This window comes from Toxorhynchites rutilus, chromosome 3 (assembly GCF_029784135.1).
Source record: "Toxorhynchites rutilus septentrionalis strain SRP chromosome 3, ASM2978413v1, whole genome shotgun sequence".
Taxonomy (NCBI): Eukaryota; Metazoa; Arthropoda; class Insecta; order Diptera; family Culicidae; genus Toxorhynchites; species Toxorhynchites rutilus.
The window spans coordinates 97354341-97483568 of NC_073746.1; the positions used below are offsets into that span (position 1 = coordinate 97354341).

General features: G+C 39.8%; 1 protein-coding gene and 1 pseudogene across 1 annotated transcript; both read right to left on the reverse strand.

Annotated features, from left to right (window-relative positions):
• Positions 1–262: 262 nt before the first annotated feature.
• On the reverse strand, positions 263–93213 carry LOC129773330 (uncharacterized). Its single transcript, XM_055776931.1, has 17 exons — positions 92381–93213; positions 43504–43579; positions 43046–43444; positions 42619–42787; positions 42140–42331; positions 41900–42078; positions 35088–35263; positions 34775–35027; positions 4905–4914; positions 4675–4844; positions 4342–4614; positions 4183–4267; positions 1850–1988; positions 1658–1788; positions 1413–1591; positions 1178–1353; positions 263–1111 (listed from the first exon to the last, which is right to left on the reverse strand). Exons 2-17 carry the CDS (start codon positions 43566–43568, stop codon positions 870–872), a joined length of 2838 nt encoding a protein of 945 aa, XP_055632906.1. The 5' UTR covers positions 43569–43579; positions 92381–93213; the 3' UTR covers positions 263–869.
• LOC129773331 (tigger transposable element-derived protein 4-like) lies at positions 43575–82022 on the reverse strand (annotated as a pseudogene).
• Positions 93214–129228: the final 36015 nt, after the last annotated feature.

Below are 129228 nucleotides of genomic sequence, written 5' to 3' on the forward strand. Positions count from 1 at the left end.
GAAAACAATCCACGGGACAGTTCCAGGTGCATTTTCCGAATAGACCTTGACACGTGGAGTGGGGACAATGAGGGAGGAAGACGAAGGCGAAGGTTGAGTGGGAGTGGTGACAACAGATGAGAAAGACGAGATCAGGGGTTGAGGTAAAGTGGCTGGTTATTGAGGGGGACTTTTGATACTGACATAAATCACGTCAGAAATATTGAGATTGTGTACTTGAAAATTGGAATTCTTTCATTATAAATAATATCGTCCAATAGCCTTGTTGAAGGTATCCGTTTTTGCTAGCGCATTGAGCGATGATTTTGATATATTAAAATAATAATAATACGATTTCAGTAACAATTATCAATTAAAATGTAACAGAATTATGATGGTTTTAACTAAAACGCAAAAACTTCGCTTGTCCGGAACAATGAATTTGTAAACATATACATATCAATAATTTCGGTAGATTTCACAAAGTGCAATTAACTAATTAATATATAAATTTTGAACACTGCTCTCAAACATGATTGATCTAAAATATTACTAAGAATGATATGTCGGTCAACAGTTGAGTGTTGAGTGTGCATTAGCATGAGCTTTTTTGTTGTGGATTGTAAGCATACCTATGTTGCTTCCAAAGTCATTTCCAACATATTGTTCGACGATTACTTTCTATGAGAACCCATACGCTTGATTACATTCGTTTAAGCAAAGGCTTTTTGGTGCGGCTTTGTTACGGTGGTCTCGCCTGAGCAGTCTATCGATTCTCTATCGAGTATTGTTTTGCTCTGGATATAGTAGAATTCTATGTATTGCGTAAGTGTTTGTCGTATCAAATGAAAAAAAGGGTGTAGAAAAATGTGACGTGAGCAAAAAAAAGCTCACTTAAAACTGTAGACAATATCACGAACACTGGTATATGTTCCCGACACCAGACCAACAATACCCAACAGAATCAGGATGATATCCTTCCAGAGGATCAATTTTCCTGGGCCCAGCTTCCCGGGCCATCGGACGCAGATGTCCATGATTGCGGGGAATGCGATACCCAATGCCGATAAACAGAGCGCTCCGAACAGGGAAATGAAGAGGCCGAGCCGTGGAATGGCGACCGCCAGTAGGACTGGAAGCAAAGATCGGTATTATTTAATTTATACAATGAACCGTTAATCCAACGTGCGATACTAACAAGTGATGATGACGACAACAATGCGCACTAGCATCTCGTAAACCAGTTTTTTGTTCGAATCTCTAAATTTCTCAATTAGATAAGTATTCCAAATGATGTCCACCGGAACATAGCACTGCAGTCCATATGAAATAAATATGGCGATGGCGAACAGGACGCGAACGCTTCGAGACAGTCTGGAATGAACGAACATGAATATGAGCTCAGTGTTGCATCATAGCGAGTCGTCACATACATTTCATTTTGGGGCAGATTCAGCGTTATGCTTCCCTCCGAGTCGGCACCGTATTTCTGGTAGCCCAAGAAGCCCACTCCGGCGTAAAGGGCTATGATGACCACCATGCCACTGTTCAGCACGCCACACCAACCACCAAAAGACTTCGGCGTTTTCATGTTGTTCTCCAGGGCTATAATCTACAACGGAACACTAACGGTTAGATAACCAGTGGCTAGTGGATGATCGATAAGACCACAACGTACCACTCCGACTGCCTCTATCGCGAACAAAGTGGTGCCGAAGAACAGCGGGAACCGGCCAATATCGGCGATCATTTCACGTTCCGAAAGAGAAGGCAGATCATCCAGGACGTAGTACATGATAATTCCAATGCCTGTAAAGAGACAAACGAATAAAACTTCAGGAAAATATAATCTGATATATAGAAGACTTACCGACAAATGTAATGATGTTAGCAAACGTGGAGAATGGAGCTAGCAGCTTTAGGTTTCGAATCATGTTGATGCCCATCAGTGGTATCAGTAGGATTAAGCAATGAATTTTGACATCCATCGGGTAGTATAGATCCACAATCTGAAATAAAATGAATTGATAATAGGTTTGATTGGATTCATTTGAATAGAGTTTTGTTGGAAAAAATGTTCCTTTACTAAATTGAAGTAAATGGATGCAGCAAAATACTCTGTCTTTAGGTTTCACCATTAGCTCTGTTGCTGGACATGCAGTATTTCACTCGCGAAAACCTGGAGGTTACCCAACTGAGTGGATCCCCGCCAGTTTAATGACTGTCACTTTGAACGAGACGAATGAGAGGTCATCTAGATTCGTCCAACGAGGAACAAGCTTGGTGACTTTGATCAATGAAGAATCCACATTCGCAATCTCATGAATGCTTAACGTCACATTCTTTCCGGTCAGAAGTAAACGGGGTAACGTAGAAGGCTGTCATATCGTCGGTCGATCCAGCTTTAGCAACACTTAAAGTACCACTATTGCGTCGCAAAATATTGTTACCATTCTGGTTTTTGCTATCGTGCGAATGTCCGATTGCCAAAACCCCTGGCCAATGATGTGGAATCCGTTCCGTTCGAAGATGCCGACAATTCTTGTTTCCCTTATCGCAGTTTGGAAGAAACAAGGATCACAATTTCTTATTCAAATTTCAAAATACAAAACGGCATCTTTTAGAAAAAGGAAGTGGTGCATCAGTTTTCATCAAGGTTGTCACAAAAGCATCCGTTGATCCCGTAAAAGTTCCGGAGGTTCTCGTATTTCAGACAAACTCAAACGATATGTTCGACCGAATTGCGAATCTCGCACAGATCGCAAAAACAACCTCGCTTCAGCGGACTATTTTTCCGCCCAAAAAAGAAAGTCAGATGTTGGTTATCCATAATTTCAGGTCGTCCACGATCCAGCGATTCATTGCCGGCTATGCCGAAATGTCCGAGGACCCACAACAGAACTGTATCCGGAAACAGATATCTCCTTGTTTCATGGGTTACTAGACCCAGCAACGCTGACGGCATTGATGGCGCTAGCGGAGTTGGTTATTATCAAATTTGGTTTGGTTGACGGGATAGTGGAAACCTTAAAGGTTCCGGTAACATCAGCCGAGAATGCCTGGTAGATGCCACCGATTTTGGAGTTTGGAGAGTAATTGTGAGCGCTTACCGCGAAACTAGCTCCTTGCATCTCTTTGGATCTGTTCGTGTATCTGATCTCGTAGTTGCGTAATTGCGTAGACAAGTTCGATAAAGGTTTGCTTCAAACCAACCGTCCCAGCTCGGAAGTTGTTCCTAATAGTATTTTCCACTTGGACCACCGGCATCCTCTGGTCATTGGTCCCAAACCAAAGATGATTAACTGTCAGTGGAAGGTTGGAGTGTGTCACCTGCTGTAAGATTTCGTTTATGAGGACATTTAGGTGCATCTCCTCACGTCCGAGGCGAGGAAGCATGCTGTTCTGGAGACCATCACTGCGTCCACGAGGATGTCAAACGGAGGTTCCCCGACTTCAGCGCATACCGAAGCTGCTGGTGTAAATGGTAGCCTGCCAGAGTTAAATTTAAAAACTTTTTCACGTTCAATAATCATCTGTAGATTATTTTCGTAAGTTGTTCTCATTGGTTTTTGGTTTTTAGCCACATAAGGATAACCTAAATAGTCTTCGAATGCTCTGCAGATCAAGCTTTAGATACTTTTAGGTGGATTAAATCATAGTTTGTATCCTCAAATCCTTGAAGTATAATTTTAATAATCGCAGGTAAAGAAATCAATGAATTTTCATACATTTTCGTGCATATTATGCTGGAGAATAATGAAAAAAAACAACAGCAGTTCAAAGAATAAATAGCAGAAGGCAAAGCACCCAAAATAAAGCACCAAACAGGCTGAATCTCTGGAACCGAGAAAACTATTGATTAAAAAATCGGGGGTATCATCTTGAATGCGAAACTATATAAATCTGGATTACAAATTTTGATGGGACTGCGTTTATAAAAAGATCACCGAAAGGAAGAATGTTTTCGAATCAACACGGAAAAATTGGATTACTACTGATATATTACAATCAGTTTGAATTAAATTGTCCGATAATATATTGGAGACGCACAGTATAAGAATACATTTATACAACTTCTCTCATCTTATGCATTGCAGTCGCTGTTCAATGTTAAAAATATTTGAATAACCATTATTACCAGCGTTAAAACGATTCAATGATGACCAAAGCAATAAATGACAATCCTTATTTTCATAAACCTACCTGCTTGATATTTGAGGCCACGAACACTATATACACACAGCATATGCCTAGTTGATAGACTATCATGAATCCGTCCACAATCGCTCTGCGAAGAATAAATTAAACAAAACACGCCATAATTAACGTACGATCAGCAACAATTCCTAACTTCCAACTCACATAGCGTAACGCGAGGACCATCTCAGACACTGGGGCCCCTCCTCCAGGGCCATTTTCATCGAAATAGGATAGGTCAGTATGGGAACGCGATGCCTTTTACAGAGAACATATTGCGCCTGGACGAGCACGTGTAAACAGTACGTACACAGTATCCCGATCAGGATAGTGTTGATGAAACCGGAGATATATCCAGCATTGTAGAATGCCTGAGGCATAGCGAGGATACCGGTTCCGAGAGATCCTTTCAGCAGATGCACTAGAGTTTCAAAATTGCTGCAATTAATTTTGAATTTAAAAATAGCGTTTGCAGTATGATTCTCGAACGTCACTTACGTCGTTGGGACCGGTCGATTTCGGTGGAGATGGGGATCATAGTCCTCATCCACTATCATGTCACCATTCCGTGCCGGGAAAGATGTCTTGCTGAGTAACTGCATGTCCAAGTTGACATCCTTTTTCGGGGAGCCCATCTTGATGATGATGATGATGGGTCTGGTCTGGTTCTATGATCTGTTGATTCGGAGAACGAAATAGAAAAATATTCGACTGGTTAGCGAAACTACCTTAGTGTGACTGACAATAAATCAAGATAGTGACGGAGACCCGATGAAATTCCTCAATTGAGTCCAATAAAAACGGTTACAATCAGTGTACAATTAGACAGGCGAAGATCACGTACGGAAATTCCATTGGTCGGCAAACAACATTGAATTGGTTGTGACTCGCCGTCCGAAACGAATAACGTTTCTGACCAATAGTGTGCACGTGCTAGGTTGTAACTCGAACCGGATCGATTCGAGAAACTGAACCGGAATCAACTACCTTTGAACCATGATCTCCAAATTTGTCTAATTTAAGACGACTAAACCAGAGGTGACACAGTCATTGCCAGGCTAATTTTATTACGAAACGAAGCTTCGGACACACCCTCCAACCCCGAATCGAACAAATTGAAAAGTCTGCTATATAGGTCACCGTGTGAGCAATTTATTTTAATCTGTTTCAATTGAGATGTACCACTTGTGAACGCATATACCACAACAGGTTGACAAAGAGACCGATTTTGAGCACGCAAACAAACTGTTCTTCGCCATAACGTGGTTCGCTACGAGAGAACAAATTGATCGTGTTACAATTGTGCGCCTGACTGACAGCAGAATAAGTATTTGGCAACCGATGCCAATTTGTCAGGATCAGCGGAACGTTCCGGTTGCATCCGGCAGCAGCTGTGGGGTATTTTTATCTTCGACGAAAGAGATATTAGCATCCGTCAACACTTCGCGCGATCAGCAGTGATGCATTCAAATACGATCTGATCATGGACCAAAAATAGCGGTATACACTAAGTTTCATAACTTTATTAATCCATGAGGAAATACAGTACAAAATCTTCGCTGAATACCTCCCGTCAAATGTGACATGGAAGATGACGTGTTTGAGCCATCTTCTTCTTGAAGTACTCTAACATTCATATGTCATTCACTTGTATCATTCCATTAGAAATGACACCATTAGCCACTAGGAAATATCGGTTAGAATTGATGCAAAAATGAATACCTAAGAGCAAAAATTAGGTTCTGTATCAAACTTCTGCTTTCCTCCATCCTTCATGGCATAGGAAATCTCAATTAACACTTTGAACGCCCCGTCACCCAGATATAGGTGACACTTTTCTCGTTCCACGTGGAGACGGCAAAAGTTTTTTTTGGAACATTAATGCCATCCAAGAAGACAAGAGAACCTACAGCGGATATGAAGAAATGAACTACGAGGAACGGCGGCAACGTGCAAGATTTCCGTTGAAGATCCATAACATCATACCGTAATGGTTTAGTAGTGGTAAAACTAGCCAATAACCTTGCCACCTTAAATGATGAAGCTCACTCCAGAGTAGACCCTATATCGGTTCAAACAACTGCGATTGACCCGACTATGGCCTTTCCTATGTGTACCAGTAAGTTCAAATGGTCTACTTCTGATGATAATTCAGCAGTGAGCATGATCAGGAAGCCGCAGCAAATCGACGGAGCTGGCTGCTTTAAGAATCGAGACGCTATAGAATCGGCCAGTATGTGATTCCACGTTCTTACATCTATTCCATTTGACAAAGCTATCATCTTAAAAGTAATGGTATAATCAATACACTTAGGAGTAGGACTATCCAGGTATATATTGAGTTAGCGAGCGGTATCATTATTAGAGATGATCCTTTTTGCACTAGTGAAATTCCAATCGTTCATTTTTGCCAAAATTGTCTGTCTCTGATGGTTATTCTACGCAATCAACATGGGATAACTACGCGTTGAACGGCAGTCTATTGGCGTGAACAGTCCGGCTTTTTATTTACTTTAAGTGTTCTTATATTTTACTGTGACTTCGTTTCACGACCGAATCCTCCACGGAATTCAACATCTCCAGTTTCTGTAGCAACATCGCCCTTCTCGACCGAGAGAAATTCGTTTTTATTGCCTATCGATCAACAGGCTGTGAAGCCGGGTCACCAGCCTCCTAGGTACGACGATATGCCTGTCGGGCCTCTCCACTTTTAAGTTCATCTCCGGAGCGAAGTCTAGCCTGTCCAGCGCGAACGAATCAATGAGTCAGTCAGTGCGACAATTTGCAGGTTCAGATGCAGCTACGATCAGCAATAGTCGATGCCCTCATTCTTAAGCTATCTGTAGCTGTGACGCAGGATGAAATCAAAGTTTTGCGACTTCAGCGACTCCATCGTCTTAGTGACTCCAGCTCTGGATGATTGGGGGCATAAAAATTTTACTGGGCCACCAGTACTCCCTCTTTGAAGAGGTACTCATAGATTGCGACGGGATGAGCTTTGGATGTGAACATTTTGAAGGAAACGTGTTATAACTATTTCTTATGTTGAAGTACCTTCCAATTGCCTGCCTGCCTGCTTGCTAACACAGATTTTCATCGAAGTATAGGTGAGTGGTGGGGGAAGAAGCACTTCGACGAACACATGAACAGTGCGCAAACAGAGACCAAGATGACTTTGAAGAGGACTGCATCGGTGCAGTGAACAACGACGCCGTAGCACCTCATACGGAAAGTGAAGTTGAAGAAGGCATCAATCAGCTGAAAAATTACAAAACAGCTGTTAATTATGACCTCGCAACGGTTGTCATCAAGGAGAACCGAAAAATTTTATACAGTATGTGGATCGGGGGATAGTTAGGATTTGGAACACAGAACAACTACCGGAGGAGTGGAAAGAAAGGATAAACTTCCCCGTCTATAAAAAATTGTGACAAACTGGATTTTGAGAATTACCGTTCAATTACGATCCTGCATGATGCCTATAAAATTTTGTCTCGGATCCTCCGATCATAGGGGTTGATCGTAACAGAATTTATTTCGGTAGTAGTGTTGTGATCGACGTTGACAAGCTCGAGGTGGGCGACGAATTTGTCTACCTACCTGTGGACTCACAAAATTCCAAAGGTCCAACAAACTCCGACCCCGTACGAAGTGTAGCATGTGTAGCAAGTGAGTACAGCGAGCGGAGTAATTGGACCAAGTGGAGCAGGACTTGGTAAGAATCGTTGTGGCCCGGAGCTGGAGTACTACAGCTATGGACCGGATTTGTTGGAGGAACAATGTTGTGAATAAGATCCAATCTCTTCATGGGATGTATTATCGTAATTAAAGATGAGTGTTACCATCCGCAAAGTGTGGACTCATCGGACCTTTCCCAATGTCCAAGAAGTAAACATTTTGTGGCAGTGGGTATGGGACCATGACGATACACAGCTGTATGGCATCTGGGGCTTGTTGCCTCTTAGGTATTCCAAACACTACGATTAGGAATGGCGGGGTTATATTTTGACAAGGAAATGGGATTTTCCGGGAAGTATAATCGCATACTTGGCCAATTTTGTGTCCGACAGAACTTCTAAAGTAGCAGTGGAGTATTGTCTTTGTAGCGAAAACCTTAGAAGTGGGTTATATCTGTGATATAACCGCAAGAATGTAGGACTAACGCTGGCTAAGCAATCAATAAGTAACAAGCATATAACGCTTAGACATTTCATCTTTCGAATAAAGTGACTATCATACCCGGAAAGGAATTATTAACGCTCAAAGGAGGAATCAATTCCTTCTTGGATATACCCAGTTCAAATCATACCCCCCTCCCAAATCCCGACAATTGAAATCATCGGTCGATATCGGCATTCGTGAGCATTCGATAATAGATCAGCTACTTTCACCAAACAATGCAGCTTCGTTCAGGCCGACTGCAGAAAATAAATGAAATTAGGAGAAAAGAGCATAATGCATTGGCGTGTAAGCGTGACCATCCTCATCTCACATCACAATAACAATTAAATGGATTTCAGAGCAGGTGCCAGCTCACATACAGATAGGTATGATTTCTATAGCCTTTGTCAAAAGTGTCTCGCAATGACCAGATGAAGTAGGATTGCCGATATCAAAAGAGAGCTTTTCTCTATCGATAAAAGGACTAGGTTTTACTCGAAAAATACCTCTATGAATCGAAAATAACCTGAACTTCAAGATTCAAGTGAAATTGGTCAAGAGGAAGATAATAGATCACCTAAACGATCTCAAAACGATCTACGAAAGGCTTAAAACCAGTCCCCGAAACACTCTTTTCAATTTTTACAAGATTTGGAAAGTACCTAGACTAGTACACGATATCATACTCTCAAATCTACTGCGATCAAATATGTCGAAATGGTGGATCTTGCATATAACAATGGAACTTGAGTTACCAGAATTGCTTTCTATAGCAGTCCTATTCGAACCCCATTAGTTAAAATATGTGATCCTCGTCATTGAATTCGCAGTAGCGTGCCTTATGCTAATGCTAATGCCTGATGCTGATAACGTCGTAGCTTGTACGAATTTGGAAAATTTTCTTACAGCTGTAGAGGATGAAACATACCATAATTCCCAAAAAATAGAGAGGAACTGAGAGGTAAACACTTTACTCTTCGTAGTATTCCGGGTCACACCGGTATCTTAGAGAACGTGGAAGTTGACCGGCTTGCTAACGACTGACGAAGAGGTTCTGTTACCTGTGTGAATGTACCAGGTAAGAACCCCATCAACCGATTTTGGTAAAATTATCGTGAATGTTCTCTGGCAGTGATATACTTGCTTCACCGGTATATCGAACACTTTAGAAATGCTCTTCTGTCAGTCGAATTTAACACGTCGTAAACCTACTTAAAACTAGACATAATAAGAATAAGTGAAATAAATGTTGGCCAATGACTGAAAATACTAATTCAGGGCGTAGGTGGTGGATTTAAATATATGAAATAGCTTACGGATTTCTTCAAGACATTGTGTTCGTTAACATGGGTTTCCATCGTATCGCGACAAGGTTAAAGGTCAATGCATTTTGAGACCTCTTTTGACGTAGAACTGCTTCTTCCATTAAGGGTGCCAAATCAGAAAACAGGTAACGTTTATATGAAATATACTTAACGTTAAAAACTATTTTTGCCCCGAACGGATTTTGGAGATTTACAAACCAAATGAATCGGAAATTCCCTAAGATTTGTTTAATATGTTATATATTACTATTCCTGGTGTGTAAATGGTAAAAAATCATAAAAACTATAAGCGTTTCCATTTTCCCATACATTTGTTCTGCTGATTTGGGAGCTTTTCTATCCGCGCCGTCGATAACGAGCAACTTATCGACGAGCGACGAAGGGGAAATCGTAGGATTTATAGCGAATTCGTTTTTGTTCAGTTTCAACCCCAGTGCCGCACTAACTGCTGTCAAAACGTTTTTTTATTCACTCAGTTTCGCACTCAGTGTCGCACTAGTTCGCCCCGAAAACTGTTAGTTTCGCACTGAGATGTTTCACGGGTTGGCACTCGGGTTCACCAATACAACTATACTGAACTGTCAAGTTCCGAATATTATTTTGGAAAATCTAAAAATAAAGACTATGAAAATGGAAAACCTGCTGCTTTTGCTTTTGTATTATTGGAAGCGTAATCCAATTCGGATTCTGATTTTGAAGAGTATATTCGAGTAGACGGCATTAAGCTACGTGTGCTTTCATTGGGAGGTGAAAATAATGATGGATATTCAGGTGGAATAAATGTCAAAATCAAAATTATGAATGAAAATTTACTTTAACGTATCGAATATTTATTTTATGTGATTAAATAAGAGGATTTTTCCGATATCGCAGAAACATATTGAACGAAAACTGTGTCTAATGATGATTTTATATTATAATAGTAATTATTTGTGGAACAAACAGGAAATGCATCGATAAATGGTTAAGTGAGTGTCAGAACTACATGTGTTAGGTAATCGAACAATATGAAGTACAAATTTTCATTCATACTTTTATATGTTTACACTGCACTTGGCCCTTCTGATCTGATGGAGAACAATTTACCTCCCAAGCACTAATATCACCACCAGACGTCGTCACTGTACATTTGCCGTCGTAAATATAAACAAATCAGACTATATAACGTACACCAACAAACCAACGCATTCGTGAAACTGAAAACGTTTTTTTATTACAGAGTCAGTTTGGCACTGACTCAGTTTTAGAAACGAATTCACTATTAAAGTCTCCGTGAACAAAGGAAAAGAAGAAGAAAGAAGGGGAATATTTGCCTAGAGTATAAATAGTGCTCACTGGGGCAAACTTTTTTTCAACCAACAGATCCTTTTTTCAATCCAACAGATCCTTCGAGCTACAGGCCCATCACGTTACTATCGTCAATCAGCAAACTATTCGAGCGACTGATACTCCAGCGTCTGTTGCCACACATCGAGGAAAACAATATTATCGCACCGGAACAATTTGGCTTCCGGAAAGGCCACTCAACCGTTCATCAACTGGTTCGCGTGGGTAACATTATACAGCGAAACAAATCTCTCTCGAACAACACAGCCATGGTTTTCCTTGATGTGGAAAAGGCATTCGACAACGTCTGGCACAACGGACTTGTTCACAAATTGGCGCTGGCTAACTTCCCAGACTATCTCATTCGGATGGTAAGAAATTATTTATCCAACCGTTCATTTAGAGTACATCTTGCAGGTGTCTCCTCGGACCTAAAAGTGATTCCAGCAGGTGTACCACAAGGCAGTCTCCTGGGACCTATACACCTCTGACATTCCGCCGCTTCCTGCAGCCTGCAGCCTGGCACTTTATGCGGATGACAGCGTTATCATCGCCAACAGTCGCCTCCCCAAGGACTACCGGTCGAGGCTGCAGCGAGGCGTTTCCACTTACGTCTCGTACCTGACCAGTTGGAAGATAAAAGTAAACGAATCGAAAAGCCAAGCGATTCTCTTCAGGCACAGACCATCTCCAAAGCTGCTCCCGACTGCAGGCTGCTTCATAACTGTAAACGGTCGGCCCGTCGAATGGCTGAATGAAGTCACGTATCTTGGCGTCACAATCGACAACAAACAACTGTACCGCTCCCACACCGACAAGCTCAAGGTCAGATGCATCGCATTGCTAAAATCGCTGTATCCGTTGATATGCCGACGATCCAGATTATCTCAACGGAACAAACTGGCTATGTTCAAATCGATTATTGCGCCAGTGTGCTGCGACTCACAAAAGGAAGCTGCAAGTGGTCCAAAATCGCCTGCTAAGAACGATCTTAGATGCCCCTTTGGACACGAGGATAGCCGAGCTGCATCGCACTGCTGGATGCAAAACAATCGAAGAACGTATTAATACCTCAGTTGAAGAATTTATCGCGAATGCCACAATCTCGGAATACCCGTTCATCCGAGCGTTAATAATCTGAAAAAAAATTCAAATTTTCCAAATTTATAAACTTTAGGTTAGTTTAGGTTAAGTAGGTTATCAAATTAAAAACCAATAATGGTATTCCAGTACCAAAGTAGAATAGAGAACAACAAAAGAAAAAACAAACATCAAAAATGTATAGTTAGGATAGTAAAGGTTGAAAAAGATTATTCTTGTATCACTTAAAAACAACAAATAAAATTGTAAACCAAACAAAATGAACAAAATATATTTCAAATTTAATTCAAAAAAAAAATTAATTCAAACTTTTTTTCATTCTTCGTGAAGACACCGACTGGACAACACCGTTGCTGGACGAGCTGGACAGCGAGGGAACGAATGCCTTTCTCAAGGCAATGGAGTTGGAGGAGTAATATGAGGAAAGAGTAGAGTTTTCTAATGGCCTTTTTGAAAGCTAGAGCTGAATGAGCTGAAGAAGTTTAACCTTTTCAATACGGCAGTGTGCTCCGCCGGAGTGCTACCGCTGTACGGATCACTGCGCCGAAAAGTATGCACACCGCGCTGGTGAGATCGATGTGCAGTATCACTCTCATGTCGTCTAAATACGACGCTCGTAGCGAATGGGTTAAAGTCTATTTTATAAACAAATAAAGGAAGGAAGGAAGGCAAACATGTCTTCGTTTCGGATTGAGCTGTGGACGCGTGGACGTGAGCAATAATGTTAAATGGCGTCCGGACGCGACCAAATTATTCATTCTCTGATGTCTCTGGCGTTGCAATCATCAAGCTGACACCATTGCATTAACACGTTAAGCCCCAAATTTTTCTTGCTGCGCTTTCCATTCAGCCCGAATCAAGAGCATTTTCACAACGCTATTGTCGGTCCCAGCGCCCAAAGATACTTATTGTATAAATGGAAAATAGTCAAAAATTCGACTACATAGTAGTTGCATTCTTTAATACACCCGAAAATAAACCTCATATATAATATTTTTATTTTCTTATTTTGTAACTGTCAGTCCTAGTCAATCAGCGCTTTCTTACCACAAAGCTCAACCCCGGCCCATAGGGACCGACGCGGGGCTCAATGTGTTAATGTTTAGAGCTACACAATTGTGTGGGGAATCATCAAACTAGGCTATCGTCGGCTCACTAAGGAAATAAATGTTCTGGAATTTTGCCTGTGAGTTGGTTTCGCATGACGGTAGTAAAACGCTCTCCACCAAGAATGACAGCTAAGCTAATCTAGACCGGCAATATTAACAGTGTGTGTATATTTAGTTGCTTCAAGCCAACGATATATGGATATTTGTGTACATACGTGCGTGCTTCATAACCCATACGTAAAAATGGTGCATCTTCGCTACGCTGAAACCCCATTTGTATCTGCTCCCGTGTGCATTGGCTCTGTCACGATGCAACATTCGCCTAATTTTTTGATGCTATGAGTGACGATTGTTTGGTGGTGCAAATTATGCAGCCGTAATGATAAATATAAACAAGGAGGGGAGATAGCGGGAGGGAAATATTTGCGCTAGGGTATTAGTAATGAATCTCTGCTGAGGCAAATATTCAGTCTTTTTCCAAGGAGTTAATATTGTCTGTTTTCCGTCATCATAAAGGCTTCGTTGGTGCCTTTGACATTGCATCAATGCATTGAACTGATGCTATGGCGAAACAGGCGTTGAAGTTGTGCACCAAAAAATTATTTGTGGAATACCAAACATCTTGAATGTCGTGCTGGAATGTTATAAGTTATTTGGGTTGCGATTGGGACGCAAAACTGCCTTCAATTAGGATTGTATTTGCACTAATCTTGATCACAATGAAGCAATTCTACTCTTTTTGAGGTTGTTGAGATTATCAGAAAGTAAGTGTCGTTCTGGAATTTTGTATGTGATTTGGTTTCGCTTGCCAGTAGTGAAACTTTCTCCACTAAGAATGACAGCTGCGCTCATCTTGAGCATGATAAAGTACTGCAATTTTTTTCGAGGCCGTTAATATTAACAGAAGCGTTTCTTCTGAGAATAGCGCAAAATGATGAGAAGTGTTTATATTTTAGTAGCTTCAAGTCACCAATGTATGGCTCTGTATGCATGCTATGACGAACGCTTTTTTTTGCGCTTGGTTTACGTTGATCGAACGATGTCTAAAGGTGCGATTTCACTGTGGCAATATTAAATAACATGTAGCATGATATTTGATACTTGCAAGTATTGTCATTGTTGTTGTTTCCATGCGGTGCCTAAGATATATTGATGTAGTTATGAGATGTGGAATAATGGTGCTGGTGCAACAAGTATATAAACGACTGTAACCAAGTTTATGTCAATTGCAAAAAAGGTCACCGGAATAGCCTTCGAGGTAAATTTTCAATGATATGAAAATATATTTAAAAAAATTTTCTATTATAATGGTGAGTTTTTGAGAATGTTTTGAAATACAAGTCGGACTCGATTATCCGGAATGTTGATTTTTTTTCACTCCGGATAATCGAATCATAAAAAAATTGGAAAGAAAATTTCTTGGTAAACGTAAAAAAATATGATTTGCACTTATTTATTTGTATATTGCAGTGTTTTACCCTCTGTGCGGAGGGGTGCGGAGGGATAATACCGAGAAAAAATTTTCATCGCCTTGTTACAGCTCATGGACCAAAGTATTATTCAAATGGTCTAGACCAACTTCAAGCAAAAGCTTATGCGTGAGCTTCTTGGATGCCAAGGAGAGTTCTATGACATGGTTAAGTGAATCAACATTAGGGATGCTATGTATTGGGTGGCCGAGGCATGGGGCGAGGTACATGCTGATTCCATTGTCAAATCATGTAGAATGCTGATTCAGTTTTTTTTTTTGAAAACCGTTCAATAACCCAAGGGATATTATCAAAAATCAAATTTTGGGATTTAGATGACAACAAAAACCGAGATGACAGTAGATCTCTACGTTTCATGCAATTTGAAGACATTTCGCAATCATTTTTTTTTTCAAAAAGATTCCATGCACTTGGGTGATTTTACGGGTTTCGGAAGACTCAAAACTTGGTAACTTTGCGACAATATTGAATAAGCTCCACTCGTAAATTTTAGATGATCATTTTCATTGACACTCGTTACTCATGAATTTGTTTTTAAACCGAATCAAATAATCATTTGCTAAACAAGTTTTATTAAATCTATTCTGCTATAATATTGTAACATATGAAGATGATAATTAGACATATTTTGAGAATCCAATAAATCAATGGACTATCCAAGCAAATTCAAAGGCTTAGTGATAAGCGTGATAAGTTTGTATTCATTCTTTGCAACAATTTCAACACTCCTACCCCAACATTTCCTGTTCTTACTACATCCATGATTATTTGAATGTTCATATTATATCAGCTGTTCCATGCCAGACCGATATAGCGGCTCTCGGATTTTCGCCAAAAGTGGTAGTTTTGTTTTTTATAGCAAAACATTAGACCCGTACTTTTCTATTTTTTTTTATTAGGGTGCCTATTTCAATTATAGGGTGGTCTGAAAAATGAACTTTTTCCCCTTTTTTCCAAAAATGACTTTTTTATAAAAATCATAACTTTTGAACTACTGGACCGATTCAGATGATCGATGTATCAAATTGAAGCCAATTAACTAGTCTTATTAAATATTACAAATATTGCAAATAAATTGGATTTTGTTTCTGTAATTATTGATTGTATTTGATAGTGTTCCTTTTACCGATTTCAGGAGTAACCGAGGAGTTCATCAAATAATTCTCCGTCCATTCGCACAAAGTTGTGAAAATAATTTGGTTCAATTACTCTCAATTCATTGAGTAATTTGTCGTTCCTTTTTTACGTCTAGCGGCCACGGCAGTTATCACGCAGCAGAAATCTTCACTCAACATGTTGACTTCATGAAATTCCGGCAGGGACTGTTTGCACAATGTGGTTGTACGTCTGTGCTCGTGATTGTGCAACATTTTTCACAACCTTCAATATCGCCTCCACACGGTACAATCTTTTATACAAGCCAAATTATTGTACAATAATATTGACCGTCTAAGGGTCACCGTCAAAATATTGGGCAACCCATATTGCTCAATAATATTGAACGTTTATGGGCCGCTTAAAGAAATAATCAAACCGCTTACAACGGGATTTTGCAAAGGATTTCCGTTTGTTTCAAAAACAAGGTATTACTTCTCCTACAGCTCCTGGAACCAAGATTTTACGTTGGAAATATTTAAAAGATGTAATCTTCCAAAAATAATTTCGAAGAATAAATTGTGTGCAATGAAAACTATATAAATTAGTTTTTTTTTTGTTTTCATCATATCTTTAAAGCATCTCAAAACATATAATGTGAATATTATGCACTAACCATTGATTGCACGAATCAGAGTTCCCTCAGTTCAGTAATCACAAAAAATTAGCTGATATTGTATCAAGTCAAAAAAAACTGACACCCGTTATTTTTATTTTAACACCTGTTTTATTTTAATTTTTACTGCTTTACTATTTTTACTGATTTTCTCAAAGTGTCCCGGTATTCCTAGCCTCAATTGGGAGTACTTTAACGAGATTCAATCTTGAAAGTGATCGATTGAAGCATCCATAATTGATGCAGTAGGTGCAATCTGAAAGTCTCCACCATCTTCAACATCAACAACATCACACACAGCACATTCATGAAGCACGAATAACGATGAAAAGGAAGTTTTTTGTTTGCAGCTAGAAATCTGTTCGGAACACATCAGAAAAATCGTTTACAGCTCAGGAAGGCCGAAAAGGGGAGTTTCAATCAATTATAGGAAGTATTAGCGCGATTGGTTGCAACTTTCCGACTTCCCTAATTCGGAGCAAACTGTAAGTCGTCAAGACTAGATGAATGCGATGGATGGAACGTGTAGTTACAATCCGACGAACTTTCCAACTCTCGATGTGAAGCACGAAGTTTTTTTTTACATATAAATCGTTTATTTGAACAGGCTCGGCTTACATAAGTTTAAGCACGAAGTTGTAGAACTCCTAAATTCAAAAATAAGTATACGAAACTTAATAAATCTCCACGTCAAATTTAACTAGTGCCATCCAAATAAGTCTATTTTTCGTAGAATGATGACTTTCATCTACACTGACAACCTTCTGTCTATATCGAATGTTCGTCTGCCCTTATATTTTAATATGGAGTGCATGATTTCACAATCTAATCAATTGAGCAATAATTAAAAGAATAGTAGATTCTATAAAGTCAATCACACAAATATTCATAAAATCTCAATCGATGTAACACAGTATCGAAGTAAAAATAACATTCCAATCCACTCAATGACTTACACCTATATTCTGGCAATCAACAGAGGCCACCGCATTCAATTGTCTGCTTCTCAATTAACCTACCTGCAGAGTTCTATCCAAACCATTTATCACAATAAAAACGTCAGCCAAAAAAGATTGAATTTAAACTGTACACTTTCACGAAGTGTATTCCTTGTTTATGTTCACTATTTTACACGAGGCAAAAAGCAAATACGCAAAAGTTACACTAATATATTAAGCATCCCACGCGGAAAGTACCATTGCACTTCGTCGCACGAAAAATATTTGTGCAAATCGGTTCCACTTGATACCGAAAATTGCTTCCAGAGTAAATCACTTCTCACTTCCGCACTGCACCATCGGTTGGAACCATCTGGCTGTGATTGCAAAAATTTGAAGAGTCGGAGATCTTGTCGCCAGGAAAATTGATCGCGAATCCCTGTTGGCATCCGTTGAGGAGCGCGGCCTGCAATGCACTGTATGCAGCAGAGAATTTTCACCGCGCGTTCGCGGCAAACTAAATTAAACCAATAACGTATGTCACCGCATGTAGTTAAAGGCGTCTTGTTCCGTGATGATCCGAGCTGTGTTCAAAACATATGATTTCAACTAACTGACTAAGAAAAATAAAGCCCAACATCGTAAGGGAGCCCCCCTCGAACAATTGGCTAACTGACCATCGAAAACAAACCATCAATTCTGTTTCGGACTTTGATATCGAACTTCGATGATTGCACAGCTTCCACCCGGGTGGATCAATTGAATCAGAAATATTCGTAACCGACCGTGAACAGAAATAGAACAGTATCACGCGAGGTGCATAATTGTCAGTTGACTTCCTCGGTGAAATCAAAGATGTGTGAGGTCGAGCGTTGTCCTGGTGGAAAATAACACCATTCCTATTGATCATTTCTGGCCGCTTCTGGTCAATCGCCTGCTTCAAACGGTCAAGCTGCTCACAGTAGAGAACCGAGTTGAGGGTCTGGCCATAGTTGAGCAGCTCATAGTGGATGATTCCCTTCAAATCCCACCAAATACACAGCCAAACCTTACTGGCCGTCTATCCGGGCTTGGCGATGGTTTGGGCCGGCTCACTGCGCTTCGAACACGACTTTTTTCGCTTTAGGTTGTCGTACGTGATCCACTTTTCATCACCAGTCACCATCTTCTTCAAAAATGGGTCGAGTTCGTTCCGTTTCAGCAGTGCATCGCAGGCGTTGATTCGGTCTAAAAGATTTTTTTGCATCAACTCGTGTGGCACCGATACATCCTGCTTTTTTTGGAATCCAATCTTCTGCAAATGGTTCCAAACGGTTTTTTGGTTTATACCCAGTTCCTGGCCAATCGAGCGAGTGCTCACATGCCGGTCTACTTGGATGATTTCAACGATTTTATCGGTTTCCACGACGATTGGCCTACCAGTACGGGGTGTATCTTCGACAGCCACTACACCAGAACGAAATCGATCAAACCAACGCTGTGCTGTGCGAATCGTTACAGTATCGGGTCCATAAACTACCCGAATTTTTTCGGCCGCCTTCGTTGCAGTTTTACCTCGCAGGTAGTAAAAACATAAAATATGGTGAATTTCTTGCTTGGTGGAATCCATCTTTGACCCACTATAACTTGAGACTGAAAAGGACAATCACAACACTGTCAAAACGACACTTGTGGCACAGATTGTCGTCTTTAAATAGCCGGATAGTATGACCCGATGCGATAAGTACAACACAAGATATGTTTAAGTGTTACCATATATTGACAATATACGACATTTATTTTTCCCCAACCCAATATTTATATTTGGTTTATATAATAGCGAAAAAAACATTAATTAACCATTCGAACAGATCAAATTACTATGAAACAATATTTGAACATTTTTTCTTCTAGAAACATTAGAAGTATGGTTTTATTTGGATAAAACCTGAAAAATCTCCTATTTATTGCTCGACTATGTGATTAATTGAGGTGCATGGGGACACGGATAGATCACCGCATTAAACCTAACCTAAATCCTCTGTTCTTTTCCTTCTAACTCGAATTTTGACATTTGTTTAGCGTTTTCATGGATAATGTGGAATAAAACAAATCCGTCTGCGAATGACGTATCTCTATAGTAGCATGTCCCAAAAAGAATTTGAAACTATTGAGAACCTGAGCAGAGGGTCCAAAGGAGAACGATTGTCATAGCTGTTATACATCGCTATTACGTAAAGAAAGATCACTCTCCGTCGTCGCGGTTGAAGTTCGATATAGAGTACGCACGATTGATATGTTCCGCAGGGAATATTTAGGTTTTAGAGGAGTTCTCACGGTTACATAGGATAACGTCTACTCTGATTAAATTTCTATAAAGCGTACGCGCGATGCATAATTGGAACATCGATCCAAGGTAAATACAAAATGTCAAAAAAGGAAATTGGTCTAGAGAAATAGGAAGGGTGAGGGAGAGATACTACTCATGCATTGTGAATTCATTCTACATGAAATTGGTAAAGCCGAAGCACACATATTAAAAAAAACTGGAAGATTTGAGGATTTAACTGTTTGAGTGGATCGAGGAAAAAACTGGAAGAATCCAGTTTAAACTGGAATATTGGCAACGTTGTATCGAATTGTACGTTATATCGAAGCATATTAAAGTACTCACAAACGTAGTCTATAATACATTATTGTTTTGCTGTTTTAGTAAAGTTAACGAATAACTTCAATCAGAAGACGAAGCCAGCTTTTCTCATGATGTTTCCCTTCGTACTGTTGATTAAAACTTGATTCGTTTAGAATCCGGAATTACAAAACCAGCTGTATTTCGGGATTGATTGAAGGTACAAAACTTGTTTTAGCATTACAATACAGATATTTCATTGTTCTATCAGAAAAAAAATATTGAAAAAAAAATTCCTTTACATTTTGGAAATGTGTACGTTATATCGAGGTAAAATGTACGTTATATCGAGTGACGTTATATCGAGGGTACGTTATAACGAGGGTACGTTATATCGAAGTTTCCCTGTACAAATAGTTATTGTTTAATAATTCATTGAAGTTTGATGTGTACATACATGTGTTAGATGAAATATTAAAGGGTGTGTCACATCAAATTGCATCACGGAAAAAACGCTGTAGAAATTTAATTTTTAGGAGTTATATCTTCAGCTTTCGCTTATAATCAGATAAGAGTGTATAGATCACGTTGACCATGCTTCACTGTCAATTTTTCGTAAATTTGGAAAAATGTCGACGAACGAAAAAGAGCGTCGTGAATTAATCCTGTACACTCATTTCGAGAATCCGGAGTTGTCACCTCGGGACATCGGTAAGATGCTGGGAATCGTCCAATCCACGGTCAGCAGAGTACTAAAACGATACTTCGAGAACCTAACCATCGACCGGAAGGTGAAGAACGGCAAATATGGATGCTCCGTCAGTGAAAAAGATCACAAGCGCGTAGTTAAGCAGTTTAGACGTGATCCGAGAAGTTCGGTCCGGGATGTCGCCAAAAAGCTGAATTTGTCAAGTTCATTCGTCCAGCGGACCAAGCAGCGGGTGGGCCTGCGTACATACAAGGTTCAGAAGGCTCCTAACCGCGACGAAAGGCAAACATGGTGGGGAAGACGCGAGCCCGGAAGCTGTACACCGACATGCTGACGAAGCCGCATTGCCTGGTAATGGACGACGAAACCTACGTCAAAGCGGACTTTCGTCAGCTGCCGGGCCTGTTGTTCTTCTCCGCAGAGGACAAATTCAGCGTTTCGTAGGAGATTCGCAAGCAGAAACCATCCAAGTTTGCCAAAAAGTACATGGTGTGGCAAGCGATCTGCTCTTGCGGAAAGCGGAGCGCCCCCTTCGTGATGACCGGCACGGTAAACGGGCAGGTTTACTTTAAGGAGTGCCTACAGAAGCGCTTACTACCACTATTGAAGCAGCACGAGGGCCCGACCATCTTCTGACCGGATCTCGCTTCGTGCCACTATTCAAAGGACGTGTTGAAGTGGTACGAAGCCAACGGGGTCACCTTCGTGCCAAAGGAAATGAACCCGCCCAACGCGCCGGAGCTTCGCCCAATAGAGAAATATTGGGCGATTATGAAGCAGGCCCTCCGGAAGAACCCAAAAGTTGTCAAATCGGAGGCGGACTTCAAGAGAAAATGGATTTCTGTTAAAAAAAAACTACAACCTGACGTTGTACAGAACCTTATGGACGAGGTAAAGAGGAAGGTGCGAGCATACGGGCTTGGGCTCGAAGTATGAATAAAAGAAAATGCCAAAAGTTGTTTAATAGTTTTTATTTTACTGTCTAAAATTTTCAAAAGGATCGGTCTACTGGGCGAATTTCTACAGCGTTTTTTCTGTGATGCAATTTGATGTGACACACCCTTTAAACAACAACTGTGTACTACAATTAAGTATTATGCATTGAAAGTAGTGAGAAAATGTCCAAAATTGACTTTTTTCAAAAATTCATAACTTTTGAACCATTGAAACGATTTAGATGATCGACATATTAAATTGAAGCCAATAGACTTTTATTTTAAAAAATATTGAACTCGCAAAAAAATGGATTTCATTTTTGTAATTTTTGATTGTACAGGGAAACTTCGATATAACGAACCCTCGTTATAACGTACCCTCGATATAACGTCACTCGATATAACGTACATTTTACCTCGATATAACGTACACATTCCCAAAGTGTAAAGGAAATTTTTTTTCAATATTTTTTTTCTGATAGAACAATGAATTACCTGTAGTGTGATGCTAAAACAAGTTTTGTACCTTCAATAAATCCAGAAATACAGCTGGTTTTGTGATTTCGGATTCTAAATGAATCAAGTTTTAATAAACAGTACGAAGGAAAACATCATGAGAAAGGCTGGCTTCGTCTTCTGATTGAAGTTATTCATTAACTTCACTAAAACAGCAACACAATAATGTATTATAGACTACGTTTATGAGTACTAAATTATGCTTCGATATAACTTACAATTCGATACAACGTACAATTTTGAAAGTGAAATGTACGTTATATCGAAGTTTACCTGTAGTCGTTTTTTATTATTTTTACGGCTTTGGACTAGAGGGCTTTATATATATTTTTTTTTCTCGAAAGCTGAGGAGTTTTTTGCAGATCTCGATATCAGAGAGGCTTTTTTCCGTTTTCAAGGCTAACTGGTGGTTTGAAAAATCATTTTTCCCCTTTTATCCAAAAATTACTTTTTTGCAAAAATTCATAACATTCGAACTACTGAACCGATTTGGAGGACCGACATATTAAATTGAAGCCGATAAGCTTGATTATCCGCGGAATAGCCTGGCAAGGTCACCGCGTATAACAATAATCGCGAATAACGCAATTAAACACAAAAAATGAGATGCGAACACGAAAATTCAATATTTCTTTGTTTTTTTAGGTGTGAATAAAAGGAAAAAATTATCTATCAGATCTCCTTGAAAAATCATATCTCAAAAACGAAAAAAAACTCTCTGATATAGAGATCTGTTATGTAAAAAATCCTCATCTTTCAAGAAAAAACATAATAGAATATAGCGAACTCTGGTCCAAAATAATGGAAACAATAAAAAACGACTACAATTAATTATTACGAAAAAAAATCCTTTCTATTTGCAAGTTGAATATTTTTTAATAAAAATGGAGCCAAACTCGACATGTGAGGGTTTTTTTGGTACGAGAAATGTTTCTTTGATGGTTTGACACACCTCCCTACTCTGTATGTCAAAAATTGTCGAACTATTTTTACGACTATCAATAAAGATAAGAAAGTAAGATGTTTTATTACATCGAAAATTTCAGTCACCCTATGTTGGACAACTTAAAAATAAGCGCTCTATTATATGTAACAACTTTGTAGAAAATATTTTTTTTTCTAGAGAAATTTACAAAAAAAAAATCATCGAAAAATTTTTCGCAATTTTTTCAAGTACAAACAATCTATAAAAAAACGGAAATCGAAATACAAAAAAAAACGATCTTCTAAATATCGATCTAAGATCGCCCAATCCTAATTCACGCCCTCCAGCTTCGAAAGACCCCAAAACGCTGTTGGTCATTCTGAAAACTTCAAGACTCAAAACTAGACTGGCATTCAGACCATTTGCAATCACCTTCAATCAGAATTGACGCCCCTGAAGAATTAAAAATGATAAAATGTAGAATAAAATGAAACTCATTGTGGTGTATTTTAACTAGGATTGGGCAATCCTGAATCGATATTTAGATCATTCATTTTCGATCATTTCCTCTCCGATTTACGATTTTTGGATCGATCTTTTGTACTCCAAAAAATCGCGAAATCGATCTTACATTTTCGATCTTCTCGATCTTTTTGAACACAGAGAAAAAATCGGTGAACAATGATCTTAAACTCACCAAAAACCACCTGATAATTTTCATAAACATTGGATCCCAGCTTGTCAAATTAGTGGTCGTAAATTTAGGAGAACCAGTTTTGTAAGTTTTGCCATTAAAAAAATAAGTGGTCACGAGTTATATTCACCATATCACAGCGGAAATGGCAATAAATTCTCAGATGGAATAACACGCTTTGGAAATAAATTATGAATGAAAATCTACTTTTCTGCATCAAACATGTATTCCACATAACGGAGAAACATGTTATTTGCAAGTGAACCCTTAATCTTGAGCGAAAATTGTGTCTGAAAATTAATTTATAATATAAAGACAAGTTTTGGTAGAATTAATAGGAAATAATAGGATTTTTTTTATTGTTCATGCGATATAGAGATGTATAAAGATTGTATTCATGCAATTAAATCGGTTCAATAAAACTTGAGACATCGTGTACGACAGCTTAAAAAAAACTAGTTTCCAAATAAACACGTTTGAAGGTAATTGCTATGTCCGTACTAGATTATACAGCGCATCATAAAAAAGGCCATAACTCGAAAAATAATCAGAAGTACTTTCTATTGAATGTTCTTGAATTGAGACATACCAATCGAATGAAATATAATAACTGCGCTGCGGTGGTAAATACGTAAGTACCATTTTTTTCTTATCTATTCTTTTCACATTTTCATTTAATTTTTTTCTGTTAAAGTAATCTGCTTAGTTTTTGGATTATTCCATAACCTATGCTCATTTCTGAATGATCTCTTGGTCTTAAAGAGCAATATGGAAAGGAAAGAAGAAGGCATGTCAATTGTGCTTACACTAATTTCGAAAAATGACACAGCAAAGTCTTCAACATTTTTTTCGAATTTCCTCATTACATCTTCTCATCTTACTTCGTAACTTCGTAACAGGCGAATCGATCAAACTCATAATTTGATTTGTCGGATTTTGCTTCTTCATTCGGGTAAACATTCCATTCAAGTAAATGTCCATTCGGGTATTTGTTACATTCGGGTATTTGTTACATTCGGGTAAACGTAGCATTCGAGTGGATGTCCATTCGGGTATTTGTCGCATTCGGGTATTTGTTACATTCGAGTGAATGTGCTTCGGTTAAACGTGTTTCGGGAAAATGGGACACAACCGTATACTTACTTGAATAAATGTGTTTCTATCTATTAAAATATAATGTTTCGTAAAATCGACTCAAACTTTTCAGACAACTAATATTTTCATAATTATTACTATGAAAATTGTATTGTCTACTGTCTCAAAGATATGTGCCTTGCTCAATTGCCGGAGAAAAAATACATTAAAACGCTATTGAGTTTCATTAAATAAGGCATCATAAGAGTAATATTTGCTTTCTTCCTACAAGAAAATCTCTGCTAATAAATTGAGTCCAACGATTCATAAATGTGCCGCAGACAGAATGCAAATATCGTTACATCGCTTGCCACCCCCTGCACAGACATGGGGGTGGTGCAACACCACCCCCACCGGGAGATAATTTTAGACACCCACTGTAAGAGCACTCCCAGACACTTTTCCATAGCTGACTGACAATGGTGACAATAACCAACATCTTGCCTGCGAGGAAAATCACTTTAGCGGTGGAATAATGTCTTTTGGATAACAGCTTGTAAATAGAAATGACTTTCCACTCACGTGAATTGGACAAATATTTGTTGAATGCTCTTTGCACTTGTGTTACATAATTCGTTACAAAACACTAACGGAAGGCTGAGTATCCTCAATGTTTTTTGATGTGCCTTGATCTTGGGACAGATGAACGATTTGATGCAATTTATCCAAGAGCGATCCTTTTCGTCAAACACCTCACTGAATTGCGATGGAACTGTTTCGCACAAAAACCAAAAACCTACCACTTCTGTCAGTCTGTTGCGCTCAGTTCAACTCGAGTGCTATGATGAAACTGGGATAACTGAGAGCAGATTTTCCCAGCGGCTGCTAAGAGTTGTTGTGTTTACAAACGATGAAAACAGAATGGATTCGTGCCAAAGACTCTACCACCCACACACCCTACCTGGCCCCAGCAAACAGGGGCTGTTGCCACTCTTGCACTGAGAATAGAGAGAAAATTTCTACCGAAAGCACGTGATGGATCCGCTCGCAGGAAAAAATCTTCGTAACGGTGAGCTTCAACATCCGCGCGCTATCTTCACACCGATTATTTAGGGGAAAAGGGGGGAATTTGGACGACCTAAGCAAATTGCCTAATATTTCCAAACCAATACGGTCTAAATAAAAAAATGTCACATTGTATACTGAGCTACACTTATTTTCTCTCAATAAATAATGTTTAATCATTATATAAAGCTTCAATCTACCAAATATGTCATAAAATAAAAGAGATGATTTTTTGGACATTAAAATTTGATGCGGGGTGATTTGGTCCAGTGTGTGTTTCATCGAAAAAAAACATACTTATGTTTATGTAAGGCATTTTGGGATAATTTTACAATCAGTAACAATGTTTTGGGATCGATACCAGGTGTCTTGGCTAGATTCCAGACCAAAAAAGTTGGATTGACACCATCTCGAATTCTGCTTGAATCTTTTCACTGTTGGTCGAGCATTTTCAAACACTTTCGATGCTTGGTCAAAGAAAATCCGTTCTCGATGGCCTGCGTTGCTCTTTCAAGCTACTCCTTCTTCTAACGTTGTCTGTCCATCCTATTTTTGTAATTCAGCGGCATCTGGAATCAATTAGACCAAAGAAAAGTCTCAAACCTGTAGGACCAATTCACCCCACAGAAACATGTCCATGTCACCCCACACAACACGCAAAAATTAATATGCAATTAATTTCATTTATTGTTGTCAAACTTACAGTTTCGCTGCATCAAATTGTTTCTCTTCTGTAGGCGAACAGAACTTTACTGCACAATACACGAAAAGTTTGTTTAATTAGCGGGAAAAACCTTAAAACCATGATCGGAAAACTCACATTTTTTAACGATCAAAGTGCTTGCTGTGTTTATGCTACCGTTTCCCTCTACTTGTGAAGTTATACCAAAGTTTTTTTTCCTTTAGGTACATACGGTTCAACAATAGAAGGAAATGACATCATAAACAATCCAAGTTGAGCCGTAATTTTTGTGATAAAGGGGTGGTCCAAATCACCCCATATGACCAACTCACCCCATATGACCAAATCACCCCGTGTTACCCTATTTGGTTTTTGGGTTTTCATCGCAATCAAAATGTTTGCTTCGCGGGAGAGTAGAACTTGTGGCGTATAGCGAACAATCGAGACATGCGCAGAACGAATGCGATGTTCTTTAAGATTAGAATGCCAATCAGTGAAGATTCAAACCTGTTTTATTTTCAATGGAATCAACCCTTGGTTAAACTAAAAGTTCAGTTTAACCCTTTCGAGACAGATTTGAAATGAAAGATGATTGTTCCAATTCTAACTTTCTAGTGAAGCGTTTAATCTTATCCATGAATTCATAAGATTCAATTTATTAAACACGTACAGAAAATTGCTAGACGGTGTATCGATGAAGAATTAATTGGATGTAATTCTTGGATGGAAGCAGATACCATACGAAACCTCAAACGAGATTTCAACAGCATTTGCCATTCACTACCTCAAGGGGGGACCCCTGTCTGGAAGGTCGAAAAAAAAATGAATTTTCGTGGATTTTTTTTCGGATGTTACGAATAAAGTGAAGTGTTCGTGTATTGTATTTTCCATTTTTTTGAGTGCACGAATAATGATTATGACGCTGTTAACAGCTGGTTACGTAGATGCTGTCTGAAAATCGGTACGTTGCTGGTGGTATCGGTTCTGAAGCAACGGGGTGTCGTAGAACAAATTCCAATGAATATTTTGAAGCTTTAGGACAATACCTAAAGCGTTACATAGAGGTTTTGGAAAATTCGAAAAATTGCCAAAACGGCGGCCATTTATGATAAAAAATAGATATTGTTCATGAAAAATCTCTAAATAGCGATTTTAAAAAAATCGAAAAAATGAGATATCAAAAAACGGCTATGTAACGCCTATGTAACTTGGTCATTTAACCTTTGTTACGCATCACCTCACGCACCCGGTTCGGCATGGATTCCTCCAGCTTCTGGCACGTGGTGACCGGGATGGCGTACCAACAAGCTTGAATCCTATCCCACAGTTCTTCGACTTCTTCGTTTCACGATCTCCCATAGGTGCTCTATAGGGTTCAGATCCGGTGACGGCGCTGGCCACTTTATGAAGTCCACTTTGTTATCCTGGAACCACTTTTTGACGGTCTTGTCGGTGTGCTTCAGATCGTTATCCTGCATGAGCTGCCATTTCAGAGGGCATCTCGACGTGTGGCAGCATAGCATCCCTTAGGATTTGGGCGTAGAGGTACTGATCCATGATCTTATACACCCGGTACAAGAGACAATCCCGTGGCACCATCTTGTTAAAATCATATGTCGACCCGATTTAGCTTGTGTATTCTTTCACTAGGTGCCACAGACGCGTAAATCGCTAGTAATCGCTAGTCAAACGTTAACGTCGTTTTTTAAACAAAAATTTGGTAGCGTTTCTTAGAAAGAGGCGAATGAACTGCAAAGTTTAAAGCCTCTTAAAAACAAAGAAGAAGAAGAAGAAGAAGAAGTTTCTTAGAAGCCGCATTTCACGATGAGCTGTAACACTTTCAATGCAGACTTATAATTAATATCGGCCAGTAAAATTCTTGCGGCCTTCAAATGTCCGTGTTCAAAATTTCATCGTAGACATTTTTCAGTTTGGACGTTTTCAGTTAGTTGTCAGATACTGCTAACATGTGACTTGCTTGAATTGATCTAACAATATCGGCTACTCGTTTGACGACTTTTATCACTCTTGTAACATCCAGTGAAAACCTTTCTATGTCTTTCTGCAACAGGAAAAAATTACCAGTGCATCGAGTCTGGTCGTATCGCTATTCAGAGAAAATCGTTTGGTTTTTAAATAGTTCTGCGTTAGATCTACTTCACGTACTACATCGCACCAGAAGTACAGATAACACAGGAAAGTGAAAACCTGGGAAACTGCTGGAAGAAGGCGCAATGCAATTACATGATCTAGTATTCTAGTTCTCGGAAGGATCTCACAAAACTTGGGCTGTGATCAGCCAAACGTAGTTCACATAAATTGATGTCACAATATTAGGGTAAATCATTTTGGTTTGTCCGATTTGGGGTGTTTTACGCAACTAGTAAATGCAAATCGATTTTTCTTCATGAAAAACACACATAATCGTTACGAGTTTGGGTTTGTTGAAAAGCCCCATATCTTTAGTTGCTAATACTACCATAAGGTGTTGACATTATTCAATTTTTTATGTTTTTAACAATTTTACTTAAAGAGGAATTTCTGAGACGAACCAGCCCAGGAGGCTGAAAGTCTCAAAAATAAAGAATAAAAAAATAAAAATAAAGAGGAATTATGATCATGGTTTGACCACCTCTGATCATGGTTTGTCCAGTCTTAGAAATCACCATTTTTGAATGAAAACATTCGAATTCTCAAGTAGATGTTGCATTTATCATTGCTTGAGTTTACTGTCATCATATTGATCCATTCATAATTTAGGCTTTTTTCAGAATATTGCCTTTTCTTGGGCATTTTAAAAGTATTACCCTCACACACTCAACACAGAGAAACTTTATTTCTGCTATGCGCGAAGGACACAATAAACAAACTGCAGCGCGCCAAGCGATTGCCATAGAAATCATGTGAACAAAACAACATTATTGAATTGGACAACTCATGATCAGAATTGAGTTCATCAAAATGCGTTAATTTAATGGTTTAGTTATGTAAATCTGATACAAATGGTGTGCAAGCATGATTTGTACAATATTTGAAAGTGTTATAATCCAGAAAAGGTCTGAATACGTGTCAAATAATCCTCTGGTGATCGATTAAAAGTTAGCTCGAATGAGGGGCGCATTGACACAAACAGAAGGTGTATTTTATAATCCTTTAAAACATGTGAGACATGTGAAAATATACTATAAAACCAAACCAACAAATCATTTACCTTACAATGAGCACTCCATTGAGTTTCTGACAATCATTCTACCATCACACTTACGTAGCTCAGGAGCATATGTTATGAGTTGAAATTGCGAAAAAAGAAAACTATTTCATCAGTTCTCTTTAAAAGCGTGTTGTCCTCCTGAGTTCGAAGAGTGGTCTACAAACCCTTGAATACGGCTTTTTTGTTTTGCTTTCTCAACAAAATCTTAAGTCCTCCATTTGAACTCGACATGGCTGGAGCCTTGTTGAAAATTGCGAAAAATACTTCATGAAAGCTGAACCGTCCCCCCCCCCTTCACTACGCCGCTGCTTGGAGGCTCGCTTTATGGCAGTCATCCTTCGCGGTCGTTTTCTTTAGGCGTCCAGTCGTTTCGGGTTTTTCGCGGTTGTGAAGGGCATTAAAGGGATATTTTGCGGATAACCATCCGCTGTGTTTACGTGCAATTTCCGTGGTTTCGCTTTCGGCATTACAAAAGCACCGAATAAATACATCCGAAAAACACGAAATACCTCCGAGAAACAGTGATTTTTTTTTCAAAAATCGGTCGAAACTCGAAACAGCCGCAAAGAGGAACTGGTCCTAAATTTAGTCACGTCATATTAGTTGTAAAGTATGCCGAAGACGCATTTTTAATAAATCACTATTGTTTTGATTACAGATGTTAGAAATTTCTTCGAATAAAGCACATAAACAAGAAGAAGAAGAAGAAGAAGAATGTAAACTACTCGTATTCTGTGTCTGTGAGGCCAAGATGGATCAATCAACCATCTTCACTTGTCTCTAAAAACCTCGGAAATAACTGACACTTTCAAGGACTCTAAATTGTTTTCCTCCACAGTTAATCCCGATAGCTCGTTTCATTTCAATTGTTTAATTTTTTAACTATAGAGGCATAAACTAAAAAAAACATTCGCCTTCAATTTTTAATTTTCAAATATCTGAAGTCATCATACGAATTATCTATATAAATAAAAATGCAAGGCAAAATCTGTTGGTAAGCGGAAAACCCGAAGAAGGGATGGTCCGATTTGAGCCTCCTGTATTTTGTTGAATTCGTCTCTTTCCGTAGATAAATATAGTGGAGAGAAAAATCGGAAAATTTTCGGAAAATCCTGAAGGAAGGTCGGAAAATTCGGAAAATTGAATTCCCACATATTCGAAAATTACATCATAATAAGCGTTGTTAGTCCATTCGATATTTGGGCTATCGAAATTGATCTTTGTTCGTAAGTGGCAATGGATTTTCAGGCGAAATATCGCATTTCTATATCTTATATCTATATAAATAAAAATATAAGGAAAAATCTGTTGGTAAGCAGAAAACCCGAAGAAGGGATGGTCCGATTTTAGCCTTCTTTATTTTGTTGTATTCGTCTCTTCCCGTAGATCAATATAGCGGAGAGAAAACTCGGAAAATTCGGAAAATTTAATTTTCATATGTTATACAATTAGCTGAGCGTTGTTAGTCCGTTTGATGTTGGCGCTAACGACATTGATTTTTGTTTGAAAGTGGAAAAGGATTTTCAGACGGAATAACCCATTCCTGTATCTTCTATCCATATTAACAAAAATGGAAGGCCAAATGTGTTGGTGTGCCCTAAACCCGAGGAAGGAATTGTCCGATTTGAGCTGTTTTTATTTTGTAATATTCTCTGTATCAAACATGTATTCCATGCAACGGAGAAACATGTTATTTCCAAATGCTTGAAGAATCTTGAACGAGAATTGTGTCTGAAAATAATTTTATATTATAAGGACGAATTTTCTGTAGAAGTAGTAGACAATTTATAGTAAAAGGAAATTGTAAAGGGTCAAAGGGTAATCAATCAATGAAGAGTTCAGAGATTGGACTCACTATCGTTCACTTAGTAAGAAAATGTGGATGTTTGAAAGTTTTCAAATAAAAAAATCTATTTTGGGCGGGACGAAGTTCGTCGGGTCAGCTAGTATAAAATAATTTCGTTGTCAAATGCAATTCATTCACCTTTAAATTTTCAAGAAAGACCAGAGAGAACGTTCAGGCAAGCCTTTTTTGTGCGGGGGATAGGGACCGCACAAAAAAAAATCGCGTAACAAAATCATGCAAAACTTCGCCAGTAGTTTTAAAACATTGTGTTCGGTACACAATTTGAAAAAAACTTTTTTGTGCGATACATAAGGACCGTATAAAAAAAGTTTCTCCCAAGAAAATAACTCAAATCCACGCCGTTCGATATTCTTTTGTTTCCCTGCTTCTCGATGTGACAGTTTGCCTCAGTCTTCCATGTTTCACAAAAAAACACTGCGTCCGGAATAACATGTCCACGCTGCTGTTCACAGATTTGTGTTTGAGTACAAACATGATTTTTTCGTACCTATGTTAGAAAATGTGACATGTTTGTATTCGTGGTATGTTTGGACATACGATGTTTAATCCCAATGTTTCACATGATGTTCGAACATGGCGTACAGTTTCTCTTGCATTTTCACCCCAAGCACCGGCAGTGCGTAGAGTAGAAGAAGCGAATCGGACACCACACCACCACCATTCAACGCGTGGTGTGTTGGTATGTTGACATGGAAAAAAATGCTTTCCTATCATGACAATGGTTGATTCGTTTAAAATATTGGGCAAATAAAATAAACCTCTTTATCTGTTCTGAACAAAATAAACGTCGATTGATATCAGAGTTTTTTACAATTAATATAATTATTTAGTGCACGCATTTATATTCATGTAACATTCGCTATTATTAGCTATTTGAACAAGTACTAAAATTGAATTATTCAGCAGTGACATGTTAGGCGTGACGCTAACCACTCGACCACGGGAGCAACAATTTTGGCTGGATCTTTGAATACAAATGGCCAATACTGCTTGTTCGCGACGATCGCGACCCGAGCTATAAAACGAGCGGAGAAGAGGAGAAGAATGGATGATGCAATAGCATGCACACATAGCATATGTAGTGCAGTGTAAGTGTAGCTTTTAGTTTTTTCCTTCATTCAGTTTGTGATAACATCGAGAAATTAATGGTGTGTTTTAGCCGCTGAAATTTCTCTGCTGGTTCTGCTGTGTGCCGCTGAAGGTTGCATCTAAAACTAATTTTTGGGTATTTATTTTTTTGGTCAGCATTTGTACGACGTCGCCCGCTATGCAGTCGGCTCCCCAGTCTTTAATTGCCAACATGCACGCAAAAAAAAAATAGAAAGCTTCTTTCTATTCAGAGAATGTTTTCTTTGAACGAAACCAAGGATTATTTAATCAGACTTGCAAAATGTGCATGAACGATCTATAAACTTTTACTTAGTCGCGGCAATACATACACACACTCTTTACAGATACACGGGCCGAAGGTTGTGCAGTCCACTGATGATTCAACAAGAGCCAAAGGTTGTACCGCTCATGACAACTCTACACGAGCTGATGATTGCGCCGGCTAGTGATCATCCTGGATTCCTCGAGTCGAAAAAGACGCACCACGCTAGATATGGGGTGCAGACTAGGGGGTCGTTGCTGATTAACGGTCAGCTACATCCCAATAGGAAGTATCCCATGTCGGGCTCACGTACAGAGCACTGAAGACTGCAACATCACAATTATGAGAACACTTGTAATACTAACCTCGAGCCAACCGCGAGTAATCGGTTACATATTACTAACATAGTTGTAAGCAAACATTGTCAAAATATAGAACTCCCGGCCCCGTTAGGCTGACGCCATATGAGCCTTAATAAAAATATTTATTTTGGTGCATGAACTTATAGCCTCTTAGTTCGTGCAATTTTTGAAATGCGAACTAAATTTCAAGTTCGTTTCTGTGAAAAAGTATTCTACGAAGAAATGTTTTGGGATGAATAATTTCTTTCCGTGTATGAAAAGAAACGAAACGAAAGCAATGAATACTGCGACATCGGGTGATATGTTTGTACATGATGTTCTTGAATTATAAACATCGTGTTTGTTTTCACATGTCTATGTTTGTGTATCATTGTTCGTGTTGGGGATAGACACTCAACACTAGCGAGAATCATGTTCGAATTCAAACAAAAACATGGAATTTTCACATCGCGTGGACATGTGTAAGTGTTTTTCGGAAGACAGTTTGCCTTTTCGGTTACGCGTGGCTGTGTTGTGCTTTTAGTTGCATGTCGAAACTTGTTGCTGTTAGAAATCATGTCGTGCGCTACTTAGAGCATTTGATGGAAGGATGGGAATGATTTGAGAGGTGGATAACTTAGACGCAAATATGCTTTTTCGCACTGAAATGCATATAAACCATCGAAAAAAAAACTAAATGGACAATAACAAAAAAAAACGCACAAAAACAAGTTTTCCTGCAATCGTATTCCCAATATAATTCTATAGAATACTACAGAAAGATTAATCTGTCGCGATTTTTTATTTCGTATAAACATTGAATGATTTCCTTTCAAGTTATAATTGTTTATTTATAAATTTCTTAAATAGGCTAACACTTGTCTATAGGTTGTGTGAATACTTTTGATTTTCTTATAACAAATTAGAGTTACATGATACAACTAAATACCACAATTGGATAAACAACGAGGTTACTACAAAATCGAATTGGCACAAGAATAATCCACATCAATTAATGGACAAACTAATCATACAATGTTAATCCTAGCTCATAGTAAAGTAGTTGTCTGTGGGGTCTCACTTCGAAACAATATACGCTTACTAATTACAAAATAATGTTCTTCGAAACTAATTAGGAATGCTGAATTACTGTTATTCGTTTTTGCTTGAAAAACGAAAGTCGATTCGATTCTATCTTCTCGTTCCAAAATTGAACGAGTTGAAGAGTCCTGTCTAGAGTGGAGTGTTATTCCAGCCAGCTTTTTTCCTGGCTGAAGATTTAATACTTCTACATCATGTGGATATCACACGCACACTGGATTTTGCGGCTCTGGTGCATTCGATTGACACTGCACAGATGCGCACCTCAAATGCTGACTAATCATGTTCTCCGAAGGTGAGAATGATCTCCTTCAAACTTGTCGATGTTCCGACGACCAGTCCAACAACGGCGATGATTCCGATGATAGAATTCTTACAAATCATCCAAACCTTCTCGAGACCCTTTCGGTCGTGCCAGTATGTACATGTCTGGATCAACGCTGGGAAGGCAATACCAAGCGCCGACAGGCAGAGAGCACCGAACAACGAGATGAACAGCTCGAGATTGGGAATGGCCACCGCCAGCAGGACTAAAATACATGTGAAAAAATATAGTTATTTCGTAAACGCATATGCCCAACTGAACTTACAGGTTATCAACACCAGCACCGTTCGTACCATATACTCGTAGAAGGTGGTACGGGTTGACTCGCCGAAGCGTTTCTTCATGTAGTCGTTCCAGGTGATGTCGATTGCCACGTAGCAGGCCAAACCATGGGTGATGTAGATGGCGAAGGCAAGCATTCCCTTCACGCACTGAGCCAAGCTAAAATGTGGATCGAGAGATGAAGGCTGATTACTATCGGTACTTCGCACGTACATTGATATTTCCCGGTTCCCGACTCTCACTTCTTTTTTTTTTTTTTTGTTAAATTGGGAAACATCATTTTGAATTATGCAAAAGTATAAGGCTAATATTCTTCCCCATAGCCATTGTAAATTATAATCATCTCAAAACGGTAAGTCACAGGATGTGCATGAAAGGCATACACGGTAGATCAGATTGGTTTATACTTAAATATATTCAAATGTCGATATGATGTGTGAGTTTGTATTATTAATTTATTCGTTTGTTTACTTGGAACATTATGGATGCAAAGAGATAACAGGTATTACCATTGTTTTCGAAAAACGAGCTACCGCGGGACATCTCCAAGAAGATGTAAGTAAGATGTAATGAACAGAAAGCAACATGCAATGGTTCAAAGTCTGGTCTTGGAAATTTCAATCAAAACCTAGACTTGAACGGCCCGTCAGAACCCCACGTGTGGTGAAAATAGTTGAACAGCAATGCGGACGCAAGTTGACCAGACAGCTAAAAATATCGCAGTCTCACTGACTAGCAGAAGGTAACAAGAGTTCAAAGATGTCGTAACCTTCCCAAGCAACACACGAGATGAGAGATTCAATTTTCGGATGGGAAAACGTTTTTGCTACAAAATCAATATAACCAGCTGAATGATTGAGTGTTGCACAGAGTTTTCAGAGATTTCAAAATTTCAATCTAGTAACAGTTTTTGGTTGTTGTTTTTTTCAAAAATTGTAAATTGACGCTTCTTTTCATTGAACCTAATGTTAAAATAAACAGAAGGTTCTATATTGACAATTTTTTGAAAACCAATTTCCTCTGGCGAAACGATACTACAAAAATCAACCATAGTACTTCCAATAGGACTCTGTATCTTCACATCAATTAAAAACTACTCAGAACTGGTGCATGTGAATTTTTCGGATATTGTTCCATCCAAAAAGTGGTCAGCTTCTATATCTGATTTGAGTCCCCTTGATTGGATCAAATACGACATCAAAATCGCCATCGATGAAACGCTCTGGTTTGCCAAGAGGAATATTTCAGACCAGTAATTGAAAGATAAAGCGCCCATCCGTGGAGATTTAGACCATAGGGCCTTGACAACCCTGTCCCAACCAACACAAATTGAGCGTAGGCAGCATAAAGCTAGGGCTCGTGCATTGTGTATTGTTTGGGATCAATATTGATGCAAATATGTTCAGCATTTGCCATTGGCCTGTAGCTTATTAATACATTGGATAGTTTTTAGATGTTTGGATATCCATCCGAAAGCTTTATTTTGCGATTTGCGAACAAAAAACTGCAGCAGGATCGCACGAAGCACTTCATGTTTTATTTTAGGTTATGATTTCTATGCTCATGATTTTCTCTGCTAACTACAAGAAGGCGGCCATCTTAACAGCCCCTTGGTAAAATTGCGTTCTAAACGCAGTGATGAGCATAGTTTAAAAGCAATCTGGACGAAGTTGACCAGACAGCTAGAAATGTCTCAGTCTCACTGACTGTCAGTCGTCCATGACATACTACCTTGATCAAAAAGTTCCCGGAATCACCACCGTGTGGCGCTCTCAGTCACTCGTTTTCATTTATTTTTTTTTTGTAGGTTGGCACATCTGTCATTGACATTATATTAAATTTGTAGTGTGATGGTTTTACACTACTAAAAGTTACGCTGTATTGATAACATCTGCTATTGTGCGCGCCTTGATGTTGTACAATTTGCAAAATTTGCAAAATCAATCGTTATTCGTGAACATTTGGCTAAAAACGAAACGAACACCATTCGGCAACCACCGAATTCATCTGATTCGGCTTCCTGTGACTTTTTCCTATTCGAAAGACTCAAGAAACCACTTCGCGTTTCACGCGAGATGAGCTAATGGAAAAATCGAAGATGGCACTGTGGAGGCGACCTGGCGTAGTGGTCACATCCGTACCTCGCATGCTCAAGGTCACGAGTTCAATTCTCACTCCCGACATTCTTCCACAAAATGGAAATTGAGAGCGACGTACCAGTCAAATGTGTATTCAACACTCACTATAATACAGAAAAAAGAAAAGAAAAAGAAGATGGCACTGATGGCCATATCGCAAATCGAATATAATAAATGTTGCGAGGATTGGATCAAGCGCTGGCAGTGCTATGCAGTCGATGGGGAGAGTACTTTGAAGGGGACAATATCGACATTGGTGTAATAGTTCGGCTGAAAAGTTCAGAAGGTGGTTCATAGATGACGCCTCTTGCAAAAATGAACTTAACTATCACAAAGCACAATCTTTCAATGGATACGTGTCAAAATTTAATAGCAATCGGTCGATTGGTTCGTAAGTTACAGCACTGAAAGTGAAGCAACTTTTGTTATTGTAAAAAAAAAAAATGAAAAAATCACAAATCAATGAAAACGATAGCAAAATCACATGAATTGGGCTTCGAATTGCTACCGCACCCTCCGTATTCTACAGATCTGGTCTGTTCGCAGACCTGTCTTGAACATGATGTGGCGCGGATCAAAATGTACAGAAACAAAGAAGGAGGTGATCGAAAGGTGGAGGCAGCACTACGATGATCACTTGAGCTACGCGCAGATACGAAACCAGCAATGACGACCCCACCTACGAAAAGTGAAGTAAAGGAGCCCATTATTCAGCTAAACCACACAGCAGCTCGGCTGAATGTGGTTTAGCCGAGCTGCACAGCAGCTCGTAAAGATGGCCTTGCAGCGGACCTCTTCAAGGGAGGTCCGGTAAAACGTATACAGCGTATGCACCGCTCGCTAATCAAGACCTGGTACTCGAAACAGCTACCGGTGACGTGGAAGAACCCAAAGAAGCCAAAGTAACCGAAAATAACCCCCACACATCGATTTTATTGAGAAAGTTGTCGAGGAAGTGAATGTTTGCAAGCAATTTACTCATGGGGTAAGATTTCTGAACAAGTGCCTGATGAAATTTATTTCTTCATCGCAGTCTCGATGCGTACGATAGAAAAGAATAAAAATTAGTAAGCCTCCAAGATAAAGCAGTGTGTTCAAAGAGTGGAAAACAAGGAACTAGAGCACAGTTAGCGACTCCGTATTCATCTCGATACAACGGGATCGCCGAAAGGAAAAATAGATCGCTGCAGGAGATGACGATTTGTTTGTTGGCGAATGCCAACATGAGCAAACGAACATTGGGCGGGGGTTCCCACCTCGAGTAGTCGAAGGAACTCCGTTTGAACTGTGTACTGGACGTAAGGCGGATATGGGACACTTCCGTGTTTCAGCTGTGAGGCATACGTGCATATTCCCGATGTGCAGCGGGCAAAGCTGGTCCAGAAGACAGTCAAATTACTTTTGGTTGGTTATAGTCAAGATCAGAAAGGTTATCACTTCCTCGACCAAACTAATAACCGGATAACTATTAGTCGTGATGCTAACGTTTCTAGAGCGCATTGATGACCCGGAACAGCAGCAGCTTTATGCTGTTAATGGAGAGTTCGAACTGGAGTCCCGTGTAAGACTTCGGAACCAGAGGAAGACCTGTATAGTGACGGACTGTGAAGAAAGTGGTTCTACAGATCCGGATAGTGTCGATAACGAGAAAAGACGGTAATTACGAGGTGAGGATTGACGATCGCGTAGCGTACTGCCGAGTCGATATGATGATTTCGTTGTAGCTAGAGGCAGCCAAGCGCGTTATTAGATATTTGAACAACTTCAACTCAAATTCGAACAGATTGCAAACTATCGATAACCGAATATATTTTCGATTTATTCTTTTGGTTAGGTTAGGCGACGCTAGTCATGTGTGAGCTTGTCCTTATTGGAGGCTGATCATATAACGTTGCGCGAGGCATCGCTTGGCTACGTTGACTGTTCAACGTGACCGGAGAGGATATTACCAAGGCAACAACAGTATTTCAGGGGGGTCTTCGTAGCCACTTGGTTACGCGTTCGCTTACTAAGCGATCGATCGTGAGTTCAAACTCAGGGCCCTCAATTGACCATCTTTGTGTTGCTATAGAATACTTACGTCCACGCAACCATCATCAGCTATGGAAATCGATCCACGGTGGAACAAAGATCGATTCATCCATACAACTGCTCTGCTCTGCAAGAAACATCGGGCTGCTGTTCTATAAATAACCCAACAATGATCAATATCAACTGTCTCCGCTGTCCGGTCTGCTGAACAATAGAAGAACAGATAGAATACCCTTACGCCGAAATGGCTACTAGAGTGTAATTTACCATAATGTAATGGAACAGAAAACCTAACGCCTAAATGGCTACTACTTCTACTGTGTAATTTACAATTTATAGAAACATAAACATATGTACATCTACACGATAAAAACCCGGCTCTGTTACAGATAAAATGCTAATGAGCCTGATAAATAAATAAATGGGATAAAAAAAACAGTATTTCAGGATAATCAAAGCCACTTCAGCTTCGTGAAAACACAGCGTAGCAGCACACGGTTAAAACATATTAACACTCGAAAGCAATTTGTGTGACATATCTGTGATCAAGGATCCTTGGAGCTGGTGTCCATCGGATGAAATGATTTCAGTTGCACTCACTATCCGCTTGGGTACAGTTTTCAAGATGTTCTGGGGCGAATGGACCACAATCATTGATGGCCGGTGGTCGTTGAGGAGGAGTATGAGGATAAGTGACCACTGGCTCTGGTAAATATCGATCGTTTCCCACAGCACCGACGTTCATCCTTACATTCACATCAGAACCAAAGAAACTGCGGCGAAATGGATTATGGTTTCGTCGCCATTTGTTTTACTCATTCCTGTATCGTCATTTGTGAAGAGCAGACAATAAAGTACTTCATTCCTGGGTAGTGAATAACCGCTCTTTAATTCTACCGGTGTTACTTTTTGGACTGTTTTGTTATTCGTTATTTTATCACAGTATTTTGATCAGAACGTTGTGCTAAGTTAGTCATGAACAGGTATGAATTTGAAAACTTTTGCCAAAGGATATTCATCATCCAAATTGCCCAAAAATTCGCCCAATTGAGGTATTCTGGGCTGATACCATTGAATAGTTTAGAAAAAAATTGAACAAAAATTATCACAAATTGTTCTGTGCAAAATATATCATATAAAAGTACCTGCGAATAAATGATAAATTCATCAAAAACCCATCCATGAAATGTAAATAAACATGGCTAAGAATCCATTAAAGTGAAATTACTTGCAATAAATAACAATTTATTCTAATTCGAAGTGTGTTATTATAGTCTATAATTTTATGAGTCGGATCTGTACAACAACCGGAAAAAACAACCGATTCTTTTGATTTGAAGGAAAAAGAGAGAATAGTTTAGAGCTGTAGGCTTCAGCGAGTTAGCTTGCGCTTATGAATCGGTCTGGAAACGAGTTTAAAGTATTTGTTTCCCAATGTTATATTGCGGTTTTCACATGTGAACATGTGTTTCACGTCAATTCATTTTCGACACGTCGAATGATGAGTAACAACTTAGCTTTGTAGTGATATTTTTGACGTAGGACTACGTCTTTCATTTCTATACCGGGGTGTAAAATCAAAGTTTCGAAAACGAAACCGTTACGTCAGAGACCGAGATTTTGAGCGTTAATAGCTCCTAAACAACTGAACGAAATGGTATTATGAACACTTCATTCCAAAGATAAAATGTCTACGCGTTATATACTTGTTACTTTTCGATCCAAAAACTTGTTTCAATAGCCTTAAAATTGCTTTCAAAACAGTCTATTGAAATCACCAATCGATATATAAGCGAGCGCCGCTCAGAAATCCACTCTAGAGGCGAATGAACTCTATGAGTTTAAAGCCTCTATAATTCAACAACCAACCAACCAAATCCACTCAGTTATGATTGAACAGCGATTGGAACATGTTGTCGCTGTTGTGGTGAAGCTAACTTCGTTCATCATGAAAGCGCTGATGAACGGTGTCACGAAGAGCCTGGAGAGTAATGCCACTGAAAAGGCGACCAAGAGAATATCAGCATCGAAGAACGGTTTCGCTTGAGACTTCGGAGCAGCCGCCACACACACATATACGCGAGGAACCTTTTTTCGTTTGGTTGCCATCCAGCATCGATAAGATTCCGGAGAGATGCCATCGTTGCAAAAAAATAATCTGCCAGTTCCTCATGGAATTGAAGAATACATTCGAGCGAAAGAGTTTATTTTAATGTTTTCTATCCATATAATACTTCGACCAAATACATTTGGTTTTGTGATTTTTCAATCAAGTGCGATCAACGTAAGACCACGTCTTTCGGCAATTTATTAGAGGTGCAATGAATCTTGAGAAGGACTTCCCGCTCTACGCGCCCTGGAAAACGATGTTTACTCAACAATTTCTCAAACGAGAAATGGGTGTATTGAGAAAGGATGAGCGTTCCAACGTAACGCTCTCGTTTTCGAAGTCCCCCAAATATTCATTTATTCATTCATTCAGAATTGATTCAGATACAACTAAAAACAAATGATCACTAAATCAACGATAGTCCTACGTCACCCTTGTGGTTATACCGCAGATATAACCCATTTACTGTTTTTGAGGAAAGAACAAGCATACGACTCAAATCAATTAATTACTCACATTTCATCTTCCGGCAGATTCAGGGTGATCGATCCCTTTGCATCTGGACCATAGTTCAGATAGCCAAAGAATCCCATTCCGATGTACAGCGTAACGATGAGCACCATTGCTTTGTTTAGCACGCCGAAGTTGCCGCCGAACTTTTTCGGTGTTTTCATCTCATTTTCAAGCGGCAGAATCTGCAACGGAAAGGCACCGGCTTAGATTGGTCATCATATTTGTCGACGGTTTTTTACTTACAACGCCAATTGCTTCCAGCGCGAAGAGCACCGTACCGAAGAACAACGGAAATCCGGAGATATGTCCCACCGCTTCACGTCCCTCGAACGAGACTGGCTCGCGAAAGATGTAGTACAGGATGATGCCGAATGATATCAGTGTGATAAAATTAGCTAGCGTCGAGAATGGTGCCAAGAATTTCAAGTTTCTAACCTATGGCGTTGGAAGAGTGTCGGTGAGAAAAAATGGGGAGAAGATGAGATTATTGCACAGATACTTGATTCACTTTCCACATAAGGAAAATACAAAACAGATGATAGTGCAAGTGCAACGGCACTGAAGGAAGGAAGGTATTGAATTAGAGAGACTTTAAACTCTGAGAGTTCATTCGTCTCTAACGGCACTGAAATAATTGTTGCTATTTTTGAACTAACATCGTTGCTTAACAAACACGAATATCGTATCTAAAATCCTGACATAAAGAGAAAAGCCATACTAACCCAGTTGATCAAGATCAATGGCAGCAGGATGATCAGCATGAACAGCCGCACATCGGTGTCACTTTCGGTATAGAAGTCTGCAATGGCTTTAATGTTGGAGGCGACAAACACTACGTACACGCAACACGTGCCCAGCTGATAGATGAGTAAAAAGGTGTTGATTATGTGTCTAGCAAGTTGTGAGTTTTGTGGATTTTCCCATTTTCACATTTTGTTTTAGTTACATCCATTTACCAACGCGGAAGGGGAATAGAGAGAAAATGTTCCGATTAATAATCTGTTTGATCTTTAGATGATTAATGTCTGTTGATTTCTAGGGAATGGTGAGCGTGTGATTGATGACAGAATCGCACTGCAGTTTTGCGCGCGCGTGTTCTGAAATGAGATGATTCAATGACTTGATGCTGGTAAAACACGAGAAACTCACATAATAACATTGGAAAGTGGTTTCAGCGCCTCGGGACCCTCTAGCAGGGCGGTTTTTGTCACAGCAGGATAGTTAAGGCTAGGAACTCGTTTCCGCCGGCACAATTCGTACTCGGCCTTAATCAACAGGTGAATGCAGTAAGTGCACAGGATGCCGATTATGAGGGTTCCGACGGCACCCACTAACCAACCGGCGTTGTGAAATGCATTCGGCATCGCCAGGATGCCCGTCCCCAGCGATCCTTTGAGCAGATGGATCAGTGTTTCATTGTTTGTGGTTGGGTGCTCCACGTGTCGATGCTCGTACGGGTTGTAGTCCGTTTCGAGGCCTGGTTTCTTTTCCTGCACTTCCAGGACGTAACTGTTGGTAATGATGTTTCTGCTCTGGACGGGTTTTTTGCTGTGCAAAGAAACGAGGTCAAATAAGTGCGAATATGTTGCAAAATGTGTTCCACTCACCTGTTGTTCACTTCATCGTCCCCCACAAACGCTGTATTACTGTGGCCTTTGTCAACCGTCATCATGAGACGCTAATCTGAAAAAGAAACAAAAACATATTATGGTTAAAGTTTGGCGATAATTTTCAAGAAATAAACTTATTTAGATGTAAGGTAATATGTCGATAATATGATTTTGGTTTGTCAAATTTTTTGAACGCTCTAGTTCAGCGCACCTGTGTCCAATAAGGTTCCAAAACATATAAATGAAATCATCTTTTTCGTGATTTACAGTACTGTACAGTATATTTTTACGAATTCACTTGTTTTAAAGGTTTCATTTTTTTTTCGAAATGACAGTAGATCTTGACGTTTCATGCAATTTCAAGATATTTGGCATCAACAATTTTTTTTTCGGGTGATTTTTCGAATTTCAAAAAAACTCAAACTTTGACCGCTTTGCTCCACTCTCGCTTAAGTCAGATTGACCTGAAATTTGGCATTGGGTGTTTTTTCGAGGCGGTGAACATTTTGTATAGGGTAACTTTTTCGAAATTTTAGGGTCGATTTTTTCCCATACATTCACCCTACTGTTCACTTTTAAAATGCCTGTAGACCTTCTCCTTGGTTCGTTGGCTGGGAGAAAGCAGGAATCCACAATCTAGTAATTACACGCTCCAATTATCGCGTTCACAACACTCCGTTTTCTTTCTAACTCCAAATCTGATACGTAGAACTTTTGCACTTAATTTCACGTATGGAATCACAAAATCCAGATTCCGTAAATTACCGAAAAAAACTTCCGTTCTCGTATAAAAAATATTCCTTTTATTTTAATTTACGACTGTGGTACAAAGTTTCAACACTTCTATATTTGTCCAAGATCGGTTGGCTACTAGCTCGGCCGGTAATTTTGTTGGTGTATATTAATAATGTTTTGTTTCAGTCTGTTCCTGCATGCCTATCTAAGTATTTCGTTTTAATATGTGTTATCTATGTTATCACAATTACCATTGTGGTAGTGTAGTAATCAGAGATACTCAAAAATTCTATTACGTTATGTGTATAACTGTTATAATTTTACTTTTTAATCCTAGATTTAAGTTTTAATCCAGTGCATATAGGTGTTACGAGTTACACGTAAGAAAGTTTTGTGTTGTACAAAATTCTGTGTATAATTTATACTAAACGGCTACAATGCCAAAGAAAAGGCAATATTCTGAAGAAAGCCCAAGTTATGAATGGATCAATATGATGACAGTAAACTCAAGCAATGATAAATACATCATCTACTTGAAAATTCGATTTTCTTCATTCAAAAATGGTGATTTCTAAAACCGGACAAACCATGATCATAATGTCTCTTCGAAGAAAATCGTTAAAAAACATAAAAATTGAACAATTTGAACGCCTTGTGGTATTATTAGCAACTAGAGACTTGGGGTTTTTCATCAAATCCAAACTTGTCTTGATTATATGTGATTTTCATGAAGAAAAAATCGATTTGCATTTACTAGTTGCGCGAAAACACCCAAAATCGGACAAACCAACATCATTTACATTAACTGCTTTTGACGGAGGATTGTATCTAGTTTTATTATTGTGTTCATGACTTTTGCTAGCTAGTTCAGGGGTCTACTCTGCAAGCCAGCTGAGAGATAAAAATATATGTCACTAGCCGACCCGACCAACGTTGTTCTGTCATATAAATTATTTCTAGTGAATATTTTAGATGTTAAGTAGAACGTAACTAATGTATTGTAAGTGTGTTTGAATGTATGATCAATCTTTAAAATTAATCGAATGTGACCAATAAATAAGAACGAATGAAACGATTCAAACGGAAGTTTGATTCAATATAATTCATTAACGTAACGAACATGTTTGATCTCTTCAAATTAAATGTAAAAAATAAAAAGTAATATTTCTTTGTCGTAAAGTAGAAAAATGGGACAAATATGGGACTATTCGATTTGATATGTAGAGCTATTTTTCATTTAAAATTTTTGTTTTAAAAGCGTGTTCATTCGACCCGAATATTCATTACTATTTGTGTTTCACAGAAATCTAATCCGTCTAATTGCTTTAATGCATGGCATATTTCTTGTTGTGCAAGATAGTTCATCGATATGTCATTTGGATATTCCGGTAAAAATGAAAAGTAATCCCGATCATGATTCTCTTCGGAAAATGTGGTACAGGTCGGACTCGATTATCCGGGATTCGATTATCCGGAACTTTAGACTCGATTATCCAGAGTATTTTATTTTTGATTTTCGGAAATTTTGAATAATTTGTATAATAAGTTCATATTGAATAGCTGATATGGGTATCAAATGAAAGGACTTGACTAATAAAATGCAGTTAATTATGATGGGGTTCTGAAAAAATATAAAATCCGCCGTTTTGTAGTGGCCGTCATTTTGGATTTGCATTTTTCATAAATTACTGTATTCTAGTAGTCAATCCCTTCCATTTGATACACATATTGATGGGGTTCTGAGAAATTGTATAATCCGCCATCTTGGATTTATATTTTTATTTATTAACACAAAACTGTGTTCTACTAGTCAATCTCTTTTATTTGATACCCATATTGAAGCAGTTCTGAGAAAATGTGTAATCCGCCATTTTGTAGCGGCCGCCATCTTGGATTTACATTTTTCATAAATAACTGTGTTCTACTGGTCAAGCTCTTCCATTCGATACCCATATTGATGGGGTTTTGGGAAAACCCATATTGATGGGGTTTTGAGAATATATGTAATCCGCCATTTTGTAGTGGCCGCCATCTTGGATTTTCAAGACCATGGAATACGCAGTTTTATGATGACAACAGAGATAAAGATGTGTTCCAAATTTCAGATCAATCGGTCAACAGGAAGGGGGTTAAATTTCTATTAATGTAGTACAGCGCTTTGTACAAACTTACAAAGCTACAAAGTCACAAACATACAAACGTGATACGTTAGATAAAACCGTTAAATAAATAAGTGCAAATCATAATTGAGGGGCTCAGAATTCAAGGGGTGTAAGTGACTTGTTCGTTTTGTCTTCATCAACTTTTTATTTAGTTAATAACTCAACTGCAAAAACTTTCCAATTTAAGTTTGCTATAGAATCCGATAGATGAGGTTCTGACATATTTTCCTCGTTGGTAAATACAGCTGGGAATGTATTTGCAGCTAAGTTATGACCCAAAGAGAGAGTCGATGTAGAGAAATCGATCAAATCACTTACACCCCTTTCATTCTAAGCCCCTCAATTATAATACGTTTACCGAGAGAAAATTGTTTTTGTATGACTCGATTATCCGGAGGATTCGATTATCCGGAGTGAAAAAAAATCAATACTCCGGATAATCGAGTCCAACCTGTATATACTTCTTGAAAGAACTTTGCAAAAAGATTACAAATTTCGTTCGAAAAATTTCCACATCTTCATCGAGATGCATCTGCGATGGAAAATTATTACTTTTGAGCTTAGACTTAGACGTCATCAAAAAAAAATCTTCGAACATGATTTTGATTTCAGTTTCGATCTTTCTATTATATTCTTCGTGTGTACTTTTAATGGCAAAATTTAGTTCTTGGGAAATGTTCTGATATTCCAGCAAATTTTGATGACTTCTGTCTATTTTTTATTTTTTGTGTGTTTCTTGTTTTATATTATTAAAATTTCTTATTTCTTACGTTGAACAAAATAGGATATTTGCTGGTCGTTTCTTCGGCACAAATTCAGATATTATGTTATTCAGAATCTCGTGAATATTACGTACGGATAAGTTGACATCCCGTTTGCTGTTTAATAAAGTTTGCCATTCTATGGCATGTAGGCTACATTTGATTGCTTAAAAGTTCGTCTTGTTGTATTTCGATACATCTTCATACTCCCAGTCGATAGGCAATATAACATTTTGGAACTCAAAACTTAAAAGTTAGCAATTTTTGATGTATTATTATTGATTTTGTCTCAAATTAAAATTCATATTAAACTTGATTCAAATCAAAGCTCTCTAGCCACTCTACACTTTTTTCTTTGACACTCAACTTCTATCTTTCTTAGTTTCACTGCAATGTCGATATGAACAATTCCTGTTAAAAATTCTACCAAAATCTTCAAAAATCACGATTTTTACTCCACTGTACTTATAATAGCCACCTGAATTTCACCTTAACATTGAGAGATTATATTTTTTCTTGAATTAAGTCATATTTCAATATTTAAAGAAAAGTCGTACTGTATATAATCGAGTCCGACCTGTATTTCCAAACAAAAATTAACCAGCCAAACATGATGCACCAGGCAAACGTATGCCGTCCTTACTACAGGATCGTATCCTATGTTTCAAACTATCCGGGCAATCAGTGGAACATAGGTTTGCTTGCGAGAGACCGCCGCTTTCGACGGCGAGTCGGCGGCCGACTCAGAACTATGTATAAGCATTATAAAACACACGAAGGACTTACACGTGTAAATTAAGTATTTGTAGTAAATAAATGAATATTTTTCATGCTAAATTTCTACAACAAATATTTTAGATGGTACAGATTTTTGGTACAGATTTTTGGACGAAAAAGTACGAACAGATTTTGAGAAAGATTTTTAACCCCTCTAGTACAGATTAAATGTGGCAACACTGGTCATAACCAGCTTTTTTCGTTATTTGTGGTACAGAATCTGTACGGTACAGGGTATCTCGATTTTTTTGGCGAAAATCGACGTTCTGGGACAATAACTCCAATTTTAACGCTTCAACACCAATAAATGAAGTTCGAATGAGTCAACATTTTGCATAGCGTATATTATCGTGCAAATCAACATTTCCCAAGAAGTTCCGAATGAAAAATCGAGATTACTATTTTTATTGGCACTTAAAACCTACGTTTCGTCTAGTAATCCGAAAAAAAACAAGTCTCAGAGTGTCCTTTTTTTGACAAAAAAAAAATTTCGAGATGACACTAGATCTCGACGTTTCATACAATTTTAAGACATTTGGCATCAATTTTTTTTCGAAAACCCCGATTTCCTTTACCCTTGGGTGATTTTTCAATTTTCAAAAAACTCAAATTTAAGTCGGATTGAGCTGATATTTTACATAGGGTGTTTTTTCGAGGTGGTGAACATTTTTATGGGGTAACTTTTTGAAATTAGAAATGACCATTTTCATTGGCACCCTATGGGACATATATATCCATATATCCAATAGCCCAGAAAGAACTAACGAATTCGAGGTAATACAGGAAATTCGGCCACCCGTTGGCTCTTGTTAGCGGCGGCGGTGAGGAGATGCATATCACGATTCTCAGAGTTAATTTTGTTATTGACTGAATATTGACTGCCCCCAAAGATTAAATGACAAAACCTCTGTTGCTTTGCGGGAGTATGTTTTGCCTCAGAACAACATATTGAATCTTTGTTCCAGGTTGAAAACCCTGAATTCACGATGCTACAAAAAGAGCTGAAAGATTTTTATTTGATCATTCTCACTAATATCTACGAGGAATCTAACGTTGTTTTAATTTCCAGTGGTATTAAATATGAAGATCATTTGAAATGCGACAAGAATTTTTAGGTTGAAATGGCATCAGATGACAGATTTTGTGGCAAAATTTGTGGGAAAATGTGGCAACACTGGTCATAACTATCCTTCGATTCCGGCTCATTTGACTTTCATTTGAATATCATTTGACTGCCAGCGACGATTTTTCCGTGTGAAGACTATCGTTTGATTACAGAACGATGAATATCAAAAGAATAAACAAACGAACAAATGTCTCGATGTCATATGACATTTTCAGATCGACTGTCGATTGAATATTCATTTTATAATGTTCATTAATGACACAGCCCATACGTCTCCATAAATAGTCATACGATGGTGACCACTAGCAAGACTGCTTGTGACATTACGCTTTTTTCCCTGCAGTTATTGCTGTTGCAATAATTTTTTTGCGATTTTTCCGGTCACGGTTTTTACTTGTCTATGTGGCATTCAATCGGGTGGAAGCTTCAATCCAAAAACAGGATATAAAATGATTTATGTACTGCACTGAAGCGAACAATTCTTTTTTTTTTAAATTGGAACAAAAATCAGAAAAAAATAACAAATTCTTTCACATTTTGAGCCAAAATGGAGTCTAAATGAATGAGACAAACTTTTATAGAACCTGTTGTAGTCGTTGAAACTTATCCTATCACCCAATTAGAAATTGTTCTTCAAATTAATGTCTTTGCAAGAATTTCCAATCATAATAAGCGACTGTCCAAATCTATCACTTCGCTCCAAGTTTGATGATACCAAAAATAGAATCATTCGCTCGCACCCAGAGTGCAAGTGATGACAGATTCATAAATGCTGCAAGACTCCGATTGCCAAATGAATGCTTGTTGAATTTGATCCAAATAGTCTCAGCCGTGGGAAAATACGATTTTCCAATCCGACCACAAACCAAGAGCAATGGGCAAACATCTCCGAGTAACAGTTTTACATACGATTGCACTCCATCAGATTTCCGCGATCATTTGCATTCATTGTACGTAGCGAAAACGATGACCAATAGGCGCTACCGAGGTGACGCGAGATCCACCTGGCACGGAAAACCACCAAAGAAACACGTGAATGTATCTCATGTATCCACCTGTGAGGGCTCGCTCACGTCACCGCCGTCCCACACTACCGACCGGTTTCGGTAACTGCGTCAGTCCTAAAACTGTACAGTTCATGAATATTCAAAATTATGTTTCACTTTTCATCTGTTTTTTTTTTCTTCTGAGCAGGTGCCAGAAGAGCACAAGCGGAACGAGGTGAAAGCAATCTCTCAGGATGTATTGCGGGTGTGATGAAAGTTACGAAAAATAAGCAAAACCCGAAAATGATGCGAAACTGTGGTAGTATTAGAAATGTTTGGGTTTTTCTCTGAAAGTTTAGAAAACAATTTTATGAATATTCGAAAAATACATAAATGGAATTTTAAATGATATTCCTGTTATTCTCGTATCAGAGCTGATAACTGTGTTTAATTTTCCACAATGCTGGAGGTCAAACCTGATCTAGCTAGGAAAGTTTCCAACTACCTATCGTGCGTATTTACATACAATAAGAGACTCTACCCGATAGACACAGAATATCTGTTAACTAGTAACAGATACAAAAAACAAGATATAAACTGAACACTGTTAATGGTACTGGAAAATATATGTAACAGCTGTGATGCTTAACATTTGTTCTTTGGCAAGGTGTATTTCTCATGAATTTCAAGTTTTCAATTATCCATATAAGATTCACAGAAATTAAATCTGTCAAATGGTTTGTGCTCGAAATATGACTGTGACATGAAATAAGAATTGTGTTCATAGGCGCAATTGCTTAAAACTATCAAACCGAACCAATTGCACCCACAGTTAGTTAATTGTATACCGTTTTCGCGTATCATTGCTTTAAAACAGAGAAAAAAAAACAATTTACAGCACCTTGCTAAATGTCCCGGAGCGCAGGTTTGGTACGCTTTGGATGACTATTTCGTTTGTTTCTGCTGCGGATCACCTTGGACTGGATAGATTGGCGTGGATTATTGATTTCTCACGCGTTGAATGCTCCAACCCACAGAGTGCACTCTCGGTGGCGATCGTAACGACATGGATTATAAAATATATCGCATAGCGGTTTTAATGACGTGAGTACTGCTTCGGCGAGGTATGATAATGTACGAGATTGCTGTTGATTGGTATCCAAACCGGTATCCTGACATTCATAATCCTCGCCGTCCATCGGGGACTCATAGTTTTCTCGGTCAGTTCACCATTGAAGCAATTAACACTATCCTTCTCATTCAGAACATGGGTCAGAAATATTCAAAAGTTCATAAGTATGGATAATTGCTTATTTTCTCTCGAGTTGTTTCGCACAAGACATTTTTCATTTTTTTTTTCTTACAAATATGAACAAACTAAGACTAATGACACAAATTTATATCCACGCACGAATACTGCTATTGTGAGTATGTATGTCACGCAATCCAAACAGAACTGAATGAATGCATAGTCGAAATGAAATAAAAAAATAAAAAAGTCAAACGGATTATACGAAAACAATATTTTTATTGAAACTAAATATTTAATATGCACTGACTTGATTAAGCCTCTTCCTCGTTTGAATCGTTATTTATTTGAAAATAAAAAATCGATTCCATTTATTTACAATGGTTCTAGTGGATATGACGATCAAATAAATAAGCGCTATTCCAGTACAGATTGCACAAGGTGGATCTCTCTCAGTCCATCCATTAATCAAAACAAATTGTGTTAACCATGACATCAACGATCGCATTGTTTGTTTATATCAGCGATCTGCGTTTTTGGTCTAAAAATATTATTATTTTACACTTTTGAGACTTTTCTTTGTGCTCATTTTTTCAGTTAAATTTTCAAGCATATCCTTAGAAAAATGATTTGGCTGGGTAGTCAGGTAGTCACGTAGCACTTACATACGCTGTAGTAAGAACACTCTACCTCAATCAGATGTAATGCAAATTTACACAATTATTAAGGTATGCTTGCTTACGATGCGCCTTGTGAATATCCGTCATTGTGGCATATTTCTGGTACACACAAAAATTGAAAAAAATGTATTGAATGAAAAAGTTGCATAATACAATACCAATTGAAGACCTGAATAAATTTAAAAAACTGCTATACAGGCATGTGCTTTGGATGTGGACAATACCTGAGCGATTTTTTTCAAGTCCAAATTCTAAATATAAAATATATTGATATTATTCCGGTAAGTAAAGGGTGTGTCACATCAAATTGCATCACGGAAAAAACGCTGTAGAAATTCGCCCAGTAGACCGATCCTTTTGAAAATTTTAGACAGTAAAATAAAAACTATTAAACAACTTTTGGCATTTTCTTTTTATTCATACTTCGAGCCCAAGCCCGTATGCTTACACCTTCCTCTTTACCCCGTCCATAAGGTTCTGTACAACGTCAGGTTGTAGTTTTTTTTTTAACAGAAATCCATTTTCTCTTGAAGTCCGCCTCCGATTTGACAACTTTTGGGTTCTTCCGGAGGGCCTGCTTCATAATCGCCCAATATTTCTCTATTGGGCGAAGCTCCGGCGCGTTGGGCGGGTTCATTTCCTTTGGCACGAAGGTGACCCCGTTGGCTTCGTACCACTCCAACACGTCCTTTGAATAGTGGCACGTAGCGAGATCCGGCCAGAAGATGGTCGGCCCTCGTGCTGCTTCAATAGTGGTAGTAAGCGCTTCTGTAGGCACTCCTTAAGGTAAACCTGCCCGTTTACCGTGCCGGTCATCACGAAGGGGGCGCTCCGCTTTCCGCAAGAGCAGATCGCTTGCCACACCATGTACTTTTTGACAAGCTTGGATAGTTCCTGCTTGCGAATCTCCTACGAAACGCTGAATTTGTCCTCTGCGGAGAAGAACAACAGGCCCGGCAGCTGACGAAAGTCCGCTTTGACGTAGGTTTCGTCGTCCATTACCAGGCAATGCGGCTTCGTCAGCATTTCGGTGTACAGCTTCCGGGCTCGCGTCTTCCCCACCATGTTTTGCCTTTCGTCACGGTTAGGAGCTTTCTGAACCTTGTATGTACGCAGGCCCTCCCGCTGCTTGGTCCGCTGGCCGAATGAACTTGACAAATTCAGCTTATTGGCGACATCCCGGACCGAACTTCTCGGATCACGTCTAAACTGCTTAACTACGCGCTGGTGATCTTTTTTCACTGACGGAGCATCCATTTTTGTTCTTCACCTTCCGGTCGATGGTTAGGTTCTCGAAGTATCGTTTTAGTACTCTGCTGACCGTGGATTGGACGATTCCCAGCATCTTACCGATGTCCCGATGTGACAACTCCGGATTCTCGAAATGAGTGTACAGGATTAATTCACGACGCTCTTTTTCGTTCGACGACATTTTTACAAATTTACAAAAAATTTACAGTGAAGCATAGCCAACGTGAGCTATACACTCTTATCTGATTATAAGCGAAAGCTGAAGATATAATTCCTAAAAATTAAATTTCTACAGCGTTTTTTCCGTGATGCAATTGGATGTGACACACCCTTTAATTTTTTCAATTTCATTTATTATCTAGACCAGGGTTTCTCAAAGTCACCCTGGGGTCGATTTCGGTTTCCCAGGGGTCGACACAAACGAAAATTGATTTTGGGGGTCGACGAGGTCTGAAAATAGACCCCTATTAAATAACAAAAGTTTTTATTTGAAATATTTAAGATGCTGCATAAGTTGTGTTATGTGAACCACACAGTTATAAGAATGACTGACATTTTAGTAGAGAGTATTATTGCTGTACATTTTAAAAACTCAACAAGACGATGAGCGTGCGCAAGACAATGGTTCGAGCGTACAAATCCTTCAGGCAGGTTATAAATTTCTCTGTATTTTACGCATATACGCGATTTAACACAAAAGAAGTCACCATCAAATGCATGTCCTAACCTGCTCCTGATATTTTACTGTGTAACAAGCTTGCCCTTAGGTTGCATGTTCATTTGCATTCTAAAATACGTTGAAGCTTGAATGATAATACACTCATCTACTAATTTAATTCAAGAGATCACAACGTGTTTACATAACTAAATAAAGTGAACTAGAATAAAGCGAGTGAAAAAGAATTTACAAAATGCTTGGTCACCTATGTATATGGCGTAAAAAAAAATTATGAAATTATTTCAGGAAACTTGAGATGGGATGATTTTCTCTCCAGCTGGACGAGTCTACATTACCCAGCAATGAAGCTCTGTTGTTAGGACATGTTCGAAATATTAAAGATGAAAACATGTGGCAAGAAATGATTTTTGCTACATATATCGAGAAACGATCTTTCAGGCCATGGAACGGTTTTTTTCGTACCGACAAATCTATTCCATGGTGACTGATGGTGCACCATCTATGGATGGTCGTCATCGTGGTTTTACAGCTTTCTCAATATTACAACCGCGTGAGGTACTGGTCATCCACTGCGTGATTCACAGACAGCATTTTTTTTTGAACTCTGCTTTTGAAGATTCTCACTGATATTTCGATGATTAATTGACTAAATTGTATAAAAAAACATGTTTGAAAATGCCACTTCCATGTACCCATTATGGTAATAGTGTTCCTGGAGTTTCGTAATAAGTGTACCATCATCCGGGAGAAAATTGATAACCGGGGTGAAATATATCAATCGTATTACTGAAAACAAACATAAATTTTCAGAGGTATTATGCAATTCAATTTGATTTTTTTTAATCTGACATGTTCGATAACCATCTGAAGGTTCCTTTTGTCAATGGCTCTCAACAAATCACTTATTAAATTGCACGAAAATTAACATTTTTCTGAATAGCACTTTCGTTTCCATTTTTAATTATGGTAAAGAAACATATTTTCAACACACCAAAGCAATATTTTTAGACGCTAAACACATTGATTCACTTCTAGCCGATAATTGATGAGTTGAATAAGTAATCGAATATTTGTAATTACTATGCAAACAAGTAAGGAAAAACAATTTCACAAAAAAGCACCGAGAATGACCAGAACCAAATCCCATCCTGCGACATATCGATCGTCTTGGTTTGTCAAAACTAGCTCATTGGTGACTATTTCAATGGTTTTTGGTCACAATAATAACCCGACTGGTCTCCGGATGACCTGTAGATTAGTGATCAAATCGGATTACGGAAAGGCATGGCCACGCCTTTAGGTGGATTAAATCAGGGTTTTGTATCCTCAAACCCTTAAATTATCATTGAAATGACCGTACGTGAAGAAATAATTGATTTTCTATACATTTTTGAGCATATAATACTAGAAAATCTTATAAAACAAAGATTGATCAATTTCACCTCGAAGCTACATTTTGAAATTTTCTGCTAAAAAATTTACAAATTAATGCTCAAGGATTTTTTTGAACAAAACTTTCCATAACGTTTTGTGGTCTCAGCACCAGTACTGATTTTAAAAATAATTGGGTATAAACCTAACATAAAAAATCGGAAATATTTACATTTTTCTGAAATTAGTGATCAATTTGCCCCCGGTTTACGGTACTTATTATGGTAATAGTCGGTATCACAAGTGTTAATAGGATTCAAATAATACTTCAATAATAGCTTTCACTTCACTATGCCTCTGAAACTTCTTTCTAGTATGCAATACTATGTCGTTGATTTTACACTCGACAAAAATTATGGGAACGGAGCGCGAAGTCGAAGTTTTTAAGTGATTTTAGAAAAGCTGTAACTTTGTGAAAAACCAACGCATGAAGATAGGATATACATAATTTTAAAGCTTCATTTAAAGCTTCAAGTTTTAAGATGTCAAGTATTACGTCTTAAAACATGAAGCTTTAAATGAAGCTTTAAAATTATGTATATCCTATCTTCATGCTTCTATCCTATTGTGTGTAGGTGTAGTGGATAACAATACTGGAAAGAAAAAAAAACGATTTTTTTGTAGATTAACACAGCGTTTTATTAACCAAGTTAATAGTAAATCCAATTAACCTTATTAATTAGTATTCATTTGATTTCAAGAACGCTCCTGTAGGTCATTTTACTACACGAAAAAGTTTTGATAGAATAAAAAAATTCCCCCAACAAAGAAGAGATTTCTGATGTTTAAAAATTATATTAGAGCCTTTAACCCTTTCGTTACGAGCGTCGTCTATAGACGACATCCGCACGACGTCCTGTGTGTATGAGCGTCGTCTTTAGACGATATGAAATTCATACTGCTCTTCGATCACACCAGCGCGATGTGCATACTTTTCGGCGCAGTGCTCCGAACAGGGGTAGCACTTCGGCGGAGCACACTGCCGTAATGAAAGGGTTAAAAATATCATATGTTTTCTAAACTAATAAAAAACTCACTCGCCTTACCATAATAGGTACTATTTCGATGATAGGTACTTTTATCCTATATGTTATAAGTGCTATCAATAAGTTCGAAGCAATTCTTTGAATACTCGATTATTTGCTCAGCTATATGAGTAAAACGACGAAATCTTTACTCGGTTACATCTACACGCAAAAGTTCGCTGACCACCACTTGTTTAGCAAGATTTTCAGCTTTTTTGAATTCGTGTTTCAGCTGCAGGATGACGACTTCATCTTGATTGAAACAATATCAAGATATAGGCCTTTCTTACAAAACTTTAAAACCAAATTTAAGCAGAAAAGAATTTTCACAGTTTCCGCCTTTGTCAAAATTATCACAGAAGCTTCAAGACGATGTTATATTATGTCACACACTTAGACGCATTACCCAAGGCTTCGACTAAAAGGTTTGATGATCTCCTAAATTTACAAATTCCTCAATAATAAATCCGCACTATATCACAGCCATGGAATGAGCCAAGGCGATAATGCTAGAAAAGTTGATCATCATCAGCACAAATGAGGAGCTCAAGCAAGAGTACAACCAAGGTTGTCATAACTTCTGGTAACAACGCAATGTTGAACCACAGTATCCTGCGTTATGCGATATTGCTGAAAAATATTTTCCAGTTTTTCATCATCATACTTTGTCGTATAAGGCTTTAGTGTGGTTACAAACAACCCGGAACCGAAGGAACCATTTGAAAATAAACGAACGAGGAGATTTGAAGCTTTAACTAACCAATATTGAACCGTATTTTGATATTTTGGTAGTTTCGGATAGATTGGTTTGCGATTTGAATGTTTTTATAGTTTGTGAGTAATTTGTATTAATAATTATTAAATACACTTGATATTTACTAAATTTTATGTCAATTTATTTGGTTGAATATGATGATAAAATATTTTTTCCTGTGTTATAGTGACTTTCAACACTTTTGGCTGGCTTGTCCCAATACTTTCATTTTTCGGAAGAATGTCGGGAGTGAAAATCGAGCTCGTGACCTTTTGCGTGAGAGGTACGGATGTTACCACTACGCCAGATCACCTCCATTTGAAAATAATGTCATGTTTACTCATTTAACTAACTGCAATGTTTCAAATTGATATTTATTCAGTAAGAAAAAAAACTAAAGATAGGATTCCCAAAGAAATTTGTCTATAGGGATCTGAGGTATAACTTCATTCTGGAAAAGGGCTCTGTCGCCCAAAATAGTTTGGGAACCCCTGATCTAGACTCTCGTTACTAAGTCGTTGACGATTCATTGATTGGTGAATCCAGCAGATATCAGAAATACACTGCGAACAAACAGTTTCTTCTATTAGCAAACATACGGCATTCATTAATGCATTAATTTTACATTCCAAGACGAACAAGCACAAGAGTATGAAAGTCTTTAACCCTTTCGCTGTAGCAGTGTGCAAAAGTCTAACGCAAAAGTCTGTTCAGGTGCAACATCCGTAATACAGATTTTCTATTTTCTCTACAGATGAAAAAGATTTTTTAGCTCGGAAATACAGATTTCAATGTGGCAACATTGCTGACAGCACCCGAGCGAAAAGAAAAAAGCAACCCGTTTCTAGAGAGCCCAGAGAGAAATTCTCTGGGCGAAAGAAAAATTACGCTCTTTTCTTTTTTTACAGCAAAGTATTGAAATCATGCTTATTTTTTATTGAACACCCGCTATGTATACGACCCATTCCATGAGGTTATGCCACAAGGAACCAAATTTCAAATCAATTCGAGAAAATTGAAAACGCACTAGTTATATCATAAATTCTTTGAAATGAATTTGATTTTTATGCACCAACCTTTGAGAGGGGCGAATTTAAAAAACTTAAAATATTTTAGGTTTTCACTATTTTTATGTTTCTTGAGATATCTCTGCACTTGCATAATTGATCTTCAATATCTGTATACCATTGAATAGATAATCAAATACTTGTTTAAAGAATCGTGGGTAAACCTAGATTTGTAGCTAGGTATAGATTTAATTTTGCAATTTATGTAAAACACGTATCGTCGATGGGGATGAATATGGGTCAAAAAAGCTAATTTTCAAACTATTTGTTGAATAACTATAGTAGATTAGAGTAAAACACAATTCTGATTACGTAGAAATGTTCTCTAATGATGAACACTTGTAAGTGTTCAAGAAATTGTTGAACAATATTATTTTTTCACTGAACTACGACTAAATGAGAGTTGACCCAATCTCACCCTTTAGAGGGGGTGACAATGGGTCAAAGTAATCAATATTACTTTCTATTAAGAATTGTGTTAAAAAATTAATTTCTCAATAATTTCAAGATAATGTAACAACATGTAACTGTCTTGAATGATTATTTGAGTTATGAAAATAGTGTCAATCCACCTGGAAGTGCGATGGAAATGTTCATATACAGCATGTCCATGTCAAACCTATATAGTGGTTCTCAGATTTTCGTGAAATGTGGTAGTTTTGTTCTTTATCGCAAAACATTAGACCCGTATTTTTGATCATTAGGGTGATCATTTCCATTTTAGGGGTTTGCCCAAAAATCATTTTTTTCCCATTTTTTCCAAAAATGCAAAAAATTTTTCAAATTCATAACTTTAGAACTACTGTACCGATTCGGATGATCTACATATCGAATTAAATAGGTGACCATTTCTATTTTCGGGTGGTCCGAAAGATCATTTTTTGCTCATCTCATAACTCACTCATAACTTTTGAACTAATGCACCGATTCAGATGATCGTCATATCAAATTGAAGCCAATTAGCTAGGCCCTTTTTCGAAGTATTTTGTACTTGCAGAAATTTTGGATTATTGATTGTATTTTTTATAGTTTACATTGTCTCGGGACCAAGGGCGCTATATTTTTTATATTTTTTCTTGAAAGCTAAGATTCTTTCGATTTTTCAAAACTAACCCATGGTTACCTTTTTTTCTCAAAAATTCCTTTTTTTAAATTAATAACTTTTAAACAACTATTTTTCAAACAAAACTAGCTACCATTGGCTAAAGATTGATATATCGATCATCTAAATCGGTCCAGTAGTACAAAAGTTATGAATTTTTGAAAAAGGTCTTTTTGGAAAAAAGAGGGAAAAGTTGATTTTTTGGACCACCATAAAATGGAAATGGCCACCCTAATGAAAAAAAAATAAAATACCGGTCTAATATTTTACGATTAGAAATAAAACTACCAATTTTCATGAAAATTTGACAATCACTATGTCGGTTTGGCATGGAATTCAATTTTGTGTTTGACCCATTCTCACCCCCACTCAGTGTAAATAAGAGATTATTTCGAAAATATTAAAATTCGAAAGGAAATGTTTCTTTGATGTTCAAAATCAGTAATGACTCATCTGGCAAGACTTTAAAGAATCATTCTATCCAATATTTACAATTTTAGTAGTTCTGTATAATGCTGGGCATGAGATTTTTCCTGAGGTGTTATTTGATGGCTTTTTACACATCAAACTTTGATGAATTATTGAATAATAACTATTGGTACTACAGTTAAGTATTATGCATTGAAAGTTGTGGAAATGTGTCTCATATTTAACGGCTCACAGCTTTCAAAAATATTCGCAATATTTGTCAAGATATTACTAATAGTAACTTCCTCCATTTTTGACCCAATTTCACCCCCATCGACGGTATTTGAAAAACAAGTATTTGAAAGTGTTGTCACGTCACAAAAATAGAACTTTTTTTTTGTTTAACAGATGAACCTAAGTTCAAACAATTTTATACTTGGGTTTCTCTGAGCAAACAATAAGGGTCAACAACCCACAAATTAAGGTTTCCTACAAGAACCATCAGTTAGAGAATATTTTATAGTAAGATTGGCTTGTTGTCAGTCAAATATTTTTGTGAAGTGACAACACCTGACTTTTTGCTGTTTCGGACTGTTGAACATCAGTGATTAATTTAATTAATATTAGTTCCGTTTCACAACATACAAATGAGCTTCCTTCTATGTTTTGTCAACAATAGACAAACGTAGATTCCAGAATCTATATACATAAAAATGGATTTCTGTCTGTCTGATTCTTATGGACTCGGAAACTACTGAACCGATCGACGTAAAAATTTGTATGTAGGGGTTTTTGGGGCCGGGGAAGGTTTTTACGATAGTTCGAGACCCCTCCGAGAATTCAATTCCCATATGTTCTATAATTACGCAGTGACAAGCGTTGTTAGTCCATTTGATATTTGCGCCAACGAAATTGATGTTTGTTCGAAAGTGGAAATGGATTTTAATGTGATCAAACGCACTCCTATATCTTCTTTTATCTATATAAATAAAAATGGATCGCCGAATGTGTTGATAGGAGCAAAACTTGTCCAAGGAATTATCCAATTTGAGGCTAATGCCTCAAATGTTTAATGAATAAAATGAATAAACAGTAAAATGGATAAAAAGTAAAATGAAAATTTATCTATATAAATATAAATGAAAATCCATTTATATTTATATAGATAAAGCAAGATATAGGAGTGCGTTTGATTAAATGTAACGGAGAAACATATTATTTGAAAGTGATTGAAAAATATTGAACGAGAATTGTGTCTGAAAATAATCTGATATTATAATGATGAGTTTTGGTAGAAGTCCTAGGAAATTTATATTAAAAATAAAATGTAAAGGGTCAATTAGAATATGAATCAATGAACAGTTCTGCGATTGGACCCATGATCGTAAGTAAGAAAACGTGAATGTTTGGAGGTATTGATAACAAAAAAAAAATTTTGGGCGGGACGAAGGTTTCCGGGTCAGATAGTATAGAATATAATCTTATTTCGACTTCGGTTTGCTGACAATAGTATTGAATAAAGAAGAATGTATGAATGTAAAGAAGAAGTAAAAAAGAGAATAAAGTTTTATATCAAACAGATAGGATCTAAGCGAGAGGGAGATAATGTTAGAGTGGAACTTGGCTATAGAGCGTCGCGTGTGGAGTTAGCCAAATACACACGCAAACGTCAACGATCAACGGTCAAAGTCAACGTCAACGTCAAAGTCATCTTCAACACGCAAACATAAACGCCCTTGCACAGGTACGCTAACATGCACACGGATGCGTACATAGAGATAATCAAAAGTTTCTAATAACAAAATTAAATGCGTTCCCCCGGTAGTGAATGCCGATCGATGAGCCAGGCTTGTGCGAACCGTTGATGGCAAGCGTCAAAGGAAACTTATTAAATAATCACGATGTAAAAACTGTAAAAATTTTTCACAATACACGATTGATATGAAATTTCAAGAAGCAACCAACATTAAAGTTCCAAATTTCAATTTTATTCACTAGAATTAATCGTATCACTCCCCTTACTTGCAATATAATAATGCTCCCATTTTGCATATATTTACAAAGCCGATTTCCCCCAGGCAGCTTGGTTTAGATGTTTCTGTTAGGGAACACATTTCGGTAGGAACAAAAGTTCTCCCTACTTTTATGTGTTTGCAATGCCGATTTGCCCTAGGCAGCTTGGTTTTGATGTCTCTGTTAGGGACTCGCCGCATGTGTCGTCAATTTCGACCAATCAGTATTTCCGTTAGGATATGGGTTGAGATTTTTCAATTGTTCGATAGTTAGTTTCATGACATATATTATTTTCTTCAATATAAAAAATTGTTCTGGAGTGCCGAAATCGATTGACGCAAAAATTTCATCAATCCATCATGAAATGACTGAGCAATAAGCGTTTGAAATTGGACAATTTTCACGATGTACTCGATTTTCGATTTTCAATTTGTACCCCAATATGTTCCCGAAAGACGTAATCCTACGTCAAAACTGTTTTTGTGGGGCAAAACATTGTCACATCACGTTAGAATGGGTCATAAGCATCATCAAACTCACGAAAATACAGATTTTTCTCTACAATGAATTTCGATGGTACAGATTTTTTGAAGAAAAAGTACAGATGAATAAGATTTTTACCCCTTCTGGTACAGATGAAAATGAAGCAATACTGGTTTGAGATGCTGAGCTATCCGAAATCCAGTAAGTTAACATGCAACTCTTCTAGTCTATCAAACCCTCTAGGCTCTCGGTAAAAAAATAAATTCGAGGACATTTCATCACATCAATTGATTCATTGGAAGCAAAGTGATAACTTCCATTATTGACGGTTTATTTATTTCCAGAGCGGAAAAACTCCGCAAATAAACCCGGATTATGTCATCCCGTTCTGCTCCGAACATCCGGCCGGTGGTAAACCATTGAGCTCAAATTCGTTAAGCACACAAATCTGACATGGACAATGGAACCGACAACAACGGACAACGGCCACTGACGGGCGCGTTCGGTGTGTAACATTTCAATGAACGCAATAAATGAATGAGCGCGAGAATATGATTTCCGCAAATGCGACAGCAGTCGTATTAACTCATACGAAAATGAAAAACAATCAAGCCGCTTTAGGCTTCGTAACGTATACCGTATCATAATGTATCATCATTAGCATTAGCATTCAATAGATGTTCAGCTGGTGAGGGTTTATTACCCTGGATCTGCTAATACGGCATGGCATCATGACGTATCGCGAACGTTTAGCGTTTGAGTATTTCCAACGTTCGAGCGCTTCACCAGCAGCAGACGAAGCTGAAGGACAACCAGTTGCTCCTTGCCAGGCTGATGAACGAGGGATCCGAGCCGTTGAACATTCACTATGGGTGTATCATTTTGCCGGTTGGCGCTTCATCAAACCCGCAGCAAAATGAAGGCGCGCATAAAATCGAAAGCGTTAAATCAATTCTCTGCGTTGTTTTCGAAGAACCAAGAACCAGATTTAACCCTACTTGGAACGCCCTCACTCGAACTGGTTTATCCAGGAAGTGCCGCAAAGTAAGAGGAATGGTGTTTCTCGGTTAATCGTGGACCAATTACTGGGAGCCATTGTCTGCGGGCTTTGTTTGTAGAGAAAATATGTTTTGAAGTTGCTCAAATCAGAATGTTTTGCGTCGAAGCATGGGAGTGGAAAGAAGTAGAGTTATTAAAAATAGAAATATTTCAATCTTCTGCTCAAGATGCAAATTATTGCCGAGAACATCTTCCGCTTTAGAGACTCTGAATAGATTCTAGCACGCTTACATGCTTAGGCTAAATCTGTTGATCTCGGCGTAGAAAAGACAAGTTTAGAATATTCAGTTGATAGCCGGTAGACCGCATGACGTTCGCTATTCAGGAAGAATACAATTCTTTCAATTGAATAATGGCCGTTGCGTGTTTCCAAAGGGCAGAAATAAACCTGAATACCTTCTTGCTACGGGGTCTAATGAAGTTCATTAGCAGGGTTGAATGCAATGAAAGATTCTGATGCGTGGGCACGTGATGCGACGGGGAATTGAGCATTACTGCGACTCTAGGTCAAATATGGATGGTATTGTTGCAGGAAATTTAGTAGATGACATTGACATTGCTTATAGCAATGAGCTTATAGCTTCCGAGATGAACTGAGATTGTTTAATTATTTGGAATATAAACAGAAAATTTATATCCTGGATACTTGGATTCTTCATTTCCATCACATACAAAACAAAGTCATTTACATTCCTTTGTAACCGGGTTTTTTTCTGAACTAACGGATGAACACGAACCATTGTAATTTCATTAGTTGAGTGGTTAGCGTTACAATTAATATGCCGTGAGCTACGGTTTCAACTAGAACTCGCGTGTTCTCGATCTTGGCAAATTCACGTTTTATATGGCTTAGAAATTTCAGCCAAGTTGTGATATACATGAGACGTCGAAGCTCCTATAGACAGTTCGGCAGAGTACAGTATGATTATCATTTGAAGGTCGCGTAGGCAGGAGTGTAGGATAGTGACAAGGACCGCCTGTAACATTGATTTGTTTCATCCTGTCATTGAGATTGAGCAGAAATCATTTAGAAACAAAATACCAATTGCAATTCGACGTAACAGATTTTCCCAATGAATCATTCAATTCAATCCAATCGTATGCGGCACGGTAATACATCGCTTATTTGTATTGTTATTCATTATCGTTATCTATTTGTGAGGACAAACCCGCGATCTAATTAGTATTGTGAAGAGAGCCAATTGAAAACTATCAATCTGTTTCTACGAATCTTATCGAAAATTGTACTCTCCAGATTACAGCATTACCTTGATCTTTCAAAAAATAATAACGCCGTTCCTCGTGCCCGGTGAAACGCCATACTTCAGAAGTCAGTATCATTATCGCAGAAAACAATAAATTTTATTATCTAAGTTTTTCGAGATAAGAGATTCCTTCACTAGATTGTTTCCCAATGTCACCTCCTTCCACTCTAATGGCCAGCGCACTTTGAAGCCGTCTTGAGATTGGACGGCTAAGCTGGCCGAGTTGCAGAGAATTTCGCAAGACAGCGGAACATATGAGAATGTGTATGCGCTCGGTGCAGAATTTTGGAGCCATGCGGTAGCGGAATTCGATTTTTTTTCAATTACCCATGAGTATGTTTCATTTATAGGCCAGTTTTCATTCATTCTTAGTAACAAAAACTCTTCAAAACAAACGAAAAACGTGGAGGGTAATCCAAGATCACCACGGTAGTGATCTCCTGCCAATAATTTTATCGATCGCCAATGAATCAGGTTCTCGTGAGTCAGTCGATATTGCGTATGACCTCACGAAAAATATTGACTGGAGAAAATTTGCAGAAATAATATCTTGTTTCAATGCATGAACTTCCTCCACTCGAAGAGTATAACTTTATATCGAGTTTGATTTACGAAAGCGCACTTCAAGCTTAAAAGAAACGTGTTCCTGCTACCACTTTCCGACGTTCAGATTAAATTCAACTTGTTGAAGAATCTTCCCGACTTGGAAAACAGCGTTTGCTGAACTTGTTCAACAAGTTTGTGGAGCTGAATATTGTCCCGCATGACTTGAGACAAGTGAGAGTGATAGCCATACGAAAACCCAACAAGCCGGCTTGCGATCACAATTCGTATAGGCCGATTGCAATGTTATCCTGTATTCGTAAATTGTTTGAGAAAATGATTCTACTTCGTTTGGACAAGTGGGTTGAAACGAACAATTTGCTGTCAAATACGCAGTTTGGCTTCCACCGAGGTAAAGGGACGAACGATTGTCTCGCGCTGCTATCTTCTAAAATCCAAATCTCATTTGCTCGCAAAGAACAAATGGCTTCCGTTTTCCTCGATATCAAAGGGGCATTTGATTCAGTTTCCATGGAAATTCTCTCAGAGAAACTTCATTATCGTGGACTTTCGCCAATTCTGAATAATTTCCTGTACAATTTACTGTCAGAAAAGCACATGTTTTTCAATCATGGCAGCTTGAAATCTTCTCGATACAGTTTTATGGGCCTACCACAAGGCTCCTGCCTAAGCCCCCTCTTGTATAGTTTTGACGTCAATGAGATGGATGATTGTCTAACTAGAAACTGCACGCAGAAACAACTTGCAGACGATGGAGTTATTTCCATCACGGGTACTAATCCCGCCGTTCTGCGAAAATCCTTGCAAGATACCCTGAACAATCTGTTCACGTGGGCCGTTAAGCTGGGTATCGAATTATCTACGGAGAAAACTGAAATGGTCGTTTTTTCTAGGAAGCACGAACCCTCCCAATTCCAGCTTCACCTATCCGGCAAACCGATCAGGCACTCGATGTTTTTCAAATACCTTGGAGAATATTTTGATTCTAAATGTACCTGGGGAATACACATTGCGTATTTGAAACAGAAATGCCAGCAAAGAATCCATTTTCTCCAAACAATAACCGGAATATGGTCCAGGAGACCTCATTCAGTTATAACAAAACAACGATATTATCAGTGTTAAAATATGGCAGTTTTTGCTTCCGATCAGCTGCCAGATTCATATTCTCAAGCTGGAGAGGATACAATAACGTTGCTTGCGTATAGCCATGAGGTGTTTGCATTCGACACATACGATGAGTCTCGAAATCTTGGCAGGAGTACCCCCGCTTACTCTTTGGTTCACAGAATTATACTACAGATTTCTCATCCGTTGCAACATCATGAGTCCATTGGTGATGGATAACTTCGAAAATCTACTCCAACTGACTCCTCAGTCAAGTTTTATGTCTTTATACCATGATTGCCTTACCCATGAAGTGCACCCTTCACCAGGCATCTCCAACCAAGTTTGCTTCCCATACTTTGACAATTCCTCTGTCATTTTTTATCTGTCCATGCGACGAAAAATCCATGAAACCCCAGATCATCTACGCTCCAATGTTATTCCGTCGATATTTTCGGAAAAATATGGGAAAGTTAGATCTGATAAAATGTTCTTTACTGACGGTTCATTCATAAACGGGTCCACTGGCTTCGGCATCTTCAATGAAAATTCCAGTGCCTCTTTCAAACTCAAAGATCCTTGTTCCGTGTATGTCGCTGAACTGGGTGCGATATACTCCGTACTAGGGATCATTGAAAAATTTGGCCCATCGACCATTATTTTATTTTTTCAGACAGTCTCAGCTCAATAAAGGCAATCCGCTCAATGAAAGTTGATAAACGCTCATCTTATTTTTTGACAAGAATAAGACATCTATTGTGTGTTTTGGTCGAAAAATTATTCAAGATTACCTTAGCATGGGTTCCCCCTCATTGCTCGATTCCGGGGAATGAGAAAGCGGACTCGCTAGCTAAGGTGGGTGCTTCAGAACGCACACTTTTTGAAAGGCAAATTGCTTATAACGAATTTTTTCACGTTCTTCGTCAGCACACACTCGTTAAGGCTGATTTAGACGATGCCAGTCAGCGCTCTAGTTGAAGTATCCAGTGAATAGAGAACAGACACTCTGTTCCAGTTAGAGGCCAATTACTTGTTCGATACTGGTTCAAATGACTTGAACAGAGTGTCTGTTCTCTGTTCACTGGATACTTCAACTAGAGCGCTGACTGGCATCGTCTAAATCAGCCTTTAGTTGGCAGCGCATGTGGTGTGAAGATGAGTTCGTTCGTTGGTTACACACGATTATCCCTAAGTTCTCGACGAGTGCTTGGTTTAAGGGATTGAATGTAGGTCGTGATTTCATTCGCGTGATATCTCGGCTTATGTCCAATCACTACAACCTAAACGCGCATTCCTATCGCATTGGGCTCGCAGCAAACAATCTTTGTGATTGTGGCGATGGTTACCACGACATCGAGCATATTGTCTGGTCGTGTATCCGGTTCCATGCTGCTCGCTCTCAGCTCTCTAGAGCACTGAGAGCAAAAGGCAGACAATCGGATATCCCCGTCCGGGATATGTTAGGTGGCCGCGATCCTGATCTTCTGCTTCATCTATACCTGTTCCTCAGAAACGCCGATGTCAAAGTTTAATGATGTTTCCTTCGTTGTGTCCCTGTTTCATATCCCTCCTATCCGATTTATAAACTTTTACTTAGTCGCGGCAATACATACACACACTCTTTACAGATACACAGGCCAAAGGTTGTGCAGTCCACTGATCATTCAACAAGAGCCAAAGGTTGTATCTCTAGTTGTGCCGGCTAGTGACCCTTCTATCCTGGATTCCTCGAGTCAAGAAGACTCACCACGCTAGATATGGGGTACATACTAGGGGGCGTTGCTGATTAATGGTCAGCTGCATCCCAATAGGAAGTATCCCGTGTCGGGCACACGTACAGAGCATTGGAGACAGCAACATCACAATTACGAAAACACTTGTAATACTAACCTCGAGCCAACCGCGAGTAACCGGTTACATATCACTGACATAGTTGTAAGGCAAACATTGTCGAAATATTGAACTCCCGTCAGGCTGACGCCATATGAGCCTTAATATATATTTTGGATAAAAAAACGAAAGATTTTCTTCTTATATTATTTTCCGTAAGTATTTTACTTCATCAAAGCTACACGAAAGTTTGAAAGTTTTTCGAACAGCGAGTGGCGGATTCTCAATACCTCGAATACCTTCATTCACTAAAAACCTCACTTTCATGAGCACAAATATATTGAAGCTGTAAAGGTATCCTTCATCAATCGATCTGGACACTTCATAACAATTTATTACGTTGAAGAAAATAATATATCTTGAGACTAACTAGCGAACTGTTGAAAAATCTCTACCATTACCCAAACGGAAATGCCACGTTCTGATTGGCCGAAATCAATGATACAAGTTTTCTTTTGTACTCAGAATCATTGTTCAGTCATTTCCTGATGGATTAACGAGATTTTTGCATCAATCGAGCGGCAATGGATTGTCTTTCTCAGAGAGAAGAAGAGTTGGAGTTATGTTTTCCACAATGGCCTTTCTCAGGGCTCGGGGTGAATGAACTGAAAATGTTTGAAGCCTTTCAAATACAAAAATGGAAACCGAAACGAGCGGCATTCGGTGGGCCGACAAGAAAGGTTCTTACCTCGGCAAACCAAAAGAGTTCAACTGTATGCTATCGAGTAGCCTTTTCTTACGGCTACAAACTTTCTATCGCAGCTAGCCGAAAATGGTCATAATCTTCCAAAAAACGAATTCGAATTCGAATTCATTATGAATGTGCGTAAACTAGAACAGATGAAAAAGCTCTTAGCTCTCACCTAACGTACTGATGGAATACCAGTACAATATTACAACACATCCAACATTGAATTTTGGTGTACTTTATACGGCGTAAAAAAAGGAAAGTGAAAAAAATTATATGATTTTCCATATGTTCTGCCGTGAGAGTTTGAAAACAGGGTGGCGCAAGCGCCATTTCCACTATGATGAGATCAAGTTGATTGTGATGCGATGTGATTTCTCTAATGCCGAGAATAAAACATCTTTCGTAGTGGACGTTTACAATAATTAAAGTCACATGTCCTCTTTCTTATAAAAAATACACTTTTCCGAGAAGCTCGTCATGCCAAATATTTTAATCAAAAACAGTCCATCCCCATGTAGTGCTACGTTTATAATAGCATTGTTTTTTTAAGAACTATAAATCAAGGACCTAGAATCTCTGTTCAAAAATGTCGTTAAATATTTAAATTAAATCTATTTTAGATTGAAGTGTATTGCTGTATGCACATAACAAAATGTGTAGAACTCTTATCCCTGATGCTTCCTCATGCTTCGCTCAACGGCGGAATATTAAAGGGTGTGTCACATCAAATTGCATCACGGAAAAAACGCTGTAGAAATTCGCCCAGTAGACCGATCCTTTTGAAAATTTTAGATAGTAAAATAAAAACTATTAAACAACTTCTGGCATTTTCTTTTTATTCATACTTCGAGCCCAAGCCCGTATGCTCGCACCTTCCTCTTTACCCCGTCCATAAGGTTCTGTACAACGTCAGGTTGTAGTTTTTTTTTTAACAGAAATCCATTTTCTCTTGAAGTCCGCCTCCGATTTGACAACTTTTGGGTTCTTCCGGAGGGCCTGCTTCATAATCGCCCAATATTTCTCTATTGGGCGAAGCTCCGGCGCGTTGGGCGGGTTCATTTCCTTTGGCACGAAGGTGACCCCGTTGGCTTCGTACCACTCCAACACGTCCTTTGAATAGTGGCACGAAGCGAGATCCGGCCAGAAGATGGTCGGGCCCTCGTGCTGCTTCAATAGTGGTTGTAAGCGCTTCTGTAGGCGCTCCTTAAGGTAAACCTGCCCGTTTACCGTGCCGGTCATCACGAAGGGGGCGCTCCGCTTTCCGCAAGAGCAGATCGCTTGCCACACTATGTCCTTTTTGGTAAACTTGGATAGTTTCTGCTTGCGAATCTCCTCCGGAACGCTGAATTTGTCCTCTGCGGAGAAGAACAACAGGCCCGGCAATGTGGCTTCGTCAGCATTTCGGTGTACAGCTTCCGGGTTCGCGTCTTCCCCACCATGTTTTGCCTTTCGTCGCGGTTAGGAGCCTTCTGAACCTTGTATGTACGCAGGCCCTCCCGCTGCTTGGTCCGCTGGACGAATGAACTTGACAAATTCAGCTTATTGGCGATATCCCGGACCGAACTTCTCGTATCACGTCTAAACTGCTTAACTACGCGCTTGTAATATTTTTCACTGACGGAGCATCCATTTTTGCCGTTCTTCACCTTCCGGTCGATGGTTAGGTTCTCGAAGTATCATTTTGGTACTCTGCTGACCGTGGATTGGACGATTCCCAGCATCTTACCGATGTCCCGATGTGACAACTCCGGATTCTCGAAATGAGTGCACAGGATTAATTCACGACGCTCTTTTTCGTTCGACGACTTTTTTCCAAATTTACGAAAAATTGACAGTGAAGCATGGCCAACGTGATCTATACACTCTTATCTGATTATAAGCGAAAGCTGAAGATATAATTCCTAAAAATTAAATTTCTACAGCGTTTTTTCCGTGATGCAATTAGATGTGACACACCCTTTATTCTAAGCATTCAACAATGTATGAATGTATATTGTAGAAATTCTAACTGTTTGTGTTGCAACAAAATAGAATAAGGGTGGTCTTATAGAAGTTGGACAGAGTGTATATCCAAAATCAATGTGATACAAATATATCTACAACATTTTCAACTTTTCAGTATAAGAAATATTGTTTGCAAAACATAGAATACTCCATATAAAAAATCGCCGAAAAAAAGTTAACTTGTTTTTAATTACGCTGTAATCAAACTAAATTACTTATCGCGCTCAATATTTAATCAAGACTACTGAACGTAGTACCAACATAAAAAAAATTGAAAAATGTTCTCAGTATATATTTGACAGAATGTACTAAACGTTACACTAATGGTATGGACAGAAATAAAGTGATCATAATGTAAACTACATTACATTATACGTTATATTTCCACAACTTTACTATCTTCAGTGTTGCAACATTTTTGCATTAGGACAAAAAGTATACATTTGATGATGTTTTGTTCGAAAAAACGAAAAAAACAAATTATATTGAATCTACGTTAGGGTGACAATGAAAATGGTCATCTCGAATTTCAAAAAGTTACTCCATAAAAAATGATCACCACCTTGAAAAAACACCCTATGCAAAATATCGGTTTTTTGAAAACCGAAAAATGATCCTAGGGATAGTAAAGCAAATCGGGGGTTTCGAAAAAAAAATTAGATGCCAAATGTCTTAAAATTGCATGAAACGTCGAGATCTAGTGTTATCTCGAAAAATTGTTTTTGTCAAAAATCGACACTCTGGGATTTAGTCTTTTTTCGGAATACGAAACGAAAAATATGACTTTGGATGCCAATAAAAATAGTTATTTCGATTTTTCATTCGGAACTTGCTACGAAATGTTGATTTGCACGATAATATACTCTATGCAAAATATTAGCTCATTCGGACTTCACTTACTGGTGTCACAAACGTTAAAATTTGAGTTTTTTTTTTTTTTTTTTTTTGAAAAACGAAAAATCACCGAGAATCGAAGTTTTAAAAAAAAAATGATGCCAAATATCTTAACATTGCATTACTCGTCGAAATTTACTACACACATAATGATACTTTTCTTTTACCAAACATCGTAACGAACTTTCCAGACTACCTAACAAAATTGAAGGCGAGACATGAATACAATACAATTCAAAAAATAAAGAACTACAGGAAAACTTGTTTTTGTGCGATTTTTTTTTGTGCGGTATATGAAAAGAAGTCCATTTACAGTCAATCGCAAAATTGAGTGTACAAATGCTACTTGACGATACTTTCCATTTATTCGGTATACAATATTTTGAATACATTCATTCATTTGATGCATATTAATTACTCACACATTTAACTAGCTGTACGTGCAATAAAATTCCGCGAGAAGTTTTCTGCTAATTTTTTATTCCTAAAGATTGAAAACAATCTCTATTCTAGGCATCGCAAAATTGAGTGTACACCTCAAATTGCTCCGAACAAATTAGCTTTGTATGTATGGTCTTTGCGAATTAGCGTACTTTTTTTCGTCAGTAATTGGTGTCAACACTTAACCACTACTTGGGCAGTGTTGGTTTTTGTTTTTTATTGGTGTTTGAAAAAGTTTTTATCGAAATGGCAAGTTAGAGGAAAGAAATAGGGAATAAATAGAATAGAGAACCATGGAGTTTATCGATTCGGAAATGAACAAGATGGCTTCATTGAACATCCAGAAACGTAACCTTCAGTGTCCCGAGCAGAAATTGGGTCTCTTTCGTGATTACTACTTTCAACAGGATAATGACCCGAAGCAAACTGATCTCATGGTGTTTGTTTTTTTTTTTACATGAAGTAGAAAATCATTTCATTTTTTTTCTTATCACTACATGAGAGTGAAAAGGATCAATTTTACGATGAATATGAGTCGCTCTTAATTATTTACTTTTTAACCCCGAAAAACTCAAGAATAATAAACCAACACGAGGTGTACACTTAATTTTGCGATTGACTGTAGTTTTTGTCGATGGTTTATATGCATTTCAGTACGAAAGAAGCATAATTGCGTCTAAATTATCCACTTCTCAAATCATTCCCATCCTTCCATCAAATGATCTAAGTTGTACATGACATGATTTCTAATAGCAACATGTTTCGACATGCAACTAAAAGCACAACACAGTCACGCGCAACCGAAATGGCAAACTGTCCCATAGCAAAGCAGGAAAACAAAAGTAAATCGAACGGTGAACGGCTTGGATTTGAGTTATTTTCTTGTGGGAAACTTTTTTTAAGCGGTCCCTATCTACCGCACAAAAAAAAGTTTGTTTTTTTTCAAATTTTGTACCGAACACGGTTTTCTAAAGCTACGGGTTAAGTTTTGTAAGTTTTTTTATACGATTTTTTTTTGTGCCGTTTCTATCACCTGCACAAAAAAAGGTTTGTAATATTAAAACAACTACCGATGCTGACTTCGATTTCCGTTCTTATGATGACAAACAAAACTATTTTGCAAGCATTCTTGTTTTTTCTCTCATCTGCTTTGTGTTCGACGTTAATATCGCGCGTTAATTTTGTATCATCTCGCGAAGTGACTCCATTGTTTCAGCTATCTGCTCCGTATCTCGTGTATGATTCGTGGAATCGTTTTTAATGATAACCTTTTGCGGCTTTCTTATCCCCATTTACACTGTCTAACATTTAACGCTTCACACGAACGACAGGTGGCTCCCACGTCCGGTGTGCGGGCTGCGGCGTAAATGTTAATTAATGTGCTGCTCCGTTCTGCGGCTTCCCGCAACCGGCTTCACGATCGCCATAAGATCACTGTAAGCTAAGTTGTTGCAAGTTCAACATTACGCAACCGCAGGAGTCTCGTTCAAACGGGGGCAGAAATTCTTAACGAAACTGTTGATGATTTATCGGTGATTTATCATCGATGTTAATTAAACATTAGCAACAGATGATACAATGTACCAAATGTGCCAAATTAAATGCACTCATGGATTGGTTTCAAGAGGGGAACCACATCAGTACCAATAAAGCAACAAATGAACTGTTTTGATTCCAGTTGCAAATGTTTTGACCATGGTTTTCCTTTTTGGAATTCTCTGTTGCGAAAGAGTGAACGTCTGCAACAGTTTTTTTTTCGCGTTTCTAGATTAATTTGGTATTTCATTCACAAGTCTCAAGGTCTGAACGTGCTTGGAAGCTTAGATTCGAAAAAATACTGAAAAAACGGTTATATTGGGACGGGGATCATTCATGCTGCCAAAATGTTTACGTTCTTTCGCGTGCTATAATGTCACCAGTTTCTAAATCATAAAAGTGCCTTGAACTCAGATACCATTTAGCATTCGCAGTACGAACTGAGTTCCAAAACGGAACCGCCGAATAAAACTTTAACAGCTCGTTAAATGGAAACACGCACTTTCCAATTTGAATGCGCAAATGCTGAGCGACAAGCCGGTTTGACGAATTGTTGGTACTCCCCAACCTACTGATTAGCAGCAATTTGGCCGCTTCTTTTCGCGAAGTGATACACGGTGTGTTAACGGTGGATACTTTTTCTTGCATTGGGTTTTTCCGACACAGCTTTTGGACCAGGAATCGTGTGACACTTTGGGACCGATCTTCGACATCCATTGGGTTCGCGCGTTGCATCATCTGTACGAAAGGAGTTTTTTCGCCAATCTCGCAAATCTCGAATCGGAAAAGGTAAAGCGAGCAACTAGAGTTCCTTGGACTGATTGGCGGGATCGCTTGTCGTTAAGAAGGCTCTTTGTACCTCGTTGACAGAGCTTCTGTTTTCTTTGGTCTACTTTCGTCTGGTAACAATTGGGGGCTTGTCTCACGGGTTCGAAACAAGTATGGGCGGAATTGAAGAGCGGCTCAGTAAGATGTACGATGAGAAGCTTGATTACCGTCCTTGTTGTGAGGTGTAGACTTCATGACACCCCGAAGGTAGCTCGGTAGTTCAACAAGGGTTACTTGTGTAAGCAATTATCAATATACACTGTTGATAAATGTATAGGTTGTCCTACAGGTATGCGCAAAATTGACACTGTCAAGGGGACCATTTATTTAAAATTCAGACCGAGTATCGCATGATCAGGGTTTTGTGATCATGCTCAGAAATGTGATGTCATACTCCGGGGTGATGATATTAACGCCAGGTAAGATGATAGTTTTTAATTTACACTGTGATGAACTTGAAGGTGGTTATAATATATCTAATATAAGGTGGAGTATATGAATTATTTTTCTCTCTAATATACGTTTTCTCGTATTAATGATAAATGTCGATTTTTGTAGAAATTCTCGCTTTATGAAAATATTTTTCTTACGCGCTCAAAATGATCATTTGGAAAATGAAGAGTGTTATGTTGATTATTTATTTTAATGCCAGTTAGGCATCATGCCTAACTCTGAATTCTACGTTCTATAAAAAGCATAGATTTTTGATATTTGAAAGAAAAACACCAACCTCATCTCGTGGAAAAAGTTTCACACATTGATGATGAGATTCAACAAATGATGAACCATTTTTTTATTTTGAGGAAACCAATAATAAATATGATACTCGTTCCAGAGAGTTTTTGAAAATGTTCTGAAACTCTCGAGAGCTTGTAGCTAGCATCGTTTCCTCGGGCAGTGTATTGTATAATTTATAGCTGTTCATAAGAATTGAGTTCTGTATACAGTGTATTCGGAAATTTATGATTTGGTAATGAACAGTGAATAAAATGTGGAGCAATCAGTCGTTTTCAGATATGGCTTGTTTTCTTCCAAAGATCGAGCTCATTTTATTCCGGAGAGAGAGAACCATATTCTTGGTTACAGCAATAATTGAGGGGCTCAATTAGCTCGTTCAAAAACGTTCCAATTCCAGCTTCCCAAAATGCAAAAATAAAAAAAAAATTCTCGATTTTCAAGACCGGGCCACCCCCTTAATGGTATTCACATAGGACCAGCAATTGTGGTGAATAGTTACCAAGGTACACTCTTTTACATTGCGCCACATAAATACCATTAATGAGTTATTATAAACAAAAATATGGTGCACACAAAAATGTAATTCTCACGTAACTTTTGAAAAGGTCCAATGTAACATATTCGTCAACTCGAGAAAAACGAAGTTGAAGACCCGAACATTATTCCGCGAATTGTCTAGCGATCAAGAATAGCTCTCCGAAACCAATCGTAGCTGTTGTACCGTGATTTGAGTTTAAAGTTGAAGCCAAGGAGCGAAAAATGTTACATTGGACGTTTTGACTGCCCGCGTTTGCACATTGGACATATTACGTTGCGCGATAAGAATTTGAAACTAACTACTAAACAACAATCCAAAAATCAGCATTTAGTTCTAAAGACAGATTATTATTGTTATCACCCGTTGAATTGAACTGAAATCGATAACAACTACTGTAAGAAACAAAAACTCAGAACGACCGAAGTACGACTTCGTGTTGTTTTGACTGCTTTGTTACTTCGGACGTTTCGGGCATCGGAGGAAAGTGGCGTCCGAAGTAACAGCCGGGTGCTTAAAATCCGAATATATACATTGGATATTTTTTGTATCGGCGATAAAAAGATGAAGAAAATAGATACGTGAACGATTGTTTTTGTAATGCATTCAATGATTGAAGACTAATAGCGTGCATCCATTAACTCGATTTGTTTACATTTGTTACATAGGACCTTTTCAAAAGTTACGCGAGAATTGTTGTAATGATTATTAATAAAGGATCATTAGCAACTTGACAGTTTTATGTCTTCGTATAAATGAACACTTAAAACATTTCAATGACCTGTCAATATCAAAACGTTAGTCAAAATCAACATTTTCATCATGGTGAAGTACGCAAACGAGTAACACTTAATAGTTATTAAAAATTACTACCGATATTCGGAGTTGGTGGTTGCAACTTTAAGAGTGTTCAGGAATGTAGATAATTTTCCTAGCCTAGAAGCAGCCACGCGAAAAAAGCTCACTATTTTTTCAACTCTCACTCAATTTGTCTAAATGGTCAGCTTGGCCTATCGTAAAGCTTTTTCTCGCGCTCTTGATCTGACCAAAATCTGTAAATACTAAAGCGCTACGCAGAATCACTCTCTTTATCAGTCGGAAATACATACTGAAGTACTCAAATATATTATATATATATATATATATATATATATATATATATATATATATATATATATATATATATATATATATATATATATATATATATATATATATATATATATATATATATATATATATATATATATATATATATATATCAGACAGAGTTAAGTTTCAATAAAATATTACCAAACTGACCGCGTGTTTCAACACCATCGATTTTCGAATTCTTAACAAAGAGCGCTACCTATTTTTAGTATTAGTCGTTCCAGCTGTGCATAGTTTAGTGGCCAAATTTGGGTCTACATTTTCACTGTTGGATGTTCCCGTGTCAACGTTGGCCGACTCGTTCATGCGATTTGACGCATTTGAATTTCTTTTTATGGGGCTATGTCAAGTCACTGGTCCATGCCTACAAGCCAGCAACTTCAGGGGCGCTCAGAGACAACATCCAACATCCAACAAATTCGCAACATTCCGGTCGAAATGTGTGGTCGAGTAGTGGAAATTGTGTCCAAGGAATCGATCGCTGTAAACGGGCCCGTAGTGGTTTTTTTATTAATTCGTTTATTTTTACAGGCTCAGTTACTTAAGTTTAAAGGAGCCGAATTCTTAAATATAATTTTAAAACTATATGTAATCTAGGTCTAACCGGGCCAACACATCTCTCACCGGCACATTGGGCTGTCTTCCTCGGGCCCGAAGAGAGTTTCCTAAATTCGATCTGGCGACCAGATACACCTCGCACGACCAAACAACGTACTCGATGTCGTGATATCCTTGACCACAAACGCAGAGATTGCTGCTGGCAAGATTAAAACGGAAGAGTAGTGCTTCTAACGAACAGTGATTGGACATGAGTCGGGAGAAGGTGCGAATGAAGTCCCGACTCAATTCCAGACCTTTGAACCACAGTTTGAGGCTAATCTAAGGGATAATCGAGTGAAACCACCTGCCCAATTCATCTTCATTCCACTTGCGTTGCCAGTTAGCAATGGTATTTTTTGCGGACTAACATAACAGAGTCTGGATAAAGCACTCAAAATTTCTCGTATTCTCTTAAGGAAGTACGGCGAGTACTTTCCCGGCCTCATTGAACGGATAGCTTCGACAGAGCTAAGACTATCCGTTACAATTTAATAGTGTTCAATAGGTCGTGAGGCAACGTTGTCCAGCACACAGTATATTGCTGCCAATTCAGCAATATATACTGAGCAAGGATACTGAAGACTGTGGGAGGTGCTAAAAATACGTTGAACACTTTAAATCCTGTGGACTCATTCATAAAGGACCCATCAGTAAAGTACATATTATCACAATTGATACGCCCATACTTTTCATTAAAGATCGTAGGAACGTTCACTGATAGAAGATAGTCTTTATGAATAGAATTTTATGGAGTTTATCCATCATGAAAAGATCAAAATGTACAGAGGAATTGATGTAATCAGGAAAACAAACACGGTTGGGATTATACGAAGAAGGATCAACCTGCATGGAGATGAATTCATGATATGAACTCATGAATCCGGAGTGAAAATTTAACTCGATCAGCTGCTCAAAATTTCCGATCACCAATGGGTTCATGACCTTACACCGGATGAAGAACCGAAGAGATAATAAATTGAAGCGATCTTTTAGTGGGAGTACGCCTGCCAAAACCTCGAGACTCATGGTATGCGTTGAGGGCACACATCCCAACGCAATACGGAGACAAAGATACTGAATTCGCTCGAGTTTAATTAGGTGTGTTTTGGCAGCTGATTGAAAACAGAAACTGCCATACTCCATCACTGAGAGAATAGTTGTTCGATACAATATTATAAGATCTTCTGTATGGGCTCCCAATCAGGTGCCGGTAATTGTACGGAGAAAGTTTATTCTTTGTTGGCATTTTTTACTCAGATACCTAATATGGGCCCCTCAAGAACATTTCGAGTCGAACCAGACCCCAGGATACTTGAATGACATAGAATGAGTGCTTCCTAGAAAAAACCACCATCTCTGTTTTCTCCGTGGAGAATTCGATCCCTAGCCCAATGGCCCAGGTTGAAAAATTGTTCAAAGTATCTTGTAAGGGTTCTTGCAGGTCGGATTCGTTTGATTCTACGACTGACACAACTCCATCATCTGCAAATTGTCTTAGGCTGCAATTTTATGTAAGGCAATTGTCGATGTCGCTTACATAGAAGTTGTACAAAAGGGGGCTTAAACATGAGCCATGGGGGAGGCCCATGTATGAGAACCGACTTACTGCCGAATCTCCGAGAGAAAAGTTCAAATGTTTCTTACAGAGCAAGTTATATAACATATTATTCAATAGATGCGACAGATTCCGAGAGTGTAATTTGTCTGACAAAACCTCTATTGAAACAGAATCAAAGGTCCCCTTTATGTACAAGAATAATGAAGCCATTAGTTTTTTTTCGGCGTAAGCCATTTGAATTTCTGAAGAAAGCAACGCAAGACAATCATTCGTCCCCTTGCCCCTGCGGAACCCATATTGTGTGTCTGAGAGAAGGCCATTCGTTTCAACCCATCGATCAAGGCGAAACAAGATCATTTTCTCCAACAATTTCCAAATACAAGACACCATTGCTATTGGGAGGTACGTATTGAAGTCGGACGCGGGCTTTCCGAATTTTTGAATAGCTATAACTCGTACTTGTCTTCAATCATCTGGAACAATATTATGCTCCTGAAACCGATTGAATGAATTCAACAAGCGATGTTTCGCCACATCAGGGAGGTTTTTCAGCAAGTTGAACTTAATTCTCTCCGAGCAGAATTGTTACATGAAAGGAGAGCAAGAGAGAATTCTACCATCGAAAATTCGGATTCAAGATCGCACCTATCTTGTGAAATATCTCGAACAATTTTTTGTACGGGAACGGAATCGGGACAAACCTTCCGTGCAAAATTCAAAATCCATCAATGTGAATTCCTCATGATTCCATTCTTCTACTGCGAATTTCGCACAATGGTAGAAACAACCATCGAATTGATGGGCTTAGCGATCTAATCTAAGATCGCATGATGCTCATTGGTTCAATGGTAAAACACGTAGCTACATTCGATGCCGAAAGATTTCGAAAGATTTGAAACTATCGAAAGTTATATTCGAATATATTCATTCAAACTTAATCACTACATACACGTAGTCAACGTTAGAACTCATCTCAAAATGAACTGCTGTTAATTTTATAATGATTTTATAATGAAGAAAGGAAGATCCGGTAAACAGAAGAAATTAACTAGCAAAAAAAGTTTCAATGAATTAGAGAGTTTGAGCTTCCTCTGATTGGAAATTCCCGAGGAATATTCCTTACGAAACAAGCATATCAGATATTGTTAATTCGAAAGCCACAACATACAATAACACACCGAATCTGATAACAAACTATGGTTTAACATCCATGGTGCTTTTTCATTTTTCTATATATGTGGCCTAAAAACGATGCCCACAAGCATTACTATTGATGTTTTCCACTCCAGATTGATTCCCGAAAAATATACAATCAAGTATCGATCAATTTGTGACTAACGCGGCATCATTCACAAATCCACGCTTGTACAACCTTCAGACCATTTTTTCCATCATACCTTTACATCGTACATGACAGCAATATTTTTGCAGTTCGTCATTTCTGTTTACACGTTTTTTTTTGCGCCATAACCTTGGCAGGCATCCTGAGTTAAAAATTTATAAATGATATTGTCCGCTTGCGCTGAACCAAAACAGAAATGGAAAAAAAGACAAGAGACGAACGAAATACGATCGCGATGGCAAGACCAGATCGTACATGATGTAGGTACGACTCTAACACGAGATCACGTGTCACCGATAGATTTTTGGAAGCATAAGCCAGGTGCATTTGATTACTTCTTGTGCATTGCAAATGGAACTGTGGCGCGGAACCTTGCCGGTTCATTGCCGGGGAGGTTCGACGCCTCCGGGAAACAATCTGATTAGCGATTCGTAGTGCATGTGTTGATTATCATTATCATGAATGGTAGTACTCGAAATTTTGCGTTATCGAGGAACTAGTGTGATTGAACTCTAGGTGGAATATTGCGAGACGATGTGATGAAATGTCCGTTTCGATTATAGACTTCAATGATTTGAACAAACACTCCATTCAATAAAAGAGAAAAATGTAGAAAGAGGGGTAATTTTTTATATAATAATAAAATAAATGATTTTTTCGTTCAATTAAAATGTTTGTTTCAAAACCGGAGAGACACAGTTTCCGTTGTTATCTTTTACGTTTCGACAGGCATCACTTTTTGAGAGACCAACCATTCCATCGGTCCATGAAAAGCACCAATGCAATTCGCGGAAAGTTTCTTGAATTGAACCATAGGTTTCGCAAAAAAAATCTACATAAGTTGCAGGTCTTATTCAGGTCTTCAGTCATGAATAGCATCAATATGATGAAAATTATGATGAATATCAAGATTATGATGAAAATTCAAATCAAACAAAACACAAAACTAGTGACAGCTGTCAAAGTGGCGCTCAGAAGAATCGATGTTTCAGTACGCGTAGAGAGAGCGCTATCGATGTCAACATAATCTTCTCAGATTTCCGTTGCTACTAAATAATCCGAATTTTGACTTCGTGGCCACAAAAATAAAGGGAAGTTATCTTCTTCATTAAAATCATGTTCTGCTATTTGAACAGGTAAACCGTCGTGATTTTCAATGAATCCTGCATGTTTGAAACAGTTGTGAATGGCGCTTTGTGACATTTTATGCCAGGCATCATTCAGCATCAGAATTGCATCTAGCACCGTTATTTTTGAGATTCATTACCATCAAGACAATCACTTTGAGCACTAAGTTTTTCTAAAATTAGTTTTGAGTGATTAGTATAGTATTCTTCCCTAACCCATTGGCTGTTGCATTGATATTGTATTCGGCGGAAGTGTTCAAAGTGTTATAGACTTTAAATCAGTAACTTTTGGATGCGCCGGGTAATTATCAACCAGCAACAAAATCTTTTCTTCTTCTTCACCGAATCACAATCCCCGTCACGAAACCTTTTCTAAAAGTTCTGACGTCATACGATTGTTAGCATAATCGACAGGTAACAATTCGGCACTGCTAAAACATCTTGGTTTTTGTAACTTTCCAATAACGAGCAATTTCTTTTTCTCTGTGCCACTCATATTTAGGGGAAAAGGGGGGAATTTGGACCACCTTAACAAATCGCCTAATATTTCCAAACCAATACGGTCTAAATAAAAAATGTCACATTGTATACTAAGCTACACTTGTTTTCTTTCAATCAATAATGTTTAATCATTATATCAAGCTTTCAACTACCAAATATATCATTATTTTAATTATTATTTTAAGAGATGATTTTTGGACATTAAAATTTGATGCGGGATGATTTGGACCATCTGTGGGGTGATTTGGTCCAGTGTGTGTTTCGTCGAAAAAAACATACTTATGTTTATGTAAAGTATTTTGGAATAATGTTACAACCAGTAACAGTGTTTTGGGATCGATACCAGCTGTCTTGGCCAGATCCCAGGCCAGTAAAATTGAATTGAGACCATCTCGAATTCTGGATGGATTTTTTCACTGTTCGAGCATTTTCAAACACTTTCGATGCTTGGTCAAAGAAAATTCGTTCTTGATGGCCTGCTCTGCTCTTTCAAGCTCCTCCTTCTTCCAACGTTGTCTGCAGCGGCATCTGGAATCAATTAGACCAAAGAAAAACCTCAAATCTGTAGGACCAATTCACCCCACAAAAACGTGTCCATGTCACCCCACACAACATGCAAAAATTTAAATGCAATTAATTTCATTTATTGTTATCAAACTTACAGTTTCGCTGCATCTAATTGTTCCTCTCCTGTATTTTTTTTTTTTTTATATATAAATCGTTTATTTTTACAGGCTCAGTTACATTAGTTTAAAGGAGCCGAATTCTTAAGTATATGTTTTAAAACTATACATAAATAATTTTCCTAACACTATGGTTAGTAAGGTGGAAAACCGATTACTCGCGGTTTACTCGAGTTTAGAGGGTGACATCTTTCAGGAAAGGGATGGGATATAAGGGAATTGTTACAATGTTGATGATCACACTCGATTCTTAAATCTATTGTATATTTACATTTCAACTTATTTTACTGTTTATACCATGGGGGCCAATCGCTCGCAATGGATGAAAAGGAGGGTATAAGGACATAGGTACAATCACACACGAAGATCGATAGCTTTAAGGAAAACATATATTTGGGTCATGTAATCAAGGTCTAACCGAGCCAACACATCTCTCACCGGCACATTGGGCTGTCTTCCTCGGGCCCGAAGGGAGTTTTCTAAATTCGATCTGGCGACAAGATACATCTCGCACGACCAAACAACATGCTCGATGTCGTGATAACCTTGACCACAGACGCAGAGATTGTTGCTGGAAAGATTGAAACGAAAGAGAAGCGCATCTAACGAACAGTGATTGGACATGAGTCGGGAGAAGGTGCGAATAAAGTCCCGACTCAAGTCCAGACTTTTGAACCACGGTTTGAGGCTAACCTTAGGGATAATCGAGTGAAACCACCGGCCCAATTCATCTTCGTTCCATTTGCGTTGCCAGTTAGCGATGGTATTTTTACGGACTAAAGAAAAAAATTCATTGAAGGCGATTTGACGCTGGTAAATGTCGCCTTCAATCGCACCTACCTTTGCTAATGAGTCAGCCCTCTCATTACCCGGAATTGAGCAATGTGAAGGGACCCAGACAAAGGTAATGACATAACAGCGTCTGGATAAAGCACTCAAAATTTCTCGTATTCTCTCAAGGAAGTACGGCGAGTGCTTTTCCGGCCTCACTGAACGGATAGCTTCGACAGAGCTAAGACTATCCGTTACAATGTAATAGTGTTCAACAGGTCGTGAGGCGACGCTGTCCAGCGCCCAGTATATCGCTGCCAATTCAGCAATATACACTGAGCAAGGATTCTGAAGACTGTGGGAGGTGCTAAAAATTTCGTTGAACACTCCAAATCCTGTGGACTCATTCATAGAGGACCCATCAGTAAAGTACATATTATCACAATTGATACCCCCATACTTTGAATCGAAGATCGTTGGAGCGATCCTCGATCGTTGATAATCTGAATATCCATGGATATCCTGTTTCATGGACAGATCAAAATGCACAGAGGAATTGATGTAGTCAGGAAAACAAACACGGTTGGGAATATACGAAGAAGGATCAACCTGCATGGAGATGAATTCATGATATGAACTCATGAATCCGGAGTGAAAATTTAGCTCGATCAGCTGCTCAAAATTCCCGATCACCAATGGGTTCATAACCTTACACCGGATGAGGAACCGAAGAGATAATAAATTGAAGCGATCTTTTAGTGGGAGTAGGCCTGCCAAAACCTCGAGACTCATGGTATGCGTTGAGGGCATACATCCCAACGCAATACGGAGACAAAGATACTGAATTCGCTCGAGTTTAATGAGGTGTGTTTTGGCAGCTGATTGAAAACAGAAACTGCCATACTCCATCACTGAGAGAATAGTTGTTCGATACAACATTATAAGATCTTCGGGATGGGCTCCCCACCAGGTGCCGGTAATTGTACGGAGAAAGTTTATTCTTTGTTGACATTTTTTACTCAGATACCTAATATGGACCCCCCAAGTACATTTGGAGTCGAACCAGACCCCAAGATACTTGAATGACATAGCATGAGTGATCGGTTTACCCAAAAGTTGAAGCTTTGGTTTTGCTGGTCTATGCTTCCTAGAAAAAACCACCATCTCTGTTTTCTCCGTGGAGAATTCGATCCCTAGCCCAATGGCCCAGGTTGAAAAATTGTTCAAAGTATCTTGTAAGGGTCCTTGCAGGTCGGATTCGTTTGATCCTACGACAGACACCACTCCATCATCTGCAAGTTGTCTTAGGCTGCAATTTTGTGTAAGGCAATTGTCGATGTCGCTTACATAGAAGTTGTACAAAAGGGGGCTTAAACATGAGCCCTGGGGGAGGCCCATGTAAGAGAACCGACTTACTGCCGAATCTCCGTGAGAAAAGTTCAAATGTTTCTCACAAAGCAAGTTATATAACATATTATTCAATAGAGGCGGCAGACCCCGAGAGTGTAATTTGTCTGACAAAACCTCTATTGAAACAGAATCAAAGGCCCCCTTTATGTCCAAGAATACTGAAGCCATTTGTTTTTTTTCGGCGTAAGCCATTTGAATTTCTGAAGAAAGCAACGCAAGACAATCATTCGTCCCCTTGCCCCTGCGGAACCCATATTGTGTATCTGAGAGTAAGGCATTCGTTTCAACCCAACGATCAAGGCGAAACAAGATCATTTTCTCCAACAATTTCCGTATACAAGACAGCATTGCTATTGGGCGGTACGAATTGAAGTCGGACGCGGGTTTTCCGGGTTTTTGAATAGCTATAACTCGTACTTGTCTCCAATCATCCGGAACAACATTATGCTCCAGAAACTTATTGAATAAATTCAACAAGCGATGTTTGGCCACATCGGGGAGGTTTTTTAACAAGTTGAACTTAATTCTATCCGATCCTGGAGCCGAATTGTTACTTGAAAGGAGAGCAAGAGAGAATTCTACCATCGAAAACTCGGAATCAAGATCGCACCTATCTTGTGGTATATCTCGAACAATTCTTTGCACGGGAGCGAAATCGGGACAAACCTTTCGCGCAAAATTAAAAATCCATCGATGTGAATATTCCTCGCTTTCATTCGATGAAGAGCGATTTCTCATGTTTCGAGCCACTTTCCATAATTTTTTCATTGACGTTTCTCGTGACAAACCTCCCACGAAATTTCGCCAATAAGCACGTTTTTTACCTTTGATCAAGTTTTTAAATTGATTCTCAAGGGCTAAATACGTTTGAAAATTTTCAGGAGTTCCACGTTTCCGAAAAGCTTTAAATGCATTCGATTTTTCTACATAAAGCTTTGAACATTGGCTATCCCACCATGGATTGGGAGGCCTTCGGTGAATGGTGGAACCTGGGATGGGTTTCGTTTGAGCGCGAACCGCGCTGTCATGGATCAAACGAGAAAGGAAGTTATACTCCTCCAATGGAGGTAAACCATCTCTGGAATTGATGGCTAGAGTAATCGCGTCCGCATATTTTTTCCAGTCAATGTGTCTTGTGAGGTCATATGCCATGTTTATAGATTCAGAAGAATTCGACCCAATGGTGATGGAAATTTTGATTGGCAAGTGATCACTACCGTTGGGATCCTGGATTACATTCCACTTGCAATCTAACGATAGTGAATTCGAGCAAAGCGAGAGGTCAAGAGCACTTGGGTTAGCAGGAGGTTTAGGCACACGTGTTGTTTCCCCAGTGTTCAAAACGGTCATATTGAAGCTGTTACAAAGGTCATATATCAACAATGAACGATTGTCGTCGTACTGTTCCCCCCAGGCAGTTCCGTGAGAGTTGAAGTCTCCCAAGATCAATCGTGGCTCAGGAAGGAGTGAGCACATGTCAACAAGTTGTTTGCGGCTAACCGCAGCTCTCGGAGGCCAATACAAGCTGACAATACAGAGGTCTTTGCCTTTAATGTTTGCATGACAAGCAACAGCTTCGATCCCTCCAATAGGTGGAAGGTCAATTCGGAAAAATGAGTGGCACTTATTGATCCCCAATAGCACCCCTCCGTATCTGTCATCACGGTCCAAGCGTATAATATTAAAATCGTGGAAAGAGAGATCATCTCGCGAAGAAAGCCAAGTTTCGGACAGAGCAAAAACATCACAATTGAACTTATGAATTAAAAATTTGAATGCATCCAATTTAGGGATAAGACTACGACAATTCCACTGTAAAACAGTGATATCTCCGACCTCTCTATTCAAATTAGACATCAAGAGAGATAATCATTGCAAGGAGGGGCCATGTTTGCATCAATTGTTGCAAAATTGTCTTTAGTACTGGAAGCATTGAGATGACAATGGTTCTGATGGAATCGGAAACATTAAAACACGTGAAGATTTGATCCACAAGGTCAGTCAACTTTATAAATCCCGATTGGGAAGTTGAGCTGGACGCAAAAAAAGGGACAGTTGGGGTTTTTGATGTCCCCTCGAGTGCTGGGTCGTTCGAAGGTGAACTATTCCCACGGAAGCCAGGAGGAACCTGATTTTGCTTGTCCGCTGCACTCGATATTTTAGGCAAGCTAACATGGGGTACCACCGATGGGACTTGTCGTTGAACTTTGGGAGTGGACACATTTTTGCGCCGGGAATTCCCTTTGAAAATAAACGGTGTGCCCTCGTTAGCTGTATCCGCTTCCAATTCGTCAACTGGCAGTGAAGCAAAGACATTGTTTGTTGGTAATGGTTGTTGTTGAGCCAGTGGGGAAGCGCCCTTTAAGATATCCGCGAAAGTGCGTTTCGAGCGTTCCTTCAAAGAGCGCTTTTGTTTATCCCAGCGACTCTTGTAAGTTTCACAAGCTGAGAGCACGTGTGGGGATCCCCCGCAATATGGACACTTATGCTCAGTCGCACTGCAGGATTTCCCCTCATGTTGCTCTCCGCATGTGGCACAGCGCTCCTTGTTGGCGCAATAAGCTGCTGTATGACCAACTGACTTGCATTTGTTGCAAGTCATGGGCTTTGGCACGAAGAGTCGCACCGGCAGCCTCAATTTGTCCACCATAACGTAGTCAGGGAGGGCGGCACCAGCAAAAGTGACTCGAAACGAGTCGTACGGCGTAAATTTCTTTTCTACTCCTTCCTGGGTAACTTTTCCAAGTTGGCGACATTCCAAGATTTTGACTTCCATCGAAGGAAGCCTCTTGAACCTGCCAACTCCCATACTTTCTATAGTTTTGCACGTCAGACCCGTTTCAGATATAACGCCCCCAATTTCTACGTTATGGGAGGGAATAAAAACTCGATATTCGAGGATGAAATGCTTATCAGCAACAATATCGTTCGCGTCCTTTCGGTTAGTCACGACAACTCGCAGTTTGTTCGGTCTTACTTTGCAAATTTCCGAAACAGAGGTGTATCTTTTCAGATCTGTCATAATCTGTACGACCCTCAAGGCTTTACCATTAGGTTTGGGCCGGAAAAAAACAACCCAAGGACCAGCGTCAGGCGCATCGTCCGGATAAACCCTGACACGGGGAGCGGAAACAATAGGAGAGGAATTCGAGGACAAGGTTTGAGTGGGGACAGTAACATCAGAGGGGGGAAGGGATGTCGATGATTGGGTGGAAGTATTGGAGGAATCAGGGGAAAGGTTTGCAATCTTTTTTTTGGAGGGGGGCTTGGTAGTGTGAGTTGACTCGTCCCCAGAAGAAGAATCTTCGGGCATAGGAGTCCGTTTAAGGGACTTACTACACCCTGCTTGAGCAAGCGAGGGGGAGTCTGAAATGTCCATGTCTAGACCCCCACCCTCCTCCATTCTTAGAACGAACGATTATTATCTTTACAATTTTTTTATCTCACTTGTAAAAAAAAAAACTTAAATAAAATAAAAATAATCACATAAATTTGTTGTTCCGATATGCGCTCTGTTACCCTATTAAGGGAGACACAAAAGTCACGCGCTACGGAGACAACACAATAGCAGAAGTTATTGTTGTACTCAACTGATTGTTGTTATTGTTGTCAACCACGTGTTGACGATGCCGTTATGGTTATTGATCCACTACAGACGCCGATCCAGACCACTGCAGAGGCGCTGCTTCCTCGGTTCTGGCTGCTTTGGGCACTTTGGGCACTAATTCACCACAGAACACACGAGAAAAAAAAACCAACTCGTTGGGGAGAAGAGAAAAAAAAACTTCGAGAACAATGCTTGAGGAGTGATGAATAGCACATCCAGCTCCATCAAGTTGTTAGCGAGGAATGTTCCTCTCCTGTAGGCGAACAGAACTTTACTGCACAATACACGAAAAGTTTGTTTAACCAGCGGGAAAAACCTTAAAACCACGATCAGAAAATTCACATTTTTTGACAATCAAGTGCTTGATGTGTTCATGATACCATTTCCTTCCACCTGTCGAATTTCACCAATGTTTTTTTACGTTAGTTACATACGATTCATTAATAAAAGAAGATGACATTATAAAAAATCCAAGTTGAGCCGTACGTTTTGAGATAATGGGGTGGTCCAACTCACCCCGTGTTACCCTATTGCTAACATGACAGTTTTTCTTTCGATAACTTGCCTCCCCTACAATTTTCACCTTTGAATTTTAATGTTTTGTCCGGCATTAAACCGGTAAAACAGTCCAGTTTCATCAGCATTAAATACCTCGTCAACAGAAAATTGAAATCAATAATACCGAAACGAGCGGCCAAAAAATTTATTTTTTTTTGCACAGGTCGGCCTCGATTATACGAGGGTCGTTCAAAAAATGAGTTTCAGTGCCTCAGAAATCGCGGAAAAATAAAGTTAGGACAAACAAGGTGATTTTCGTAATTTACGTTTTATTTTCTATTTTTCTACATAATCGCCGTAACGTTCGAGGCATTTTTCATAGCGTGGCATGAGTTTTTCTATTGCGAGCGCGAAGTGCGTAGCGTCCAACTTTTTGAAGTACGATGTAACTGCGTCACGAATATCTTCAGTGTTATCGAATCGTTGACCGTCGAACGCGTCAAACGTGTCAAAGAACAAACTGTAGAGTGATTAGAAAGCTTCAATTTAATTGATAGAAACAATGAAGTTCAATATTAATTTTAAGGATAAAATTAATAATAACACATTAAAAATTACTAACTTTGAAGTTTTTCACTTCTAAAATGTTATTTCAATCCACTAATTTAGATGTTTCACAACAATATCATATCTAAATTTTCTCATTTTCCAAATGAAAGCAACAGGATCGTTTTCCGTAGCGTACTTTTTAATATAGAGCCAGTTTGAGACAACAGAATCCGGATTTAAAAAAAGAAGAAGAATTTTTTTCATCAAATATTTTTCTCTATCACCTCCTGAATGAATTCGGATGTTTTATATGAGGAAGGTATTTCATGACTTTAAGGGAATGAATCAAAAATTAAATTCTTCTTTTATATTCAAAACACGAAAAATATATGCATAAAAAACGATTAAACAAAAATTTTTTTTGACTCGATTACATACAGGATTCGATTACAGTGAAAATAAATTCGAAACTGTATACCGTTCTGAATCATATTTCGGACAACATCATATTTTGGACACTTTGTTCTAATATCTTGAAATGCTTAATGCACTGATGATATAACTATCAAATTAATATCACAATTGCTTCTTTAGAGTAATCCCTTGGTTTCACTATCATTTCACATGAGAACTACATTTGAATTATAACATAATTGGCAGAAATCTTACAACACTACTCATTATCGTTTGTGTTTGACGTCATATGCCTTAAGCGTCCGAAATATGATTCAAAACGGTATAATCGAGTCCGTGCTGTAGTACGAGGTATGACTATTAAATAACGAGACTGGTTACGAAAAAGGGTTATATTTTAAAAATTACGGTACAACGATATGCTCCCTTTCAATATACTGAGGAGAAGTGTGTGAGGAGCCATCCTCACACACCTTTCCATACGTTTTTTCCATTGTTCAAAGCAGTGCTGAAACTTTTCTTTTGAGATGGCGTTCAAAAGCCGCGTCGCTTATTCGTCGCCTCTTCTACGGACTGAAATCGGGTACCTTTCAACACGGATTTGATCTTGGGGAATAGAAAAAGTTGCATGGGACTAGATCTGGCGAGCATGTGGCATGTTCGAGCACTGGAATGCCCTTATCGGCTAAAAATTGCTTCACTGACAGCGTTGTTGTTCGTGTTTTTCGTCACACGTGATTTCCGACACGCACTACAAACCACGTTCCATTCAAACCACTGCTGCTCGCAAACTACTATAGTGACAAAAACGTGTTTTCGTACGTTTATAGCAGACACTTCAAGCTACCGAACGCACTATTCGTTTTTCCCCCCACCCCTCTAGGGCGCCCTCCAGGCGCGCAGTCACGTCATTTAATAGCCATACCTCGTATAGGGCCGCTGACAGGTTTTCCTTTGTTTCTCATGATTTGAAGCCACTGAATTGATGCTTGATCGACATTTTCTTGACGCAATTTCCGTAGCTCCTTCGGTTTCAAAAAATTTTAATTGAACCATTGCTTAATCCGGTTCTTGTTTTTGTAAATCATTGAGATTGTCGAATGACCCACGCTAAATTCCTCCGCGAGAAATGAGTTCGTTTCTCCATTTTCCAATCTGAATATTATTGCATCTTTCTCCTCAACCGTGAATGCTTTACAGCGTTGAGATGACATTCTTTTTCACAAAATAACTCTAACATCAATGCGATGTTAGACTAATTGAGATTCAAAACAAAAACGAATTACGTGCCGATCGTCGTCGGGAATCAACGAACATTATCGAAAATGAACGATATGACATGTCGGTCATTATAACCGGATATAATTTATTAAAAATGGCTCATAATAAGCGACATGTCACTGTTAAGGAAGTCATTATATCCGACTTTTTTGCAAAGAATTTTATATGAATACCAAACTTCGTTCTGTAATTAAGTAATTAGGTGGTCGGTCAATATAGACGGAGTCATAATTAAACGAATTATACTGTATATACCGATTTTACTTCACTCTGTTGGATTATAATGAATCAATCGAGAATGACTCTAGCTGAAAAGAAAGGAACAAGTATAAGATCATTTCGCATTTCTAGGCTTCAAAAATGATCAATGTTGGACCAAAACCCCATCCTTTTGTTTTGAATTGAAAATTCATCATCACAATACACATTACAAATATTCGATTGAAAATCACAGCAGGTAAAGGCGCAAACCAAGCACGCGTCGTTCGAACTGAAAAACCTCACGGTTCAGTTATTTCAAAAGTAAACACAAACAATTATGGCAAAACACATATGATATACATCACTGTAACAACGGAGACACAAACAGAGCCTCAAGTGCGCGTTTCACTTTGCAATTAGTCGCTACTGGGGCTCGTGAATAAATACAAGTCATGATAAAATCTTGTCTGAGATTTTACGGGAGCATGTCTGCGCCGGTCATATTATGACATATTATATTTCACCGCGAGGATACTAGATCAATGTTTCATGTTTCTTTGTTTTTAAGAGGCTTTAAACTTTGCAGTTCATTCGCCTCCAAGTACTAGATCAATCGAAACTTGATGATCTCGGAATGATCGTGATAAACGTAGCACAAGTCTACAAACCAAAAATCTCGTAACCCAAACTAGTTCGAAATAATTCATCTGAACATCGTGAGTGAAATTTGCACATCAAAAGCCAAACCGACCGAGTTTGCGAGTTACACATACGACGTATGAATGCATGAATGCTAGACACTTGTGCATACCAGCTGTTCCTAACTGGTCTGAACAAGCGAACTTGAACTTGAAGCTTCAATCACGAGAGTTAGTAGACTCTTTGCGTGCTTTGCGTCGCTCATTTCACGGATAGGGAAAGCATGTCAACAAATCTTACCTTGTATTTTTGTTTTTGGATAGCACTCAATTTTTCAGCGAGACTTGTTACAACCTATCGATCCTGATCAAGGCTGGCACGGGCGCTTGACTTTCCAACAGCGTTTAGTCGTTCCTTGTGTTCCAACTTGAACTCCTTCACAACAAAAAGATGTGAGATCGCGAAATGACACAATCCAGTTGTTACGGTTTACCACCGATTAGGTTTGCACAGCTGATTCGCAACACACCGCGACTCAAGGCATTGGCATTCGCGTAGAGAAGAAGAAAAAGTTGGTTACCGTTTTGAAACTAGATCTTATTGTTGTACGTAATGGTAGATTTGTTCCCAACGCGCAACTTGCGCTTTAATGCTCCAGTTTAAAACAGGCTCACAATTTTGCTCAAAAATATTTTCGCACCGATCACAAATGCTTCAGATACAGGCCCAGCAAACAATCACTTCACTTCATATTCGCCCGTATACGATCCTTTTTGCATCCCAGGAATCCGAACCGAACGCATGTGCGACCAACGATCAACTGACGACTGACGGGCTGTGTGTTGTGTGGTGCCAAAATCACGCGTCGCTCTTGACGCTAAGATCTGATCTTTCAGAACTGAACACCTACCGAAATGACAATAACAACACAACTATTGCCAACAGCAGCAGCAGCACTACTATTACTATTCACATGCAACCGACACAACTACAAGAACACCACTACCAACCGGCTCGAGTACTCTTTTGTGCCGAAAATTTAATTCAAACCAAATGCATGCAAAATTGGCGCCTGTTTCCACCAAGCTGTTTATACGTCGCGCCCGGCGTCCAGTCTGGTCGATTGCACTTAGTCGACTGGCGGTTTATTCGGACTTGACTAATGTTGCTCCGCCAGTAGCCACCGTATCTTGCGGCGACTGATGTTCACCGTCGCGGGCGGTTTCAGAACCCTATCACCTGTCGCATAGGGGAGACTGTTGACTGTTCTGATAGTCTACAATTCGAACTAGATTTTGATGTCGTGCATACGATACGATTCGTTTGAATATGGATATACCCATGTTGGATAAGATTTGATTGCATATTTTTGTCGAATAGAAGAATATATTAAAAGGTGAACAGGGAAAAATTTTGCCAATTATTTATTTCATGAAATACATTTTTCAAAACGTTAAGAGTCTATAGAATCACAACATGGAACAAGCGCGACGCGGATCGATTTTCCATTTTCTTTTATGAAATCGTTTATTTTTACAGGCTCAGTTACATAAGTTTAAAGGAGCCAAACTCCTATCTGTATTGTTACAAGTATATATAAATTTTTTTCACTAATTCTAATGTTAATGAAGTACAGAACCGATTACTCGCGGTTTGCTGGAGTTTAGAAGGGTGACATATTTTTCAGAAAGAGGAAGGGATATAATGATATGTTGACAATGTTCACATTCACATTCACACTCACATTCTTCTTCTTCTTCTTCAATGGCACTAACGTTCCTAGAGGAACTTCGCCGTCTCAACGTAGTATTACTTGCGTCATTTTTATTAGTACTTAGTTGAGATTTCTATGCCAAATAACACGCCTTGAATGCATTCTGAGTGGCAAGCTCTAGAATACGCGTGATCACAGTGCAAGTCGGAGGAAATTTCTTTGACGAAAAATTCCCCCGACCAGAACGGGAATCAAACCCGAACACCCGGCATGTTAGTTATGACGCTAACCACTCGGCCACGGGAGCACCACACTCGGCCACTCACATTCATCACACTCAATTCTTAAGCCTAACTTATTTCTAATATGTATTTACATTTCATCTTATTCTATTGTTAGTAAGAAGGGATTTGATTTCTCGCGAAGGAAAAGTAAAAAGAGAATATAAGGATGTAAGGACAATCACACACGAAGATCGATAACTTTTAGGAAGACATATATTTGGGACATGCAATCAAGGTCTAACCGAGCCAACACATCTCTCACCGGCACATTGGGTTGCCTTCCTCTGACCCGAAGAGAGTTCTCTAAGTTCGATCTGGCAACAAGATACTCCTCGCACGACCAAACAACGTGTTCAGATTTTCCATGATCGAAATGAAAATCCCGGACTATTCTTTCGTGGGTTGGCTGAAATGTTGAATTATTAGAAAACCACGGTGTATGGTGTCCGGCAAACGTTGTTGTGCCACATAAATTATTTCTAGTGGATATTTTGACTGTTCAATAAAAAATAATCAATGTATCGTAAGCATGTTTAAATGTTTTAACGATCTATAAAATTAATGGATTGTGATCGATGAAGGATAGATTCCACGTGGATATCGAGCAGATACGTGAATGTCTGACCGTGATTGCATTGGACCGTGGGAAAGTGGACTTCCCGAACTCGTGTGTGTTGTGGAGATGGAGATGAGATCTATGACACACAGAGAAATTAAGCGCTTTAGACGATGACCGTCGACGAAACATTTAAAAAAACTCAAACAAATCTTTTTGACGTAGGACTACGTCTTTCATTTCTATACCGGGGTGTAAAATCAAAGTTTCGAAAACGAAAGCGTTACGCCGGAGACCGAGATTTTGAGCGTTAATAACTCTCAAACAACTGAACGAAATGGTATGATAAACATTTCATTCGAAAGATAAAATGTCTACGCGTTCTATACTTGTTACTTTCTGATCTAAAAACTTGTTTCAATAGTCTTAAAATTGCTTTCAAAACAAGCTATTGAAATCACCAATCGGTATATAAGCGAGCGCCGCTCGGAAATCCACTCAGTTCTAATTGAACAGCGATGGGAGTATGTTGTCGCTGTTGTGGTGAAGCTCTTCGTTTATCACGAAAGCGCAGATGAACGGTGTCACCAAGAGCCTGTTTGTGCACCCTAGGCCAGAAGGGAATCCATCAGGAGGAGAGTGATGCCACAAACGGTTGCCCGGGAAGACACACATACACGCGCGAAATTCTTTCCGTTTGGCTTTCCATTCAGCATCGAGAAAGTTCCGGAAAGATCTAATCATTTCTGGAAAATAATCTGCCAGTTCCTCTGGGAATTTAAAAATACTTTCATGTGAAAGAGTTTATTTTAATGTTTTCTAACCATATAACACAGCGATCAAATACATTTGATTTTGTAATTTTTCAACCAAGTGTAATTAGCAGGAAAGCTTCTGAAGATTATTCTTCCCCATCAGTAGGATATTTCCGTATCCAATATTGTATGCGTACGCAATTGATTATTGCTCAGTCGCCGAAAGTTCCGAGCTCAGAGAGTTCATTCCTCTCTAGTTTGCCTTCCAAATTGCCATCGTAAACCACACCTTCTCTCGATTCAATCACACACAAAAAGCATACTTAAGCGATATTCTGGTGGTGAGACGCATTAAACTAGAAAAGTTTAGGCACGATTTTACAATAGGAATATGAAACAAACGGATAATGTGTATGATGAAAATCTTTACAGAACTTGACATTGCAATTTTAAGATGTAGAACCCTAGGTTGATCACTTGAAATGTAGTATTATATTATAATGTAAACCAAATTAAGAAATAAAAAGAATTTAAGTGAAAAAAAAAGTGAGACGCATTCATTTTGCGTGAGGACATCGACAAGACAACATTGTTGCTGAGGGTGCTGGACAGCGAAGGATCGAGATCTGCCCTGAAACGCGAGCAGTTTGTTTGAAACTGTGAGGGAGCACAGAGAAGCCGATCCTTCAGGAGAAGAGAAGGTGACCATCGAAGCAGCCGCTACACACACACATACACGCACGGAATTCTTTCCGTTTGGATGCCATTCAGCATCGAGAAAGATCCGGAAAATAATCTGCCAGTTCCTCTGGTAATTTAAAAATACATTCATGTGAAAGAGTTTATTTGAATGTTTTCTATTCATGTAACACTGTGACCAAATATGTTTCAAGCAAGTGCTATTAACAGATGGTTATCGAATTAGCATTAACCACTGGTGGGCTTCCAGTATCGAGGAAAATGTGAAAATATCTAATCGTTACTGAAAATAATCTGCCAGTTCCCCTTGGAATTGAAAATTACATTCAAGCGATAGAGTTTATTTTAATGTTTTCTATCCATAAAATATCCATATAATACATTTGGGTTTGTGATTTGTCAATCAAGTACAGTTAGCAGGAAAGCTTCTGAAGATTATTCTTCAGAACAAGGTTTTTCGTATCCTATATTGGATGCATAAAACCTTGTGCCTCCAACGTAACGCTCTTGTTTTCGAAGACCCCCAAATATTCATTTATTCATTCATTCAGAATGGATTTAGGGAACAAATGGAACTTCAAACAATCTCTAAATCAACGATAGTCCTACGTCACCCTTGCGGTTATACCATAGATATAACCCACTTCCTGTTTTTTTTGTTTCAATATATTGTATTATCGTAACTGATACGCTTGATCTCTTGAATATTAAATATTAAATATTAAATGAAATATTAAATATAAAATGAAAAAAAGTAATATGTTTTTGCTGTAAAAAGGAAAAATAAAATAAAGAAAATTAATATTAATTTCATTAAATGGCTATCCGGTTGATGGAAAATACGCGCTGCTGTTTTTGATATGGACGGCTTAATTTAGGAGTGCTGAATCTCGTTCATGCTTTTTGGAACATTTTCCATCTGCCATGCAAGGTGATAAAAGATTTAGATCACCACGTAGGCAATGAACCATGTTTGTGGTAACAATATCGAACAGTCACCCATATTCCGGAATTCGATTGCTTTAAATCTCAATCGAATCTTGCGATTCATCTTTTGCATTCTGAAATCCGATCGACCTCAATTCGTTCGTGCTATGAAATGTGGCAATCTTGCCTTGGCGCAAAATAAACATCAAAATAATTAATCCGTATTCGTGGAGCAATTTACTCTCTATCAGATTATCAGACACGAAAGCAATTCTAAATTGCTAAAACTTGAATGAAAATCATTACTCGATGTTGTTCATAGAAGACAGTTCTAACTTAACGTTTCTTCTATAAATCTCTTTGCATTTCCGCCAAAATTTAATAGCAAAGCATCGAGATCCACTGTCACCTCGAAATTTGTTTTGTCAAAAATCGACACTCGTTTTCAGGGATGCGAGCCAAAACTTATGGCTTAGGGTGCCAAGGAAAATAGTTATCGCGATTTTTCATTCGGAACTACATTGGTCTGCACGATAATATATCCAATGCAAAATATTAGCTCAATCGGACTTCAGTTTTAAACGGTTTTATTTAGCTTGCCCTGTAATCTGTTTGTATTTTTGTATGTTTGTATGTTTGTATGTTTGTATGTTTGTATGTTTGTATGTTTGTATGTTTGTATGTTTGTATGTTTGTATATTTGTATGTTTGTATGTTTGTATGTTTGTATGTTTGTATGTTTGTATGTTTGTATGTTTGTATGTTTGTATGTTTGTATGTTTGTATGTTTGTATGTTTGTATGTTTGTATGTTTGTATGTTTGTATGTTTGTATGTTTGTATGTTTGTATGTTTGTATGTTTGTATGTTTGTATGTTTGTATGTTTGTATGTTTGTATGTTTGTATGTTTGTATGTTTGTATGTTTGTATGTTTGTATGTTTGTATGTTTGTATGTTTGTATGTTTGTATGTTTGTATGTTTGTATGTTTGTATGTTTGTATGTTTGTATGTTTGTATGTTTGTATGTTTGTATGTTTGTATGTTTGTATGTTTGTATGTTTGTATGTTTGTATGTTTGTATGTTTGTATGTTTGTATGTTTGTATGTTTGTATGTTTGTATGTTTGTATGTTTGTATGTTTGTATGTTTGTATGTTTGTATGTTTGTATGTTTGTATGTTTGTATGTTTGTATGTTTGTATGTTTGTATGTTTGTATGTTTGTATGTTTGTATGTTTGTATTTTTGTATGTTTGTATTTTTGTATGTTTGTATGTTTGTATGTTTGTATGTTTGTATGTTTGTATGTTTGTATGTTTGTATGTTTGTATGTTTGTATGTTTGTATGTTTGTATGTTTGTATGTTTGTATGTTTGTATGTTTGTATGTTTGTATGTTTGTATGTTTGTATGTTTGTATGTTTGTATGTTTGTATGTTTGTATGTTTGTTTGTTTTTTTTTTTTTTTTTTTTTTTTTTAAGAGGTGAGGAACGCTCTACCAGCCTTACCTGGGAAGGGTTAACCCAGACGTCGAGTGGGGATCGCACCCACAAAAACCAAGCCCTCTACTCGTTGCCTTATTCCCCCTGGGACCACATCTAGGCGACTACTTCAGGGGGCGGCTGTGCTCATGCACTTCTCGAGTTTTCAACGCTAACTAGCGTTGTCCTTCCCTTTTTCTCAATATTTTTTTCTTTCCATTCGTTATTAATTCCACTGCGCTGATGTCCTCTTCGCAGGCATTTTGAATTTACCCGTCGAGACGTGAACCAATTAGGAATTGCCCTCCTACTTGACGCGCAACCCGTCACAGCCACCCTCGCGGGGTTTCTCACCTGTCGAGACGTGAACCGATTAGGAAGCGCCCTCCAACTTGACGCGCGCCCCGTCACAGTCACCCTCGCAGGATTTCTCTTCCCAACGGAGCGCCGATTAGGCAGTGCCCTCCAACCTGACGCGCACTCCGTCACAGCTACTCTCGTGGGGTATTCACCATTTTGATCGTGGCTTCATCCTTGATGCTCGTTCCTTCGAAATGTTCGCGGTGTTCCTCCATCCAGGCCACGATCAGGCGTTGTCAGGTAGGCCTTTTGCTGTTCTCCGCGGCAGTATCCGTTTACCTGTCGAGACGTGCACCGATTAGGAAGCGCCCTCCAACTTGACGCGCGCCCCGTCACAGTCACCCTCGCAGGATTTCTCTTCCCAGCGGAGAGCCGATTAGGTGGTGCCCTCCAACACAACGCGCACCCCGTCACAGCTACTCTCGTGAGGTACCATATCTTGCAACAGCCGTCGCCGTTGTTCACCTTTCACCGTCGGACGTTGTCAGCACTTTGGTCAGCCCTCCACCTTCGCTGCAGCTCCGACATGATTTGTGTGATTGCACTGCTCACGGCATTCCAGATCATCTCGTCGCGACACATCTCCTCCACAATATTCTCGACATGAAGTGCAGGCAGCCCCTCGCGCCTTTCGGTGAACCTGGGACAGACAAAAACGACGTGCTCCGGTGTTTCCTCCATATCTCCACACTCCGGACAGAGGGGTGAAACTGCGTGCCCGAACCGGTGTAGATATTGCCTGAAACAGCCATGCCCAGACAGAAACTGCGTCAAGTAAAAGTTAACTTCACCGTGTTTCCTGTTCAACCAGGTCGAAAGTACCGGTATCAGCCTGTACGTCCATCTACCATTTTCTGCCGTATCCCATTCATACTGCCATTTGTCCAACGACTCCGCTCTCATCAATTTCCGGATACCTCTGCTTTCCCGTCGCTTGTAGCACTCGCTATCTTCCGCCAGAGTGATGCAGATGGGAATCATTCCGGCGATTACACACACAGCTTCTGTCGAAATGGTCCTATAAGCACTTACGACTCGCATGGCCATGAGTCGGAATGTGCTGTTCAGCTTCCTCCGATTTCGGTGGGTTTCCAGAGCCGCCAACCAGGCAGGGCCACCATACCTCAGTATCGACGAAGATACACTTGCCAAGAGACGCCTCTTGCTGCTGCTTGGGCCAAAGCTATTTGGCATGATCCTCGCCACCACGTTGATGGCCTTTGACGCCTTCCCACATGCATAGTCGACGTGCTGGTTGAAGTTCAGCCGGTCGTCGATCATGACTCCGAGGTACTTCACCGCCCGCTTCGAAACGATGGTATGTCCTCCGACCGATACCTCTGCCCGCAGCACTGCCTTACAATTGCTCACTAACAGCACCTCGGTTTTGTGATGTGCCATCTGGAGCTTTACGCTGTCCATCCAACTACCGATCATGTCTACAGCCTCAGTCGCCAACATTTCCACCTCCTGAAGCGTCTCGCCGATTACCGTTGTTACGATGTCGTCCGCGAAGCCCACGATCTCCACACCTCTGGGTAGCTTCAGCCTTAGAACACCGTCGTACATCGTGTTCCAAAGCGTAGGACCTAGGATGGAGCCTTGTGGAACTCCCGCCGAGATATTCTTCACTATCTGTCCCCTGTCTGTGTTGTATACCAGGATCCGATTCTGGAAATAACTCCTCAGTATCCTGTACAGGTAGCTAGGGACCTTCAATCTGTGTAGCGCCTCGGCGATGGCCTCCCAGCTGGCACTATTGAAGGCGTTCTTCACGTCAATCAAAATCACCGCGCAGTAACGGTCGCCTCTTCGTTTTTGTTTAAGCGAGACCTGAGCTTTCTCGATAACTGTCCGAACAGTGTCCACTGTCGACTTTCCTTTCCGGAACCCGAACTGCATTTTCGACAATCCGTGGTCATCCTCCGTGCATTTCACCAGTCTGTTGAGAATAACCCTTTCCAAGAGCTTTCCCAAAGTATCCAACAAACAAATAGGCCTATACGACGCTGGATCTCCAGGTGGCTTTCCTGGTTTCGGGAGCAGCACCAACTTTTGTATCTTCCATTCCGCAGGGAAGAGACCGTCATCCAGGCATTTCTGCAGCACCACCCTGAACATGTCGGGGAAAGCAAGGATCGCCGATTTCAGGGCCACATTGGGGATTCCGTCGGGGCCGGGTGCTTTTTTCAACTTTAGACCTTTTGCTACCGCGATGAGTTCTTCGTTGGTGACTTGTGCGTTCTCTGCTTCGTCCTCACCGTACAGTGTGGGTGGCCACGTCGGTGGGTCGTGCTGCGGAAAGAGTCCATTCACAATGACCTCGAGTTTTTCCGGACATAATTCCATGGGAGTCGTTGAACTACGGAATTTCGCCATCACGATTCGATATGCTTCACCCCAAGGATTTGCGTCGACGTCTCGACACAGCTCCCTATAGCAGTTCGATTTGCTCCTACGTATCTCTCGTTTCAAGGCGGCTCTGGTCGCTCGGAAAGACGCGCGGTGCTCCTCTCTCTCTACATCGGTTCGTGCCCTCTGGACTCTTCTTCTGGCTCGTAGACAGTTAGCGCGGAGGATGCTGAGTGTCTCGTTCCACCAGTAGGCTGGACGTCGTTCATTCGTCGGGTTCAGTCTTCTCGGCATCGCTGTATCGCATGCCCTCACCAATGTTCCTGTCAGCCCGTCGGCGCTCAGATTAAGAGTTCTGCTGTCTATGCGTAGTGCTTCGACGAAAAGCTCCTTGTCAAAAACCTTTGTCCTCCACTTCCGCTCAAAGGTTTTTGTATTCCGTACCGCTGCGGGATTCCGTTGGCCGACACTATACAGGATTGCCTGGTGGTCGCTGTGTGTGTATCCCTCCGACACTCTCCACTTCGTATTAGCCGCCAGTGATGGACTGCAGAAAGTTACATCGATGATGGATTCGCGGCCGTCCCTTCGAAAGGTGCTGCTAGTGCCTTCGTTCAGAAGTGTGACGTCTAGTTTTGCGAAGGCTTCTAGTAGGCTGTACCCCCTGGCGTTGGTGCATCTGCTTCCCCACTCCTCAGCCCAGGCGTTGAAGTCTCCTCCGATGATGACTGGTTTGCGGCCGCTGACCTTATCCGTGAGTACGTCCAACATCTCGTGAAACTGCTCCGCTGACCATCTTGGGGGTGCATAGCAACTACACATGAAGATTCCGTTGATTTTGACGATCACGAAACCTTCCTGTGAGCTTTCCACCACTTCTTGGATGGGGTACCTTCCCATCACTAGTATTGCAGCCATCCCTGCTTTATCCACCACCCATTTTCCGTTATCGCGAGGAACTCGGTACGGTTCTGCGATCATTGCAACGTCGCATTTAGTTTCAGTTGTTGACTGCCACAACAATTGCTGTGCTATGTCGCAATGATTGAGGTTGAGCTGGGTAACCTCCATTACTGCGAACCCGCAATCGCCTTTTTGTACGCCGGACATTTGAAGCTACCTGTGACGTGGTCGTTTCCGTCCTCCTCCTTGCACAACATGCACCTCGGTTGCTTGGTGCAGTCTCTAGCAACGTGACCTTCCGTCCCGCACTTCCTGCACAATTTCGATCTGTCAGGACCACCGCAGTTTTTCGCCTGGTGACCAAAGCCCATGCATTGAAAGCATCTCTCCATTTGCTTGGCCATACGAGGGGGAGCTTTCATCGGGCACACGGACCACCCCACTTTTATTTTACCCTTCTCCACCAGTTTATTCGCAGCTTGTTTCGAGAGCCGTATCGAGGCCGTTTGTGTCCCACCGTATGCCTTTCTCAGCCGGATTGTCATTGGCACATCGCCAAGGTCACATTGTGACTGTAACGCAGTTCTCAATTCCTCAACAGTCGTGATCTCGTCCAGATACCGGCACTCGATGGTTGATTCCTGAGAGAGAGCTCTCACCTTCGCCTCCTCCCCTAGTGACTTCTCAATGAGTTGTTTGAAAGCGGAGCTCTTAACCGCTGGATCTTTTTTAAGCTCGAAGAGCATCTCGCCTTTCTGCATGCGCCTAGTTTTCACGACGTTCTCGCCCAGTGTCTGCAACTCCGGATCATCTCTCACTTTCCGAAGGATAGCTGCATACGATACTCCTGCTGACACTTCAACGATCAAAGCATCGCCCTTGATTCGCTCCACTCGAGGTCCGAGTTTCTTCTTTTCCTACTCAACTTTTTTCTTCTTCTCCTTCTGTTTTTTGCGTTTTTCTGCCTGGTTATCGACAGTACGCCATTCACTGCTTTCACCTCCTTTCGCGTTACTCAGATCGTTCTTGGCCTTTTTCAGCTCTTCTTCTTCTCCTGGGGTGTCCCTCCTTCGCTTGTCCGATCGTGTGTTCAGAGGACCCTTCGGCGTCTCAAGTATCTCGACGGGTTTCTCATTCGCCTCGAGCAGAGCCTTTTCAGCACCCTCTGCTCTCATCTGCAGCTCCTTATGCTCGCGTTCAGCAACCATGACGACCGATCTGATGCTCGTCACCAGATGTTTTATTTTTAAGTGGACATTGTTTTTGTCCTTTACGAACTCGTAAAGTTCGTTGACCTTTTTCCTAACGTCCGTGATGCTGAGCCTCCCAAGTTGCCCTTCTTGGGATGCGCTTGAGGTCAGCGTAAACAACTGGCTCTGTACGGAGCCAAGATCTCCTTGGAATGCTTGGGCGGCAAACACTTCTTGTGGTTTTGTGTTGCTTGTACTCGTTGTGGCTACTCGAGTGACAGGTGACCTCAGCATTCGTCCGCTTCTCGCGAACACATTCTCCTCTCCATCGTTTGTTGGTGTGTTATTGCAACTATTCATATTTTTCTGGGTCCCAACTTCGGGCCGCTATCTCCGCTCGTTGTACATAGTCGCTACCAGTGATCCCATGGTTATCTATGCAAGCAGTGAGGCCATGCAGGGGTTGACACGGTCCTTCATGGGGACCGTGTTCAGAGCCAGATCAGCGCAAGTCAGGAATGTGACATCTGACGCCTAGTACCTAGTGCCTGGGCCTAGACGAGCATCGAACGTACCCGAAGACTTGCCAAGTTATTACCGGGACGGGGGCAACCGCACTATTAGCCCAAACGCCATTTCAGGACGGTGTCACCCTTCCTTACTCAGGGAACAGGATAGTACGACTGTCAGCCTTTAGCGTCGTGTTGAAATCGTTTCCGTATCGTGTCCGTTTTCTATGTCGTAACCAGTATGTCGTAATCAGGATCTTACTGGCGTCAATCCTGATGTGCTTGGCACTCCTTTCGTGGCTCCTGTACACGGTATTTCCCCCGTGCAATCTCCAATAGGCTTTACCGCGCCCTTACTCGCGTTGTCACCCGATTAGTCGCCTCATACGACAGGGACAGGGACCAAGACCCGAAGTGCTATTCTAGGCCGGCAACTCCACGGCCTATGTTTGTATGTTTGTATGTTTGTATGTTTGTATGTTTGTATGTTTGTATGTTTGTATGTTTGTATGTTTGTATGTTTGTATGTTTGTATGTTTGTATGTTTGTATGTTTGTATGTTTGTATGTTTGTATGTTTGTATGTTTGTATGTTTGTATGTTTGTATGTTTGTATGTTTGTATGTTTGTATGTTTGTATGTTTGTATGTTTGTATGTTTGTATGTTTGTATGTTTGTATGTTTGTATGTTTGTAACATGTTTGTCTGTAGCGCTGACCCATACTAATAGAAATTTGACCCCCTTTCTGTTGACCGATTGATCCGAAATTTGAAACACACCTTTATCTCTGTAATCATTGTAATTAAATTGTGTATTTCATGATCTTGAAAATCCAAGATGGCGGATCACTTATTTTCTCAAAACCTCATCGATATGGGTTTTCCAAAACCCCATCAATACGGGTATCAAATGAAAGGGCTTGACTAGTAGAATACAGTTTTTTATGAAAAATGCATTCCAAAATGGCCGCTACCACAAAATGGCGTCATATATATATTTTATTCAAAACTCCATCAATATGGCTATCAAATGAAAGGGCTTGATTAGTAGAACACAGTTATTTATGAAAAATTCAAATCCAAAATGGCTGCCACTACAAAATGGCGTACTATATATTTTCTCAAAACCTCATTAATTTGAGTATCAAATGAAAGTGCTTGACTAGTAAAATACGGATATTTATGAAAAATGTAAATCCAACATGGCTGCCACTACAAAATGGCGTACTATATAATTTCTCAAAAACTCATTAATATGGGAATCAAATGAAAGTGCTTGACTAGTAGAACATGGTTATTTATGAAAAATTCAAATCCAAGATGGCTGCCACTACCAAATGGCGGACTACATATTATGTAAAAACCCCGTTAATATGGGAATCAAATGAAAGAGCTCGACTAGTAGAATACGATTATTTATGAAAAATGTAAATCCAAGATGGCTGTCACTACAAAATGATGGACTACATATTTTCTCAAAACCCGATTAATATGGGTATCGAATGGAAGGACTTAATTAGCATGTCTCAGTAGATCATGCAAAAACCAATTGCAAGATGGCCGCAATCACAAAATAGCAAATTATTTTATTAAACAGTTTTATTTGGCTTGAACTGTTTGTATGTCTGTAGGGTTGTCCCATATTAATAGAAATTTGACCAATAGGAACTGACCGAATTTCTAAAACACCTTTATCTCTGCTGTTATTTTAAAACTGCTTATTTTGAAAAATCCAACTTGGCCGCCGCTACGAAATAGCTGATTCCATATCATCTCAAAAAAAGGTTGATTGAGATATGTGTATCAAACGAACGAACTTGACTTCGAGAATAAACTATGTATTTTCTGAAATCCACTCAATATCGGTATCAAATGAAATTATTTGACTGATAGAATACAATACAATAGTTTTATTGTAGAGAAATATTCTAATGAAACAGATAATGTACTAAAAACTAGAAAATAAAATAAGTAAAAAAAACTTTTTTAAGTTAAACGATTTAATTGTGATTAAACATAATAATGTACTAAAAGCTAGAAAATGATTAGGCAAGTAGCAGTTAGCAGTTATCACCAGGGTTGCCAAAAATAATTTTCAAAAAACTGGAAGATCGCTCTTTAAAAAACTGGAAGAAAACTGGATCCTGTAAAACCGTTTTATTTTAAAAAGATTGCCTTTTGAACGATTTTTTACCCATTCCAATGATTGAGAAATATAATCTCCTTTGAAGCTTCGTGTCGTATTCATATGCAGTTCATAAAATGGCGAAATAAACAATTAATTTGTGCTCCCTTGGCCGAGTGGTTAGCGTCATAACTAACATGCCGGGTGTTCGGGTTCGATTCCCGTTCTGGTCGGGGGATTTTTTCGTCAAAGAAATTTCCTCCGACTTGCACTGTGATCACGCGTATTCTAGAGCTTGCCACTCAGAATGCATTCAAGGCGTGTTATTTGGCATAGAAATTTCAACTAAGTACTAATAAAAATGACGCAAGTAATACTACGTTGAGACGGCGAAGTTCCTCTAGGAACGTTAGTGCCATTGAAGAAGAAGAAGAAGAAACAATTAATTAATCATATAAGTCGAGGAGAACAAAATGATGTTTTCCACTACTCGAACATTACTGTAAATCAATATTTGAGGATCTTTCTTACTATAAAATACGGGTTCTTTTGGGTAAAACTACAAAAATCTCGTATTTTTTGTTCCATGTCCTTCATGACATGTCATGTCCAGATTAATTGAGGTGCATAGGGACACGGAATTTAACACCAATCCTGTTCTTTTTCTGCACTAATGTATGCAGTGATCTATTTATCAAAATTGTAGAATATTTTTTCATTGGGTCCCATAATATTATTTCAATTCTTTTTTTTCTCTATTATAGTGACTTTCAACACATTTCGGCTGGTTCGTCACTTTTACTTCCATTTTTGGAATAACTTCGGGAGTGAGAATTGAACTCGTGATATCTGCGTGAGAGGTATGGATGTTACCACTACGCTAGATCGCCTTCACATATTTCAATTCTAAAAAGAGCACATTCAATACCAAAGCAACACTGCTCCAGTGTTACTGTGGTATTGAAATTATAAAATATTGGTATTAAAAAGCTGTTTCTCTCCAATTTTGATATTATTCTTTAGTATTTTGCTTTTATATCACACTTGTCCAAACTAAATTTGGGTATCAAGGTCAAAATGAGGTATCCTTAAGTATTTCCTCCTGCTCGAGAATATACTTTTGGAAAAATATCCATAGTATACATACTTGCTAAATAAACACTATAGTGCTTATGTATTGCAAAGCCTGCATTTTTTTCGAAATATGCATCAAATAGGAGAGTTGAGATCATGCGTAATATTAATGCTTTTTAGAACTAAAAATCCCTTGAGAGACCATTAAAAACTAATATCCCATTGATGTAAACGGGGACAAGATTACTTGGGTTTTATGTTCATATCAATCAAAGTCAATGGAACTCATTGACATGAAGGTCTTCTGAAATTTAAAATGATTTGAAGGGCCTATAACATTTGATGGTTATATAAACTTATATAAAGCCAGCATATCACACGGGCTCTATGAACCTATTTGGGTAAGATGTTCAATGCTAATTGAAATGGTAGTTCAATTTGTCTCAACTAGGAGGACCTAGAAATTCTGAAGTGTAAGCAAGAAAAAAATAACACTGAGTTGAGTGTGAAATAAAAGAAAGATCAATCCAAGGTAAACGCAAATTGCATCGAACGAACGATAAATGTAAAAAAAACTAAGTTGCGCAAGGCATAGAAAGGGTGAGTGAGGGATATTGTTTATACATTTTGAATTTATTTTACATAAAATGGGTAAAACTGAAGCACACATACAAAAAACTGGATAAAACTGGATAATATTTGAAAAAACTGGAAGATTTTAGGGTTTAACTGTTTGACTGGATCGAGTGAAAAAAACTGGAAGAATCCAGTTTAAACTAGAACATTGGCAACGCTGGTTATCACACCTCTCCTTCACTAGTCTAGGGCATTGATAAGACTAAAATAAAATCGTGGGGCACGTTGGATTTCCAATATCCACAATTAGCGACTTCATGATATGTACCACGACGATACTAGACAGAAAAGAAAGAACAACAGAGTTCATTCGGTATTTTTTCACTTGAAATGTATTTTACGTTTCTGAGATTTTTTCAAACAATATAGTGTACTGAATTACTTTATTCTTAGATGTCAGCTACGCTTTTTTTTGACTGTCTATCGCTGCTCTGTTTTTGTCGCAAAAAGTTTTCCTGTGTCTTGATCCAGCGGAGGCACGTCCTTCGTGTCAAAAGCCACGAAGGACGTGCGATTCAATTCGCGTTGACGGCGGAATGGTGTCGACATCTGGATACAACATTAGTTTGTATGAGACCAAATATTCTCTATCAGATTAATCGGCACTAAGGCAGTTTTAAATTGCTAAAATTTGTATGAAAATTTGTTCTTGGCGTTATTTACCTACTAGAAGTACGTTGTTCTGACCCTAATTTAAACTATTTTGTATGAATTTTCAGATATTCTCACCAAAACTTACCATTATAACATGAAATTATCGTTAGACACAATTGTTGTATGATATTTTTTCACTACTTGCAATCAAAAGTGATTTTCATTTACATAGAATACTAATTTGATTTGGGAAAAATAATTTTCATTCATAATTTTCATTCATAATTTTCATTTTGAAAGTGTGTTCATATCTTCTGCAAACCCATATTGTCATGCCTACTCCCCCATTTCGTAATACGCCGTAAACGCAGATAGATGTGTAGGGGAAATGCGGTTAAAACAGTGCTGGTAAAATGAACTGGTTTCGACAATTTAACCAAAAATCAATTGATACTTGTTTATCATAGTCTTAGAACCTATGAAGCTATTTGAAACATTCTGTAAAGCAGGAAACTGCAAATGTAGAAAACAATAAATTAAACTGTAATTTATCTCCCGTTAACCATTCGGATGTAATTTTGCGTGCATCATATTTAAGGAATTTCAGGTGTTCTTTTTACCACCACAAGGTGGTCATTTTAATTGCACACTAAAAATGATCGATTTTACAACTGTTTTTCTTTTAATGAAATATGTACCATTTGTATTTTTTATAGTCAAAACCCCGTTTGATACATTGAACAACAATTAATTAAGCAATAATATTCTTCGGAGAACAATATAACGGTATGTGGACGCAGTAAATGTGCAATTTATGCTCGTTGTGAGGGTGACATTTCATACTAAACAAAATTTTTTGCTTTTGTTTTTTTTTTGTTCCATTTAGTTGTGAGTGACAGGGTGTTAACAATGGGAGTCAACAAACAAAACATTCGGTACATTTTACGTATTTTCTTTAAAAATGCTACAATTCAAGCCGAATCGCTGAAATTGTGAATGTTGTTTATGGTGCCGATAGTGTAACAGTAAACTACGCACAATTAATTTTTTTTTTCATTTTTTTTTTTATAGACTTATCTCACTTCTTAACTAGGCGAACCTAGCCAGAATTTTCACCTGCCCCCGGGCTTCTGAATGCCAAAGGGGGACTAGGCTCTGCGGAATGCACGTATCTGCATGCTCGTGCTGTTTCAGTCCTGACCGAGAAATTGTCGGACAATCGCGCAGGTGCTAAGGATGACCGACTTTTGGATGCCGGCCAATTCCTTCTCCATATTCAACACCTTTAGCGCTTCCAGAAGTGTCTTCGGGACAATTCCAGTTCCAGAGAGAACGACTGGAACAATTCTTGGGACCTCCCTTAGCCCCCACAGTTCCTTGAGCTCCACGGCCAATGGTCGGTACTTGCAGATTTTGCGACCGTGGGTCTCCTCCAGATTCTGGTTCAGTGGAATAGCGACATCGATGATGGTGACTTTGCGGTCGCTCTTGTCGTAAACCATTATATCTGGCCGGTTGTGGTGGATCGAGAGGTCGGTCAGAACAGTGCGATCCCAGTACAGCTTGAAACGGTCATTTTCCAGGACAGGTGCAGGCAGGTACCGGTAGTTTGGTACGTTGTCTTCCAGTAGAGCACATTGGAGCGCCAGTTGTCGATGAACAATACGGGCCACGTTGTTGTGGCGCTCGGTGTAGGCTGCGTTGGCCAAAACGGGACAGCCTCCCATAATGTGCTCTATGTTTTCACCTGGTTGATGGCACATCCAGCAAATGTCATCAACGTCTTGATGCCAGACGTACCGCCTGCAGTTTCTCGTCGGCATTATCCTGTCCTGGATGGCTATCATGTCGGCTTCTACTACTGAAGAGAGTTCACCACGCGTTAGCCACAGATTAGATGCGGCCTTGTCGACGTGTGGCCGATCCAGTTGATGGGGGTGGGCACCATGCACTGCCTTCTGCTTCCAAGCTGCAATCTTCTCCTCCACTGTCTGCAGATTGCAGTTGAGTTGGTACTCCGCTTGCGCCAAGTGCAGAGCGCTGTATCCTCTGTCGGCGGCGTAGACAGCCCGGTATAGCGCGTTTTGGTTGGCGCGTTCTGCGAAGTACTCGCGCAGTTGTCGTACCTGGGCAACACACAGTGCAGATATGTCGACTATTCCAAGTCCCCCTTCTTTGCGTGGCAGTGAAACTCTCTCCAGTGCCGATTGAGGATGGTGCATTCCGGCCTCTTTAAATGCTTTCCTCATCCTCCTCTCAAAGTCCTCTAGGTCAGTTTTGCTCCATTTGACTACACCAAAACTGAAGGTCAGCAGGGGAACCGCGAATGTGTTGATCGCGCGTACCTTGTTCCCCGCGTTGAGGAAAGTCCTCAGGACACAGTTCACTCGTCTCAAGAACTTGTCTCGCAGCTCCGTCTTGATGTCGGAGTGGCGAATCCCGGTGAGCTGTCGGAATCCAAGATATTTATAGGATTCGCCACGAACCATATCTCTTATGAACTCGCCGTCATAGACCTCGTAACCTCCGGATTCGGTAAGCTGCCCTTTCAGCATATGGACACAGCGGCACTTGTCAAGGCCGAACTCCATGCAGATGTCCCTGCTTATGTCTTCGACAACCCGGATAGCTACACCTAGACGCTGACGTGAATCAGCGTAGACCTTGAGATCATCCATGTAGAAGGTATGGGTCACTTCTTCGTGGGCGCCGTCGCCATACCTTATTTTATAGCCATGACCGTTTCTATTGAGCGTCCTACTGAGGGGGTTCAGTGCCAGACAAAACCAAAGCGGGCTGAAAGAGTCGCCTTGGAATATCCCCCTCTTTATCTGCAGCGTTCTAGACTGCAACACATTTTCCCCATCACTGAGGTGCAGAGACGTACTCCACTGCCTCATCGCATGCTGCAGGAACCTAACGACGACGGGATCAATTTTGTAGAGCTCCAATACCCGGACGAGAAACGAGTGAGGTATGGAGTCATAAGCCTTCCTGTAATCGATGTAGGCCATACTTAGGTTCCGCTGGTTGTATACCGCCTGGCCGACTATGGCTGCGTCGATGATGGCCTGGTCTTTGCAGCCATGCGTATTTTTCCTGCATCCTTTCTGCTCTTCTGCGATGATGTGATGCTGTTCGCAGTGAGCAGAAACTTTGGCGGTAATTATGCTGCTCAGTATTTTGTACAGACTCGATAGGCACGTTATCGGTCTGTACTTTGATGGGTTCAATGTGTTGCTGTCTTTCGGGAGGAGGAAGGTGACGCCACGGGTGGCGAATTGAGGAAGGTTGTGTGGGTCACGTAGCACCTTGTTGAAGCACTCAGCTATCTTTGGATGTGCGACGGTCAGCTTCTTGTGCCAAAAGTTCTGGACACCATCGGGGCCCGGTGCTGCCCAGTTCCTCAGGTACCGCGAGGCTTCGCGGACATCGTTCTCTCCGACGATGATAGCTGGCATCTCTCCAATTTCACCACAACTCTCCTCCTCCCGTCTTAACCACATTTGCCCGTCGCGATGTTCTACTGGGGTCTCCCAAATACCAGCCCAGAAGTAGTATTTTTCATTTTTGATTTTTTTTTTCATTTTTTAAAGTTTTTTTTTCAATGCTATTGCATTGCTTAATTCAGATCTCTACTGTCAAAAAATGGACCACGATTGATCAGAAATATCGAGAATTGACCAACAGAAGAGATGTTGTATTCCATCAAGACAACGCATGTCCACACAACTCCGGGAGCTTGATTGAGGTGTTTTAATACATCCACCATATAGTCCGGACCTGGTACCAAGCAATTGTCACCTTTTTCTCGTATTACAAAACTTCCTGAATGATAAAAAATTGAGACCAAGGCAAGATTGGAAAAATCTATTGCTAGAGTTTTTCGCCAATTAGGACCAAATCTTCCATGAGAAAGGCATTATGAAGCATTATGATTGAACCTTTAAAATGGCAACAAATTTTATTAGAAAGCGGTGCATATCTGACCCAAATCGGACAATCTGAAGCATATATACAGGGTTTTTCAGATTAAACGCTCACGCAGCAAATTTTAATAACTTCTACAAAAGTGAACCGATTTTTGTTTTTGAAAACGAAGAAAAAATTTTAGGACATTTTCAATGTGACCAACCCTTTTTCCGATAACGCGTTTAAAACGGTGAACAAAATTCTTTATGCACAACTCTAACATTACGACTTCGATTCTGTTGAAAATCCGAGTTATTTTTTCTTTAAGTTCTTCTTTATTTGGTGGCTTATTAACATAGCAACGGTCCTTCACGTACCTCCAGAGGAAGTATTCGACGACAAGAAATGTTGGAATTCTTACCATAATAGGACAAAGTTTCATTAAGGCTTCGGTTGCTCGAGTAATACGATTTCACTAGAAATACACGTTCTTGTAAATTGTACATATTGATACTAAAAACCATCCGATCAGACTGAACGAGTAGCCGAATATGATCGTCCCGAAGTGGGGAATTCAGTGTTACCATTGACGGAGCAAAAAAAAAAATTATAAGGAGCTATTCGATTTTTTTGAGTGAGCGTTTAATCTGAAAGACTCTGGAAAAAAGTTTCAAAAAAAAATTGATTACTTTTTCCCCAACATAATATATCATATCAATCAACCTTAAATCGGTCCTTTTGATCCGTTTGTATGACTGACGATCGAAAAGTAATCCATTCGAAACATATAATTACAACTCGACTTAAGTGCGCTACACATACAGCGTCACCGTCACCGTCCCGTCAACTATTCTCTTGGACTTATTTTGCCGACGTCAAAGTTACCGGTGATTGTGTATGTGAATGCTACTATACGATTTCCATGGGAGAATATTTGACATTTCATTCCTTCACGTTGACTTCACGGTGACGGGACGTTGTATGTGTAGCGCACTTTATTGTGTCCGTTGCATCGATACAAACGCCTTCTTCGCTTACCGTCATTCTGATGCCTTCCATTCTGCTGAATTGGGAATTGATTTCTGTATTTGCCACTATCGTGTCAACACAACTCACCGAGCTAACAACCGACTCAGAGAATTGGGAATTTCCTGGTTCATGCTTGGGAGGTACATTCGGAAAGCCGTTCTATGCTGGAGAATCCATTCAAACTTGTTTCGATTACAGAACGATTAATTGTCGGGGCAGTTACCTGTTTATTCTTCGAACGGATTCGCGAGTTCGAACGTGCGCTTCACCTTTAAATATCTCTCTACTTATTAGAATATGAGAATTATTTTTTTTAAATTTATCTGCTACGTGACATTTACACGTGGATCGGATTTACCGCATAATCTATTATAGTTCCATCGTGATCAGAATAAGATTGTCGCCGTTCATATAACCGGATTCGAAGCCATGATAGAAGATGATAGCAATTGCAGTTTTATGACAATCAACGGAACCACTTTACTGCTTTCTTTAATTTTAAAATGAGTCAAAATGGGTAATGTGGCTAAAAATAAGAGCAGTTTGTGAAGACTTCATCCACATTGTGAGCGGTTTCAACACTTCAATTTCGTTGGTCGCTCCTTATATGTTTATCGGTGATATTAGATGTGCAGAAAGAGATTGATGACGACGGTGTCTACTGAAACAAAAACAATTACAAGTAAGCTGTAAAATTAAGTAGCATAACGAATATTTTTATGTTTATTCATAATGATGAATACCAGCACCTCTTCCGAAAGTAATTCGTTGAAAAGGCCAATAATGATAATGCATAATTTGATATGTTTTCAGTTCTTTGTTTCATTGTTGCGTTCCACTAACAACCTGTTAAGCAGATGTATGCAAATTGAGGGGAATGAATTTGTTTTGTGTTCGGATAAGTGGTTGCCCTAACGCCCAGTTGAGTTGCTTCACTGACACATTCTTGTCACTTCAATTCTAGTGCAGCGAAATTGATAAATTTCGCCTACAATTTGTGGCGACGAAATCCAAACCTCTCCTCGGTGGTGATCAGAGCAAAGTCGTCGCACAACACACACGGGCAAACCGCAAATCCCCGGGAGCTCACAAATCCCAATTGGAGCACGTGATCGCAGAACTGCGAGACAAAACGTCATTACGCTGATTCGCGAAAATTGCCCAGCATTATTAGATAATACCACAACGAGATCCATAATATTGTTCCATTGAGACGACGAAGCGAAACGTTGTGCTCCTGGAGGCAATAGCTAGAAGTCAAATTCATCTAGGAAGAAAGAGATCCAAGATATGATCTTGGTTTGAAAGCGATCCGGTCGAATTTATACTCCCAAGCCAATTTTTTCGTGTACCGAGTTTATATTTGGATGGGGAGGAAATCCTGATTACCGAAAAGAGCGGTACTGTTTTGATTTATTCGCTACATGGTTGTAGGAGAGCAAGCGAATTTAGGGTGAGCTGATGAGATTCTCGGTAAATAGAAAATTAAATCAGCCTTCCAAATTCGAAGAAATAAAAGTAGAAGAGTAATGAGATAACTCTTCAGTCGTTTAATTTCTGTTATAATAAAATCCAGTCGACCTTAATGCATCGCTTCTACAATTACGCTGACGAAAAAGAAATGATATCACCGTTTAGTTTTTTTTTACTAAAGGGTGTGTCACATCAAATTGCATCACGGAAAAAACGCTGTAGAAATTCACCCAGTAGACCGATCCTTTTGAAAATTTTAGACAGTAAGATAAAAACTATTAAACAACTTTTGGCATTTTCTTTTTATTCATACTTCGAGCCCAAGCCCGTATGCTCGCACCTTCCTCTTTACCCCGTCCATAAGGTTCTGTACAACGTCAGGTTATAGTTTTTTTTTAACAGAAATCCATTTTCTCTTGAAGTCCGCCTCCGATTTGACAACTTTTGGGTTCTTCCGGAGGGCCTGCTTCATAATCGCCCAATATTTCTCTATTGGGCGAAGCTCCGGCGCGTTGGGAGGGTTCATTTCCTTTGGCACGAAGGTGACCCCGTTGGCTTCGTACCACTCCAACACGTCCTTTGAATAGTGGCACGAAGCGAGATCCGGCCAGAAGATGGTCGGGCCCTCGTGCTGCTTCAATAGTAGTAGTAAGGGCTTCTATAGGCACTCCTTATGGTAAACCTGCCCGTTTACCGTGCCGGTCATCACGAAGGGGGCGCTCCGCTTTCCGCAAGAGCAGATCGCTTGCCACACCATGTACTTTTTGGCAAATTTGGATAGTTTCTGCTTGCGAATCTCCTCCGGAACGCTGAATTTGTCCTCTGCGGAGAAGAACAACAGGCCCGGCAGCTGACGAAAGTCCGCTTTGACGTAGGTTTCGTCGTCCATTACCAGGCAATGCGGCTTCGTCAGCATTTCGGTGTACAGCTTCCGGGCTCGCGTCTTCCCCACCATATTTTGCCTTTCGTCGCGGTTAGGAGCCTTCTGAACCTTGTATGTACGCAGGCCCTCCCGCTGCTTGGTCCGCTGGACGAATGAACTTGACAAATTCAGCTTATTGGCGACATCCCGGACCGAACTTCTCGGATCAAGTCTAAACTGCTTAACTACGCGCTGGTGATCTTTTTTCACTGACGGAGCATCCATTTTTGTTCTTCACCTTCCGGTCGATGGTTAGGTTCTCGAAGTATCGTTTTAGTACTCTGCTGACCGTGGATTGGACGATTCCCAGCATCTTACCGATGTCCCGATATGACAACTCCGGATTCTCGAAATGAGTGCACAGGATTAATTCACGACGCTCTTTTTCGTTCGACGACATTTTTCCAAATTTACGAAAAATTGACAGTGAAGCATGGCCAACGTGATCTATACACTCTTATCTGATTATAAGCGAAAGCTGAAGATATAATTCCTAAAAATTAAATTTCTACAGCGTTTTTTCCGTGATGCAATTTGATGTGACACACCCTTTACTAAATATCGGATTGATTCATGAGACGCAACGAAAAAACAGAAACAAGGCATCCTCTCTTCACTTTTGTTTGGACCCAGCTTTTCCGATCACTATTCAGAAAGCATCCAAAGTAGATTTTTCTTTTCAAAATCCAAACTTCATTCGTGAAAACCCACTTTCACATTCTGTGAATTTTAGTTAACCTATTTTGAATGTTTCTCTTTAATAGTTCCCCGATCGTATTTAGCAGACAAGAGGGTCTGTACGGTTCAGCGGTTTTCCTGGTTTCGGCAACAACACCAACTCATGGATCTTACATTGTCAGGGAAGCGACTTTCGTCTAGGCATTTCTACAGTGTCACTCCAAACACATCCGGATTTTTCCGGACAATTAAATCCTGGCAGTTAGAGCACCTCTCTCCAAATTTATGAATATACTAGCTGACCCGGCAAACTTCGTCCCGCCCAAAATTTGTTTTTTTGTTATCAATACCTTCAAACATTCACGTTTTCTTACTAAGTGCAAGTGCATGAGTCCAATCGCAATTTTCATTTGTATGACAGCCCACCCTAAGAGAGGAGGGGGAGGAGTGTCGAACCACCATAGAATCATTTATTGCGCCCTAAAACCTCCATTTACCTAATTTGATTTCGGTTGTATGATTAATTCTCGAGTAATGTGTAAATTTGTGTTTCATTTGTATGACAGCACCCCTCCCACCCCCCTAAGAGAGGGGGGAGATGTATCTTACCATCATAGAATCATTTATTGCACTTTAAAACCTCCATATACCTAATTTGGTTTCGTTTGCTTGATTAATTCACGAGTAATGCTGAAATTTATGTTTCATTTGTATGGCAGCCCCCCTTAACGAGGGGTGGGGTGTCTAACTACCATAGAAACATGCATTGCACCCTAAAACCTCCAGATGCCTCATTTGGTTTCATTTGCTTGATTAATTCTCGAGTAATGTAGAAATGTAGTAATTTTTGTTTCATTTGTATGGCAGCCCCTCTTTAGAGAGGAGGAGGAGTCTCAAACTTTCATGAAAATCTCCCCGGCCCCAAAAACTCCTACATACTAATTTTCATGCCGATCGGTTCAGTATATATATATATATATATATTCAATCAAATATATATATATATATATATATATATATATATATATATAGATTTCTGAAAACATTCATTGAGGCTATCCAGGCCGGTGAAATGCCCATTGAAATTGAAATATTATTTGTTGAACGCAGCAAGGTATCTTAACACAATGTTTACTAACTTGTTTGTCGCATATATTTTGTCAGGAATTCGAGAGTTAAATACTATCGTGGGACATATGAGGAAGTCGCCAATTGTGGATAATGGAAATCCTACGTGTCCTACGATTTCATTTCAGTCTTATCAATGCACTAGACTAATGAAGGAGAGGTGTGATAACTGCTAACTGCTACTTGCCTAATTATTTTCTAGCTTTTAGCACATTATTATGTTTAATCACAATTATACCGTTTAACTTAAAAAGTTTTTTTTACTTATTTTATTTTCTAGTTTTTAGTACATTATCTGCTTCATTGGAATATCTCTCTATAATAAAACCACTATACTGTATTCTATCAGTCAAATAATTTCATATGATACCGATATTGAGTGGATTGCAGAAAATACATAGTGTGTTCTACAAATCAAGTTCCTTCGTTTTATACACATATCTCAATCAACCGTTTTTTTTTTTGAGATGATATGGCATCAGCTATTTTGTAGCGGCGGTCAAATTGGATTTTTCAAGATAAGCAGTTTTTGAATAACAGCAGAGATAAAGGTGTTTTATAAATTGGGTTAGTTCCTATTGGTCAAATTTCTATTAATGTGGGACAACCCTACAGACATACAAACAGTTCAAGCTAAATAAAACCGTTTAATAAAGTAATTTGCTATTTTGTGATTCCGGCCATCTTGGATTTGGATTTTTCATGATCTACTATTCAAGCCCTTTCATTTGATACCCATATTAATGAGGTTTTGAGAAAATATATAGTACGCCATTTTGTAGTGGCAGCCATCTTGGATTTACAATTTTCATAAATAACCGTAGTCTACTAGTTAATCCCTTTCATTTGATACCCATATTAACTAGGTTTCGAGAAAATATATAGTTCGCCATTTAGTAGTGGCAGCCATCTTGGATTTGTATTTTTCATAAATAACTGTGTTCTTCTAGTGAAGCCCTTTCATTCGATACCCATATTGATAGAGTTTGGAAAAAAATATATATATGCCGCCATTTTGTGGTGGCGACCATTTTGGATTTACATTTTTTATAAATAACTGTGTTCTACTAGTTAAGCGCTTTCATTTGATACCCATATTGATGGGGTTTTGGAAAAAAACATAGTGATAAGGTTTTGAGAAAATATGTAATCCGCCATTTTGCAGCGGTCGCCATCTTGGATTTTCAAGATCACGAAATACGCAGTTTTATAAAAACTACAGAGATAAAGGTGTGTTCCAAATTTCAGATCAATCGGTCAACAGGAAGGGTTTCAAATTCCTATTAATGTGGTAAAGCGATACAGACAAACATGATACAAACTTTCAAACATACAAATATACAAACAGATTACAGGGCAAACTAAATAAAACCGTTTAAAAATGTAGCATCCTTGGTCCCGAAACCATGTAAACTATAAAAAACTAATACAATCAATTAATGTTTTTATGAAGTTTTGAGTGTGATTTTTTATCAAAACGTTCAGAGGATTAAACGTACTATTTTTTTTCTATTTCCGTTGTGACCCATTCTCGTCCCCATCGACGGCATATGTATTTAATTTACAGTTAGACGATTCCTATTCCGAGAAGAGAGCATCGTCTTGCGAAGGAGCTAGGGCGATATACTTTTTCGTCTTGTTTCTTCTCATGAGAGAGAGAGAGAGAGAGAGAGAGAGAGAGAGAGAGAGTAAGAGTGAGAGAAGGGAGGGGGGCAACGACAGCAGTACAAGACAGCAACAGCAGTACAAGACAAGAGGACCTGTGACGCCCGTCGAATCGTGTCCCGAGAAGCTGAAGGTCATTGTGGAGGGTTTATTTCCGATGCATGATCCTACGATATGGCCACCGACACCGTACGCCGAAATAGCTACCGAACGTTCTCAAGTTTCCAATGAAGAACTGGTAGCAGTGGCGAAGAGACTGCAGGTAAAGAAAGCGCCCGGCCCCGACGGAATCCCCAACGCGGCCTTGAAAACGGCGATTCAGGCGTTCCCGGACATCTTCAGGATAGTGCTACAGAAATGCCTGGATGATGGTCACTTTCCTAAGAAATGGAAGATCCAAAAGTTAGTGTTGCTGCCAAAACCAGGAAAGCCCCCGGGGGTACCAAGATCCTATAGGCCTATATGCCTGCTGGATACGCTCGGGAAACTCTTGGAAAGGATTATCCTCAACAGACTGACGAAATGTACGGAGAGTGACCATGGTCTGTCAAAGATGCAGTTTGGATTCCGGAAAGGCAGGTCCACCGTTGATGCTATCCAGACAGTGGTTGAAAAAGCAGAGAAGGCATCACAGCAAAAGCGGAGGGGCGACCGACATTGTGCTATAGTAACGATCGACGTGAGGAATGCTTTCAACAGCGCTAGCTGGGAAGCCATTGCCGAGTCCCTACACCGTATGAAGGTTCCTGGGTACCTGTGCAGAATTCTAGGAAGCTACTTTCAGAACCGCGTCCTAGTCTACGAGACGAGCATGGGGCGGACAACGTTGAATATAACGGCCGGCGTACCACAAGGCTCTATCCTGGGCCCAACGCTCTGGAACGTAATGTATAACGGTGTACTGAATCTGAAGCTTCCCAAAGGCGTGGAGATCGTGGGCTTCGCGGATGATATCGCTCTCACAGTGGCAGGCGAGACACTCGAAGAGGTGAAGATGCTTGCAATCGAGTCCATCGTCTCAGTAGAGAACTGGATGCAAGCAGCGAAACTGCAGATTGCTCATAATAAAACGGAAGTATTGTTGGTGAGTAACTGCAAAGCCGTGCAGCGAGCGGAAATTACAGTCGGGGAACACGTGATACCTTCTAAGCGTAGGTTGAAATATTTGGGAGTTATGATCGACGACCGGCTGAATTTCAACAACCACGTCGACTACGTCTGCGAGAAAGCAGAGAAGTCCATTAGCGCGATAGCGAGAATAATGCCGAATAACGCAGGACCTTGCAGTAGCAAAAGGCGTCTCCTGGCTGCTGTATCCTCGTCCATACTGCGGTACGGAGCACCAGCCTGGTCTGCGGCTCTCGAAACCCACCGGAATCGTAGAAAACTGGACCGTACGGTTACTTTTTTTTTTTTTTTTTTTTTTATAGAGGTGAGGTACGCTCTTCCAGCCTTATCTGGGAAGGGATAACCCAAACGTCGAGTGGGGATCGCACCCACAAAAACCAAGCCCTCTACTCGTAGCCTCATTCCCCCCGGGACCACATCTAGGCGACTACTTCAGGGGGCGGCTGTGCTCATGCACTTCACGAGTTTTCAACGCTAACTAGCGTTGATCCTTCCCTTTTTCTCTATACATCTCATTTACGTTTCCGTTGTACTCCGCCACGCACATCTGCTGCACAGGCTTCCTTTTACCCGTCGAGACGTGTACCGATTAGGAATTGCCCTCCAACTTGACGCGCAACCCGTCACAGTCACCCTCGCGGGGTTTCTCACCTGTCGAGACGTGAACCGATTAGGAAGCGCCCTCCATCTTGACGCGCGCCCCGTCACAGCCACCCTCGCAAGATTTCTCTTCCCAACGGAGCGCCGATTAGGCAGTGCCCTCCAACATAACGCGCACTCCGTCACAGCAACTCTCGTGGGGTACCCGCCGATTTGATGATGCTCTCCTAGGCTCTCGCTCCGCCGAAACGATCCTCGCAATGTTCCTCTCTCCATCCACCAACAGGCATTGCCAGCATTTTCTTGACCCTGCTCTCCAGATTCCGCTTACCCGTCGAGACGTGTACCGATTAGGAATTGCCCTCCAGCTTGACGCGCAATCCGTCACAGTCACCCTCGCGGGGTTTCTCACCTGTCGAGACGTGAACCGATTAGGAAGCGCCCTCCAATTTGACGCGGGCCCCGTCACAGCCACCCTCGCAGGATTTCTCTTCCCAACGGAGCGCCGATTAGGCAGTGCCCTCCAACATAACGCGCACTCCGTCACAACGACTCTCGTGGGGTACTACACTTTGCAACAGCCCTCGCATTTGTTCCTCTTCTATGGTCAGGGGTTATTACTACGCTGGTCGGCCCTCCACTTCCGCTGTAGCTCGGACATGATGTGTATGATTACACTGTTCACAGCGTTCCAGGTGCCCTCATCGCGACACATTTTCTCTACTATGTTCCCGGCATGAAGGGCAGGCAGCCCCTCGCGTCTTGCGGTGAACCTGGGACACACAAATACCACGTGTTCTGGTGTTTCCTCCACATCTTCACACTCCGGACAGAGTGGCGACGTTGCGTGCCCGAACCGGTGCAAATATTGCCTGAAGCAGCCATGTCCAGACAGGAACTGTGTCAGATGAAAATTCACCTCCCCGTGCTTCCTGTTCAGCCAGGTCGATAGTACCGGTATGAGCCCATACGTCCACCTGCCTTTCTCCGCCGTGTCCCATTCCTGCTGCCACTTCAAGAGTGATTCTACTCTCGCTGTTTTCCGGATACCCCTGATTTCCTTTCGTCTGTAGCACTCTCTGTCTTCCGCCAGAGTGATGCCAATAGGGATCATGCCGGCGATAACGCAGACTGCCTCCAACGAGATCGTCCTATACGCGCTCGCAACTCGCATCGCCATGAGCCGAAACGTACGGTCCAGTTTTCTACGATTCCGGTAGGTTTCGAGAGCCGCAGACCAGGCTGGTTCTCCGTACCGCAGTATGGACGAGGATACAGCAGCCAGGAGACGCCTTTTGCTACTGCAAGGTCCTGCGTTATTCGGCATTATTCTCGCTATCGCGCTAATGGACTTCTCTGCTTTCTCGCAGACGTAGTCGACGTGGTTGTTGAAATTCAGCCGGTCGTCGATCATAACTCCCAAATATTTCAACCTACGCTTAGAAGGTATCACGTGTTCCCCGACTGTAATTTCCGCTCGCTGCACGGCTTTGCAGTTACTCACCAACAATACTTCCGTTTTATTATGAGCAATCTGCAGTTTCGCTGCTTGCATCCAGTTCTCTACTGAGACGATGGACTCGATTGCAAGCATCTTCACCTCTTCGAGTGTCTCGCCTGCCACTGTGAGAGCGATATCATCCGCGAAGCCCACGATCTCCACGCCTTTGGGAAGCTTCAGATTCAGTACACCGTTATACATTACGTTCCAGAGCGTTGGGCCCAGGATAGAGCCTTGTGGTACGCCGGCCGTTATATTCAACGTTGTCCGCCCCATGCTCGTCTCGTAGACTAGGACGCGGTTCTGAAAGTAGCTTCCTAGAATTCTGCACAGGTACCCAGGAACCTTCATACGGTGTAGGGACTCAGCAATGACTTCCCAGCTAGCGCTGTTGAAAGCATTCCTCACGTCGATCGTTACTATAGCACAATGTCGGTCGCCCCTCCGCTTTTGCTGTGATGCCTTCTCTGCTTTTTCAACCACTGTCCGGATAGCATCAACGGTGGACCTGCCTTTCCGGAATCCAAACTGCATCTTTGACAGACCATGGTCACTCTCCGTACATTTCGTCAGTCTGTTGAGGATAATCCTTTCCAAGAGTTTCCCGAGCGTATCCAGCAGGCATATAGGCCTATAGGATGTTGGTACCCCCGGGGGCTTTCCTGGTTTTGGCAGCAACACTAACTTTTGGATCTTCCATTTCTTAGGAAAGTGACCATCATCCAGGCATTTCTGTAGCACTATCCTGAAGATGTCCGGGAACGCCTGAATCGCCGTTTTCAAGGCCGCGTTGGGGATTCCGTCGGGGCCGGGCGCTTTCTTTACCTGCAGTCTCTTCGCCACTGCTACCAGTTCTTCATTGGAAACTTGAGAACGTTCGGTAGCTATTTCGGCGTACGGTGTCGGTGGCCATATCGTAGGATCATGCATCGGAAATAAACCCTCCACAATGACCTTCAGCTTCTCGGGACACGATTCGACGGGCGTCACAGGTCCTCTGATCTTCGCCATCACGACTCGATACGCGTTGCCCCATGGGTTGGCATCTGCCTCTCGGCACAGCTCCTTAAAACAGTTCGCTTTGCTCATTGTAATTTCCCGTTTCAAGGCGGCTCTAGCTGCTCGGTACACCGTATTACGTTCCTCTCTATCAGCACTGTTTCGTGCTCTCTGAGCGCGTCTTCTGGCTCGAAGACAGCTAGCGCGAAGGTTGCGGAGAGAGTCGTTCCACCAGTAAGCTGGGCGTCTTCCATTTTTTGGTGCAACTTTCCTCGGCATGGTAGTGTCGCATGCTCTCACCAGTAGATCTGTCAACTTTTATGCGTTCCAATCTGAAACTCCGCTATCTAGACGAAGTGCTTCGACGAAAAGGTCCTTGTCGAAAGCATTCGTCTTCCACTTCCGCTCACAGCTTGTTGTCCTCCGAACTCTCACGTGGTTTCTCTGACCGATTCTGTACCGGATCGCCTGGTGATCACTGTGCGTATACGACTCGCACACTTTCCACTCCGTACTCGCCAACAGCGACGGACTGCAAAAAGTAACGTCGATGATGGATTCGCGCCCATCTTTCCGGAAAGTGCTGGTGGTACCTTCGTTCAGTAACGTTACTTCCAGCTTTGCTAGAGCTTCCAGTAGACTGTACCCTCTGATGTTGGTGCATCTACTTCCCCACTCCACCGCCCAGGCGTTGAAGTCGCCTCCAATGACGATCGGTGTTCTACCAATTAGTTCCTCGGTCATTGCGTCTAGCATCTGGTGAAATTGATCAGTTGTCCATCTCGGGGGTGCGTAGCAACTACACATGAAGATTCCATTAATTTTGGCGATTACGAAACCTTCATGTGAACCTCCAACCACTTCCTGGATAGGATATCTGCCCATCACCTGTATTGCAGCAATCCCTAAACTATCCGTCGCCCAGCTGCCGTTATCACGGGGTACTCGGTACGGCTCCGCTATGATTGCAACGTCGCATTTTGTCTCTGTTGTCGACTGCCACAACAGTTGCTGAGCTGTATTGCAATGGTTCAGATTGATCTGAATTATCTCCGTTACTGCGATTCTGCTAACGCCTTCTTATACGAGGGACACTTGAAGCTTCCTGTCGCATGGTCGCTGCCGTTCTCTGGTTTGCAGAGCAGGCATTTCGGTTGCTTCGTGCAGTCTCTCGCAACGTGCCCTTTCTCACCGCATCTCCTGCACAGTTCAGACCTGTCGGGGCCTGTGCAGCTTCTTGCCTGATGTCCAAAGCCCATGCACTGGAAGCATCGCTCCATCCGCTTGGTCACCCGGGGCACCATCTTCAGCGAGCAAACCGACCAGCCAACTTTTATTTTGGTCGTTTCTACCATCTTATTGGCTGCGACTGTTGAGAGCCGTATCGACGCCGTCTGCGTACCACCATACGCCTTCCTCATACGGATCGTCATTGGTGTATTGTCCAGCTTACACTGTTCTATCAACTCGCGCCTTAGCTCCTCGTCTGTCGTGATTTCATCCAGATTTCTGCATTCGACCACTGATTCCTGGGAAAGAGCCCTCACCTTCACTTCCTCACCGAGCGACTTCGCAACCAGTTCCTTGAAGGCTGAACTTTTGACCGCCGGATCCCTCTTGAGCTCGAAGACTTATTACTACTGAAGACAGTCGTCTTGCATAAGGATACCTACAGCAAAACAGTTTTCAGAATGCAACGCGGTGCTGCTGTGCAACAAGTTTTTTGCACTTGTTGAACTCTCACTCCTTGTATGCACATCAGGGTGCCAATGAAAATGGTCATCTCGAGTTTCAAAAAGTTACCCCATAAAAAATGTTCACCACCTCGAAAAAACACCCTATGTAAAATATCAGCTCAATCGGACTTAATGGAGAGTGGCGCAAAGCGGTCAAAGTTTGGGTTTTTTGAAAATCGAAAAATCACCCAAGGGGGGAATAAAGGAAATTGGGGTTTTTGAAAAAAAATGTTTGATGCCAAATGTCTTAAAATAAAACGTCGAGATCTAGTGTCATCTCGAAAATTTTTTTTTTGTCAAAAATCGAAACTCTGGGACTTAGTTTTTTTTCGGCATGCGAAACGAAAAGTATGGTTTAGGGTGTCAATAAAAATAGTTATCTCGATTTCTCGAAGTCCCAGAGTGCCGATTTTTTACAAATTTTTTTTTTCGAGATGACACTAGATCTGGACGTTTCATGCCATTTTAAGACATTTGGCATCAAAAAAAAATTTCGAAAACCTCGATTTCCTTTACTCCCCCCTTGGATGATTTTTCGATTTTCAAAAAACTCAAACTTTGGCCGCTTTGCGCCACTCTCCCTTAAGTCCGATTGAGCTGGAATTTGGCATAGGGTGTTTTTTCGAGGTGGTGAACATTTTGTATAGGGTAACTTTTTGAAATTTTAGGGTCGATTTTTTCCCATCCATTCATTGGCACCCTAATGCACATGCGCTCTAGCGAATCAACACGCACCGATACATAGATGAAATGTTTGCAACACTGCTCGCTTTAATGTTCACACCGTATCCATGTACCGTGTTGGTACACTGTATTCATATCAGTGTCTAAGAATATCAACAAATATTCACGAGTAACGAATATGATTTTATTTCAGCCCTCATTATATTGATGACAATAACAAACGAGTTCATTTTGTTCATATCGCTGATGCATGAACAAATTTGCTATAATGAATGAATCCGGCATTGAGTGGGGTTCATAACTTCGCTGTTATTTATACTTTGATTATCAAAAGCAATAAATTGATATTCCTTAGCCCCCCTTGAGTCTGGTTTGTCTGTTTTGCTTTCTCCGTTGAGTTAGTTTTCTTCACACAAGCGTATACGGTTGGTATGGATGCAACGCTTTTGTTTTTATGCTTTGCTTAAACCGGCGCACCACGATGCTACGCACACCCCCGAATATTGGACGCTCGGTGGTTCGACGCATCGTGTCGATGGACGAACTACGAACCTCGAGCGTCGAATAGTCGCGTTGGAAGGTAATCCGTTCGTTGTGGATTACCTTCAAACGCGAGTGGCACGAGTCAAAGGATTTTTGTCATTTGCTCGATTTGACACTCGATGACATTCCATACATCGCTACATAAGTCGTCCGAACTTATGTAGCGTTTCGACAGATTGGTTTGTTTACTAGTTGTAGATAAAGGAAATATGAAATTGTGTCGTAAAATTAAAAAAATGTAGCAAATTTTTGCAGTTCAAAAATGTTGATTTCAAACATTTTTGATTTAAATCCCGATATCAATATTATTGCTACAGCAATTCCAATACTCGCATCGTCATCCAATTTTCAATTGCTTTCGGTGGTAAATAATAAACATTCAATCCAAATACTCGCCGATTGTTTGGGCCGAATGCATTGGATCGAACATTCACTTCACCGTGTAGCAGCGATTGTGTCACATTTACCCGAAACCCACTCACCCGGAAGATAGTTACCCGAAAGACATTCACCCGAATCCCACTCACCCGAATGTAGCAAAAACCCGAATGCGACAGCTATCCGAATGTAACATCTACCCGAACTGACACTTACCTGAATGCGACATTTACCCGAATGCTACAATTACCCGAATATAACAATTACCCTAATGTAACATTTACCCAAGTCCGACAGTTGCCCGAATGTAACAATTACCCGAATGTAACATCTACGCGAATGCGAGACTTACCCGAAAGAAGGATATATTCGAATATGCAAATTTGATTATTAGGAAGTATTTGTATATTTATTTCTGATGAGATAGTTGTTCTTTTCCACCCAAAAAGGTTTGTATTTTTCGTGGGTAGTGTAATTTGAGAAAAAGTGGAAGAATGCAGTTTTATAACGTACTATGAAATTTATATATTCATATGGAAGACGCAGTCCGTTAACTTAAAAGAAAGCTGACAATTTTGGTACACACGTATTATGGCACTGAAGTGCAATTTATATTATGAAATTAATTGTTTCGTAATAAAATTTGTTCTGAGATCACTGTAATGGGGGCGAAGTCCCCTTCTGACGAGAATGAGGAACCGAGGTGGCCTCAAGCCAGTAAGGTGATGCAATCTGAGTTGACCGCCGACCATAATGTACCAGGTAAACATATGCCGTCCTAACTAGAGGATCGTCTCCTATGTTTCAAACAAACCGGGCAATCGGTGGAACACAGGTTTGCTAGCGAGTCGCCGCCGCTTCCGACGGCAGGTTACCTGTTTAATTTTCGAAATATTCCATAGCCCATGCTCATTTCTGAATGATCACTTGCACTTCAAGAGAAATACGGAAAAGAAACAAGACCTACACTAATATTTAAAAATGACACAGCGAAGTCTTCGACATCTTTTTCGAATTTCTTCATTACAAATCTCAAATCTCAAATCTTACTTCGTAACTTCGTAACACGAGATTTGACAAAATTCATAATCTGATTTGTCGAATTTTTTCGCTTTTTCATTCAGGTAAATATTGCTTTTGGGGTAAATTTTGCATTCGGGTAAATATTCATTCGGGTATTTGTCGCATTCGGGTATATTTTGCATTCGGGTGAATGTCGTTCGGGGATATGTTACATTCGGGTAAATGTGCTTCGGGTAAATGTGTTTCGGGTGAATGGTATTCGGGAGAATGGGACACAACCGTAGCAGCACGTTCGGCACAACCTTTGTCGATCGATTAATTGAGTCAAGTGTTTGAGTCCAACATTAGAGTCAAACGTTGGACGAATCGTGTTGCGCCCGCATTAGAAAGAACGGAAACAAGATGCTAGAATTCGAAGTGTGTGTGTGTGTGTGTATGTCTGTGTGTGCGTGTGTGTGTATGTGTGAAATGAGGCGCGCATCACACAAGTGAGAAGCGATGTATCGAGTATCTGAACAAGATGAGTATCTTGTGCAAGATTTTTCATCCACTTGCAAATGTTTCTCCGTTACATGGAATAAATATTTGATACAGAGAATATGATATAATAAGGACAGCCCTAAATCGGACAACACCTTTCTCGAGTTTTGCTCTTATCGTCACATTTTGATTTGTATAGATAGAAGACGATATAGGAGTACGTTTTATCACATTAAAATCAATTTCTACTTTCAAACAAAGATCAATTTCGTTAGCGCAAACATCAAATGGACTAACAACGTTTATCAATATGTATTTTTAGAACACATGTGAATTGAATTTCGAATTTACCAATTTTCTTTTAGAGTTTTCTTAAAATTTTCCACTGTCATGTTTGGTTGAAATATTGGGTTGGGGAAAAAGAAATGTCGCATATTGTCAATATATGGCAACCCTTAAACATATCTTGTGTTGTTCTTATCGCATCGGGCCATACTATACGGCTATTTAAAGACGACAATCTGTGCTACAAGTGTCGTTTTGACAGTGTTGTGATTGTCCTTTTTAGTCTCAAGTTATAGCGCGTCAAAGATGGAGTCCACCAAACAAAAATTTCGCCATATTTTACGTTTTTACTACCTGCGAGGTAAAACTGCAACGAAGGCGTCCGAAAAAATTCGTGTAGTTTATGGACCCGATACTGTGACGATTCGCACAGCACAGCGTTGGTTTGATCGATTTCGTTCTGGTGTAGCTGCTGTCGAAGATACACCCCGTACTGGTAGGTTAATCGTCGTGGAAACAGATAAAATCGTTGAAATCATCCAAGTAGATCGGCATGTGAGCATTCGCTCGATTGGCTAGGAACTGGGTATAGACCATAAAACCGTTTGGAACTATTTGCAGAAAATTGGATTCCAAAAAAAGCTGGATGTATGGTTGACACGAGTTGACGCAAAAAAAATCTTTTAGACCAAATCAACGCCTACGATGCACTGCTGAAACGGAACGAACTCGACCCATTTTTGAAGAAGATGGTGACTGGTGATGAAAAGTGGATTACGTACGACAACCTAAAGCGAAAAAAGTCGAAATCGCCAAGCCCGGATTGA

Coding starts and splice junctions, on each gene's coding strand:
- LOC129773330 (XM_055776931.1), bottom strand. CDS start 43,568: ATGATGACGGTTGACAAAGGCCACAGTAATACAGCGTTTGTGGGGGAC. Junction 35,028..35,087: donor GGTGCTGGTGTTGATAACCT/GTAAGTTCAGTT, acceptor CATGTATTTTAG/TCCTGCTGGCGGTGGCCATT. Junction 4,615..4,674: donor AATCGACCGGTCCCAACGAC/GTAAGTGACGTT, acceptor AATTAATTGCAG/CAATTTTGAAACTCTAGTGC.